Raw genomic sequence first — 144,179 nt, forward strand, 5'->3', positions numbered from 1 at the left:
AATACTACACTAGTAGTGATGACGATGATGGTAATAATAGTGGTAGATATAAGAAGAATCTATAGCTGTACAAAACAGATGTTTTCTGATGTACTGAGTTCTGTGGAAACGAAACTTAAGGGGACTGCATCAGTTAAGAATACTGGGGAATGAGGAGGATCAGACTGAAAAAAAAGGATGTACAAGGTAATGAATGTGTACAGGGAGAATGGTAGCCCTTATTCAGCCAACCAACCGGTTGCTCACAATTATCTTTAAAAACACCTTAACCAGGTTTCGATAATTCTAACACTATCTTCATCAAAATGGTAAAAGTTACATGAAATCACAGGACAACCTTTAAATTTTCAGCAACAGTGCTATCGTCAAATGGCATGGTTTTGTTCCATGAGTCAAGAATATAGGTCATAATATGAAAGACAGGGAGATTTCAGAGTGATACAATCATAGTTGCAAGTGGCGGCACAAGTTAAATACTACAGTCGACTAAGGCCGGCAGATACACGGCACAAGAGGCATCATGCTACTGAGAAGGACTTTCAGAAAGTGGCTGAGAGATGGAGTGCGAAGGAAAGGATTTTGCTCTGATGGGAACTGGTGTTTCTGCCGTGTTGTTCAGCCAGGAGCATTACGGTCAAGGAAAGATATGAGTGACATTGTTCGTTGATAAGACAGTAGAGAAGACAGAGTGTATTGCAATCTGTGCGCTTGTCTGTACGCATCCAGGTTAGCTGTGAAATATGGTCAAAGAGTCGAACATCACAGATACAGCAAACACAGCCATTCCCAGCCAGTTTCAGACAACTTGAGCTTTCCTGAGAAAGACCCTGGTAGATAACATCACTGTAATCAATAATTGGAAGTATAAGTGTTTGTACAAGTTACTTTTTCCAAGTCAAGACGGGAGAGCTTTTTCTATTTCTGCATGGCATGGAGAGATACTGTCTTCTTGCACACTACAGTTTAGTGCTCAGTCCAATTTAAATTTTCATCTATTAATACTCCTAGAATGTCTGCTGAAGGTGAGGAGTTGGTATTTGTCCCATTTAGTGTTAAAGATGGTAGGGATTAGCGTTATTGCGCCATAATCAGCATATAAAGACCAACCAACACCGCTTGGGTTTTGGATGGGCTGAATTCTAACCCTAACCAGGAGACCCGTGTAAAACTTACGCACTTCTATAGTTCGAAATAATGATAGTACTTGGAATAAGTGTAGTCGTTGGGATAAAGATAGTTGTGGGAATGAACAGAAAAAGATCTTAAAAAGAACGGCACGACGTAAAACAACGATGAATTTATAACACTTAAATGTATAATAATTTCCATATGTCCAAAAATGCGTTTTGCATTCAGAATGTTTCTCGAGGCTTGTTAGACGGGCACAGATCAGCGACTGTCAGTAGCACCACAAAACCTATAACTTTACCTAAGTAAGCATGTTAGACCATAGTAGCAACAAATAAATCACAATTCAAGGCGACAAAGTCAAATATGTTTGTCGTTTCGTAAAGTACATTCGTTTAGAAAAGTCAGCTTCTATGACGAATAGAAATAATGGAATACCGCAGTGGTTACGGTTATTATCTCTGACAAAGCTGTACACAGATTATCCAGTTAATAAGTACTTTAAAACAAATAAAATGGCACTATGGGACTTAACTTCAGAGTCATCAGTCCCCTACTTAAACCTAACTAACCTAAGGACATCACACACATCCATGCCCGAGGCAGGATTCGAACCTGCGACCGTAGCGGTCTCGCGGTTCCAGACTGTAGCGCCTAGACCCGCTTGGCCACTCCGGCCGGCTGACTTCATATCTCCTGACGCACTTGTCTTAACAATGATATAACTATGTAGCTTCATTCAGTGGTATATTTTGACACTGTCTGCAAACTGCGTTGCGAATAGAATCGGTAGTAAAGAAGTAATACGTTTTACGAGTAATGTAGAAGTTTTACTGCATGAACAGCGAAAACTTAGTAAGCGATAAACCTTTTTCCTGTCATCATTTTCCCAAAGGAAGTTCCGTACAAGTTTGAAATTACGTGATAAGCTTGTCGGAAGTCGCTAAATGCTCTCATTCTCTGATACTTGATGAATAAATTCCGGGTCCCTGGGCGCCTGCAGTTACGCTGCCTCAATACAAACACACATTTCCTAACCCTAACACTTCCTTTATTGTGTTAAAATTTTAATGTAAGATTATACCTCTCAATGAGCAGTATCTGACAAAATTCAAAAATTTTACATTCGGACGAAAGTTAAGCGACATATTGAAAACCAAATATTTATTGCCCCTGGAAGCCGTAGACATGCACCGTGCAACTGGTATTGGCTTCCAGATTCCTGGATAATCCAGTAAAGTTCATAGCGTTTACAACGTAAGAATACTACACGTATGTACACAGGGTGGCGGAGCTGTGAATGCGTATTGTGAATGTGTAATAACATTAATAAACGTTAATATATTTCTTTCAAATCAATTAATCGTTCACTCCGATGCTAAGTGTAGGGGTAAACACTTCTGCGTCGAACCGTGGGGGTGGTGATTTTAACTCGCTGTAAGGAATAGGGACACAGTAACTTGTGGTGAAGACTGCACTACTGGCCATTAAAATTGCTACACCAAGAAGAAATGCAGATGATAAATGGGTATTCATTGGACAAATACACTCCTGGGAATAGAAAAAAGAACACATTGACACTGGTGTGTCAGACCCACCATACTTGCTCCGGACACTGCGAGAGGGCTGTACAAGCAATGATCACACGCACGGCACAGCGGACACACCAGGAACCGCGGTGTTGGCCGTCGAATGGCGCTAGCTGCGCAGCATTTGTGCACCGCCGCCGTCAGTGTCAGCCAGTTTGCCGTGGCATACGGAGCTCCATCGCAGTCTTTAACACTGGTAGCATGCCGCGACAGCGTGGACGTGAACCGTACGTGCAGTTGACGGACTTTGAGCGAGGGCGTATAGTGGGCATACGGGAGGCCGGGTGGACGTACCGCCGAATTGCTCAACACGTGGGGCGTGAGGTCTCCACAGTACATCGATGTTGTCGCCAGTGGTCGGCGGAAGGTGCACGTGCCCGTCGACCTGGGACCGGACCGCAGCGACGCACGGATGCACACCAAGACCGTAGGATCCTACGCAGTGCCGTAGGGGACCGCACCGCCACTTCCCAGCAAATTAGGGACACTGTTGCTCCTGGGGTATCGGCGAGGACCATTCGCAACCGTCTCCATGAAGCTGGGCTACGGTCCCGCACACCGTTAGGCCGTCTTCCGCTCACGCCCCAACATCGTGCAGCCCGCCTCCAGTGGTGTCGCGACAGGCGTGAATGGAGGGACGAATGGAGACGTGTCGTCGTCAGCGATGAGAGTCGCTTCTGCCTTGGTGCCAATGATGGTCGTATGCGTGTTTGGCGCCGTGCAGGTGAGCGCCACAATCAGGACTGCATACGACCGAGGCACACAGGGCCAACACCCGGCATCATGGTGTGGGGAGCGATCTCCTACACTGGCCGTACACCACTGGTGATCGTCGAGGGGACACTGAATAGTGCACGGTACATCCAAACCGTCATCGAACCCATCGTTCTACCATTCCTAGACCGGCAAGGGAACTTGCTGTTCCAACAGGACAATGCACGTCCGCATGTATCCCGTGCCACCCAACGTGCTCTAGAAGGTGTAAGTCAACTACCATGGCCAGCAAGATCTCCGGATCTGTCCCCCATTGAGCATGTTTGGGACTGGATGAAGCGGCGTCTCACGCGGTCTGCACGTCCAGCACGAACGCTGGTCCAACTGAGGCGCCAGGTGGAAATGGCATGGCAAGCCGTTCCACAGGACTACATCCAGCATCTCTACGATCGTCTCCATGGGAGAATAGCAGCCTGCATTGCTGCGAAAGGTGGATATACACTGTACTAGTGCCGACATTGTGCATGCTCTGTTGCCTGTGTCTATGTGCCTGTGGTTCTGTCAGTGTGATCATGTGATGTATCTGACCCCAGGAATGTGTCAATAAAGTTTCCCCTTCCTGGGACAATGAATTCACGGTGTTCTTATTTCAATTTCCAGGAGTGTATGTTATACTACAACTGACGTGTGATTACATTTTCACGCAATTTGGGTGCATAGATCCTGCGAAACCAGTACCCAGAACAACCACCTCTGGCCCTAATAACGGCATTGATACGCATGGGCATTGAGTCAAACAGAGCTTGAATGGCGTGTACAGGTACAGGTTCCCATGAAGCTTCAACACGACAGCACAGTTCATCAAGAGTAGTGACTGGCGTATTGTGACGAGCCAGTTGCACGGCCACCATTGAACAGACGTTTTCAGTTGGTGAGAGATAGATCTGGAGAATGTGCTGGCCAGGGCAGCAGTCGAACATTTCCTGTATCCAGAAAGGCCCGTCCAGGACCTGCAACATGCGGTCGTGCATTATCCAGCTGAAATGTAGGGTTTCACAGGGATCGAATGAAGGGTAGAGCCACGGGTCGTAACACATCTGAAATGTAACGTCCACTGTTTAAAGTGCCGTCAGTGCGAACAAGAGGTGACCGAGATGTGAAACCAAGGGCACCCCATACCATCACGGCGGGTGACAGGCCAGTATGCCGATGGCGAATACACGCTTCCAATGTGTGTTCACCGCGATGTCTGTTCGTGCAGATGGTTGTTGTCTTGCAAACGTCCCTATCTGTGGACTCAGGTATCGAGACGTGGCTGCACGATCTGTTACAGCCATGCGGATAAGATGCCTGTCATCTCGACTGCTAGTGATACGACGCCGTTGGGATCCAGCACGGGCGTTCCGTATTACCCTCCTGAACCCACCGATTCCACATTCTGCAAACAGTCATTGGACCTCGACCAACGCGAGCAGCAATGCCGCGATATGATAAACCGCAATCGCGATAGGCTACAATCCGACCTTTATCAAAGTCGGAAACGTGATCGTACGGATTTCTCACACGAGGCATCACAACAACGTTTCACCAGGCAACGCCGCTCAACTGCTGTTTGTGTATGAGAAATCGGTTGGAAACTTCCCTCGTGTCAGCACGTTGAAGGTGTCGCCACCGGCGCCAACCTCGTGTGAATGCTGTGAATAGCTAATAATTTGCAAATCACAGCATCTTCTTGCTGTCGGTTAAATTTCGTGTCCGTAGCACGTCATCTTCGTGGTGTAGCAAATTTAATGGCCAGTAGTGTAGAAACCTGCGCGCCAGGCGGTGGACCGCGCCCCGCCAGTGAAGAGTTTGGTTCCCCTGGTGCCGGTGTCAGAGGTGGCGTTGCGACACATGGAGAGCGTCCAGAGGTCTCCGCTATATGTCACGGCTGTGGGCCAGGCGGAGCGCCAAAGCGCGACAACGGGCTCGCAAATAACGCGCCGTCCGCACCTGCACACCTGCAGCTGCGCGCCCGTGCGGCACACGTGGCCCACACCCCGCCCCCATCTACACAGCTGTCGTGCAACACAGGGGCGTCGTTGCTGCTACTGTCCTAAACCCTCCTACACATTCCGCGAACTCAGAATCCTGATTCAGACCAACTGACGTTTCCCCTCCGAATCGTACATTTTTGCGAACCCAAACGTGAACAGTAGGGTTATTTATTTATTTAGCTTTTGGCATACATGGTTCTAAGGAATTTTTAAAGATAGAAACACGTACAACATATACACCACTGACCATTAAAATTTCTACACCACGAAGATGACGTGATACAGACGCGAAATTTAACCGACAGGAAGAAGATGCTGTGATATACAAATGATTAGCTTTTCAGAGCATCCACACAAGGTTAGCGGCGGTGGCGACACCTACAACGTGCTGACATGAGGAAAGTATCCAACCGTTTTCTTATATACAAACAGCAGTTGACCGACGTTGCCTGGTGAAACGTTGTTGTGATGCCTCGTGTAAGGAGGAGAAATCCGTACCATCACGTTTCCGACTTTGATAAAGGTCGTATTGTAGCTTATCGCGATTGCGGTTTATCTTATCGCGACATTGCTACTCGCGTTGGTCGAGATACAAAGACTGTTAGCCGAATATGGAATCGGTGGGTTCAGCAAGGTAATACTGATCGCCGTGCTGGATCCCGACGGCCTCGTATCATTAGCAGTCAAGATGACAAGCAACTTATCCGCATGGCTGTAACGGATCGTGCAGCCACGTCTCGATCCCTGAATCCACAAATGGGGACGTTTGAAAGACAACAACCATCTGCACGAACAGTTCGACGACGTCTGAAGCAGCGTGGACCATCACCTCGGAGACCGTGGCTGCGGTTACCCTTGACGCTGCATCACAGACAGGAGCGCCTGCGATGGTGTACTCAACGACAAACCTGGGAGCACGAATGGCTAAACGTCATTTTTTTCGGATCAATCCAGGTTCTGTTTACAGCATCATGATGGTCGCATCCGTGTTTGGCGACATCGCGGTGAACGCACATTGGAAGCGTGTATTCGTCATTGCCATACTGGCGTATCACCCGGCGTGATGGTATGGGGTGGCATTGGTTACACGTCTCGGTCACCTCTTGTTCGCATTGACGGCACTTTGAACAGTGGACGTTACATTTCAGATGTGTTACGACCCGTGGCTCTACCCTTCATTCGATCCCTGCGAAACCCTACATTTCAGCAGGATAACGCACGACTGCATGTTGCAGGTGCGGTACGGGCCTTTCTGGAGAGAGAAAATGTTCGACTGCTGCCCTGGCCAGCACATTCTCCAGGTCTCTCACTAATTGAAAACATCTGGTCAATGGTGACGGAGCAACTGGCTCGTCACAATCCGCCGGTCACAACTCAGTGTGAACTGTGGTATCGCGTTGAAGCTGAATGGGCAGCTGTACCTGTACACTCCATCCAAGCTCTGTTTGACTCAATACCCAGGTGTATCAACGCCGTTATTACGGCCAGAGGTGGATGTTCTGGGTACTGATTTCTCAGGATCTATGCACCCAAATTGCGTGAAAATGTAATCACATGTCAGTTCTAGTATAATATATTTGTCCAATGAATACCCGTTTATCATCTGCATTTATTCTTGGTGTAGCAATTTTAATGGCCAGTAGTGTACTTTATATTATTAGATTAGATAGAGGTGTCCATTCAAGGCACATGAGTATAGGAACGAAGAAGTCCGCTGGATTACTATGGTACGCTTTCAGCTCAGGTGCTTTGACAAGGTGACCAATGAATTGTCTTGGAGTCGCACTTTGGTGTTAAATGTAGGGTAAATTAGCCAAGACAGGAAAAGAGAGTGTTAGTTTGTTTCTTTTTCCTCGCTGTTTCTCCCTTGGAGAATACTGCTACCTGATGAGAAAAGGCGAACGAGTTCTAATATACGCGTACACCATTATTGTTGTCAGTGAATTTGATAGAGGAAACTTGTTTCGTTATTCTGCAGTAAAAACGTCTCTGCTTTCCAGGCGTGTGGAGTTAGCAAATCAGTTTCATGTTCCATGGATCATTTGCACCCTAAATCGTAATGATATGGAACCAGTCTTCTCTACATTCATATAGCAATTTAATGTGTAAATATGGCCACATGCTGACGTAATGTGAGTTAGTAATTCCCACTCTCCACCTTTACACCTAACAGTAACAGAAATTCTTCTGTGGAATAGAAGGAGCTGTCTGGGAAAAGTTTATTTAACTTGTACTCAAATTTTACTTTGCTGCCTGTTAGACATTTTATATCACAGTGTAAATTGTCAAAATTTTGGTTGCAGTATTAGTATTGCGTACCACTTTTTATTGTGTACCACTGTGTACCTGAATGTGGAGTAATAACTGTCATCGTTTCTTCTGATATTGTAATTATGTTCGTCATTGTTCATTTTGAACCGCTGAGGGTTACGAAAACGTTCAATAAGTAATGCCATCCATTTATTTTCTTGGCCAATTTCAGTTGAAAAAACGACGAGTCTGTTTCGGGACATAGCGGAATACTCCCGCTTCAGCCACTCAGTTTCAGGAAGCTCCGATAGGTGGTAGCGCTATACGTAGAATTCAAAATGGCATCTGCATCGGAGTTGCTTTCCATGCACACTGTTGTTAATGAGTTACTTTTGTTGGAAAACCTTAGCGTCACAGATACTCATAGGCGCTTGCAGAATGTCTACGGAGGCCTGGCAGTGAACAAAAGGACGGTGAGTCGTTGGACGAGGCATCTGTCATCATTGCGACAAGGTCTATGAAACCTGTCTAATCTCCCGCGTGTCGGTGGCTGCACACAGCTGTGACTCCTTCAATGTTGTGCCGACTTCCCTCTGTTTAGCCCAATGAAGGATGCTCTCCGCAAGGAGCAGTACGTCGATGATGGGAAGGTTATTGATACAGCAAGACATTGGCTCTGACGTCGACCAGTAGAGTGGTATACCATGCGGGCATACAGGCCTTCCTAGTAAGGTGCGCCAGATCGTCGCATTGAACGGAGATTATGTTGAAAAATAGGATTTTGTAACCAAAATGAGTGGGACGGCGTATTGGAATCCTGAATAAAACCAACCTGTATTACTTACTGAATGCCCCCCGTATTTACAACAGACTTCATGAGGCAATAAATATGCTGTTGAAACATCAGTAAAAATATGTAACTCCTTTAACAGATGGTGACAGGATGTAATTAACTCAATTATATTATTGTTGTTACTTCACTTTTACACAGAGGAACACTTTTTTGTCATATCAGCTTTTAAACAACGTATTTTGGCGTACAATTTAGTTCGTTGTTGCTCCTTTCAGTTTGGTAGTCTCATCTGTGAACCCATTAAGAGTTTCCATATATCACGGATAATACTACAGATCAGTTTGACATCTAAATCCTTTCGTATACAGAGTTACCATCCGTCATTCTATTTCTTTGTGACGATTATGAAGTAATTAAGTAATATTATTCAAACCGTCTCTTCTTTTATATTCAGCCTAATACAAAAATACTATCGTTACTGATTCAGATACTAAGGAGACAAGACGCATAAAATATATTTATCCGGAAATCAGAGCAACAAACAAGGTACACTATTGCGAGGGCACCGACAACTCTACCCATCTAGGAAGAGAAAAGAGGCCACTACGTAAGAATTTACAAAAATGCATACAGTTCCTATGTATTATATACTTTTTCACTCAAAAATATTTGATGTGGGACGGTAAAATACGTGGAATCAAAACGTGTAAGCGGCAAGCTTCTGTCACTACGTTTCGGCGAAAATCCTATTTGCCTTAGAGCGGCGACTTTACCCCATCTGCGGCTATAGGTTTTCTGCACAAATATGGTATCCCGCGCGAATACTGTTTAAACTTTTCCATATGTAGGATTTTCGGGGGGGGGGGGGGTTGTCAGTATTCAGGGATATGACAGGAACGATCATTCGAAGCAAAAAAAGTGTGGTACACATGGGCTATGGAATGCATATCTAAAGAATGATGAGCTACTTCATCATCTTTGATACCATGAATCACACCTCTTCTGCTAAACAAGTGGTCATAAATCTTAAAGTATGCATTTTAGAGCCCGTGTTTACCAAACCATATTTTCTTGTGTAGGTCTATACTAACGCCTTCCAAAATATGGAAAACAAATAGCTCGCAACGGAACAAATTTGTTTCGCAGCTATTTCTAAGCTCTATGGCAAGTGACACCAATTTTTTGTGCTACTGCAGTGTGAACTACGGCGAACTATACCACTTAAGCGATTTTGAATCAAAACATCACTACGTTTCCTTGTCGAAATAAGTTAACAGTTCCTATGAGTTTTTCGCTACGCGAACTTAACTTGGATGTGTTGTGTTTTCATTTAAAGTAAGCGAAGTTACTTTAGCATTGTGTGCTTAGACACGACTGATATTACACTCTATATTGTAGGCTGTGATGGTGTATAATCCAGGTAATAACAGTCGGAATGTTAAACCAGTTCCAGGAGGTATCGGACAAAACAAATAAAAATTTAAATCTATACTTCTTTTATTAACGGAAAAAGATGGAGAAGGCACGGCATAGGCAGTATGAAAATAATATGAAAGAAGCCCTAGAAGAAAGTCAGTATTCATGAAATTTTAACGAGACAGTTATTAGCACCTTCATAACATACCAAATTTATTTTTCGTTTCTACCACGCACAACCAGTGAGCTGCTTCGTCACAAGACAGATGCTATGTGCGGTGCCAAAAAGGTGTATGCGCGCACTATCTAGGGACAGACACGTCAACTAACTGTGCTAGGAACATGCTGAACGTGAGCCTGAGCCCTTGTGAGGAGTCAGTGCCATCTATAGGCGATTGCTGTAACTGACTAACTGACGATTTTGAGGCTGTGTGTAAATGATTACATGAATGCTACTTCATACAGACCATTATGCTCACAATTATGTTTGTTAACTGTGAAATAATTTAGTACTTAGATAGGAGTACGTGTAGTGGGAACAAACAAATATTACTCTCTCTCTCTGTCTGTCTGTCTGTCTGTCTCTCTCTCTCTCTCTCTCTCTCTCTCTCTCTCTCTGTGTGTGTGTGTGTGTGTGTGTGTGTGTGTGTATCCGAGCGGTTCTAGGTGCTTCAGTCTGGAACCGCGCGACCGCTACGGTCGCAGGTTCGAATCCTGCCTCGGGCATGGGTGTGTGTGATGTCCTTAGATTAGTTAGGTTTAAGTAGTTCTAAGTTCTATAGGACTGATGACCTCAGATATTAAGTCCCATAGTGCTCAGAGCCATTTGAACCAAGTGTGTGTGTGTGAGAGAGAGAGAGTGACAGAGAGAGAGAGAGAGAGAGAGAGAGAGAGCAGCGCTGGTAAGTGGATACGGGCAATATGTACACCAAGGATGTATAACAATTAAAAGAATCCCCAAAGGCAAGTAGCATCTCGCTGGCCCACTTTCTCTAGAAGGACCTCTTTGTGAATGTTTGTGTTCCGTGGAGGAATCCTATGACGTAAACTCGTGCTAAAATAGTAATAATTTTACGTAAACTGCGCCATTGACATTAAGCGTTCTATTTCTTCAATAAGTAAGTGAATCCCCTATAATGGCTGTTCTGTGGCTACATTTCACAGTTTTACATGCTAGTGCCGATGCAAAGTAAACTACAATATTCAAAATCACGTAACTGCCTTTGGTCATACATATCTAAATCCAACTTCCAGTCAATTTTTGTATGCTGTGCAATTGAATACCACAAAAGCTTCGACAATCGCATCGAAACTGCCCCCTTTAATAAACGCACAGAGTATTCACTGTGGTGAAGTTAATTACAGTGAAGATAGTCTAATAATTTAATGCCCAAAACTTACGTTGCAATGAATTATTTTATTTATCTTCTGGTCTCTACCATAGGTATATGGAAAGTGCTAAAGTCAGTTATGTAATTGATCATTATAAATGTTGTTTCTCTGTTACATCAGCCATCATAGTGTACCCTGTAATTTCTGTGTAGTGTCGCTTATTAACGTCATACTTTGACTTACTGTGTATTGTTTTCCCATGATTTCTATTTTTTGGTACATGATTTACATGAAAGGGGTGAAAAAAGTTATTAAATTTAACGAACGTCTTTTTATGACATCGAGTTTTGTAACTATTAAGTAACATATTATAGTATAGTTTAACATGAAGCGTGTTCCAATACAGCCTTCGGAAAACACAATTTAGAAAAAGCTTATGTGTCCAAGACTCCCCTAAGCTCCTCTACACAAAGAATCTACATCTGCATCCGCATTCTACAAACCACGGTGAAGTGCATGGCAGATGTTTCTCCCCATTTTGCCAGTTATTGGGTCTTCCTTCCGTTCCATTGACGTATAGAGTGCAGTAATAAAGACTATTTAAAATGCTCTGTGTGCGCTGCAATACTTTAATCCTGTCCTCACGATCGCTACGGAAACGATTTAAGCCGTTGCATATTCACTCCTCACTTAAACTAATTCTTGAAACTTGGTAAATAGGCTCACTCGTCCTTTGAGTCTACCTTGAGGTGCCTGCTACCACAGTTTCTTCAGCTTGAGCAGTATTCTAGGATGGGTTGGTACGAGTGGTTTCTAAGCATTTTCCTTTATAGACTGATTTCGTTTGACTTGTATTCGACAAACGAACCGAAGTCTGCCACCTGCGTTACCCACGACAGTGACAATCCGATAGTTCCATTTCCTATTGTAAGTAGGCTGTTTATGTTTTCTTATTGGCAACGTTACGTAGCGCTCTGTATGAAAATCACTGGCTGTGCTGTGTGCAGTCTGTGACCAGTTTGCATTGTTGTCAGCCATTGTAGTGTTGGGCGGCTGGATGTTAACAGCGCATAGCGTTGCGCAGTTGGAGGTGAGCCGCCAGCAGTTGTGGATGTGGGGAGAGAAATGGCGGAGTTTTGAAATTTGTAAGACTGGATGTCATGAACTGCTATGTATATTATGACTTTTGATGACTATTAAGGTAAATACATTGTTTGTTCTCTATTAAAATCTTTCATTTATGTATGTACTCATGTCATAATCCTGTAACACTGATGTATATGTTATTTCGATTCTTTTGTAAAGCCTGTACTACAAATGTTATCTGTATTGTTATGTTCTTTAATGATGTATTTTGTACCTTTGTAATTGTATTCTTATGTTATAAAATTGCAATTGACACCAGATCATCATATTATTAACTTGTAAGTTCCATTTCACTGCACACATTTCTGTTGGTCATAGTATATGGACAATATGTGAGAAGTAGGGACTGTTAGTGTTTGCACGTGTGTCAATAATTCAGCAAGGGACTGGATAACAGCATTGCTGGTTCTAAGGACAATTTCAAAAACTTTGTGAGTGCACAAGTGGTGGTTATGGACTTGCTATATTGTCCGCAAGACTCTTCGATGGTGATTGTGCACCTGCACAGTCGCAGCAGATGGCTGCTGGCCATCTCTACAAGGACTACAGTGGGTCTGCATCTTTGATGACCCATCAATACCATTATTTCTACAAGGACTGCAGTGGGTCTGCACCTCAGGTGGCCCACCAATACCATACTCTCTACCAGGACTACAGTGGTCTATTCTGTGATGACCTACCTACCAATATTCTTCAAAACTTCGACTGACTCTGCTGTGGGTTTTCTCTGTTGTGGCCCATTACCTGTCTGCATGTCGAGAGTCAGCATTGTCTTTCTGTTGGTAGGACAACACTACTTCTTCAAGACTGCATGGAAATCCACTACTTCCATGTGCATTTTCTTTTACTGCTCAGACTTTGAGAAAAACACTGCAATTTTACTGTGATGAACAATCTGGACTGTCTTTATGGACTGTGAGAAAATTTTAGGTTTTGACCAATATTTGATTTCTTTGTTATTGTAATTATGAAAAATTTTATCAAATCATTATTTGCCACTGCCCAAAACAATTTGTAAATTTTTTTGTGGGGAGCATGGGGGCTATGTAAGTAGGCTGTTTATGTTTTCTTATTGGCAACGTTACGTAGCGCTCTGTATGAAAATCACGGGCTGTGCTGTGTGCAGTCTGTGGCCAGTTTGCATTGCTGTCAGCCATTGTAGTGTTGGGCAGCTGGATGTTGACAGCGCATAGCGTTGCGCAGTTGGAGGTGAGCCGCCAGCAGTGGTGGATGTGGGGAGAGAAATGGCGGAGTTTTGAAATTTGTAAGACTGGATGTCTCCTATATATATTATGACTTTTGAATACTATTAAGTACTTTGAATCTTTTATTTAGCTGGCAGTAGTGGCGCTCGCTGTATTGCAGTAGTTCGAGTAACGAAGATTTTTGTGAGGTAAGTGATTTGTGAAACGTATAGGTTAATGTTAGTCAGGGCCATTCTTTTGTAGAATTTTTGAAAGTCAGAATGCGTTGCGCCAAAAATATTGTGTGTCAGTTTAAGCACAGTCATGTATAATTTTTCTAAGGGGACGTTTCACTATCAGTACAAAGTGTCATCCTACGGTATTGGTACGAGTGTTTGTTGTTGTTTCCGTAATTTAGTAAAGTAACAGAAGCTGAAAACTGATTTAAAAAAAAAAGAAGGTCTGTAAAAAGTACGTGTAAACATGGCACTGTTCCATTTCTGTATGGTGGAGGAAACGTTTCCGCGTGTTTGTGTAGCAGCACATAGCAGCACACAGCGCGTTCCTCACATAAGCTGTGGTCTTAATATTCTTGGCACTATGCAGTCGAGTTACTGCCATTTACCGCTCAGTAATATCAAGCGACATCTGCGGTTCTCTGTGGTACTGCAAATGCACTTCATTCGTTATTACGGAATTAACAGCTCCGCAGAGAGTTCATTACAGTTACATTTTCCGCCACTGTGTTAACGTAGTTGGGACGTTTATGAAACGAATTATTCGTAGGTTTAGCATTAAATGAAGATTAGCCGCCACAGCTGCATCAGTGAAGGAATCCTTCGGCATAATGTGGGTTGGGTAACGTGATTTTCAGGTAATACCGTTACGAAAGATTACGTGCAAAGCACTGTTGTAGGGTCTCCGTACGAAAAGTGACGTATTGCATTTACAGGCCGCTTGTTTCGGCATGGTGCAGCAAATACCGTTTTAATAATAACCATCATGTGCAAATGGTAACGCTTTTATGATGCAGCCATCTTTCTCTGTCTAATGCCATCAGTATAATGTTGTTGAAACTGATGTAGTTCGTTACTCTGACTGCTCATTTCAGTGTGACGTATTTGATCTACCATTAAATTTTCTTCTCATTATTTTTCATTTGTAGAAGTTCTTGCAAGCTTTTCATGCAGAATTAGGGATCTGTGGAGTGTGTGTAACACTATTTTTGTACCTACGAGCTAACTTGCTTGCAAATATGTACAGGGTGTCGCACAATTCATGTTACACAAATCTAGAGCTTGTAGAAGGGAGTCAGTAGACCAAGTTTTACACAGGAATACATGTACGGAAAGTTGTCTAACGACGCTACAGAGCGTCATAGTCAAAGGGGCCGGCACCCGTAAAAGTATGTATACAAAGGATGCTTCCGTGATGCTGCTACCAACTTTCAAGAATGATGGAGATTGATGAGGTAAGGATCCCTGGTTCGGATAAGAACGAGTCGAAAGCTATAAGCGAAAATCATGATAATGGAATACATGTACCGATACTGTTGTTGCTAAGAGTGTGGGATATTCATCTTTCAGAGGTGGTAGTATGGCCCAAGACAAGAAAAAACTCCAGGTAAATATGGGCTCTAAAATGCATACCGAAAGAGCTATGAGCGTCCGCAGCTCGTGGTCGTGCGGTAGCGTTCTCGCTTCCCACACCCGGGTTCCCAGGTTCGATTCCCGGCGGTGTTAGGGATTTTTTCTCTGCCTTGTGGTGACTGGGTCTTGTGTGCTGTCCTTAGGTTAGTTAGGTTTAAGTAGTTCTACGTTCTAGGGGACTGATGACCATAGATGTTAAGTCCCATAGTGCTCAGAGCCATTTGAACCATTTTTTGAGCTATGAGCACTTGTTTATCTTCGCTAGTGTGAAACACATTTACCGATGAATATCCTACATTCTTAGCAACAACAGTATCGATGTATGTGTTCCACAGTCAGAGATATCAGAACGGTTTTCGCTTATATCTCTCGACTCGTTCGTTTCCAATAACGGGACCCTTTCCTCAAATTGGTGTACTTATCCTTCTCCAAATCCTTGAAGGTTTTTAACATCATCACATAATCGCCCAGCATGTACATACATTTACAGGCTGTAGCGTCGGTGGATGTTTCCGGACATGGTGCCCTATGTAAAACTTGATCTACTAAGTCCCCTCTACAATCTCTGGATGTGTGTAATGAATTTTGAAACACCCTGTGTAGTTTACACCTAACTGTAGGCAACGAATAAACGCAGAAATCAGCACAAATAGTTCTCCACTTGGGCTATAAGTACTTTTAAGACCCTTAAATCAATCACGACGTTACATCTTTATGTTCTGTGGTCAGTTTGATCAGTTATCAGCAGTTTAGAGTACAACAACAACAACAACAACAATAACAATTGATAACCTCGTATGCTGCCGGTCAAAATCATCAATGGTTTCCACTAACAACAATCATGCAGAAGACTCCTTCCACTGGATAAAGATGGTTAAGTATCGAACGTCATAGTTCATGAACTAAAACTTCGTAACTGGCGCAGAATTTTTTGTTTTCATTCTACTTATGCCAGGCGCAGCCCTCAGAACATAATCTATAATGGATCTAATTCATATAAGTTTTTTCATGCTTGTATATAACTAATTCACTGCACGTAAGTAAACTAATTATTTTTACTTCTCTGATAGCCTAACGTGGCACACGCTGTTTTAAAATGATCTGTGGACGAATAAACAATTTTTTTTCGTTATTGGGTTAAATATTATCTTTTTCGTCCTTTTGTTTCAGTACTGTTCAGTGGATTCCCTGTTCATGAAGGATGTTTCCGCGACTTTTCGTTGTTCCTGTATTGGTTCTAATCATTTCCCATTTCCGTTACCGGCGTGCCAGCTCCTCAGACCCAAGTCTTAAAACTGTAGTATAAATTCTTCCCTATTTCAGTATCATGGCTGTTAACAAACTACATTCATTTCTGAAAGTTTGCACTGCTTTCATCATCAGCTGCTATATTGCCGAAGTGGCATAATCGTTTCCTTGCTTCAGCGAAGTACAATAATTTACGTCCTCCCCCAGAAAGATTCAAGCACTCATTTCTTTTACTTTAGAAATAACCACGACGAGAAAACTGGTTGTCATACGGAGCTTTGCCGACAGCCGATTTTCCCAAGCGCCATTTGTGATTAGAACAGGAAAAGGGGCAAAAGGTGGTGGTCCAGAAGTACTCTCCACCACACAGCAGAGATCGCCTCGTACAGTGCTACGTGCCAGCCCGTGCCTAGCGTCCGGCCCGGCTGAAAGCAGAACGCAAGCACACGTGTTCACGCGGTGCTGGGACCCGCTAACCGAGTTAGGGGTCAGGTTAGCACCTGCCGCCAGCCCCAGGCGAGAGCACACACCTTCTCGGCGCCAGCGAAAGGTAGCTGAACTGCCCAGCCGGTTCTCGAGAAACGTACCACGGCGTGGGAAGAAAAAGATTTACAGCCATCTCTGGTGGCACCTAGCTGTCAGATTATCACAGAGAAATGTCGACATCGAACACGTGAGCCGGCCGGTGTGGCCGTGCGGTTCTAGTTCTAATTCTTAGTTCTAGGGGACTAATGACCTCAGATGTTAAGTCCCATAGTGCTCAGAGCCATTTTTGAACACGTGAGGGGCACTTTTTGGTGTAATAGTACAGACAACGCTTTTAGTTTTAGAATGGAGCCTCTTCTGCAAACAAAGAACCTACACTGATGAAGTCTTCTCGGGTTGTCACCTGAGCAATGGCGTCGTCCCGCGGCAACATTTCAACAAGTTCCCTACTTGTCACCTTCAGGCGAAAGCGAATTGGCGAATAAGCTACCTATCAGTGACGGCATATACTCTCTTAACTTTGAATGACGTGCCTGATCGTTTGTTGAGGAAGGGCCCAAAACTGGAGAAGATAACGATGTTGGACGCTGTAGTCTGAAGTGAAGTCGACTTCGTATCTCGCCCCAGAGGTGTTCCGTTGGGTTCATGTTGCGGCTCTAGATATGTTATCGCCCACAAAACACTGCCTGACAGAAACTGTTTTAAGACAGGGTGGAATGTGATGCTGATATAGAGTGGGGCAGAAAAAAGTGGCCCGAACGAGTGGATAGGATTGGACGTGAATGTATGCATATAACCACACCCCATGACGGGTATACGAGGTGCATTCAAGTTCTAAGTCTCCGATTTTTTTTCTAATTAACTTCTCACCCGAAATCGATGAAACTGGCGTTACTTCTCGACGTAATCGCCCTGCAGACGTACACATTTTTCACAACGCTGACGCCATGATTCCATGGCAGCGGCGAAGGCTTCTTTAGGAGTCTGTTTTGACCACTGGAATATCGCTGAGGCAATAGCAGCACGGCTGGTGAATGTGCGGCCACGGAGAGTGTCTTTCATTGTTGGAAAAAGCCAAAAGTCACTAGGAGCCAGGTCAGGTGAGTAGGGAGAATGAGGAATCACTTCAAAGTTGTTATCACGAAGAAACTGTTGCGTAACGTTAGCTCGATGTACGGGTGCGTTGTCTTGGTGAAACAGCACACGCGCAGCCCTTCCCGGACGTTTTTGTTGCAGTGCAGGAAGGAATTTGTTCTTCAAAACATTTTCGTAGGATGCACCTGTCACCGTAGTGCCCTTTGGAACGCAATGGGTAAGGATAACGCCATCGTTGTCCCAGAACATGGACATCATCATTTTTTCAGCACTGGCGGTTACCCGAAATTTTTTTGGTGGCGGTGAATCTGTGTGCTTCCATTGAGCTAACTGGCGGTTTGTTTCTGGATTGAAAAATGGCATCCACGTCTTATCCATTGTCACAACCGACGAAAAGAAAGTCCCATTCATGCTGTCGTTGTGCGTCAACATTGCTCAGCAACATGCCACACGGGCAGCCGTGTGGTCGTCCGTCAGCATTCGTGGCACCCACCTGGATGACACTTTTCGCATTTTCAGGTCGTCATGCAGGATTGTGTGCACAGAACCCACAGAAATGCCAACTCTGGAGGCGATCTGTTCAACAGTCATTCGGCGATCCCCCAAAACAATTCTCTCCACTTTCTCGATCATGTCGTCAGACCGGCCTTTGCGAGCCCGAGGTTGTTTCGGTTTGTTGTCACACGATGTTCTGCCTTCATTAAACTGTCGCACCCACGAACGCACTTTCGACACATCCATAACTCCGTCACCACATGTCTTCTTCAACTGTCGATGAATTTCAATTGGTTTCACACCATGCAAATTCAGCAAACGAATGATTGCACGCTGTTCAAGTAAGGAAAACGTCGCCATTTTAAGTATTTAAAACAGTTCTCATTCTCGCCGCTGGCGGTAAAATTCCATCTGCCGTACGGTGCTGCCATCTCTGGGACGTATTGACAATGAACGCGGCCTCATTTGAAAACAATGCGCATGTTTCTATCTCTTTCCAGTCCGGAGAAAAAAAAATCTGAGGCCTTAGAACCTGAATGCACCTCGTACTGTGTGTACGCCCGCCACGTGATCTACACCTGTTCAGAGCAGAATGCGGGCTGTGTCAGTGAGAGTGGAGCAGTACAAAGGGGACGATGATACTCACTTTGGAGCAGTGGGTGTTCTTTGTGGGAAGTTACTTTATAACAAATTGGTGGAAACGGAGAGGTCAGTGATTTGCTGAGAAGTTTAATAGTGTCAGTATCAGCAAAAAGTATCATGCAATTCTTAGTCCGAAGATGACCTGACATCTATTTAGAACAAGTCAGAACACATTCCGAAACATGCCAGCACACTAGAAAATGCGGCTGCAGGTCACAAGAAAATGCTTTAGTCCTACCACATCAATCCGACGCCTATCTCAAGAGACCGGTCTATGCCGTCGATGATGCTAACGAATAGTCCACCTGGACTTGCACACGCATGCCTACCGACCGTTTGTTGTTCACGAATTGAAGCCAGCAGATGCTCCTCAGTGTCTCCAGTTTTGTGAGTGGCTGTTTGCTGAGATGACGATGAATGGCTTGGACAAGGACCTGTTCTTTACGTCCGATGAAGCCTGGTTTGACCTGAGATGTTATGTCAACTCACAGAACTTGCATAGCAGGGCCCAAAAGTGCCAAGTGATGAATGGTGGTCACTTTGAACATCTGCTACAGTCAGATTATTACTGTATTTCCTTCCCTCTGCTGGAAGTCTGTTTTCCGCACTACTTTTATTTTCCCCGCCCTGTACAAGTAATCTTGTCTCCGAACTGTTCTCCTACTGTACGCAGTACGTAGTGGTACAAAACGTGTTCAGCTATGGACACTTGTCAAGTAGAAGAGATGTGTTACGCAGTATGGAACATGAAGTGCTCATAACTCCTAAGTGTGCATTTTAGAGCCCGTGATTACTATATTCCCTTGCTTCGAATATTCATTCCTGTCATATTCCTGATACTGACCGCCAGGAACACCCTGTAACAATAATGGTTCAAAATTCAAATGGCTCTGAGCACTATGGGACTTAACATCAGAGGTCAGCAGTCGACTACAACTTAGAACTACCTAAACCTAGCTAACCTAAGGACATTACACACATCCATGCCCGAGGCAGGATTCGAACCTGCGACCTTAGCAGTCGCGCGGTTCCGGACTGAAGCACCTAGAACCGCTCGGTTACCGCGGCCGGGAGAATAATGGTTACAAATTAGTAAAGCTAGTTCATTATTCCTAAGACTGCAATTTTTCCAAGTAGTATATGATTCAGCTTGAGGTGTTTTCAGAAGAAACGTTGCTATATGGTGTAGTAGTGGGTGGTGAGCCCTGCGTAGCGGTACACAATGTGTTTGGAGATGTGGAAAAAGCCATTGCTGGTAGGGAAGATCCAGACTAATGTACATGTCCTGTGAATATGAACGTCCTGTCTCTATTCGTTTAAGGTATTCTGTTTTCTCTGAATATGAGTGTGGTTACGTTACACACCGCAATATTACGCGCTACAATTTGGAGCCCTCTAGCGGCAGAGGGTTGTAACTAGCACCAGTGAAGCGGGAAATTCGACTGGGTAATGTGCAGGATATGTAGTACCTCAAGGATATAGGATATAGATATATTACCGCAAGCGATATTGAGAACAGAATAAAAGATTCTGAGGCATTACTTTTCAGCACGCCCTCGTACCATTCAATGCGCTCCACCAGTACTGATTGCTGCTGCGTCGTATCGAGAGTCGCGTATCGTGTCGCGTCAATGAGAACCGCCCCTTAAGCGTATCTCGCCGAAGCAGAAACACGTAGGAGATAGGCACAACATTGTGACTCGCCACTGTTCGCTACAGCCTCGGCCGATGTGTGACATTTAGCGGTGAGGAAGAAGAGGTTTTTGTCAGGGGGAGTCCCCGACATTTAGGGAACAAGTGCGGCTCCTGCGGGCTCAATAATAGTCGCGCCGACGGGGCCTGATTTAGGACGGGTCCGGCTCCCCGTGCCATAATTCTGGTCTCGCCGTGATTTACAACTCCTGCCGCGGCGCGGCGCTGCGAACGGCGTTTTACCGGCCCGCCGCTTCCCATTTCAACGTTGCGAATCTGCAGAAATGGGGATCACCTCATGCCCGAGTATCGACCAGTGCGCTAGTCACTGCCTGTCTCCTGATATACGAGCTGGAGTCAAACACCTTAAAAGCTTGATAAAATTCACGTCATGAGGAGATTTTAGGACGTGTCTCAGTGTACTAGTGGCAATCGAAAAATCGAACTTCTAAAGATGTGTCGTGCTACGGAGAGCCGAGCCGAGAGACTTCTGCGTGAAATCAGGATAACTTTGAAGCGTCAACGACGCTAGTAAAACATTATTAAAATTCAGTTATTTATTCGCACTGTTTATAAGTAATCGTTCTTTCGCACCAGCCTGAACTGTTGCTCATTCAGCTGCGTGTTGGATTGTAGCTGGCGTCTGTCGAGTAATCTCAGCGGCTACACGCCCAGGAGGAGGTGTCAGGGACCTTGGCGCCGCGGCGGGCTTTCGGCGAGCAGGTACGGCCGTTGTTCAGCACGAAGTGGTTCTCGCACTGGCTGTAGGAATGTACTCAGTCCTATTCCGAATTCTACGATGTCCCTTGATGATCCATCCCTTTTGGGGCACCGTCAGATTGTGTAACAGTGGCTGGATACGTGACCTGCGGAGACGGCTGGTGTGCTCGAGGTCCGCTTCATGGTTTAGATGTTTCATGACAGACGGATTATATATCCGGTCACCTTGGTGTCTATTTTACATTACATCTGGTTTTATGACTGTTGTGTCACGTATCCAGCTTCTTTTACACAATCTGATGATGCCTCAAAAGTGATGAAACGCATCACTGACATTAAATAATTTTGCAATAGAGACTGTTTGTGTTCTGAAAGAAAAACATGGTTCAAATGGCTCTGAGCACTATGGGACTTAATATCTGAGGTCATCAGTCCCCTAGAACTTAGAACTACTTAAATCGTAGCGGTCGCGCGGTTCCAGACTGAAGCGCCTAGAACCGCTCGGCCACACCGGCGGCTGTTGTGAAAGAAATAAATTAATTTACAGGACAGATGGAAAAATGGAAATGATGGTATGGCGTCAGTGACCGGGAGTTCCCAGGCGGGAAGTTCGGCCGCCAAGTGCAAGTGTTATTGAGCGCGGCGCCACATTGGGCGACTTGCTCGTCGAGAATGGGGATGAAATGATGTTGAGGACAACATCCAGTCCTTGAGGGGAGAAAATCTCCCAGCCCAGCCGGGAATCGAGCCCGGGCCCCCGTGCGTGGCATTCCAACTCGCTGACCGTTCAGCTATTCGGGCGGGCACAGGACAGATAAAATATTGATAGCAAACAATCGAAGTGACTTGTTACCAAGTAAGAGGGGCTTTTAGTATCTAACGTGAGCCGACCGCGGTGGCCGAACGGTTCTAGGCGCTTCAGTCCGGAACCGCGCGACTGCTACGGTCGCAGATTCGAATCCTGCCTCGGGCATGGATGTGTGCGATGTCCTTAGGTTAGTTAGGTTTAAGTAGTTCTAAGTTCTATGGGACTGATGACCACAGATCTTAAGTCCCTTAGTCCTCAGAGCCGTTTGAACCATCTAACATGATCACGAATGGTAGTACTAGTAGTTATGGATTACTCTGGTACACGTGCACATGCGACACAAACCCATCCAAAAAGCACTGAAGTGCTTTTTCAGTTGGATTACCTAGTGCTGCCTAGAGAATTACTGTTCCTGACTGTTGTTGTTGTTGTTGTGGTCTTCAGTCCTGAGACTGGTTTGATCCAGATCTCCATGCCACTCTATAATTTTCTTTCTCCTGATAACGACGTCCTCTTGAGTAGTCCCCGCCCGGAGGTCCGAATGGGGGACTATTTTACCTCCGGAATATTTTACCCAAGAAGACGCCATCATCATTTATCCATACAGTAAAGTTGCATGGCCTCGGGAAAAATTACGGCCGTAGTTTCCCCTTGCTTTCAGCCGTTCGCAGTACAAGCACAGCAAGGCCGTTTTGGTTAGTGTTACAAGGCCAGATCAGTCAATTATCCAGACTGGTGCCCCTGCAACTAATGAAAAGGCTGCTGCCCCTCTTCTTGCCTGGCCTCTCAAAAGATACCCTTCCGTTGTGGTTGCACCTACGGTACGGCTATCTGTATCGATGAGGCACGCAAGCCTCCCCACCAACGGCAAGGTCTATGGTTCATGGGCGGGGGGGGGGGTGGGGGGGGGTTTCTGACTATGACACCAGAAAAACAAGCAAGTTTGACCTACGTTAACGGAGCCGATTACATTCCCAATGCATTGCTTGAGCTAAAATGTAGCGATCTCACAAACAGATTCGCAGCAGCGCACTGTGAAACAGCAAAATGCTACTGTCTGACCATGCAGATCCAAGACCACAACGAGAACAAACTCTCGAACAACCGCGCACTGACCACACCTAGTTCAGAATGAGATCTGGCGGCAGGTCGTCTGAATGACCACAGTCGTCTTCGAGTCACTGAGACTCATATGGCAAGGTCAAAGAGCCACGCAAGGCGTTACATCGTTGATACCAACGTGTCCACATGACAGTCTTTGGATAAGGCAGGATAACGTCAATAACTCAATGTAACCGAGGCAAGGATAAAAGCAGCCGTGGTTCAACTTCAAGGGCGTGATCAGCAGGAGTGAGAAGTGTTACCACGTTCCAGCCGCAATGGCACAATTCCCATGCCTGCACGGTCGTTTCGGAACACAGCAGTGAGGGAAGGTGAAGCTCGTAAGGTACAGCGCAGTGGCGCCGAGGTGGCGGCTGGCTTATTGCATCCGCGGGGACTGCGGCTGGCTCGTCCGCGCCTCGCTTTGCTGGAGGCCCCGCGGGCTGGAGCTGGAAGTCGCGGACCGCCGCATGCTAATACAGGTCGCTGCTGCGGGGGTTAATAACGGCGCTGCCGCAGGCGCGCGGCCACGCAGCGGGCCACGTTCCAAAATCCCGCCACGGCGGCTCACGCAGCGACACGGACCGTGTCTTCCAGCTGCCGACGCAGCTGCGGCCCTGGGAGACACACGTCTACATTTACCTGACTACTCTCTCGTTCACACTTAAATGCGTGGTACAGGGTTCATCGAACCATTTTCACATTATTTCTTACAGTTCCACTCCCGGTCAGAGCGCGGGAAGAACGAACTCGTATATTTTTCCTTGTCATCTCTAATCTCTCTTATTTTATTACTATGATCATTTCTCCTTCTGCAGGTCGGTGTCAACAAAATACTTTCGTATTCGTAGGAGGAAACTGGAGGTTCAGATATCGTGAATAGATCACGCCACAAGGATAAACGTCTTTGTTTAAATGCTACCCCAACTAGCCTAACCTCTCCGGTTACACACTCTCCCCAATCATGCGATAGTATACAAAACGAGCTAACCTTGTCTGAACTTTTTCGATGTCCTTTATCAACTCTATCTGATACGGACCCTATACAACACAGTAACACTCTAGCAGAGACAAAACAAACGATGGGTATCTTTTAAGTGTTCTGACAATAAAACGCAGTCTTTGTTTCGCCTTCTCCACAACATTATTTATGTGATCGTTCCCATGTACATTGTTGGTAACTGTAATCCCTAGGTACTTAATTGAACTGACAGCCTGCACGTTTCTCTGATTTATCGGGTAACCGAAATTTAGCAGATTCGTTTTAGTACTCAGTGGATGACCTCACACTTGTAGCTATAGATTACGAACAGCAGAGGGCCTGTAATACTTCCTTGGGGATGTATCACTTGTGTTTTACTCGATGACTTTCCGTCATTTACTACGAACTGTGACCTTTCTGACAGGATACCACGAACCAGTCGCGCAACTCAGACAATACTTCATGGAGAAGCAGTTTGTGAGGAACGTTGTCAAAAGCCTTCTGGAGTTCTCGAAATATGGAATCAATTTAGATCCCCTGTCGGTAGCACTCAATACTTCGTGTGAATAAAGAGCCAGTTGTGTTTAGCAAGAAACACATTTTCTGAACCTGTGCTGTGTGTCAGTAGGTCATTTTCTTCCGGGTAACTCACGATGTTCAAGCGCAGCATATGTTCCATAAGCCTAATGCAAACCAACGTCAGCGATATGGGTCTATAATTCAACGGATTCCTCCTGTGTAACTTGCCAGTCTTTAGGTACGGATCTTACGTCGAGCGAGCGGTTGAATATTTCTGCTTAGTAGCCGGCCGATGTGGCCGCGCGACTGCTACGGTCGCAGGTTCGAATACTGCCACGGGCATGGATGTGTGTGATGTCCTTAGGTTAGTTAGGTTTAAGTAGTTCTAAGTTCTAGGGGACTGATGACCTCAGATGTTAAGTTCCATAGTGCTCAGAGCCATTTGAACCATTTTGACTGCTTAGTATGGAGCTATTACATCAGCATACTCTGAAAGGAATCTAATTGGTATACAGTCTGAAGCGAAAGACTTTAGTAAGTGATGTGAGGTGCTTCGCTGTGGCGTAGAAATCTACTTCTAACTTACTCATGTTGGCAGGAGTTCTTGATTCTAATTCTGCAATATTTCCTTCGTGTTCTTTGGTGAAGGAATTTCGAAAAGCCGTATTTAGTAATTCCGCTTTAGAGACACTGTCATCAGTAACGTTACTGTGGGTACCGCTCAGTGAAGGTATTGGTTGCGTCTTGTTGCTGGTGTGCCTTACACACAACCACAGACTCTGCGGACTTTCTGCCAGGTTTCGAAACAGAGTTTTGTTGTGGTTGCTATTAGAACGTACAGCAACGAAACCAATTTTTCTATATTAATATAGTGAAATAAAAGATAATTTTTTTAAAATGCCTGTGTCAGTCACTTTTATTTTCTTTGATGACGCGCTCGAGGGCTTACACTCACGGTCTTCCGGTGTATAAGTGGTTTACAAGAATATTTATTTTGCTGGACGCAACACGTTATGCTTCACTTTGCCATGAATTAGTTAGGAAGTGCCACTTGCTATCATTATGTCCATATATTCTAGGAGTAATAGCGTTTCTATCTCATTTCGAACTTCCACCTGATAATTACCTGAACAGGTTAGATTTATTTCATATTTATTTTTCCAGGATTGACTGCCAAGAAGACATAAGTTCGAGGTTGTACTACCCGAGAAAAATCGAGGTGGACGAGCTCGCTAGCTGCAGGAAAGGGGCGAAGAGCAGAGGCAGTTCATTAAGAAGGATGTTCTTTATATAAATACCAGCGTTCCAATTAGACATTAAATTTCTCTGAGTATGATACGATATCATAAATTACTAGGGTTGCCCAGAAAGTAATGCACCGCATTCTTTATTTAACATAATAAGAATTACGCACACGAAAGAAAGGTGTTTTATCTGCGCATCGTATTTTTCCGCGTAATCTCCACCCTGTTCTTGGCCTTCCTCCAGCGCGAAACAATTGCGTGTGTGCCCTATCGGTACCAATCCTTGTCCTGGTGGCGGAGCCAGTGATTCATTGTGTGAATCACCCATCATCGTCGCCAAAACTTCTTCCACGAATGGCATCCCTTAATGTGGAAGTGCGAGGGTCTAGGTCAAGGCTGCAGGGTGGATGGAGTAACTCTGTCCAACCCTGTTTTGCTATGTGTTCAGCAGTCCGTAGACTTGGGTGGGACCGAGCGTTGTGGTGTTGCAGCAAAACATCTTCTGGATTGCTGTGTCGTCGAAGTCGCCGGAAGAGTGCCTTGAGTTTTGTTAATGGGTTGACATATGCTTACGAATTAATGGAACTGCCCTTCGCGTCACATCAGTGGGAATCATACCTTCACAGTTCCAGAACACGATGATCATGACCTTAACGGCCGAAACAGTTGCTTTGAATTTTTTCTTCTGTGAGGAGTGGGAATGTCGCCATTCCATCGACTGTCGTTTTGTTTCGGGCTCAAAATGGTGAACCTGTCACAATCCGGGACAAGAAGGCCTTCCTCTCAGCTTCAAAATGTTGCAACAAATCAAGACTTTTTTTTCTGTGCGATTTGTGATTCACCGTTAGGCTCCTCTGGAGCCATCTTGTACACACTTTTGAATATGCAAGATTGCAGATAATTGCATCCACATTTCCTTTACTGGTTGACAGATGCAGCGGCAACTGCCGAGTCGTAATGCGTCTGTCCTCACAAATGACAACATCAGCTCGCTGCAACATGTCAGGTGTGACAGGCGTGGAAGGTCTCCCCGACCGCTGCAAATCGTGGAGCTCCGCCGAAGTGCTTTCTGGTGACCTCACCCATCGTGCCCGGTGACTAACTGTACTTCTGTCGACAAAAGATGCTCCATAGAGTTTTTACAAGCGTTTGTGAATATTCCCCACAGTTTCTTTCTGTGTAGTGAGAAATTTAATGATGGCATGTTGCTTGTAACGTACATCACCTACAGACGCCATTTTGAAACTGTCCTGCAGCTACGCTATGTGTCAGGAGTAACGGAAACTTGGCGCGCTCACTCAGGAAACTTCATATAATGCATACGTAACGTTTCGCATTCGTAGCATTGTTTTCGGCTGACAAAAAAAAAAAAAAAAATGCGGTGCATACTTTCTGGGCAACCCTCGAAAAAAAAAAACTACACTAGAGACACAAACGTTTTGAGTACGGTTACAAAGGACTTCTTCTGGGTCTACTGGTAGCCCATTAAATTTAAATGCTTAGAATGTGTATTTACGAAAACTAGCTTAATAAAGTAAAGGAGAAACATGCATGAAAAATTGGATATGTTGAGTTTTATAAAAATTTGAAATTTGTAACATTTTTTTCTCAATAAAGACTGTTGATGATGAATTTTTCCTTCATCAATACAGCCTCGCGGATGTCCGGTATTATTTTTATGAAATGTTTTTAATCAATGATATTGAGTACAGCTAAAAAATGTACCTCCTGTAAAATTGTGTAAATGGCGTTTGTTGAGTTTTGTTAAAACAGTCCTAATATTCTCTTTAAAAACACAAGCCACAGGTTCTTGCCAAGAACCTTCTGGAACTTAGTAGGGATGACGCATGTTGGCCGGTTTGTTAAGAACCGTGGTGTAAATGCCTAGCAAGCAGCTGAAAACAGTATACATTGTGTTAATATGGGACGGAGGCCACGTGAATGGGCTAGCCTCTCATCCTACACTTTCTTCACGTACACACTAATTTTGAAAAACATCGTTTTTCACCGGTGCGTATCAGACACACAGCAATAAGAAAGGAGCCGTGAAGAACATCCTGCAACCGAATTCTCTGTGTGCTTGATGCACGTCTGTCTTAACTTTTGCATTTTTACTCTTGACTAAGCTTTACGGCTATGCCATAGCAGTTATACGGATTATTTTATTGTTGACTAAGCCTTATGACTTAGTTTCCCTTTTTACACACTATGTAACACGTGTTATAAGTTCTTCTGATGAAGACATGTCTATACCTGTCGAAATAAAAGTTTGAATAAACTTTTGACATTCAACCGATTGGCTGTACGATTCCCATTGTATCTAGAATTCTACAGCTATTGACTGCTGCCATGTTCAGTTTTTTAAAACATACAATGCCTATAACTTGTACATGGGTGAAAGCTTTTTACGAGTATATTACCTCTGAAATACCTCAAGTGAAACTTTTTCTCTCTATTGTCCTCCTACTTTCCCTTTTGTAGAATTAATTTGTCTGAAAAGTTCTTGACGATGAAAACTGTAGCATTCTAGAATATTCTTTCTGAAATTGAATAATATTTCAGTGACCAATCCTAAGATCTTATAATCCTAATTCCCAGGTTTCTAAAAGTTTATACGCCTTTCATAATTAATCTGATAATTATAAAATCCCTTTAACTGAAAGTACCGGTTTCGTGAAAATTCTTGCGAATATGTGAAATGATATGTTGCGCACCAATTCTGAGAGTCTGTGTTTAGCTTTTAACCTGTAGAAATATTATGTCAATTAGACTGTGATGAATTTATTTCTTGAAAGATACTAAGCCACGATTTTGAAGCTCTTTGTCATTTAACTCATTTGCCTGTAGAAGCTGTGTTTGAACAGCTGATATAATGTCAATAAATGAAGGAGAAGGCAAAGAAATGTGTTTCAATGGTCACATAACAAAGCCCCGACCTTACGCAGCGAGCAGATTGGAAGAGAGCAAATATATAAAAAACATTTTATTTCTAATTATTTCTTACCAATGAGAATTAAGTTGTGCAAGAATGGTGAATGTACCTAATATACACTTACTTTGTTTCACGTCTAGCTTTGGTGAGTACTGACACTACAAAGTATACTGAAGAATATATTCTCTTCTGAGAATCGTCAGGCGCATTTCCTCTAGTGTTTCGGCAGATATTTGCAGTTATGTCTTTGCAGTGTGTAGCCGGGAACAGCTTAAAGAAGTACTGCTCATCACATGTTTCATTCGATGCTCATTGTCAGCGAAAGCGTCGGTTCGTTCGCCATCACACAGAAACTTCTTGTTAAGCCCAAATTTTACAATCGCATTCGCTCCCAAATTAGTATAGCGCAAAACTAGTTTTATCGATATTTATTAACAGGAGCAGCAAAACAGGAAGAATAACCAGTACTCCGGCAGCGATTGAGCACCACTGCTGCTTGACGGACGCAGATAACGCGGGCCATGGTGGCTCGTGGGTCGTTGCTGGATTGCTTTTTATCCTTCGCGTTTTACTGTCCCTGTACCACTTAATCAGCATTATGAAAAGAAAAACAGTATAAATTTTCAAGGCAGTTTGGAGCAGTTTTAGCAATGGATGGACAGCAAAATAAAAGAATGGGAAAGTAAGTAAGGACTGACAAGCTTCAAGTAAACTAACTAATGCTCTCAAACAAAGTTTCCGGTATGTCTAAAAAGAGGAAGTTACACCCAGAATGTATTACCAGATTTACAGCAGTGAGAAATACATCTTCAATGGGGGAAAAAAACATCAAAAAACAGTTTTGACCAGGGAACAGTGGAGACGGTACATGATGGAAATTGCTGGGTGGGACAGGTAAACAAACTAACAAATGAGGAAACAGACTGGAATGGTAGACGGAATTAGACAGAGTTAGAACCGTAACAAAAATTAAATGGACGTAGACGAGACATATAACAGGACGAACGTATAGTAGGTGGCAAAGGAAGTTCTATGCTGGCCTGAAGAAAGACGAAGTCGACGACCTGATAAATGGTGGGTGGGTGACGTTAGACGACATGCAGGAGCAACATGGATGCATGTAGCTTGTAATCATGAGGCATGAGAAAGCTTAGATGAGGCTTTTATCCAGCAATGGATCGAAAACGACAGATGATGATGACAGTGACGACGATGACAGTGGTAGTGGTGGTGATGATGATGATGATGATGATGATGATGATGATAACGAGAATGACAATGATGTTTTGTAGGATGAATAAACTGCACAATTGCTTAATCAACAATAATTTATTGTATACACGACCGGTTCCGAAACAATTGAAGTTCCATCATCTGCTGTAAAAAATAAAGTCACTTAACCATTGTTTTCGCGTTTGTGTTCCTGGTCCCGCAGCACGGAGGAAAGATTTAATGGAATTTCCGTCCCCTCTCCCTCGGACTAGGAACTTTTGCTTCTATGACAATATTGGGGTGAGGATGATATCAGATGGTTAAATGACTTTATTTTTTACACCAGATGATGGAGCTTCAATTGTTCCGAAACCAGTCGTACAATAAAAGACTGTTGATTATGCAACTGTTGTGGGGTTTCTTCATTCTACAAAATGGACTTACACAGTTGCGGCTTCCCCATAAGAAGAATTATTTATGACAATAATGACAATGCCGTGTTGACAACGTGAGTATGAGCATGATGACAATCGAATGAAAATATGACGACATGATGATGATGAGGATGACAATGATCACGACATAGCGATGATGAGGCTCTGAGCACTATGGGACTCAACTGCTGAGGTTATTAGTCCCCTAGAAATTAGAACAAGTTAAACCTAACTAACCTAAGGACATCACAAACATCCATGCCCGAGGCAGGATTCGAACCTGCGACCGTAGCGGTCTTGCGGTTCCAGACTGCAGCGCCTTTAACCGCACGGCCACTTCGGCCGGCGCGATGATGAGGATGATGATGATAATACCATAGATGACCATATGTGTGATAGCTTTAAACGAATATACTCCGGAGTTACGCTTACATGTCACCTCATTCTGTCCCTTATATCCACATCCGTCCCTGGCGGATGGCGTTGTATCAATCCTACATAATCCTAAATTTCACAGTCAACCAAACCACGGCGGAAGCTATAGACAGCACACTATTTTTCAAACAATCAGAGGTTACATATGAGCGCATAGTAACAGTCATGTTCTTGGGCAAACAAATGTCAAGCTCGAGATCTCTGGAGGCGCAGATCCTGATTTCATTTTGGAAAATATGACCGAGCGCGCGCCCGCGCCCTCACTTTCATACCATGCAGTGAAGTGAGTTACAGTGAACCACGTTGTATTGAAGATGCCTTAAGATGACCCAAGTGTTAGCGACTGAAGAATAGGGTTTACTCTTCAGTTGCTGACTAGGATGTTAAGGACAGAGCACAAACTGCAATAGGAGAAGAACGACGAGCCATGAGCTTTGAAAGTAGTCACTCAAAATCTGCCTTAATCAGTTCAGGAAACCACGAAAAACGTACGTTGAGGTTACAAAAGTCATGGGATTACGATATGCACGAATACATATGGCGGTAGCACCTCATACACAAGGTATAAAAGAGCAGTACATTGGCGGAGTTGTATTTTGTGCTCAGGTGACTCATGTGGAAAGGTTCGCGATGTGATTATAGCTGCAGGACGGAACTAACAGACTCTGAACGCGGAATGGTAGCTGGGGACAGGCGCATTGGAGATTTCATTTCGATGTGCCGAGAAAACAAAATTTCAGGCATTAATTCTCACGACAGACAACGCAGTAGCCGAGGCCTTCATTTAACGAAAAAGAGCAGAGGCGTGTGCGTAGAGTTGTCAGTTTTGACAGACAAGAAACACTGGTTGAAATAATCGCAGAAATCTATGTGGCTGTAGGAGAAACGTACACTATGTGATCAAAAGTATCCGGACACCTGGCTGAAAATGACTTACAACTTCGTAGCGCCCTCCATCGGTAATGATGGAATTCAATATGGTGTTGGCCCACCCTTAGCACTGATGACTGCTTCCACTCTCGCAGGCATACGTTCAGTCAGGTGCTGGAAGATTTCTTGGGGAATGGCAGCCCATTCTTCACGGAGTGCTGCAGTGAGGAGAGGCATCGATGTCGGTCGGTGAGGCCTGGCACGAAGTCAGAGTTCCAAAACATCCCAAAGATGTTCTATAAGATTCAGGTCACGACTCTGTGCAGGCTAGTCCATTATAGGGATGTTACTGTCGTGCAACCACTCCGCCACATGCCGTGTGTTACGAACAAGTGCTCGATCGTGTTGAAAGATGCAATCGCCATCCCCGAATAGGTATTCGACAGTGGGAAGGAAGAAGGTGCTTAAAACATCAATGTAGGCCCGTGCTGTGTTAGTGCCACGCAAAACAACAAGGTGGGTAAGCCCCCTCCATGAAAAACACGACCACACCATAACACCCGCGCCTCCGAATTTTACTGCTGGCACTACACACGCTGGCAGATGACGTTCACCGGCCATTTGCCATACCCACTCGCTGCCATAGGATCGCCACATTGCGCACCACGATTCGTCACTCCACACAACTTTTTTCCATTGTTCAATCGTCCAATGTTTACGCTCCTTACGCCAGCCGTCGTTTGGCATTGACCGGCGTGATGTGTGGCTTATGAGCAGCCCCCCGACCACTAAATCCAAGTTTTCTCACCTCCCGCCCAACTCTCACAGTACTTGCAGCGGATCTTGATGCACTTTGGAATTCCTGTGTGATTGAGTGAATACATGTCTGCCTATTACACATTACGACCCTGTTCAACCGTCGGCGGTCTCTGTCTGTCAGTAGACGAGATCGGCCTGTACGCTTTTGTGCTGTACGTGTCCATTCACGTTTCCACTTCACTGTCACATCGCAAACAGTGGACTTGGGGATATTTAAGAGTATGAAAATCTTGCGTACGGACGTATGACACAAGTGACACCCAATCACCTGACCACGGTCGAAGTCCATGAGTTCCACGGGGCGCCCCGTTCTGCTCTTTCAAGATGTCTAATGAACACTGTGGTCGCTGATATGGAGTACCTGGCAGTAGGTGGCAGCACAATGCATCTAATATAAAAAAAACTATGTTTTGGGGGGTATCCGGATACTTTTGATCACATAGTGTATCTGTTAGGACAGTGCGGCTAAACCTGGCGTTAATGGGCTATGGCGACAGACGACCAACGCAAGTGCCTTTTCTAAGCATACCACCTGCAAAACCTCTCTTAGGACCACAGGCAACTGGGAAATCCTGGCGTGGTCAGATAAGCGCCGATTTCAGTTGGTAAGAGTTGATGGTAGGGTTAGAGTGTGACGCAGACCCCACGCAGCCAGTGATCCAGTTCGTCAACAAGGCATTGTGCAGCTTGTGACGGCTTCATAATGGCTTCATGTTGCTCCCTCCTATTTGTACGCCGGCCAGAGTGGCCGAGCGGTTCTAGGCGCTACAGTCTGGAACCGCGCGATCGCTACGGTCGCAGGTTCGAATCCTGCCTCGGGCATGGATGTGTGTGATGTCCTTAGGCTAGTTAGGTTTAAGTAGTTTTAGGTTCTAGGGGACTGATGACCTCAGAAGTTAAGTCCCATAGTGCTCAGAGCCATTTGAACCATTTGAACCTATTTGTACATCGCGAAAACACAGTGAAGTAAAATCAGAGCGGTCTGAGCCCACATGGAGGCTTACCGGTTATTTTTCTTCTCAGCAACCACTCGCGACATAAACGGGAAAGTGGGGAAGTGATACTGGGGCACAATTTACCCTCCGATATGCACTCCGTGAAGTGGCTTGTGGAGTGTAGATGTAGATGTAGCTCCAGATCCCACGAGAGGCACTTTCGACCGGCTGAGGAATCGCGTAATAAAAGAGGGCTCTTCCCTTCACTTGCCACCTGCACACACACACACATACACAGGGCACTCACATTCGCGAGCACTCACGCACCATAGTCGCGCCGTCCATTAATAATGGCAGACCGGAGGTGGAGCAAGTTGGCTCCCGCGGCGGCCCGGCCAGCCGGCAGCATTTCGCGCTAACTGCGCCGTAATAACGCCATAACGCGCGCGTCTGCGCCCCCCGGCCCGCGGGCGCTTAACAATACTTTTAATATTTAACGCCCGCGGCTACTGAAATGTTAAGCAGGGGCCGGCCGGGGTTGGCCCCGCACCGCAGCCTCCGGCCGCCGAATGAAATCTGCCCGCGCCGGCGGCTGCTTCTAGGGGCTCCTCCGCCTTCGGAGCCGAAGCCGCCACCGCCACCGCTGCAGCCGCGGATGCCCTCAGCACCGCGCCTCCGCCGTCGCCGCCGCCGCCGTCATTAATATAAATGGCCTCATAAATAATAATGAGAATTTGCAGATCTGCCAGGTAAGAAATGTTGGTAGGCGACGGCGGAGCACTCTCTGCTGAGGCCGGGAAGCGCTTCCCCGGCCGGCTTAGGAGAAAGTCCTCTCGCAGAGAGACACCTGCCCCCGCCGCCAACAGGTTCCGGCTAAGTGCCGCGCCAGCCACTTCCCTCTGACACTCCCATTACGAGTCGGCAGCAGTGCATCACGCAACTTTGCAGGTGGTAATCACACGCCACCCTTGTGCAGGTGCGAATCCACGTTTCGATTCTAGAGGGGCAGGTGGATCGGGGGAGGAAAGGAGGGAGGCTACATACTGTTACTGCCTCCCTTTCACAAACAGCAATGTCATTGAAACTTCCTGGCAGATTAAAACTGTGTGCCCGACCGAGACTCGAACTCGGGACCTTTGCCTTTCGCGGGCAAGTGCTCTACCATCTGAGCTACCGAAGCACGACTCACGCCCGGTACTCACAGCTTTACTTCTGCCAGTACCTCGTCTCCTACCTTCCAAACTTTACAGAAGCTCTCCTGCGAACCAGGAGTTTCATATCAGCGCACACTCCGCTCCAGAGTGAAAATCTCATTCTGGAAACATCCCCCAGGCTGTGGCTAAGCCATGTCTCCGCAATATCCTTTCTTTCAGGAGTGCTAGTTCTCCAGGTTCGCAGGAGAGCTTCTGTAAAGTTTGGAAGGTAGGAGACGAGGTACTGGCAGAAGTAAAGCTGTGAGTACCGGGCGTGAGTCGTGCTTCGGTAGCTCAGATGGTAGAGCACTTGCCCGCGAAAGGCAAAGGTCCTGATTTCGAGTCTCGGTCGGGCACACAGTTTTAATCTGCCATGAAGTTTCATATGAGCGCACACTCCGCTGCAGAGTGAAAATCTCTTTCTGGAGAAATGTCATTATCCGCCGGCCGCGGTGGGCGTGCGGTTCTAGGCACTTCAGTCCGGAACCGCGTGACTGCTACGGTCGCAGGTTCGAATCCTGCCTCGGGCATGGATGTGTGCGATGTCCTTAGGTTCGTTAGGTTTAAGTATTTCTAAGTTCTAGGGGACTGATGACCTCAGATGTTGAGTCTCATAGTGCTCAGAGCTATTTTTTGTCATTATCCACGTTCTTAACGTGCCACACATGAATACAATTTTAACGGTAATGAGAAACGATAGATGAAACGGGAGAGCATTTGCTATTAAAGTAAAATCAGCAAATACGAGGGTCACTCCAAAAAAATGTACACTATTTTTGTAAAAATACAGTTTTCATTCTGCATGTGTGCAAGTTTTACAGTGTGCAGATACATCCTTCCCCCTTGTTTTCATACTTAGTTCAACCTGTACCCGTGAGTGCCGCCGTCACAGCATGTCTTCAAGATGGTTGCTACACTAGACGTTCGTCAGAAGTAACTTGCCGTCGTAGAATCCCTGTGCTGTGAAAACGAGACAGTGGGAAACATCCAAAAGAGGTTGAAAAAGGTGTATGGAGATGCTGCTTCCGATCGCAGTACAGTTAGTCGGTGGGCAAGCAGGTTACGTGATGAAAGCGGGCACGGCAATATTGAGGATTGTACTCGCAGCGGCAGGCCTCGTACTGCACACACTCCAGACAATGTGCAGAGAGTGATTGCTGACAGACGCATCACAGTGAACGAATTGTCACGCTACGTTGGGATAGGGGAAGGAAGTGTTTGCAGAGTACTGAAAGTGTTGGCGTTAAAAAAGGTTTGTGCCAGGTAGGTTCCCAGGATGTTGACAGTGGCTGAGAAAGAAACAAGAAAAACGATATGCAGCGAACTTTTGGAACAGTACGAGAATGGTGGAGATGAATTTCTTGGAAGAATTGTGACAGCTGATGAAACATGGCTCCATCATTTTTCACCAGAGACGAAGAGGCAATCAATGGAGTGGCATCATGCAAATTCACCCAAGAAAAAAAAATTCAAAACCACACCTTCTGCTGGAAAGGTTATGGCTACAGTGTTTTTCGACTCCGAAGGACTCTTGCTTGTGGACATCACGCCAAGTGGAACCACCATAAATGCTGATGCATACGTGACGACACTGAAGAAACTTCAAGCTCGACTGAGTCGTGTTCGACCACATCGGCAAAAGCAGAATGTTTTGCTGTTGCACGACAATGCACGGCCACATTTCAGTCAAAAAACCATGGAAGCGATCACAAAAGTCGGATGGACAACACTGAAACACCCACCTTACAGTCCTGACTACCATGTGACTACCATCTCTTTGGGAAACTGAAAGGCTCTCTTCGTGGAACAAGGTTTGAAGATGATGACTCCCTTGTGCACCCTGCCAAACAGTGGCTCCAACAGGTTGGTCCAGAATTTTACCGAGCGGGTATACCGGCGCTAGTTCCAAGATGGCGTAAGGCAGTTGAGAGGGATGGAAATTATGCGGAGAAATGAAAATATTGTTCCTATCTACACACTGTAAAACTTTCAGACATGTAGAATAAAAGATGGATTCAAAAAAAATAGTGTGCATTTCTTTTGGAGTGACCCTCGTATGATTCGTGAAACTACGAGAAAAACGATGAACGCCAGCTAGCCCTAAATGTGGAAAAATCTATTTTAATGCGGATGAGTAGGAAGATCAAACCCGTAATGTTCGGATACAGTATTACTAGTGTCCTGCTTGACACAGTCATGTCGTTTAAATATCTGGGCGTAACGTTGAAAGGCGGTATGAGGTGGAAAGAGCACGTGAGAACTGCGGTGGGAAAGGCGAATGGTCGACTTCGATTTATTGGGAGAATTTTGGGAAATAGTGATTCACCTGTAAAGGAGACCGCATGTAGGACCATCGTGCGACCTATTCTTGAGTACTACTTGAGTGTCTGGGATCCGTACCAGTTCGGAATGAAGGAGTATATCGAAGCAGTTAAGAGGAGGGCTGCTCTATTTGTTACCAGTAGGTTCGAACAACACTTAAGTGCTTCGGGAACTCAAATGGGAATACTTGGAGGGAAGGCGACGTTATTTTCGAGAAACACTGTTGATAAAATTTGGAGGACCGGCATTTGAAGCTGACTGACGAACGATTCTGCTGCAGCCAACATATAAGGACCACGAAGATAAGAGACGAGAAATTAGGGCTCATACAGAGGCATACAAACAGTCGTTTTTCCCTCGCTCTATTTACGACTGGATAGGTAAGTAAATGACAAGTAGTGGTACAGTGTTCCCTTCGCCACGCGCCGTACGGTGGCTTGCGGAGTATCGATATAGATGTAGATCTATACTAGAAATAATGGGAAACCAGGTGAGAAACCCGGCTTTACCGAGGTATTTATTTTATACCTGTGCGAGTGGAATTTCTTTTTAACTTACAAAACTTCTTTTTATACAACGTACGAAGTATTGTTACTGGAGACACGAACGAAGAGCTTGTGTCCTTTACTAACACTCGAGAGACTCTTACAGCTGCCCGTGCGAAGAGCAACTGGCACTAAGGAGTACGCCCACACACGCAGCCTCTGGCCTTGTACTGTTGTAATTGCCATGACAGACCACAAGCTCACCGGAAATTGTCCACGTTCAAAGTGAAATGGTAAACTGTCGGGAATAAGCGGGATTCGGGGTACAAAGACTCGCTCACCTGCACCACTTCTTGTCAAAATTTCCGTTTCCATAATGTGACGTTCTAGAGAAGTAACTTTAAGCCTCAGTGAGGTGATGCATGACACTCTCGATCAGAGTTATATCGCGCCTCGCTTTCGGAAGGAGTTTACAAAGAGCGAATTAAAGCCTGATGTTTTCGAGCTGCAGAAAGTCTCACCTCACGATATTGTCTCGCCTTGCGACCTTCATATGAGTCTTGAGACCGCATAATTCTCTGTCCTTTAACCATTCTGGTGTATTCAGAAAAACTCGATCTTTTTCTAGTCATTGTTATTATTAAGCAACCCGAAATTAAAATGTAATGAATAGACACCCAAATCACAAAGCGAAATTAATAAGTTTGTTTTTTCTCACAAAGAATAAATAACATTTACCGAAAGAAACAAAGCGATGTTGTTAATGTTTTATGTTATGTTGGGCCAGCAGCCGGCCACGGTGGCCGAGCGGTTCTAGGCGCTTCAGTCAGGAACCGCACGACTGCTACGGTCGCAGGTTCCAATCCTGCCTCGGGCATGGATATGTGTGATGTCTTTAGGGTAGTTAGGTTTAAGTAGTTCTAAGTTCTAGGGGACTGATGTCCTCAGATGTTAAGTCCCATAGTGCTCAGAGCCATTTGAACCATTTGGGCCAGCACAACAGCATAGCCTATATCATTGTAAGACTTTAAGGAAATGAATGCTCCAAACAAGCAGTAAGGTAGTGTGTTTTTTTTTTAATAATTTACACAACAGGTCCGTTTCGTATGATTGCCATTATCAAGTCGCGTCTAGTTGGATGTGACGACCATATTGCATCTACAGTAAAGACTTTCTGTTATGTGGTCACGAAACTACAAGAACTACTATACTCACCGAGACATGACAGAAAGACTTTACTGTAGATGCAATATGGTCGTCACTTCCAACCAGGCGTCACTTGATAATGGCAATAAGTCGAAATAGGCCTGTCGCGTAAAATAATTAAAAAAAATTTACCTTATTGCATCTGGTTTGGAGCTACATTTCCACAATGTTCTTAAGTTTTTAATACACAAAGCGAAATGAGTAAATCCGTATATCCTAACAAAGTAAATTCAATGTAAGTTTCTATTCGTAAAGTTACGATTCTGGCGCTTAATTCTGTCACAGGCTTAAACTTTCGAAAATACTTCTGTATGCGAGTCCAGTGTGGTAAGCACTGCGTCATTTCGCTCGTTGTAAGATAAGCAGATGTTTGAAGCTTTTTTATACGTTTTAGTTCTATTCTTCTAAGAATAGGTGTTGGAGGGGGCTATTGGTGAAGTACTGATATGAGTAAAAGTATGACTGAAATGTATCGAGTAAAACAGTCTCTCGTTCGAGACGAAAGTACTCTATACCACGCCGTATGGACACATTTTTCCGTGACCCTAGTCACAGTGCGCCAACAGCAGTGCCGCAATGGTAACACCGGTTCTCGTCAGATCACCGAAGTAAGAAGCTGCCGGGCTGGGCTGGTACTTGGATGGGTGACCAATCGGTCTGCCGACAGCTGCAGAGTGAAAATCTCATTCTGGAAACATCCCCCAGGCTGTGGCTAAGCCATGTCTCCGCAATCCTTTCTTTCAGGAGTGCTAGTTCGGCAAGGTTCGCAGAAGATCTTCTGTAAAGTTTGGAAGGTAGGAGACGAGGTACTGGCAGATGTAAAGCTGTGAGGACGGGCCGTGAGTCGTGCTTGAGTAGCTCAGTTGGCAGAGCATTTGCCCGCGAAAGGCAAAAGTCCCGAGCTCGAGTCTCGGTCCGGCACACAGTTTTAATCTGCCAGGAAGTTTCATATCAGCGCACACTCCGCTGCAGAGTGAAAATCTCAATCTGGAAATATCTATTTTTCATCACCTGTCAGTATTCGATAGAGAAACGACTTTTTTTTAATATGGTGAGCAGCATTATACAAGTGGTCTTTTGACTTGCTTGCTGTCTTTTATTCAGTTCATTTGGAACCAAGTTCCCCACTTTCTGCACCTTTTCCGTACCCTCCAATCGAAGAGAAATGGCTTTCTGAATCACATTCAATTGTCCTGCGATTTACTGTTGAGTTTGTGATGTCACCGCCAGACAACACACTTGCTAGGTGGTAGGTTTTAAATCGGCCGCGGTCCGCTAGTATACGACGGACCCGCGTGTCGCCACTGTCAGTAATTGCAGACCGAGCGCCACTACACGGCAGGTCTAGAGAGACGTACTAGCGCTAGCCCCAGTTGTACAGCCGACGTTGCTAGCCATGGTTCACTGAGAATTACGCTCTCATTTGCCGAGACGATATTTAGCATAGCCTTCAGCTACATTTGTTACGACCTAGCAAGGCGCCATAGCATTTGATAATTATTATTGTGAAGCCAGTTGTACAGTAACGAGAGATGTTCTACAAATGTGGATTAAAGTTAAGTATTCCAGAAGCTACGTACTTTTCTTTATAGTATTCATTACGTATCCTGTTTCAGACGTCACGCCAGTCAGCGTGTAATTAAACGCGTGCAAATCGGCCTTCTCTAGCTATACAACAGAGTTTAAGGATCATCTTCATCCAATAAGGCCTCCAACTCGTTGTCTTGGAACTTTTTCTTGGGTTTCCCGCGTTCGTAGTTTCTCACGTCAAAATCACCACTTTTGTTTTTTGTTTTAATCACTCGAGACACTGTGTTTTCCCAAGAGCGTTTCCGCCGAAAGCTTCGACAAGCATTCGATGCGATATTGCAGCAGTTATCTTCAAACGATAACAGAAAACCAATGATGTCCGAAAATCGTAGTTCGATATTTTTACGGGTTTGAAACAGATATCGATGTATGCAACTGTGTGTTGACATTCGTCATCAGCCGTTACAGGAAGCAGATGACACTGCAGACGCGGTCTCACGGGCCCTTCACTGACGGCTAGCACCATCTATAGGTTTCATACTTCTGCACCTGTGCTCCGTAGTTCTGGTGTTGCTTTTAATTAATGTTTACACTTTTTCTGATGGAAGACAGCACACAGTACGAACTAAATCGGAGTTGTGGTTGATACTCTAACTACATACAATGACTGGTACCGATCTGAATGTCTGACATCTGGAGGTTTGGATGTCAGCCACGGGCAGTACCTTATTCTTTTTTTCTCCGTCCCTGCTTGTTAGGTGGCGAATAAAGGATGGCGGAATAAGCTCGCCAGTTCCCAGTACGGGGGAGAGGCGTCTGCGGCGGAGAACTGAAGAGCAGCAAACATACGGCCTACAGACGCGGCGGGACCGCAGACGTAAAGTCGCAACACTGGTGGTGGCTTCTTAATTAAAGCCGCGGAGGCGGAGGCGGAGGCCGCGTATTTGCATCGGGGGCGGCGGCGACACCTCTCGCCGGCGGCGGCGAGTGTTTCATTCAGGCGCCTAAACCCGACGAGGCACCAGCCAGTCCATCGGATGCTCGCCCGCCTGTTTTCCTTGCGACGCAATTTCATCTGTAATTAGCTTAGGTTAATTAAAATGTAAATGCGGTGGGACCAATGGGGGGTGGGGATGAGGGGTGACAGGGGTGATGGGAGGCGGGGACACTCGGAGGCGGCTGTCTGCGAGGGGGGCGGTGAGAAATTGAAATGCGGCTTGTCGCGGGGAGCGAGCGGCCCGCCTCCTCGCGCTGGTGAATATGAAGCTCACGTCTGCGGCAGCGCTAACAGGCGCCATTATTCCCCGGGTACCGGCTTAAGACCCGCCGGCCCCCCCTCCTGGTAATAAAACGACCATTACCCGGGTCAGCCCTTAAACTGGCACCAGCTGGGTCCGAGAGCCAGAGATGACGAACTGCGCAGGAGAGGCGTGGAGGGGCCACCGCGGGGGCGGTGCCGGAGATATCCCTGCGGGAAACGCTACACTGCCGGGGCATATTGCCTATAAACATCTTGCTGTTGTTCAGGTTAATTCCCCGTGACAAAATGCGGGCTGCTTCTAGAGCGACTACTGGGGGGTTCAGGCACTGTCCTCCACGGTTAATCTTTATTCGTCTGTTCGCCCTCATGACGTTTCTTTATGACTGTGTTCCTGTACTGGGGCATACGGAACGCCAGTAAGCCACTGAAACGTTCGCTCTTCTCGTTCTCTGAGATTTACCGAGCGATGCGCGCACTAGTTATATCTTCGAATACTGCTGCTCAAACACCCGCCCAGAGAGATAGAAGTATAAAGTTTCAGAAAACATTCTGTAATTGGAGCAAAGCAGCAAGCGATATAAAATGCTAAAAATCAAATAAAAACAGTTTCCGACGCGTTTTCTGATTTTTATTCGTTATCAACAGGTTTCGGCCCTTTCCTCAGACCATCCTCAGGCTTTTCCCCACTGCAATACAGTAATAACACATTCAGTATAGACGGATGAAAATATGGCTAAACAGCGTCTAAAATATGAGTTACAATAAATAAGAAGTACGATGGTATACCCGTTATGGATGCTGGTGGCCCGGCCGGTAGCAGGCGCTTCAGTCTGGAACCGCGTGACCGCTACGGTCGCATGTTCGAATCCTACCTCGGGCATGGATGTGTGTGATGTCCTTAGGTTTAAGTAGTTCTAAGTTCTAGGGGACTGATGACCACAGATGTTAAGTCCCATAGTGCTCGGAGCCATTTGAACCATTTTTTTTATGCTGGTGGAGGAAGACGGAGCGATATCCGTAGAAGTAAGGATGTCACTGCTGAATGAGACAGCTTTAGTCGAGATTATATACTGTAAACACCACCCATCCCCTACAGCGTTACATCGTTGAAAATATCCCCGGTTCGTTTGAAGAACAGATTTTCGGCGTTATCTGTGGTTGACAAGTGTCTGAGCCGGATGCAGTCGTCCACTCTGTTCCAGAGGAAGCTTCTCGGCCCGTAAGGTCTGGGCATTCACAGTGGTTGGGTTTGCTGGTATTTGGGAGCTCCATAGTTAGGCGCGCAATGGGGCCCCGTAGGAACATGGCTGCCAAGGAGGGGAAGGAAGCTAGTGCGCACTCCGTGTGCACACTGTGTGGGGGAGTCATTCCGGATGTGCAAAGGGTGCCTGCGGATGCCATGCAGAGTACAGGGTGCAGCCAACTGCAGGTGGTGGCCCATGTCGGTACCAGTGACGTATGTCGCTTTGGATCGGAGGAGATTTTCTCTGCTTTAGATTTTCTCTGCTTTCGGGCGGTTAGCGGAAGTGGTAAAGACTGCCAGTCTTGTTGCAAGATTAAGGCGGGCCTCCCAATCTGCAGGATCGTCGACAGAGGCTCAGGCGATTCTGTGACCGTGTAGGCTGCAGACTCCTTGGCTTGCACCATCGGGTGGTGGGTTTCGGGGTTCCGCGTAATAGGTCAAGAGTCCACTACACACACGAGGCGCCTACACGGGTATCGGGGGCTGTGTGGAAGGAACGGGGTGGTTTTTTAGGTTAGAGGGTCTCAGGAAACCACAGAAAGGGAGTCCGTCTAAATGGGGGCAAGTAAAACACAGTAAGGTAGTTGTAGAAACAATCGGTATTGTAGTTGTAAATTGTCGTAGCTGTTTTGGGAAAGAAGCAGAGCTCCAAGCGCTAATAGAAAGCACTGAAGCTCAAACAGTTATAGGCACGGAAAGCTGCCTAAAGCCGGAAATAAGTTCAACCGAAATTTTTTCAAGCGACCTAACAGAGTTCAGAAAAGATGGATTAAATACAGTTGGTGGCGGAGTATTTCTTGCTGTCAGAAGTAGTTTACCTTGTAGTGAAACTGAAGTACATAGTTCCTCCCAAAAAGTATGGGTAGAGGTTATACTTGACAATCGGACTAAACTATTAACTGGATCGCTTTATTGACCCCCCGCCCCGACTCAGAAAATCTAGTTGCTGAACAGTTCAAAGGAAACTTGAGTCTCATTTCAAACAGGTACCCCACTCATACAATTACAGTTGGTGGTGACTTCAATCTACCCTCGATATGCTGGAAAAATTATACGTTTAAAGCCGGCGGCAGGCATAAAACGTCATACGAAATTTTACTGAATGCTTTCTTAGAAAATAATTTGGAACAATAACTTCATGAGCCCACTCGAAGGGTAAATGGTTGCGTAAGCCGACTTGACCTCTTAGCAATAAATAATCTTGAACAAATAGGGGTATCATGTCAAATACAGGGATTAGCGACCACAAGGCAGTTGCTGCTAGGCTGAATACCGTAACATTCAAAAGAGCTTCCAGTCGTCTCACAATGAATAGAAACTGGTCCTGTATGATTTTCAAGGGAATCCACCGCCATTGTTCCTCCAAAATAGTGGCAAATGCGGCTATCGATGATGAGTCTTCGCACCCATAGCCTTGTTTCTTTAGATAATTGAAATTCCATATGTAAAACAGCTTCACACATCTGATTACTTTACAAAGGAATTGATGTAGTCTATATTTTACGCTACACATGTAACATTTTTGTGGCTGAAGACGCCAGATCCTAATTATGTTAGTTTTATTAGTTCAAGATTATTCACACACAGACTAATGCTGAGGTTTAAAAAAGGTTTGAAATTATGATTAGCGTTTGTTGGAAGTTGCGATGTGCTCTCACTGTCAAACACTAGATGAATATAGCCTGGGTACATACACTGTGTATTAAGGAAAGCTGATTTTTCATGCATCTTAATGTTTACTACGTCATATCTCCAGAACTATGTACTTTACAACCATATAATTTACAAGCACGTTCTGTGGTAAGTGTGGATACTGTTTGCAAAATGTGTTGTGAATCGAGTCGGTAGTAACGAAGTAATAAATTAAATTGTCTCACCTCTTGCTAAGGTCTTACTGCGTCAACAGCGTAAATGTAGTAAACAACGCAATTTTGTTTCTTTTCATTATTTTGTGAGGGGCGTCAGCGAAAAAAGTTTTGAAGAGTCTCCAGTTTGTGAGTAGAGTATTTTGGAAGTCGGTAAGTGATTTCATTCACAAATACTGGATGAATAAAGAGTGGTAATTTGCTCGCAATGAATTACAGTGCATCAAGGCATATACTCGGTTTCTAAGTTTTATTCCTGACTAATCGTGTTAAACCTTGAACGTAGGATTACATCTGTTAAAGAGTAAATTATATATTGGATAACTAAAGCTACCGCTGCTGGATACAACTTGTCTCACATCTCTGTGTTCCGGGTTGCCGGCCACGCAGGCAGCTTAATGAACAGATCCCATCTTATGGCTGCTCAACGGAGGTCGCCTTGGTCGTGTAACTACTTTGCCACACGTCCATCCTACGATGACCTCATCCGCCCGGTAAGTCAATCGACAGGTAGCTATCTCCCATAGCAGTACCCAGTCAAACGACTCCACTAGAGCCATCCACACTGTATTGTAACTCACGACAGAGGGCTGCAGAGACAGTGGTATCACGGAGTCGCATCAAGGAATCACGACCAGCCGACATTCAGTCACTGTGGATTAATTGGGACACCATCCTGGAATACGCCACAGTAGTGACGGAGTGGTTATTGTAACCAGTACAATCATATACTATCTATGTCACATCTACGTCTATAGCTATAGTCCGCAAGCCACCTTATGGATTGAGGTAGAAGATACTTCCCTTTTTTCCTGTTCAGTCGTGTATGTTTCGCAGGAAGAACGATTGTTGATACGCCTCCGTGTGGGCTGGAATCTTTCTAATTTTATCTTGATGATCTTTTAGCGGCATATACGTTCGAGAAAGCAGTATGTTGGTCGACTGTTCTAGGAACGTATGCTGTCGGAACTTCAACAGTAGATCATATAGCTGAACGAATAGACCCGCCAGGTTAGCCGAGAGCGCTAATGCGCTGCTTCCTGGACTCGGGTAGGCGCGCCGGCTAACTGGTAGCAGTTACTTCTGTAAAATATCTGGGAGTATGCGTGCGGAACGATTTGAAGTGGAATGATCATATAAAATTAATTGTTGGTAAGGCGGGTACCAGGTTGAGATTCATTGGGAGAGTCCTTAGAAAATGTAGTCCATCAACAAAGGAGGTGGCTTACAAAACACTCGTTCGACCTATACTTGAGTATAGCGCATCAGTGTGGGATCTATACCAGATCGGGTTGACGGAGGAGATAGAGAAGATCCAAAGAAGAGCGGCGCGTTTCGTCACAGGGTTATTTGGTAACCGTGATAGCGTTACGGAGATGTTTAACAAACTCAAGTGGCAGACTCTGCAAGAGAGGCGCTCTGCACCGCGGTGTAGCTTGCTCGCCAGGTTTCGAGAGGGTGCGTTTCTGGATGAGGTATCGAATATATTGCTTCCCCCTACTTATACCTCCCGAGGAGATCACGAATGTAAAATTAGAGAGATTAGAGCGCGCACGGAGGCTTTCAGACAGTCGTTCTTCCCGCGAAGCATACGCGACTGGAACAGGAAAGGGAGGTAATGACAGTGGCACGTAAAATGCCCTCCGCCACACACCGTTGGGTGGCTTGCGGAGTATAAATGTAGATGTAGATGTAGAATCCGCCGCCGGATTAACGACGAGGGCCGGTATGCCGGCCAGCCTGATGTAGTTTTTAGGTGGTTTTCCACATGCCTCTAGGTGAATACCGGGCTGGTCCCCACATCCCGCCTCAGTTACACGACTCACAGACATTTGAAACACTTCTGCACTTTTGGATGATTTACACTAGACGCAGACAGATGGGGTACTCTGCTTCCGTCCCGGGGGGTACAGGGTGGCGGCAGGAAGGACATCCGGCCACCCCTTCACACTAAGATGCCAAATCCGATTTAACCACGCCAACCCCTCGCAAAATGCGGGACAAAGGCGCAAGCGATAGAGATATAGCTGAACGAGTATTTCATCCATAAGGGACGGCATAATGAGGGCTGCGACTATTGATCAATACAACTGCGTCCGCCAGTTGTTTATTTTGTCCCTACGCGTTTCAGTAGTTCACGCCATCATCTTCAGGTGAAGAATTGCTTATTTACATGGCTGTTGTTGGTGAAGAGTACAGATGTCTTTTCACAGTCGCAGGCCAAGGGCAGTATAAGTTATTTTGCAACTTTTGAGGGACAGTTGACTTTTTACAACCCTACTTGAGTGCCTGCAAGCAACCTGTCTGATGCTAGGGGCACTGGAACTACACCGAAAGTTATAGTCTGGGGTGCGATTTAGTATGGCAGCAGGAGCACTCTCGTGTTTCCCAACTGCAAATCAGAACGTTAATTTGCGCTGCCATTCATGAACAGCATGGAATGGGTATTTTCCAACAGGATAACGCTCGCCCACTTAACGCCGTTGTACCACAACACGCTCTACAGAGTGTCGACACCTTGGCTTGGCCTGCTCCATAGCCAGATCTATATTCCATCGAGCACATATGGGACAGCACTGAACGATAGCTACAGCGCCATCCACAACCAACGTTAACCGTATTACATAACCAAGTGCAACAGGCATCGAGCTCTGTTCCATCAACTGACATCCGGCACCTGTATAACACAATGTGTGAACCTTTGCATGCTTGCATTCAACATTCTGGTTGTTACACTGGTTATTAATGCATCAGCGTTTCACATTTCCAGTGGCTTATTTCGCGCTTACATTAACCTGTGATTTTTCCAGTGTTAATCATCTAGACAAACGTATTTTCAAAATTTCATTACTCTGCAGTAATTACTCTTTTGGTGCTGTAATTTTTTCCGACAGTGTAGATACGTAAGCGAAAGGTCGGAATTCGGCACGTTCACCACAACTTCTTGGCAGCACAACCTTGTCCTTAGCAGCAAATCTGAGAAGACGCGACGGATTATGGAGAAGCAGGTCACCGCTTCCACATCCCGCGTGCAGTGCGTGCTGTCGGATTACGACGTGAGTGGCGGGGGGAGGGGGGGGGTACGACAAAACGCGCTCTCAGCAGTGACAGAGAGACCGCGCCGCCGCACGAGAACAATAGCGGACGCGAAGGCTGCGGTGTTGACTGTTGCGCATGTACTCCGGGGCCCCCGTAATAAAAGTCTTCCGAGGCGCGCTGGCGGGGGTGGCGAGGGCGACGCAAAGGAAAACCTCTGCGCCGGCTGAGCCGGCACATTAAACCTGAGCAAACAACGGGGAGGAGGCAAGAAAAGGGAAGGAAAGGGGACGGGAAAAGGGAGCGGCCCGCCGCGGAATCCCGACAAACACCGAGAAATGAAAAATAAAGAAGTCGCGCATAATGGAAAATAAAGAAACTGGAAAAACACGCGGCGGCGGTGCACATACAGCGACTGTCGCCGTGCACACAGGCGCCGCTGGGGGAGCACAAAGGCGCGGTGGGGGGCCCTGGCACGCCGCGCCCGGCCCTGGCCTCTGGAACGACGAGGGAAGTCGCCGGGCGCGATGCGGGGTCGCGGTCACCCTTCCTCCGTCACTCCGGAATATGACGACTACCTTTGGTCTGCAAACGGAAAAGTAGCGAAGCCCCTACACTAACATGCCTTATCATCCTGAGAAGAACTCACTGAGACCGCCATGAAACCTACGAACTCTGAGCGTTGTAAGAGTCCTATTTGCTGACCAAGGCAAGTGGTTAGTGGTTTCCTATCCCTGCTATTGCGACAGAAAGCCGTTCTAGGCTAGACGTTCAAATGGTCTGAGCACTATGGGACTTAACTTCTAAGGTCATCAGTCCCCTAGAACTTAGAACTACTTAAACCTAACTAACCTAAGGACATCACACACATCCATGCCCGAGGCAGGATTCGAACCTGCGACCGTAGCGGCCACGCGGTTCCAGACTGTAGCGCCTTTAGCCGCTTGGCCACACTGGCCGGCTCTAGGCTGGAGGGTCACGTACAACGGCACTAGGAAAGTTTTTTTTTTCGAAATAATTTACACCACATTGAATACACCTCTCCGTCCCCAGAAACCAATCTCTAAACCATTTCTCCCAAGTTCCTGTAGGGAGTAAGACATACTTGCTGTCCCAAGCCCTCAGCAGGTCCTCATCACTTGAAAACTGCCCTCCTTTCAGATTCAATTTCACATGCGAGAACAGAGCAAAGTCACAAGGAGAAAGGTCTGTTCTGTAAGGTGAGTGCTCACGAAATTTCAGTCCTGTGCCCTGCAAATATTCGGTGCATGCTTTGGCGCGGTGGGGTGGAGCGTTGTCGTGACAGGGGAAACAAGTGTCTATTCTTGACCTCGGTCGCAGATTCTTCAAAGACTGCATGATTTTGGGCAGGCACTGCTCAGTGTACCACGTAACTGTGGCTGTCTTCTGTGAGTCCAAAACAACACGCTCCACAATTCCACTCGATTTGAAGAAAAGACAAAAAATAAGCTATCATTTTCTTCTACATTGCTTTGGCTTTTCTGACAGCTACGGGCTTGTTCATCATCTTAAAAGACCAAAATTTTGTTTCGCCTCTTAGTCGGCACGTCATAATAGTACAGCCAATTCTCGTCACCTGTCAAGATATTATTCAAATACTGAGATTGTCCTTTAGAAAACTTCTTTAACGTCTCCTGCCACCAAGTCACACGTCGTGTAATCTGCTCTTCCGTCAGTCTATGCGCCACCCACATACAACAAAGTTTCTTTACTTACAAATCATCATGCAGAACTGAACGAATTGCTGGTGCATTGAGCCCTAAGGTATCTATCTGCCTGTAGGTCACTCGCCTGTCTTCGTTTAGCGTTTTCCACACGGCATCAGTGCTTTCCTCCGTAACTGATGATCGTGGCCTTCCCGTCCTCTCAGCGTGCTCTAGAGTGATATTTTCTCTTTGGAATTCTGTGATGATGATGATGAGGATGATGATGATGATGATGATGATGATGTTTGGTTTGTGGGGCACTCAGCTGCGCGGTTGTCAGCACCTGTACAAATTCCCAACCTTTGTTCAGTCCAAACTCGCCACTCTCATGAATGATGATGAAATGACAACAGAAACACCCAGTCATCTCGAGGCAGGTGAAAATCCCTGACCCCGATGGGAATCGAACCCGGAACCCCGTGCTCGGGAAGGGAGAACGCGACCGCGAGTCCACGAGCTGTGGACCGGAATTCTGTGTTCCACCTGAATATCGTTGTACGATGTGGGCACACATCACCGAGTGCAAGAGTCATTTCTTCAGATCACTAGTAAATGTTAAAAACCACGCGCGAATTAGTACCGCAAAACTCCTCGAATCTCACTTCGTCACCACCATACCATAGCAATCACTTCAAACTAACCCTGCTGGTAAACGACTTCGCCCACAGACTTGGCACAGTGACTACAATGCGAGTATGAAGCATTCTCAGAAAACAGCAACAATCAGCCTTCTGCGACTTATTGTTGCGCCGTATTGCAAAACTTTCCTAGTACTCTTTGTAACAAAACTGCATGCGCGGCGTATGTACAGGACTACTATATTCGTTTCAGAGCTCTATATTTTCCGAAGTATGACTTGTAAAAATATGACTGATAAGTTAATACCACCGTAACCCATCACGTTTTCAATTTGGACTCTACAGATGTTCTATCAACTCCCCTCTACTCACACGACACACGTCCAAGCAATAGTTACGTTCGCTACATACCTTATGTAACAACATACAGTCAACGGTCATCGGAACCGCACTGATGTATTATCTGAGCTCTTCCAGTGATCTTGGAGGAAAGGGTTTCGAAAACAATGTCCTAAATGTACCCCCAAACGAAAAAGTCACAAGGCCTTAGGTCAGGAAATGAGAGAGGATAAATGTCTTAAAATGAAGCGGTCTAGACTTTCACAAATGTATGTATATATTTCCAACAATGTGTGTAAGTTATAAGAACCACTACTGCAACATGTCAAAGTAAGAGGCATCCATCACAATCGTCTCACTGAAGAATAGCGACCCATATAGCTACGTCTGTGACATTGCACAGGAAACATTAACCTTCGGTGAATCTCGTTCGTGTGCCACAATTTCATGTCGATTTAAAGTGCCCCACACTCTCACACTGTCACGATTAACTTTTCCACATAAATGAAAGATTGTTTCGTCGCTGAATATCAGCTTGGAGTCGAAATGTTCACGATCAAGGTACTAGTATGGTTTTAAATGTAACCGGCGTCGCAAAATCTTCCACTCGATTTGCTGTGGTATTCCGTCTTATGCGGGCCGTTGATATTTTTTGCTGTGTACGACACTTTCCCTGTCTACGGCTGCATCCGGCACATTCGATCGACATCTATTTTTCAGTTTACAGGGACATCCAGTGCCCGTAAATTGTCGATACCAACGCACAGTGATTTCTTTACATGTCAGTCCTCCTCCGTTATTCTTTCTGAATGCACACTGCATTGGTATAACAGGATAACATCTCACATATTCCAACACATAAAAACTCTTTTCTTCCTTTGTCTTTATTCTGCCAAGGTATTGAACTCGTAACGCAGCCGGTGGTCACAGTGAAAACTTAGTGAGTTTACGGTTTTATTCATGCATCGGCGTATTTGTACATGTAATACTTTGGAGAATACCTGAACTCTGAAAACGACTGAATCATTTATAGTATTAGTAAACCGCTGGAACGGCCACTCCAACGCGCACTTACAATTCTAATTGCACCTTGTCTGTCTATCACCTTCCAGGGCCAGCAAAAATTTGTCAGTATCTCATATATTTGTTCATCGAGTTTAACTTTTGAAAAGTTGTCATAATCCATTCATTAAGAGATATAAACGTATGTTAAAGGTTTAATACAATAAGTCAAGTATTGGAATTAGAAACTCTGTATATGTCTCGACGCATCGTAACTCACTGCGGGAAAGTTACTCAGATAATATTTACCCGGTCTTGGACAATGAGAGCGCTTATTGACTACCTATAAACTTTATACATAATTTCGAAACACAAAATAGAGACAATGAAAAAATTATCGCTTGCTTCGTTTTCATTTTTTATACAGTAAAACTTAAGCGTCATGAATGATGTTTTAATCTAATACTTCTTTATACTAACTCTCTTTGCCGGCGGTTTCCACATGGCCCAGTGTAACTGCCAGCAATACCATATCTCTTGACTTACGACATGTAGTTCAGGAGATATGTCATAAATCTTGAGGTGCATGAAAACCTAGATTTTCTTAAAACGTAACTCAAATTACATTGGCAGTGGCAGTACCTAGCGAATTCCAACAAACATTAATTACAATTTCTAAACCTTTTCTCGCTTAGAGTTTACGAGTGAATAAACTGAAAGTAACAAATCAAACATGCGAATAATTAGGTTTCACATTTACAGGCATAAAGGTTTTACATGATTAACGTCAAATATTTAACACATTAACTCGTTTTTAAAGTGATCAGACATATCAAGCTGTTTTATGTACGGAACCTCGACTCCTCAGAGACTCAAGATTGGGAGTAGTATGGGGGCTACTGTTTGTAGCCGTAAGATACTACGTTACTTCGTTATGTGAAACATACAGTGCAACATTTCTGAGCATACAAAGCTAATTGCGAATCCTTGCGTCACTTTGAAATCTTATCAAGATCTGTTCGGGTATTTGTGTAACTTTTGTTTCAGATGCTACTTCATTATTCAGAAGATCAAGAGCTACAAAGAGTCTGAAAGTACGATTAATATTGACCATCACGTGTTTAATATATGATATGAGGAGCAAGGACCACAACACACTTCCCTGTTGCATTTCTCGATGACCCTCCACCCAATATGTTGTGCTCTCCCTACCAAGATATCCTCAATCTACTCACAAATTACGTTTGATATCCTATATGAACGTACTTCAGCTAATTAGTTATGGTGGGTTATTGAATCGAGAAATTCTTCATCCAACTGACAGTCCTAATCTGTGACTTTCGGCATCTTCAGTGACAAAAGCGCATTCCTGTTTCGCATGGTAGATGTTGAAAGGTCTCTGTTGGATTTCTTTCATGTTAATTTCTTAAATCTGTTGTCATTTACGGCATAAATTCCTATTCTAAATTTACTGTGGTGTTTCTGACTATCTGGGAGGAGACTGAGCAGTGGAACGTGTTACTTTTACACATAAACAAGAACGATCTGTCACACTACTATTCTTTAAAACACAGTTTATATGTATTTATATGTAATTCATGTCACACAGTCTCATACGGAACCTACATCTGCTTTCTTTTATATATTGTATATGATAAGATACTGTCATCCCCCTTCCCTTCTGTGTGAGAGGATTAATGAGCAAATGTATTTCTATTTGCATGCTTGAGGGTAGCAGACAAGCCTGTCTTCTAGAGAACAGTAGGACCAACGTCGGAACAGATAGCTATGCTTTCTAAAAGCAGAGAGGTTTCTATTCTTAATATAGTCCTGTCCGTCCCTTGTTATGTTGGTATAGGAAGCTGCCTCTCTGGTCACTTCCGTTTGTATTTGTGAAGCACGCTCGGTAGGAGCCCAGCAGGTCAGTCTGTCCGCGGCGAGCGTCTGAAGTGGTAAGATCTCCGGCTAAGGGCGTGTCTGCTAAGTCCGAAGGACAATGGATTTCTTAAGTTCAGCCTAACTGAAAATTTAATCACGTTTATTTCAGGTTTAGCTCTAAAATATCTAATGTTACCTTAAATTGCAACGCAGTGTGATTCGAGTGTACAGTTCAGAATATCTTCCAGTGGTTGCTTTGTCACTACTTTGTGAGTAAAGTGGAACCACGTGTTGATCAGTAACTCTAACTAAGATCATCAATCTTAAATGCGAATGTGCGTGAGATTATAACGTCTCGTCTTGACAATATTTTTTAATATAGCAACTTTTCTTTATGTTCAACCCACGTGGGGTGTAAATTTGTGAGACCAGTACCACGTGCTTATACAATTGTTTGACCCATCAGATTAATAGTAAGACGTTAGTAACCAGTTCGAGGTTTTTCTTTTGCAAATTGCTTTTCGATCTAATTTATTTTAATTATCAAAACTATTGTGGAGTTACAATCTTTGTGTAAACCAAATTGACCACGTGAAGCATGTGGTGTTATCATCAAAGCAGTCCTCAGATATTCTTTTCGGGAAGATTTCACGGAGAGTTAGTATGAATTTAGTATACCAGTGTGTGGTAATTGCATGACGGACAGGATTGTGCTACGACGTAACTTCTTTGGGTGAAAATTGAATCGGTTGTTTGCGGTTAATTTCCTCTTGCATATGTTTCAACGTTCTTCGTGTGTTATTTTATGAATGCAGTGTTGTATGCAGTCTCCCAATCTTGGCTCCATATTTGATGTGTTCCGTAAGATTACAATCTCACATTTTCACAATCCTAAATAAGGCACCAGTTTAGTTATGAATCAAGTTTAATATGCTGAAATTTCAATGATCAATGTTAAAATAAATTTCCAAATATAAACTGATTTATTTCTTTTTATTTAAATTCTCTTTTATATATATATATATATATATATATATATATATATATATATATATCACCGGTTGTCGTATGACTATCAAAAGATTATAATTAATGTTAGTCTGGTTGGGAATTTGGTAAGCTAGACTGGATACCTGGTGAAACAGTTGCACAGTAATGCAAGGTTAACTTCCCCAGACACCTCACAGCTTTTAACCCGCTGTTATTGTCTATCAGCACCGCTTTCAGATCAAATTAATGCAACAACATGACAATGTTGTCGTAAACTCCATACTGCTTGGCATAAGAGGAGGGGGGGGGGGGGCAATGTGTCCGAGATACCTCATTACGTACGAGCTCAGAATATATTTTTGTAGACTATTTGCTCAAGGGCTCTTCAAAAATGATCAAATGTGTGTGAAATCTTATGCGACTTTACTGCTAAGGTCATCAGTCCCTAAGCTTACACATTACTTAACCTAAATTATCCTAAGGAAAAACACACACACCCATGCCCAAGGGAGGACTCGAACCTGTGCCGGGATCATCAAAGGCTCAACGGCATTTTATTGGTAGGACAGGAGCTACCTCGGTCACAAATTCTGTATTGAATCGGAGAGATTCCATCGTGCGTAACGTGTAAGTGTATCTGATCTTAGATTCAAGATTCACGACGGAGCGATGCATAGAGCAACGATGCGCCATAAAAATTTGTATCAGAGTCAACCACTCTGCCATGGAGACTTTTTATACGTTCCGTGAGGCTGAACGAGTATCGTTTCTGGACATCTGAGCAGACCCAGGCGGCTTCGATGGCTGCCTGGCTGACCTTGCATCTGCAGACATCCAGAGAACGTATGAAGACTGGAATAAAAAGGCTGGCAGCGATGTACTGATCCAGGATGGTCATATTCACCGACTGTTAACTCACACCACATGTATGTTCAGTAAATTTGTGTTTATTATATGTTCAGATTCTTACTGGCTAAGATCTGTATGTGTAAAACACACTTGTGAAGGTGACGCTGTAGCTTCCTAAGCAACAATAGGTGCGGCCCTCAGAGAACAAACATGGATGCCAATGGACACGATGTCAAGCATTAGACTGCCCTTGGTCCTGATACAAAAAGATTCTGCTTTCATATTTAAAGTACTCGTCTCGATACAATCAGTCATGGGTTACGGTTACATCCATGCAGCGAACTGTGATAAACGTAAAGAGAAAATGCTGCCGTCCTACCTTTACACCTGAAGATGTTCTCGAATGAAGCCGATATATTTCCGCACATAGCTTACCTGAAAAATAAAGAAAACATCCGTAAATGACAAAATAATTAACAACTCTTGTAAAACTATTGTGAGTAGCCTGTTTATGTATTTGTATGTTGTTACATCAGTAAATGACAAAATAATTAACAACTCTTGTAAAACTATGGTGAGTGGCCTGTTTATGTGTTTGTATGTTGGCAGCGCTGTAGACTGTACTAACATCACTGGCAGCGCTCTGCGCCCACGGTAAGAGATTCTGTGGCTGGACGGACTCACGGTTGGACGTTAATAGTGAGCAGTGATGGAAGTTAGCAGTGAAAGCGCGAGCGGACGATTTGGACGTGTGTCGTTCATGGAGATTTAGTACTGGTTGGACATGGATTGTAAAATGATGATGGATGTATTTGCTAATGGAATGGAATTATTGATTATAATAATAATTATTATTATTAATTATTGATATAATTATCTTCAATTGTGCTCTTGAAAAAGTTGTTAGAGAATGGAAAAAAGCAGGTGCACCACCACACAGACTGAGACCAAGACATAAGGGCATAGAATTACACTGTTTAGCATTTGATGATGACATGGCACTGATCGCACAAGACATTACCGATGCACAGAAACAGCTAGAATTATTACAAGAACAGGCAGCTAAAATAGGATTACAAATTTCATTTGAAAAAACAAAATTTATGACTGACGTCAAAGATGCACCTTCTGATCTCAAAATTGGTAATAACTACATCTCTCGAGTAAAAGAATTTAAATATTTAGGTGAATGGATTGCAGAAAATTGTAATGAAAAGAAATCTGTCAGATCAAGAGTCCAGAAAATGGAGGCGGCGTTTCAGTTAACAAAAAAACATTTACAACAAAAAGAGTCTCTCGTGGAACTGCAAAATACGACACTATACAACAGTAATTAGACCCGAAGCTCTCTACGCATTTGAGACACTAAACCTTCAACAAAGAACACTAAAAGAGGAGTTAGAAGAGAAAGAACGTAAGATAATGAGGAAAATCCTAGGACCAAGAACTAAAGATGGGGTACATTATCCAAAACCCAATGCAGAAATATATAAAAATATCTCCAAAATAACAGACACAATGCGCATGAGAATAATCCAATTCATGGGGCACTTAGAAAGAATGGACTCAAACAGGTTAACGCACAAAATCCATACATTTTTAAAGAACAAAACTACAAGACCGAACTGGTACAAACAGACGGAAAAAGACCTGAGAGAATTAGGGTCTCCAAATCTACATGATAGAGATGAAATCAGAAAAATCACAAACACACGGGGTTTTGAGGAAGAAGAGAGAAAAACTAACCGACGTGCATGGTCTACGCAACGAAAGCTAGCCCATTCGTTGTTTATGAAGGAATACTGGACGAAAAGAACGGCCAACAAATGTTGATTACGCGTGGTCCTAAGTGATCCATCCGCGAAAAAGAAGAAGATATAATTATTATAATTAATTAATAATTACTATTGTAATTACAATTATTATAATTGATTATTGATTGCCGGCCGGAGTAGCCAAGCGGTTCTAGGCGCTACAGTCTGGAACCACGCGACCGCTACGGTCGCAGGTTCGAATCCTGCCTCGGGCATGGATGTGTGTGAAGTCCTTAGGTTAGTTAGGTTTAAATAGTTCTAAGTTCTAGGGGACTGATGACCTCAGAAGTTAAGTCCCATAGTGCTCAGAGCCATTTCTTTTGAATTATTGATTATTACAATTTTTGGAACTGGATGTCACATGAATAATGTAAAATCTGCTAAATACATTGTTTGCTCTGCAACAAAATCTTTCCTGTGCTAACCACATGCCTATTAATAGTTAGAGCCTATAGTAGTTAGAATCTTTTCATTTAGCTGGTTGTAGTTGTTGCTTGCTGTATTTATTCTAATCCGTGTAATGCAGATTTCCTGTGAGTTAAGTGACTTATGAAATGTATGGGTTATTGTTAGGATTTCTTCTAATTCAGGGCCATTCTTTTGTGTTAATTATTTGCAGTGAGATTCCGTTGCGTTTGTATACTGTGGGTCATAAATGAGTAGGATAAGTCTGAGTTGTATTTGCCAGGGAAAATTCTGTAGGTCAGTGTTGAAATGATAAAAACTAGTAAAGTGACAGTAGGTTCAGATTCACTCAGCAGTTTAATAACATTCAGTTGCATTCATCAGTTTCAGAGCTAAACATAGAAGTTTCACGAATGACAAGGCGTAACTTATTTAGCAAAATTTTTATTTCAGTTTTGATTTTAGAAAATATGTAATATAGTTCCTGTATTCTCTGTTACGATCGTGAGAGATCAGCAAGTAGAGCACCTGTTTACAATTATGAACCAAAACATTATGACCACTTCCCACCGTGAGGTGGCGCTGAGGACACGTGATGCGGTAACAGATGTGTATGACAGAGCAGAGGCGAATGGGAAATCATTCTAGTGACAATGAGTGTCGCAAATGCGGACATCCACCGATTTAAGCGACTTTGACAAAAGCCAGATTGTTGTGGCCCAGAACCTGGGAGGAAGCATCACGGAAACGGCGAAGCTGGTGGGCTGTTCGCGTGCGACTGGCGTGAGCATCTGTGGAAAGTGGTTGAGGAACGCTGAAACAACAAGTAGGCGACAAGAAGTTGGACGTCCACAACTCATCACATCGTTACAATATATCGGGATCGGAGGCCTGCCTACTCTCTAATGCAGGACAGGCGGCCATCTGTGGCAGATCTCAGTTCAGTGTTGGCGCAGGCACAATTGTTTCAGAGTACACCGTTCAGCGGACAGTGCTGAACATGGGGTTCCGCAGCAGAGGACCCCTAAGGGTTCCCACATTGACACAACAACATCTTCAATTATGATTATAGTGGGCACGGGATCATCGAACATGGACCGCGGATCTGAGAACTCGTGTCGCCTAATCGGATATATCGCGTTTGTCACTTAATAAAAGCGAGACTTCTGGTCCAGACTGTATACCAATTAGGTTCCTTTCGGAGTATGCTGATGCATTAGCTCCATACTTACATATACAACCGTTCGCTCGACGAAAGATCCGTACCCAAAGACTGGAAAGTTGCACAGGTCACACAGATATTCAAAACGGTAGTAGGAATAATCCACTAAATTACAGGCCTATATCGTTAACGTCGATATGTAGCAGGATTTTAGAACAGATATTGTGTTCGAACATTATGAATTACCTCGAAGGAAACTGTCTATTGACACACAGTCAACATGGGTTTAGAAAACATCGTTCCTGTGAAACACAACTAGCTCTTTATTCACATGAAGTGTTGAGTGATTGACAAGCGATTTCAGATCGATTCAGTATTTCTGGATTTCCGGAAGGCTTTTGACATTGTACCACACAAGCGGCTCATAGTGAAATTGCGTGCTTATGGAGTATCGTCTCAGTTACGTGACTGAATATGTGATTTTCTATCAGAGAGGTCACAGTTCGTAGTATTTGACGGAAACTCATCGAGTAAAACAGAAGTGATTTCTGGCGTTCCCCAAGATAGCGTTACAGGCCTTTTGCTGTTCTTTTTATATATAAACAATTTTGGAGACAATGTGAGCAGCCGTCTTCGGTTGTCTGCAGATGACGCTGTCGTTTATCGACTAATAAAGTCATCAGAAGACCAAAACAAACTGCAAAACGATTTACAAAAAAATATCTGAATGGTGCGAAAAATGAAAGTTGACCCCAAATAACGAAAAGTGTGAGGTCATCCACGTGAATGCTAAAAGGAACCCGTTAAACTTCGGTTACACGATAAATCAGTCTAATCTAAAAGTCGTAAATTCAACTAAATACCTAGGTATTACAATAACAAACAACTTAAATTGGAAGGAATACATAGAAAATGTTGTAGGGAAGGCTAACCAAAGACTGGCAAGACACTTAGAAAATGTAACAGATCTACTAAGGAGACTGCCTACACTACGCTTGTCCGTCCTCTTTTAGAATACTGCTACGCGGTGTGCGTTCATTACCAGATAGGACTGACGGAGTACATCAAAAAAGTTCAAAGAAAGGCAGCACGTTTTGTATTATCGCGAAATATGAGAGAGAGTGTCACAGAAATGGTACAGGATTTGGGCTGGACATCATTAAAAGAAAGGCGTTTTTCGTTGCTACGGAATCTTCTCACGAAATTCCAGTCACCAACTTTCTCCTCTGAATGCGAAAATATTTTGTTGACACCGACCTACATAGGGAGGAACGATCACCACGATAAAATAAGGGAAATCAGAGCTCGTACGGAAAGATACAGGTGTTCGTTCTTTCCGCGCGCTATGCGAGATTGGAATAATAGAGAATTGAGAAGATGGTTAGATGAACCCTCTGCAGGCACTGAAATGTGATTTGCCGAGTATCCAGGTTGATGTAGATGTAGATTACTAAACCTGGTCGATAGTCGTGTCCAGATGGGCCGTCAACCTGGCTAACGGTTGCTCGAAATATGGAGCGCGCCACAGATGCAGACCGGTGGGAACGGTATCATGTTACGGGGGACATTAACCTGCTCTTACATGGGAGAAAGATGAAAGTAATGAGAAGTAGTAGAAATGAGAACAGCGAGAAACTTAACATCAGGATTGATGGTCACGAAGTCAATGAAGTTAAGGAGTTCTGCTGCCTAGGCAGTAAAATAACCAATGACGGACGGAGCAAGGAGGACATCAAAAGCAGACTCGCTAGAGCAAAAAAGGCATTTCTGGCCAAGAGAAGTCTACTAATATCAAATACCGGCCTTAATTTGAGGAAGAAATTTCTGAGGATGTACGTCTGGAGTACAGCATTGTATGGTAGTGAAACATGGACTGTGGGAAAACCGGAACAGAAGAGAATCGAAGCATTTGAGATGTGGTGCTATAGACGAATGTTGAAAATTAGGTGGACTGATAAGGTAAGTAATGAGGAGGTTCTACGCAGAATCGGAGAGGAAAGGAATATATGGAAAACACTGATAAGGAGAAGGGACAGGATGATAGGACATCTGCTAAGACATGAGGGAATGACTTCCATGGTACTAGAGGGAGCTGTAGAGGGCAAAAACTGTAGAGGAAGACAGAGATTGGAATATGTCAAGCAAATAATCGAGGACGTACGTTGCAAGTGCTACTCTGAGATGAAGAGGTTAGCACAGGAAAGGAATTCGTGGCGGGCCGCATCAAACCAGTCAGTAGCCTGATGACAAAAAAAAAAAAAAAAAAAAAACATGGGACCTGCGGTAGTAATCGAAGGCACCATGATAGCTGTGGACCACTTCAACATTATTAGGGACCTTCTGTAAACCCTTATGCTTGATGTCTTCCCCTACGGCGGTGGCATATTCCAGCAGGTTAACTGTCCGTGTAACGAGGCCAGAATCGTGCTGCAATGGTTTGAGGAGCACGATAGTGAAGTCACATTGATGTCTTGGCCATCAAATTCAGCTTATCTGAAGCCGATGAAACCTAACTGGGACGCTATAGGAAGCCATCTCCACGGTCTTCAACCAACCGCCCCTAAATTACGGGAAGTATGTGACCTGTGCGTCGGCATCTGGTACCACAAACCTCTGGAAACCTACCAAGTTCTTGTCGAATCCATGACACGCTTAATAAATGCTGAACTGCGTTCCGCTTTTAAGTAGGTGGTCATAAAGTTTTAGCTCATCAGTGTATCAGTCGCTGTAAGAGCTCGAATTCCTCTGACGTCTCCTATACCCTACAAATATACGGGAGCTGCATGACGGAGGAAGTAAAATATTACTTGATTCTTGCTGGTGTGTGCTTTCTCGGAACGCTGTAAATCACTAAAAAAAACACCTGTCTTGTAGCATCTGCCACTGGAGTCAGATACGCTTCTTCGTTAAGCTCTGGCGCATATTAAATAAACCCCAGACAAATTGCGCTGCTTGCGCTTGCGATCTCCTCTATCTCCTACGCTCCCACGGTCACCGTTTGTTTCGCATCGCGTACTCTTTCGCGAGCCACTTGTTCCTCACAGAGTCTCAGTAGGTAGCGTCTTAGTGTGAGGTATGTCTTCATCGCTTTATGGAGATTAAACCTGCGTAGCATAATCGTGGCACGAGCCATCGAAGTTCGTTCCTGCAGAACTTTGTGAATTCGAAGAAAGCTTTACTTTTGTCCCTGCCTCTTACTCAAGTAGATGCAGTTTGGACGGTTGTCATCTGTGTTTCGAGATTGTCGCACTCAACTTACTACTACAAAGGATTTGGTGAGATCAAAAAATGCCTCTGAGCACTATGGGACTCAACTTCTGAGCTCATCAGTCCCCTAGAACTTAGAACTACTTAAACCTAACTAACCTAAGGACATGGCACACATCCATGCCCGAGGCAGGATTCGAACCTGCGACCGTAGCGGTATCGCGGTTCCAGACTGTAGCGCCTAGAACCGCTCGGCCACTCCGGCCGGCTTTGGTGAGATCGGAGCATGGTTAGTGCATTCGAGTTTCATCCACGTTGCTACAGTGTACCCGCGCTTCAAAACTAAGCAAAATCGAGCTTATTTGGTTGCGTTTCATTTATATCCGGGTTGCTGTGAGTGAATGTAATCTCTTTGCAATCATTCGGTTTCAGCAGAGTACGTGGTTGCAGGATCCTATTCGACTTCGAAAATCGGTGAATGCAAGTATCTTTTAATCACTCTCTCTCACTCGTGAAATTATGATAAGCCACTTTGAGATATTATTTTGAATTTTGTTTGCACGACGACGTAAGGTTGGGGTGCATCAGAAGGCTTGGTTAATATTCAGGGAAATGACAGCAATGATCATTCGAAACAAAATATCAAGTGAACATGGGCTCCAAATGCATGCCTTAGGACCTATGAGCAATTCTTGATCTTCGATACTGTGAAACATATCTCTTCTACTGCAAGCTTTTTTTCTTTACATCTTTTGGGAAGTGGCAATAAGGACCAAAACAAGAAAAATCCATTATATATGTGGTCTAAATTGCATGGGTTAAGACCCATGAGCATTCGTTCATCTTCGCTACTTTGAGACACAACTCCTCTAATGAACGAGTGCTCATAACTTTGAAGGCACGCAATTTGCAGCACTTGTTTACTGGACATCTTTTTATTGTTTTGGTCCACACTACCATTTCCCAAAATATGGAAAGCAAAGGATTTCCAGTAGAAGAGATTTGTTTCACAGTATCGAAGATCAAAAATTGTTCGTAGCTCTTAACGTATGCGTTTTACAGCTCAAATTTACTCGGCTTTCTTGTTTCGAATGTCATTCCTGTCATATCCCTGAATATTGACCACAACTTCTGGAACGCCCTCTATATAACCGCGCGGCAAGGCGAAAACATTTTCCCTCTAACGAATTAAGGGCCTCGGAGAATTCAAAGTCGATTTCGCCGAGAATTTTTGAGTTGCATCGAACTGCCCCAGGAGACTGATACTTGAGTCCTGAACCTCACACACCATAAATATAAAAATTTAGAAAAATCAGATTTAAGTGTTTAAGTGTCTCCCCCCCCCCCCCATTGTTCTCTATTGTGACTCCGCACTTACGGACCACCCTGTACACCGGTAGCGCAGTAGTGCACACAGCGGTCGGCAGGTGCGGAGTGAAACTACGGGCTCCAGAGCGGGAGGTGATCGGCGCAGCTTCCCGTGCCGCCTCGCGGCTCGCTGATTGGCGCAGCCGCCGGCGTCGCGCGGGCATGCATTATTCAGGCGTCGCGCCGCCGCTGTCAGCTGCGGAAAAGGCTGACCCGGCCCACCGCTACCGGCTGCGTTTAACAGCCTCGCTCCCGCCTCTTTGTCTTCCGCGACCCCGCTGACCGGCCTCGCGTAAAAATGTTGTCCCCTCGTTTTCCGCTTGCGACGTCATGACTCTGCTGAACCAAGATTGCGAAAGAAAATGACCGCTTTACCGGCATAGTATAAAGGGTGTAACAAATATACACTGATAAATATAGAGGACTTGTAGGTAGTCTTCTGATGAGAAAATTGGGGACAGGAACCTCTGCCTGAAACTGTCGTCCAACGACGCGGAAATTGCAGGAGGAAACTCCTGCCCCTAGGCCGATCTTACTGAAGCAAATGTGAGTTCTAACAGCTGACACCTCTGCTGTCACTGCTCTTGGTGCTTTCTGCTGTGTTCTGACAGCTTTGAACGCTGAACACTGACCGATCAGTTGTGAGAAGTTCGGCTTGCGGACTGTCGTTGTCGTAGTTTCTTCCCCTTTCGAGCTAAGAAGGGACTTCAAAACGTTGTAACAGTAGTAGTAGTTTTATTCATCTTTGGATGCAAGGATATTGGACATGTTTTAGAACAAAAATTTAAGAACAATATTAATAAAGAAATTCACATATACAGACGTTTATAGACTTCAAGATCTAGTATGACGAGTATGGGATAGGTAGTCTGCCGTGGCCTTATGGAAGGAACCATCCCAGCATTTGCCTGAAGTACATTTGGGAAACCACGGTAAACCTGACACGGAATGGCTGGATGAACATTGGGGCATCCACCCTCCCGAATACGAGTCCACTCTGTGTAACACAGCATTACCTCATTCGGTTTACCCTCGATGTACAATACGGTTTGATACGAGGGTTGGAACTTTAACAGTGGCAACTATTTATTTACAACTCGTACAAAGTTGTTACGTGTTTCAAAGTTTTACTGGCCTTCACAGTAGTCACCAGCATTGAGTATAAATCGTTGCCAGCGATGTGGAAGTCGCAGGATACTCCTAGCAGCGCCAGTTGTGTTGACAGTTCGAGCGGCGCGGTCTATTGCCCGACGAATTTGTAGCAGTTCTGAAGTGAATGCCGTGAAGTGTTTCCTTCAGTTTAGAAATCGAGTTGAACTCACGAGGGCTTGCGTCGGGGTAGTGCAGTAAGTGGTATATCACTTAGCAGCCCCATCAGTCAAACAAATCGTAAAAGATTGCACTGTATGTGCTTGAGCATTATCCTGCAAAATGATGGTCAGGTCCTGCTGAAAGTGTCATCACTTCTGTCTCTATGCTGTTAATTTTTGTAACACAACCTATGACCAGCTTAGAGACAAAAGTGATGACATTTTCTGCAGGACCTGACCATCATTTTGCAGGAGAATGCTCAAGCACGTACAGTGCAAGCTGTTACTGATTTGTTTGACTGATGGAGCTGCTAAGTGCTATACCACTTACTGCACTACCCTGACTTAATCCCTTCAAAGTTCAACTCTATTTCTAAACTGAAGGAAACACTTCACGGCATTCGCATCAGAACTGCTACAAATTCGTCGGGCAATAGACCGCGCTGCTCGAACTTTCAACACAACTGGCGCTGCTAAGAGTATCCTACGACTCCAGCATCGCTGGTAACGGGTTATTCACCATGCTGGTGACTACTTTGAAGGTCAGTAAAACTTTGAAATCCGTATCTATTTTGTACGAGCTGTAAATAAATAGTTGCCACTATTAAAGTTCCAGCCCTCGTAAATAAGTTATTTAATGATATAAAAGCTTAAGGCTGCACTGTTCATTATATTCTCTCTCAGTCACGGCACACACTACGTACAATAGACACCCATTCTGCGAGGTTTCGGGATTGCAGCGGATCATTTTTGCAACAATATTTCGGCTGGCAACCACTCAGCCACCTTCAGGTATCCATCACCGGAGACTGCTAGTTTATAGTGTCGGCTTTATAGCAAAAATTGGTGGGAAGTCACGCGTTTGTGGCGCTAAAAACAATCGTCAGATTTCGCCAGACGTGTCATTTTGAATAAAATGGTTCCTCTCGGATGTTTGTTTTTAGCGCCGCAAACGCGCGTTCCGACAGAGGGCGGAGATGTAGTTTCACGTGTACGCATGCGCCTGCGCGCCACAGATGGAACAGTATTTGCAGAGGACGTGGACTTCGATAGAGGACGCTCCTGTGACGGCCGCCAATGCGCATGCATCTTCACGTCAGTTTTTGCTATAAAGCCGACACCATGAACTAGCAGTCTCCTTTTTAACTGTCCACAGTACATTACCCCTATTAGTGTAAATTTTAACTCCCATGATCTCCATTTACTGTGTTTTTATGTCCCTCATTTATCCCCCTTTTTTTTACGAGTCCCCATCAAGTATTTTGTAAATCGTTTTGGCTGAAGAGCGGTGGACTGTGCCTTTGCCAGCCCTCCCCTGCCCATATGGGGAGGGGGAATGAAATTACAATAAAGAAAAAGAACAGAGGAGTCTCCAGCTTCGAACACCTGGAGATGGCTCAACGGTTGCCAACCAAATATTGTGGCAAGAAGTCAACATGACCTGACTGCAATCCCGAAACCTCATAAAACATTCACTACACCGGGAAAACTTCGACAATTATACACACATTGTTTCACAGCACTACACATACGGTCAGCCGATGTCAAGACCATTTTGTGCAACGCAACTTCCGTTTACCAGCCTGAAAAACTGAGTCAGCATCCGTCTATAATGCTGAGATCAGAAAGAGAATAAGGCATTTGTACTTTACATTGCATAAATTTTGGGCTATGGTTATCTAAAAAATGAAAAAAGAAGGAAAAAATATAATGTGAAAGTGTTGCGTGCAATTTTTTGTGTTTTATTGTCGTTATAAGTTATCAGTTATTATTATGTTACTGAATGCTGTACTCCACTTCAAGGTGAGACAGATACCTGGTAGTATATTACGGCGAAGTCACCAAATCTGTAATCAACGGTCGCAATCTTCTGCCAATCTTTGATCTTCTTGGCGATAGAAATCCGTTCCTTGGCCACAGAGATCAGCTGTGTGAATGTTCTCATTGTTGAAAGATATTTTTTCCCGCACATTTTCCTTCCGTTTTCTGAAAGCATGGAACAGACCGAGATGGTGCAGTCGTTAGCATTCTGGTCCCTCACTGGGGAGAACCGCGGTTCAAATCCGCTTCCAGACATCCACGTTTAGGTTTTCCGCGATTTTCCTAAATCGCTCCAGCTGATTTCCAGGATAGTTCCATTAAAACGGCATAGCCGATTTGCTTCCCCATCCTTAAAAGAATTCTAGCTTGTGCTCTGCCTCTAATGGCCCCTTTATCGACGAGACATAAACTTCATACTTACATTCTTCCTTCCGAAAAGAAGGAAACCGCACGGTCTCGACTGAACGGCGGATGCTCCTAACCTTCCATCGCCAGCCGGGGTGCCCGGGCTGTTCTAAGCGCTACAGTCTGGAACCGCGCGACCGCTACAGTCGCAGGTTCGAATCCTGCCTCGGGCATGGATGTGTGTGATGTCCTTAGGTTAGTTAGGTTTAAGTAGTTCTAAGTTCTAGGGGACCGATGACCTCAGAAGTTAAATCCCATAGTGCTCAGGGCCATTTGAACAATTTTTTTAACTTTCCATCGAAAACGATGACGGAAAAGTTGCGATACACGCCCTTCGTGGAGTGTTGCATTGCCGTGCAGGACAAAATGGTTTTGCTTAATTTTCCACGCCTCTTCTTTTTTATGGCGTTGCACAGAAACTTCACTGTTGCACAGTGCGAATCGGCAGTAAAGGTTGTGCCCTTAACTCAGTGTACACAACTCCTTCACGGTTGATGAAAGTGGAGGTCATGACTTTCACTGCTGATGGCGCAACTTTGCATTTCTTCCACGGAGGCAGGGAGGGTTTTCTTTATGCCATATTACCTCTCTTTCTTGCAGGTGTGAAGTGATGGCCTCATATCTGATCGCCCGCAATAGCTCGGCTTACGAAACTATTGCCTTTCACAGACTAGCGATGAAGGAGGACCTGACTCGACATAAATCTGCTGCCTCTGGATGCAGATGACACTTACCAGTGTGTGCACAACTTCCAATACCGCAGACGACCTCGGACGATGGAATGAGCAATACCCACTGAGACGCGCACCTGTTAAGCAATGCCCTAGATAGTCACTCTGCAACTGCATCTGAGCAGTTTCTTCATTGTCTGGACATTTTTGTATGTGGTCGATGTCAAACGCCTTCCATATAATTCTGCATCGCGCATGTCTGTGTGGCGCTGAATTGTTGGTACCATTTCACTACGACTGGATGCGATATTGCATTTGGTCCATATACCACCATAACCTCAAGCCGAATTTTTGTGCAATTTAGACGTTGTGCTCCAATAAAAGTACCGTTGCGCGTTCTTCAACTTTGGAGTACATTTCCAACTGCAGAACCATTTCATTCACACTCTGTGGCGCGCCTGTAACCACCGCAGAAGAACTGAGCCTGCAGGAAGCCCGGAAAATACACTCTCTTCTAAAACCGCGTCACTGACGTGCGCAATGGTCTTATCCTACGATGACGTCTGTGACGTACTATCGGGAGAGGTTATTTGCAGTCAACGTAGGAAAATTGATGATCACTATCACGAGAATAGATGTTAGGGTGCCAGGGGGCTCGATACTACATCCTGTGTTCTACTCCGTGTACACTTTAGACCTCCGCCGAGAGAAAGCAAGGCAAAGTAGACGAACGACGCGACCCTCTTCGCAGGGAGGAGTAGGCCACAAAGGTTCCATTAGCACCTGCGAGAAGCAAGTGCTAATCTCCAAGTATGGGCTGCTAAATGGTGCATAGGCCTCAACGAAGCAAAAATCTAGGCTATAATACTGACGTAATGCCGCAAACCATGTGCTAGCATAAATTCAGCTCTTCAGGAAGCCACTAACATGGATCGCAACAGTGAGGTATCTACAAAATAAAGTGCTGCGCCAAATACATTATGTTTTAGCAAACTTTCTACCTAAGTTCCTGCATGAAGCAGCTGACGAAATGTAAGTATTGGAACGGTGCAAGAAATCCGCGGAATGACTTGCTCCGAGGACACTAGCGTCAGGCAAGAGATTGATTCAACAATAAGGACGCTGAAACTACGAGCAAGACGTCTATAGGCACTCACTAGCCTTACAGAACAGGCAGTACGTCAACGTCAAAGACACAAAATAGACAAAACCAAAACGCAACCGAGATGTCATGTCACCACGAAATGAATCAAGCAATACAAATAAAGATAATGACAGTCAACGTCTCAGGGTGAATACTGCGGCTTATCACACACCCAAGAAGATAACGACGAACAGCTCACCTCTTCTACCTCAGGAGCAGCCCAACTGCAATCGTTTCCCCATGTATCTTCGACGTCTTGCAACGATGTTGAATGTGGCTTCCTATACTCAACTGATCTACGAGACACCCTCCATTACCCCTCTAAGTTTGTCGATATTTTTTTGTCACATCCATATGAAGCAGAATGCTTGGCCCACATCATTATCGCGTAACTTTCCATTTACGGTCAGTTTCCAAGCATAATAATCTTAATCCTTTGGGTCTATGCAATGTGAAAAACATTATATAGTTTTAAAATTTTCCACAAAAGGAACCTTTATTATCATAGTAAGCAACGAATCCAACAAGAAATTGACAAAAAGTTAAACCCTCAATTGTTTTAAGGTGGTGGCTTCACTTTGGAATATAATTTTAAAATATTTCACAAAATTAATCTTTATAATCACAGTAAGCAATGAATACAAGAAGAAATTCTCAAAACGTAAATAATAAAATGTTTTAAGGAGATTGTTTCACTTTGGAAGCACTAGGGCACACAGTTTTTAGCCAACAATCATGTCAAAATGGTGCAAATGGCTCTGAGCACTATGGGACCTAACATCTGAGGTCATCAGTCCCCTAGAACTTAGATCTACTTAAATCTAACTAACCTAAGGACACACACACATCCATGCCCGAGGCAGGATTCGAACCTTAGATGTCGCATTGAAGGGCCGAAACGGGTAGTTACAAAATAAATAAGATCATAAGGACGGCTGTAGGCGTTTCCTTCCTTGCTTACCAAACTGATATCGGAATATTTTCAGAAAATTATGGTTTTTGACTCTAATTTAACAACTTCACTTTTATGAATTACTTTTGCTATGATTAAGCCTAAAGACGGTTTGATGCTATGCTCCATTAGAGAAAAACGTCTTACATGAACATATAAAAGAGTTATCGCTATTTTGGTTAACCAGTTGGGGGTTTTGACGTTTTTACCAGTCTTTGGCGGATAACTCGACAGTAATGAAACCAAATTAGCCGGGATTTCACGTCCTCAACTACAAATGTTTTACATAGTTAATGTGAAATATTTGACAAATTAACTCATTTGTAGAGTAGTCAGACATTTGAAGCGGGCCGGCTCTTTACAAAATAAAGCCGGGAGGGAGGGGGGGGACGGGTGAGGGGAGGTTAGTCGTAGTATGCCATTCTAGGCGCTACAGTCTCGAACCACGCGACCGCTACGGTCACAGGTTCGAATCCTGCCTCGGGCATGGATGTGTGTGTTGTCCTTAGGTTAGTTACGTTTAAGTAGTTCTAAATTCTAGGGGACTGATGACCTCAGAAGTTAAGTCCCATTGTGCTCAGAGCCATTTGAACCATTTTCTTATGCAGTGACCGAACTTCATTGTTCACGATGCGTTTTGGAGGCTTCACTTTATCTTCAGTTTATGTATATCCATCCTTTTGACAGGAGGTCTCGGGGACCACGGCCGTTCACTGCTGTAAGAAAACGAAACGCCTACAGCCGTCCTTATGATCTTATTTATTTTGTAACTACCCGTTTCGGCCCTTCAATGCGACATCTTCAGGTCTTAGATGATGCGATCCATACATACGCTGCATCAGTGGCCAACATAACTGGTTTACGCAGACTGCCTACAACAGTGATGTCAGCCAGCTGGCAGTTGATGGTTGGAGTGCTGACATCACAGTTACAGGCAGTCTGCGTAAATCAGTTATGTTGGCCACTGATGCAGCGTATGTATGGATCATGATAACCTCTTCAGCATCAACTAAGGCCTGAAGATAGCGCACTGAAACTGGAAGCTACACAAAAATTAAGATCATAAGGATGGCTGTAAGCGTTTCATTTTCGTACTGTCTTTAGTCCATCAGCTTAGTAATGTCAACAGTATAGCCTGGTTACAAATTACGCAGGTTCAAAATTGGTTGAAATGGCTTTGAGCACTATGGGACATAACTTCTGAGGTCATCAGTCCCCTAGAACTTAGAACTACTTACACCAACACACATGCATTCCTGAGGCAGGATTCGAACCTGCGACCCTAGTGGTCGCGCGGTTCCAGACTGAAGCGCATAGAACCGCTCGGCCACATCGGACGGCTCTAAATTATGCAGGTTTTGCCGTTTGATCTGTACGCTTATCCTAGACAGTTGTCCCTTTGAACTTCACACTGTTATGGGGGGAAAATGTTTATAAACTTTATGAAACGTCCCCTTAGAAAAATTAATGAATTACTGTGCTGATAAAGCTCTTACATTATTTGATTTTCAAACAGCTGAGCAGAACTGAACGTACCAGACATTTCGCTCTTTACCTATTCTGATCAACACTAAACTGACACACAATATTTTAAGCGCAACGAAATCTGACATTCAATAAACCCTAGAAGAGAATGGCCCTGACTAACATTAACCTATACGTTTCACAAATCACTTACCTCACAAAAATCTTCGTTACTCGAACTACTGCAATAAAACAGCGAGCGCCACTACTGCCAGCTAAATAAAAGATTCAAACTACTGAAGGCACTGACTACTGATAGGCATAGTTAGCAAATGAAAGATTTTGATAGAGCACAAACAATGTATTTACCTTAATAGTGTTCAAAAGTCATAATATATATAGCAGTTCATGACATCCAGTCTTACAAATTTACTGTCTCTGACGGACACACGTCCAGATCATCCGCTCTGAAAACTCCGCCATTTCTCTCCCCACATCCACCACTGATGACGGCTCATCTCCAACTGCGCAACGCTACGCGCTGTTAACATCCAACTACCCAACAGTACAATAGCAAATTCCAACAATGCAAACCAGCCACAGCCTTCACACAGCACAGTCAGTGATTTTCACACAGAGCGCTACATGGCGTTACCAACATAAAAACCTAAACAGCCTACTTACAACTTGTTTAATTCTTCACAGCACATTATGATCAATGAATATAAAAATTAGCAGCTGGCAAAGTAAGAAGAAGAAGTACTGTGGTCAGGCTCTGCTGATCGGCTGCCGCGTCATCTTAGACCAGTGCCGATAAGCTTTGCACCATGTGCAACACACATCCGGGTCCAAAAACATTTCGCTGCCTCCATATCGCAGACCGACAGATTATTGAACTTTTGATCGAGTATCACTCCTTCCTTTGTGCCGGGATGCGTGACAGCCACTCTTTCGCAAGTGTGGGACTACTCGACATCTGGTTGCCGACACGCGATTGGTTTTCTCCGCTCGCTCGCCTCACTCGTCAGCCACCCGAGCTGAGGAGGTGCCCTTGGCAGGATCGGGCCGACCCCGGTAATTCTCCGGCGCTCCACGTCTATCAATAGCGTGGGCCGCTGCGGTACCGAGAGCCGGCGGACCTTCGCCTATTACGAGAGGGTCTGAACAAGAGCGCAATTACGCTCCCACCTCCTGCAGTAAATGTGCACGTTTCGCAAATGGGTCTCGCCATCATTAAGCAATTAAACAGCCATTAACCGGTATGTTCCTTAACCAGTCTCAGGAGATCGTCTGAAGGTGTTTATTCATCCGTATCTCCTACAAACAACTGGAGCACTAAGGTAGATCGTACATCAGTAAACAGAAAGTAGTGATGGGATTAAATTTCAGATCAATTATTTGGGATGAATACAGTAATTTTCACACAACAAGGCAGTCTCTGTCGCAGGTATTTATTTTAAAATTGATTCGTTTCGCACTAGTGGCGTCTCCTCCGAATTATCTGTAAATTAAGAATGGTCTATTAACACACGATATATTGATTTAGAAAACATCATTCTTGTGGACACACAACTAGCTCTTGACACACGCGAAGTTTTGAATGTTATCGACAAGGATTTTCTAATTGATTCCGTATTTATAGACGCTTTTGACAATTTGAAACGTCCCCTTTGAAAAATTAAGAATGACAGTGCTGGATTTGATTTTCAAACAGCTGAGCAAAACTCAACGCACACAAACAGTTTTCTCTTCACTTATTCTGATCATCACTAAACTGACACACAATATTTTTTAGCGCAACGCAGTCTCACTTCCAATAATATCTACAAAAGAATGGCCCTGACTAACGATAACCTATACCTTTCATGAATCACTTACCTCACAAAAATATTCGTTACTCGGATTACTGCAATACAGCGAGAGCCAATATTGCCAGCTAAATAAAAGATTCTGACTACTGAAGGAACTAACTACTGACAGGCATAGTTAGCAAATGAAACATTTTGTAGAGAACAAACAATGTATTTACCTTAATAGCGTTCAATACAAATGAAACATTTTGTAGAGAACAAACAATGTATTTACTTTAATAGCGTTCAATATATATGACTTTTGAAAGGTATTGTTTGTTCTCTACAAAATCTTTCATTTGCTAACTATGCCTGTCAGTACTTAGTTCCTTCAGTAGTTAGAATCTTTGACTTAGCTGGCAATATTGGCTCATTCTCAAGTATGGGATGAGTATAGTTTGGGTAATCTGCGTGCCGTGAGGTACGTTGCTTCATTATGTATTCGAAATATCTAACTTTAATACTTGTCTTATCATGTTAAATTTTTATCTTAAAAATTTAACAATGGGGCACTTTAAATTTTTCAATTCGGTTAATAATTAATGAAATACTGAAAACCAAGTTTCTGTTGCCCCTGGAATCAGTTAGACAGGCCATTTACCACTGAGTCCAGGTGGCCACGTTAACCCTTTATTAACATTAACTCTCCACGTACCAGTGATTTCAGACCGAAACCACCATATTATTAATTTTTTTAAAGTGCAAGTGTCTTTAGTATGAATCCACAGTACTGTTGTAAGACAGAGACGTATAGTGCTACACTGACGTACTACCAAGAATGTAGTGCATTGTAGCACGCACAGCGTTCAAAGCAACAGTTTGCGCGGAGATTGCGCTACCTGTTTGTAAGACATTGTGGCATGCGGTTTTTGTTTTAGAGGCCACACCCAGTTTGCCAAATTTCATTTTTCTGACTGACACACGTCCAGATTGTCCGCTCATATTAATATCTCAAAACTCCGCCACCTCTCTCCCCACATCTACCACTGCTGGGTGCTCACCTCCAACAGTCCAACGCTACGCGCTGTTTACATCCAACTGCACAACACTACACAATTAAATATTCCAACAATGACTCAGCGATTTTCATACAGAGCACTACGTGACATTACCAACATAAAAACCTCAACAGCCTACAGTACCTAAAAATTTACCACACAAGCGGCTTGTAGTGAAATTGCTTGCTTATAGACTATTGTCTCATATACGTGACTGGATTCGTGATTTCCTGTCAGAGAGGTCACAGTTCGTAGTAATTGACGGGAAGTCATCGAGTAAAACAGAAGTGATATCTAGTATAGTGTTATAGGCCCTCTGCTGTTCCATATCTGTATAAACGATTTAGGAGACAATATGAACAGCCGTCATAGTTTGTTTCCAGATGATGCTGTCGTTTATCGTCAAGTAAAGTAATCAGAAGACCAAAATAAATTTCAAAATGATTTAGAAAAAATATCTGAGTGGTGCGAAAAGTGGCAGTTGACCCTAAATAACGAAAAGTGTGAAGTCATCCACACGAGTGCTTAAAGGAATCTGTTAAACTTCGGTTACACGATAACTCATTCAAAGCTAAAGACCTTAAATTCAACTAAGTGCCTAGGAATTACAATTATGAACAACTTAAGTTGAGAAGAACACACAGAAAATATTGCGGGGAAGGCGAACCTAAGGCAGAGTTTTATTGGGAGAACTATTAGAAGATGCAAAAGATCTACAAAAGAGGCTTCCTACACTACGCTCGTCCGCCCTCTTTTGGAATAGTGCTGCAAAGACCGGGATCCTTACCAGATAGGATTAAAGGAGTACATCGAGAAAGTTCAAAGAAGAGCAGCACGTTTCATGTTATCGCGAAACAGGGGAGAGTGCGACACGGACATGATACAGGATTTGTTACGGACATCATTAAAACAAAGGCGTTTTCCGTTGCGGCAGAATCTTCTCACGAAGTTTCAATCTGAAACTTTGTCCTTTGAATACGAAAATATTTTGTTCACACCGACGCACACAGGAAGAAACGATCGTCATAATAAAATAAGGGAAATCAGAGCTCGTACGGATAGACACAGGTGTTCGTTTATTCCGCGTGCTGTTCGATAGTGGAGTAATAGACAAGTATTGTGAAGGTGGTTCGATGAATCCTCTGCCAGACACTAAAAAGTGATTTGCAGAATGTCCATGTAGCTGTAGAACCAGGAGACTATCTAAGCTCTTAGAAGTAACTATTGACTTAAGTAACGTCTAAAAAGAACTTCCCCTACACAGCGTAAACCGCGCTAGAGAAAAAGTAAACGTCGAACGGATCGTAGCCGCAATCGTCAAATGGTTCAAATGGCTCTGAGCACTATGGGACTTAACTGCTAAGGTCATCAGTCCCCTAGAACTTAGAACTACTTAAACCTAACTAACCTAAGAACATCACAAACATCCATGCCCGAGGCAGGATTCGAACCTGCGACCGTAGCGGTCGCGCGGTTTCAGACTGTAGCGCCTAGAACCGCTCGGCCACTCCGGCCGGCGCAATCGTCAAATATAAAACCGGAAGCTTGATAAGGTAAATAAAATGTTTACAAAAATTCCTTCTGAAACAGATAACACCCAGAACGGACTTTCCGTTTCTATGGGCTCGAAGAACCTAACTGGGAGATATTATACCGTCACACCCACCAAATCACGATGAAAGCCGGTGTGTGGTTTTTTTTTTTGCGGTGGGAAGGCGTATCGCACAATAGTAAACAATAACTGCACTATGCAGTCTCTTAGCTACCACAGTGATCCACGTACTGCTCTAACGTGAATCAACAGCTGATTGTAAGCGATGCAGAATGGCATCCAGCCACCAAATACCACTAACACTGCCGTTTTATTACAATACCGACCCCATAGGGAAACGGGAAAAGGTAAAAGAAAAAGATGAAATGCTGATTGACTAGAAGGTGAATTGGAAATCACACATTACATGTTTTTTGAATGAAATGAGTTCAGCGACATTTACTCAGGATGGACTGCCAATTTTGATGATTAAACCACCAGAAAATTGACTTACTTTGCATATTTTCGTTCATTAGTGTCATACATGAGAACTTATTGCGACAGTTCCACACTTAGACTCAAAGTCTTCATTGCTAGCAAATGTGATGTAAGTATAATATCTGGTGTCTGTTATCGAACCTCACACAGGCTGCTATTCGAAATAGTTAAGGAATACTAACAACAGCCTCACAACACCCCACTGGTTTTGCTGACTCTCTGATGCTGACGCGTGTCGTGTTGGGCAGCGTTGAGAGGCGATGGCCTGGTGTACAAGCCAGGAAAACGCCGACATGGTCGTTACATTTTGTTTTTTTTTTTTTTGGTCATCAGTCTACTGACTGGTTTGATGCGGCCCGCCACGAATTCCTTTCCTGTGCTAAACTCTTCATCTCACTTGCAACCTACGTCCTCAATTATTTGCTTGACGTATTCCAATCTCTATCTTCCTCTACAGTTTTTGCCCCCTACAGCTCTCTCTAGTACCATGGAAGTCATTCCCTCAAGTCTTAGCAGATGTCCTATCATCATGTCCCTTCTCCTTATCAGTGTTTTCCACATATTCCTTTCCTCTCCGATTCTGCGTAGAAACTCCTCATTCCTTACCTTATCAGGCCACATAATTTTCAACATTCGTCTATAGCACCACATCTCAAATGCTTCGATTCTCTTCTGTTCCGGTTTTCCCACAGTCCACGTTTCACTACCATACAATGCTGTACTCCAGACGTACATCCTCAGAAATTTCTTCCTCAAATTAAGGCCGGTATTTGATATTAGTAGACTTCTCTTGGCCAGGAATGCCTTTTTTGCCATAGCGAGTCTGCTTTTGATGTCCTCCTTGCTCCGTCCGTCATTGGTTATTTTACTGCCTAGGTAGCAGAATTCCTTAACTTCATTGACTTCGTGACCATCAATCCCGATATTAAGTTTCTCGCTGTTCTCATTTCTATTACTTCTCAGTACCTTCGTCTTTCTCCGATTTACTCTCAAACCATACTGTGTACTCATTAGACTGTTCATTCCGTTCAGCAGATCATTTAATTCTTCTTCACTTTCACTCAGGATAGCAATGTCATCAGCGAATCGTATCATTGATATCCTTTCACCTTGTATTTTAATTCCACTCCTGAACCTTTCTTTTATTTCCATCATTGCTTCCTCGATGTACAGATTGAAGAGTAGGGGCGAAAGGCTACAGCCTTGTCTTACACCCTTCTTAATACGAGCACTTCGTCTTTGATCGTCCACTCTTATTATTCCCTCTTGGTTGTTGTACATATTGTATATGACCCGCAGTCCCTATAGCTTACCCCTACTTTTTTCACAATCTCGAACAGCTTGCACCATTTTATATTGTCGAACGCTTTTTCCAGGTCGACAAATCCTATGAAAGTGTCTTGATTTTTCTTTAGGCTTGCTTCCATTATTAGCCGTAACGTCAGAATTGCCTCTCTCGTCCCTTTACTTTTCCTAAAGCCAAACTGATCGTTACCTAGTGCATTCTCAATTTTCTTTTCCATTCTTCTGTATATTATTCTTGTAAGCAGCTTCGATGCATGAGCTGTTAAGCTGATTGTGCGATAATTCTCGCTCTTGTCACATACCGACAGGCAAATGGCAACGAGCGGGCGGCAGCACGACGGTACCGTGAAAAATGCCCCGTCGACAGTAACTACACCACAAAGTGTTCGCAAAAGTGATCATTGTTTGTGGGGACAGGCTCGTTTACGGGAGTGGGTAACCATGAAAAGCGGATGTGTCAGGTACGTGCACAGGCCTTGGAGGAACAAGTGTTGATTACTGTAGAATATGATCCCAGTGTATGCACCAGGCTGGTGGACCACACGACACCTGCCACTATTCGTATTACTGACAAAGCTCGCAGGATTTATTTCTTACGGACCTGCCTCTGCGGCGACGGTGTTGCCTGTGGCTCACCGTACAGGGCACCACAGTACCTTTACGAGGGGCGGAATTGTCAGTCGACACAACACCCACCTGTGGGCTGTGGAGAATCCCCATTGTATGGTGGCAGGGAACCATCAGAGCCAGTTCAGCCTCAGTGTGTGGGCAGGGTTATTGGCGACAACCTCATGGGCCGAGTAATCATTTTACAACGCCTCGCATGTAAGTCATATATGCACTTTCTGCTGGAAGACGTGTTTTTGGTGGTACGAAGGGAACCTGGCTGTACTAGATGGCGCTCTACCTACCTTCCACCGTGTCGCCATAGCAGCTGTGAGAAAGCCACGTGGGGCTGTTTACTGACGAGGTAGAGTCCGTAAATATCGTCGCCCTGCACTTGCCTGGCACTTCTCGGTATTCTCCGAAGGTATCGATAAGCGCCGTTGATAGTACAGTGACCGACCTAGCTCGTTTTTACGTTTTTCGGTTCGGATCACTCCCCGGACTGTTTGCGCTCGCTTAGGATGGTTTTCGCTCTGCTCTGGACTTTGCTCCTGGATAGCTGTTCACTTTGTGCAGCTCACAGTCATCGACCACAAGGAATGCCTGTTCTGTCCACCATGCCCTATATCACCACCAATGACCAACGTGCGAGTGATCGTGAACTGTATTCTGCCTGCGCCGAATAGGACACAAAACAATTTGTCATACGTGTTCTGAAGATCCCTTTTGGACCTCACAGAGGATTAGAGAGAGCCCTGTATCACAAGAAGTTGCACAACCCATGTTGATATTGAGAATTACGGGTGTCCTCGGAGTCTTTCACGACGGCATTCATGAATAAAACGTTCTCGGTTTTCCAGCTGCGTCAATTCGAATAAAATCCTCGAGCTGGACATCGAAAGAAAGCAAAGACAGATGCGCAACACGGGAACGGCAGTTTCGAACGTGGCGCCTGCCCCTGGCGCCACCTGACGTCACGGGTGCTGCCGCGGGCAACAGCTCCGCTAGCTGCCCGGGTCGACTTACGTGAGCGCTCCACATTGGGTCTATCTGATTGGCTGCTGATGATGTCATCAAGCCTACATAAGCGAGAAACCGTAGCAGCCCCGGCAGTTGGCGGTACTCCTCGACGTCTCCAAGGCGTTCGACTGCGTGTGGCACGAGGGCGTCGTGTACAAGCTCCGTGTACATGGGGTCCCAACGTCACACGCCCTTCTGCTGCGGTCCTACCTCGCGGGCCGCACCTTCCACGTCCGGGCCACCGGCGGCACCTCCACCGACCGGCCGATTCGTGCCGGGGTACCGCAGGGGTCGGTTCTCGGCCCCCTGCTGTCCACCTTGTACACCGCTGACGCACCGCGGGTGGCGCGCGTGGAGTTGGCTCTTTATGCCGACGACACTGCGCTGTTCACCCGCAGCATGAACGTGTTCGCGATGTGCCGCCGACTCCAACTAGCGTGCGACATCCTGGGGGCGTGGTCCACCAAGTGGCGGCTCAAATTTAACGCCGCCAAGAGCCAGGCGGTCGTCTTCACTCGGAGACGGCTGCCTCCTTCCCTACCGCCTGTCACGATCTCGGGAGCCCCATCCCGTGGTCACCAACCGGCAAATACCTCGGTGTGACGCTGGACAGGCATCTCACCTGGCTGCCGCACATCCGAGACATCAGGGGGCGGGCGATTGGGCGTCTCCGGGCGCTCTACCCGCTGCTGAACACCGCATCCACCCTCCCCCCACGGCACGGCCTGACCGTGTACTGACCCTTGTCCGGCCGGTACTCGAGTACGCCGTCGTAGTGTGGGGGGAATGCCGCTCCGTCGCACGTTGCGATGCTCCAGCGTGTCCAGAATTGGGCGCTGCGACTCGCTCTCCACAAGCCGCCTTGTTACTCCACGAGGCTCCTTCACGAGGAAGCTGGGGTCCCGTTGCTGCGGGATCGCTTCAGGCAGTCCGCCAGGGTGTTCTATGCCTCTGCCGAACACTCTGGCAGTCGTGTTATACGCGGACTGGGACACCAAGTCCACCGCAGGCCGACCACGCGTTGGCCTGACCTGCTGCGGGAGTAGTTGCTTCCGCAGCCCCTATGACGCTTTTGACGCAGCGTCCGCCCCCACGCGGCCGCTCACATAGGCCAATCCTAACTGTGAGGCCAAACAGTAGTTCTTGAGGTCCACACAGGAACAGCAGCTTCGCTGCTTAGCCTGTCTCACTCCTGGTAGATGTAACCAGAGATTTGCAGTGCAGTGCAGTACAGTGCAGTGCAGCCCCGGCAGTCAGTGAACTCCTGATGACGATGGCGGAGATGGCCATCGAAATCTCGAGGATTTTATTCGAATTGACGCGGCAGCAAAACCGAGAACGTTTCATTCGAGTGTTACGGGTGTTTTGTAACAGCTCTGAAGGCTAAGTTGCCTAAGTGACTTACAGAGAAGCACTGTTCCTTGAACTCGGACATTATTTCGCCTGTCTCATATATCATCACTATGTAAAAGTACAGTATCACATTAGATCCAGATGTCCAGCCATTTTACTTAGTTTTTTGTTCCATTCATCCACCCACCTCTTGAGCGCTTTGAAACGAGCGGTCTGAAACTCTCAGTGATTTCGATTACCAAGCCGCCGCTGTCCACTCTTAACGTGTAGCCCGCCCTGACGGGAAGATGCCTTCACTAACCCAGCGCGATCGCACTCTGTTCTGATTGGCCGGAGCCAGCAGCGAGTTACCAACATTGTCGCGGGGCGGCACAGAACAACGCAATTTCCCCGCCGGCGAGCGCGGCGAGTGTGCGAATTAAAATGATTTGGCGGCCAACCATTTGGGATCGTAACGAGTAAAGCGGCCGTGACGGGCGCAAATCAGTCCATTTCCTGCGCCCGGCGCGCGCGCGCGCGCGAGCGTCGGCGTAATTACGCGGAGAGCGCGGGAGAGGAGCGCAATGCAGCGCGCTGTATTGTGTTACCGCGCCCCGACCCTTTATTAGGGCGCAGCGCGGCGCTTCGCAAAACGCTCGCGACGCGCGCCCAGTAATGGCTAATCGCGAAACCGCGCTCTGAATAACTCAAATCACGGCGTCCCAGTCGTAAATCTGCCGGTCCCGTAGCGGCTTCATCATTGTCCTCCTAACGAACGCGAGGATTACGACCAACGCTGGCTCCTCGAATCGAAGTCCGCAAACCTGTTAGGCTTCAAAACCGAGCAACCAGTAATTACGAAACGCGAGTGTAGCGAAAGACGGTTGTGAGAAAATTTATAAATTACAACCATTTTTTTGTTATGAATCGTTTTGTGTTTCAAGAGTATTATAATGAGCTTACACTGTCTTGTTATTGTGGATTTCAGTCCGATTGCGACGTAATGCGCATCGACGGTGGTTCTGCAACATAACTTGTCCACCTACCTCGATACTGCTGCAGATCTGCACACGTAACTCCTGACTGCAGCTACTTAAGAGATCTCAGAAAAGCAGTGTTGAAGAAACTGAGATTTCATAACTACACATCGGTGGCCGCTATAAGTACAGAAAGCTGAAAATAGTCTTGTGAACTCTAAAGAATAAATCGGAAATGGGTTGCTGTTCAAATTTCTAAGTTCAAAGGTCCTTTTAAACTTGCAGTAGGTTTTTTTTTATTGCTATTAAGCAAGATCATCAGCCCACATGCGTTCAAATCATTGAAGTTCCTGTTCACAGTCCTCGTCACACTCAAACAGCCAGAACTTATCCTATCCAATTCCGAAATCATTTACGAGAGTAACACAGTCAATAAACTGCTATTTACTTCTGCACTCGGCATTTAGTGGTTGTCTTTGAATAAAGTTTTTGCTCGCCATAAATATTCAGTAAAAAAAATTTACTTAGTACCGCCACGCTTTTAGTTCAAAGTTTACACACGTGATTTTCTCCAGAACAAAATATCTCTCGACTCTTAAAATGTTACAAATAGTTAATGGTAAACCCCGAAACGCGGAAGTCACAATATCACTTCATTTCACGCATAATGCGTTCAGACACTTTCAGCATGACCGGCTCCTTCGAAAGCTAGTCCACCACTTCCTTCTTCTCTCTCTGCCTCTACAAGCACCTCCATCTCATGCGTTAGGTGGCAAACCGTCTCACTTCTTATTGGCTGTACAGAATTACGGCCAATCAGAACTGACTTTCAGGGCGCGGCTCGCGCCAAAATCTAGCAAGAACCAACCACTGCTCTCAGCTCATTGACGTCATTAAAATAAGCAACTCAAAACTCCCTTGTTAAACAAATAAAACGAAATAAACTTTAAGCTGTACTTTACTTCTGGAATTGAACTATATAGTCGCGAACGTCCTGGCTGTCAGTTACATATGCAAACATGTTTGGACATCCGTCATCCACTAGTAGGGAACCACTGGTGGATTCGTTCCCACGATACAAAGCTTGAATACTTCCAAGTTCCTATAGAGAATTACAAACTGAAAATTTAATATTGGCGAATGTCCCACATACAATCACACAAGTACTCTCTTTCACACTCACCCTAACAAAAAAAAATGTTCAAATGTGTGTGAAATCTTATGGGACTTAACTGCTAAAATCATCAGTCCCTAAGCTTACACGCTACTTAGCCTAAATTATCCTAAGGACAAACACCCACACCCATGCCCGAGGGAGGACTCGAACCTCCGCCGGGACCAGCCGCACAGTCCATGACTGCAGCGCCTGAGACAGCTCGGCTAATCCCGCGCGGCTAACAAAAAACATAAATACCTACTTGAAATTCTTAAAGTTATTACAACAGCAAAATTACGAAAGGTTTTCTAAAATGAGAACTTTCCAAATTTGAATCTAAACATTGAAGGTGTTATCATATCTTTTCAAATAGTCACAGTTGATGAATATTTAGTTCTTTAAGTGTCGGATAATTACGTTTTTTACTGACTTTTTTTTGTAACTCCCAAATTATGACAGTTATTGACTTCAGATTCTGACAGATTGTTCCTTTACATAACAAAAGATTATGCACCTAAGGCTATCCTCAGGCTATTTCTAGATCAGCTATGAATTTTTATAGTTCCAGAGAAGGTAACTACTCTGTAAGCGCCTCTCCGCTACTTTCACACTATGGTCATGACGCACATCTGCAGAACACAGCTCGCCCGTTGCAGATCGTATAAAATTCTGACTGCTTACACTGGGGTCCACATACATTCAAACGAGAAAGCTTTAAGGGGCTCCGGAAAGGCTCAAAATCATGAAAAGTTCAATTTTTACTTTTTTGCGTTTTCTGACTCTGCAGACTATTACCTTTTAATAGATATATAATTTATTCAATTCCGAAGACTACAACTATTTTTAATTTTTTTTTGAAATGTGTTCTACATGGGCGTGACCCACTGTGGCGCTGTTAAACTGCTGTCAAATGGTGTTATTATTAACGTCCGTGTTCATCAGGTACATTTTAGTGATGTGAGATAAAGTATGTGTTGTGGCTAACCTGTGATGGTTCAATATATATCGCTGGTGTGATTGTCGATTGTTTCATGTTTATTTACTCTGTCGTTATCTCGAAAATATTCGTAATTAATTCTGTTTCTTGAGTCTCTGTTTTGTTGAAGTATAATAATGAGTAAAAGTAAAGTGATTAGAAATCCTCTGAAGGCTTTTAAGAAAAGGAGAAATGTTGGAAAGCCAAAGGTATGTGGTATTACTGTAAATAATAACATTCTAACATGGTACGAGCGATGCTTGCTTTAGACAAGGAACGCCTTCGGGCTGCAGACAGGGCTGTAAAGAGTCTAGAAATACAAGCAAGAGTAAACAGGAGGAGGAACAAGAGGAAGCTGGAGGAGGAGTTTGCAGAGGATGAAGATAATCCATCCTATGGACCTGGAATGCACTAAAAAGTTAATCCAATCTTTGTCGCTCGATTCCAAAAACTTTTATTTTCTCATACTACTTACATGTTTTCTAAGGATCTTCCAAACATATTTGTTTCAAACTTTCAGTAAATGTTACACAGTACCTTCTGCATAATTTAACACAGCCTTTTTCCAAAAAATTGTATGTTTTTGAATATATAAATAAAAAATTGCAAAAAAAGTTGTGAATTTTCATTACAATTGAAAAAAAATCATCTTTAATAGCTGAACTACAATTTTGTAAAATCCCTGTGTTAAGTTGTAGCCCATATTCCAATAAATAATCTGTAAAAAGTTCAACTTCCTACCTCAAATACTTTGTGAGGAAAGATGTAATTTATAAGCGTTATTTTAACACTGCAAGTATAGGGCGCTCCGGAGCCCCTTAATAGACGAACTGGCGAGCGCGCCCTAACCGCAACGCCTCACGATGACTAGTTTAATCGAGCTGTATGAGCTAGTCTATACTGAACTAGTCTCTTCGTCTTTGAATTAACTACTACAGTCGCTGCATCAGCCATTAAAAGCCAGTTGCAGTTCTGACGTGGAGCAAAGCTATCTGAATTGGACCGCAGCGATTTTGTCGGGCCTCATACCGAGGCCACACTTTACCCGTTAAGTTCGACCGGAACCGATACTCCACTCGCCCCAGTCCGTGGAACGGTTCGGAGTGCTGAAGCGCCACCTCAGCATTCGTTCTCGCGCAGTCCCAGACACAGCTCTTCTGTCATACGAGAGGCGTGCCATGTCGTGGACGAAATCTTTAATTCTCTTCTAATGTCTTCACTGGAGATGTTCCATATTTGAATACGAAAATGGCGTCACCTCTAGATGGCCGACATGAATTGCGTGCTTGGTGGTACTAACGAATGAACTGTTCAATAGAGCAAGCTCGAGGCAAACTAAGACAGCCAGGAAAAAATATATTGTAGTCTTTATAGACTATAGCAAAGCCTTCGGCACCGTTAACAGAAAACGCTCATCTAGAAACTCGTCCTGTTACTTGGTGACACGCGTCAAAAAAGAAAAGTACTTTCGGACATCCTAAGATGCAACAGCAAGAATTTAACACAAGCAAATGGAGGACTACAATGTCCAACACTGTTCAGCGTCTTGATAGACATTAGAAAGTTCAATATGGGCAGCTGAACAACCTTAGACTTTACGCCGTCGACACTAATAGACCGAGAAGACGAAGAACAGCCACAAAAGTCCTAAACAGACTCACGCCGTAGGCCTTGGAAACTGACCTAGGAATAACCCACAGCCAAACCAAATGATTTACAGAATAGGTGGCAAACTCACTCCAGAAAGCACACTTCAAAATAAACCACTAGAAAGGATACCAAAATACGAACAACACTGAGTCACTTCAGTCAGAAATGACGTCATTTAACGCCCACGTGTAACAAAGAGTAACACTAGCAATAAAATTTATAACATTCAGTGACATTGAAAACTCTCAATACGAACGGTAATGACACTGAAAAGGCAAAGGTCCCGAGTTCGAGTCTCGGTCGGGCACACAGTTTTAATCTACCAGGAAGTTTCATATCAGCGCACACTCAGCTGCAGAGTGAAAATCTCATTCTGGAAACATCCCCCAGGCTGTGGCTAAGCCATGTCTCCGCAATATCCTTTCTTTCAGGAGTGCTAGTTCTGCAAGTTTCACAGGAGAGCTTCTGTAAAGTTTGGAAGGTAGGAGACGAGGTACTGGCAGAAGTAAAGCTGTGAGTACCGGGCGTGAGTCGTGCTTCGATAGCTCAGTTAGTAGAGCACTTGCCCGCGAAAGGCAAAGGTCCCGAGTTCGAGTCTCGGTTGGGCACACAGTTTTAATTTGCCAGGAAGTTTCATATCAGCGCACACTCCGCTGCAGAGTGAAAATCTCATTCTGGTAATGACACTATTTAAAACGGAAGCAACCAATGACAACTTATAAGCTACACATAATCTGGGTCAAACTAAAAGTCAGCGACCTTGCAAGATTATAGGAAGTCAAAGCACGCTATACGAAACGAATCCTAAGCATCTGGAAGACAGCGCCTTCAAAACTGGCTTAAGTCTTAATGAAAGAAATCTTCTTTATAGAAGATGCATCAGAATGCCAATTCTTCTGCCAAACACCAAGGCTTACGCAACAACACACCAAATACTTACAGGAAAACACAACTCTATCTGGAATTTTTTGTACTCAACAGTCACCGAAATGCTGTAAGAATGGAAGCAGGCAAATCACGAACTCTGACATGCAGTAACACGATACGCACCATATGATTTTTTACCACAAGTTCTGCCAAAACAAGATATTCCATCAACCGAATGAAGGTTCTGTGTGTCAACGGTGTAATGAACACCGCGAAAGATACTCAGAAGTGTGCAGAATGAGGCGAATGTCAATAATAAAACTACGACTAAAGCACTGGCCGACCGGAGTGGCCGAGAGGTTCTAGGCGCTACAGTCTGGAACCGCAAGACCGCTACGGTCGCAGGTTCGAATCTTGCCTCGGGCATGGATGTGAGTGGTGTCCTTAGGTTAGTTAGGTTTAAGTAGTTCTTAGTTCTAGGGGACTGATGACCTCAGAATGTAAATTCCCATAGTGCTCAGAGCCATTTGAACCATTGGAACTAAAGCACTGTAATCAAGTTCCGAAAAATGTTCAAATGTGTGTGAATACCTAAAGGACCAAACTGCTGATGTCATCGGTCCCTAGACTTACACACTACTGAAACTAACTTATGCTAAGAACAACACACAATACCTATGCCCGAGGGAGGACTCGAACCTCAGGCGGGAAGGGCGCAATACATGACATGGCGCCTTAAACCACGCGGCCACTCCGCGCGGCCACAGATTCGTTTTTGCACATTGTGCACATTTTCAATAATAACATTTCGTCTTATTACACGACTCACACACGAAGCCTCGCACCAGATCGAACACCGCGAAGTAAAACGAAAACGTAGAGAGCGCTTGGGCCTGTGTGCTACATACGCAGATCCGGGCAGAAACGCGTGACGACGTGTGGTTTAAAGCACGCCTCTCATGTCGGAGTATTTCTTTTTCGGAACTCGCTGCAAATCCGTATCGCATTGAGTGCTGGTGGGGGCGCGTCAGCCACGCAGCTCAATGTGGCTGAATGCTGCGCCATTACTTCCAGTGCTACAGAGATGACGCGTCCGTGGTGACAGGTTTCACCTCCCGCGTCGCCGCGTGAGTCGTTGAACAGCCTCCTGTGCCGATACGTTGAGTGTGACACCAACTCTTTATGTCATTTATAATTTTCAGTTATCTCTAAATAATGTTTTGAATACATTTTGTGTATATTTTGTTGCTATTTTAAGTTTATTTCTGATGTTAGTACCTAGTATGAACTATTTTCGTACATGTAACATAATCTGTAAATATACTGCATGATTACTGGTCCATCTAGAGGACCAACGGAGCTGTAACGTGTGGTTAGGAAAAGTTTGACGAAAGTATTTCCGTTTTAAGGAGGCAAAAGCGCGCCAATGAAAATGGTGGACAGCGCAAGACGAGCGCATCAACTGAGCTCAGATGCCTAACTTGTAGTCAGCCATGATAGTAAGCACATCCTAGTTTGGATACGACACTAAGATTTATAGAGTTGCAAGGATTTATTTATTTATTTGGGGACTGAAGATCAATTATTAGGAAACGGAGTACCTTACTAGCGATCCAGATGACTTGCACACAGAGGGAAAGAAAATTAAGGTCAATACTATGCGCTTGTTTACTCTCCTTGGTTGCTCTTCGCGGCGTAGTCCGTTCGTTACCTTCTCCTTACGGAAGAGACCCCTGTCACTGGCGTCCCTTCTTTGAGATGGTCTTCTTCGTTATGTCCAAAACAGTGCATCGTAGTTTTGAGAATGAATAAAAAAATAAAGGATCTTCTTGGTCAACTTGTTCGCGTCCATTCGTATGAGATAACCGTAAAATCATACTCGTTTTTTCTCTATTTTGCGACAGACTTCCTTGGTGGTTCTTTCTTGTTGGACGTCGTTCTTGTAATCGGATCCCATGACTGCCCTAATTGTAAAGTTCCTCCAGTTCTTCGAGAGGGCCTTTACTTGCATTTAGGGATAGGGTTTTGGTTGCATATAAACTAGCTACTGGCTACTGCACTGTTATTTTTATTTATTTATTTAATCAATAAAATAAGATCAAGCGCAAACCAAATTTCGTTATTATTATTGTGCAGTAGCAATGATGTAGAAGTGATGATTAGTGTTTATTCCGTAAATCGAAATACATCTTGTTTAGTAAAAAATGTAAACAATTTTCTTAGGAAAAGGTAAAAAAAATTAAAATGTCCATGGAAACACAAATACTGAAAATCACATTGTGTAACATGTGCAATGATACAAGAATGCTTTTGCATAACTTAGCTGTATCCACAGTAAATACATAATCTAAACTGTTAAGGAATCTTTGCCATGCTCTAACCACTCCACAGTAAACAACTATATAATTAAGTGGGAACTAATGGTTTTTCGTCTAGTCTTATGCTCCGTGTAGGTGATAAGTATATAACCGCACTAAATGTAATTAAAGATAGGATTATTTAGATATAAAACACACCGAAGGTAGCGCACAAGCATAAATTAATATTTCTGGACATGGGCGACGTTATTTCGGGTCATAAGCTCAAGTGCACACCAAGCAAAACGTTCTTTCACACTTCACATGAATGTGCAGTGTAACAACTGATACATTACTAGAAGTTAGGCACTTGATGAGGGGAGGATGCACGTGTCAGTAAATGGTGGAATTTGGCAAGCGGCTAAAGCTGAAAAAGTGCTGTTTAAAATTTTCTAAATAGAATTGTAGACCTCAACTAATTCCCGGCAATACTGAAAAATTCAAGATAAATCTGAGCCTAAAATTGAGGAAACATATCCGAAAGAATTTTGTCTTTCCCCATTGCAGTTAGGGAGAGGGCAGTCATTACATCATAATGACGTATTATAATTTTTTCACGAAAATCATTAGTGTCCTGATGTAGATACGGCGTATGAGCTGAGTCAGAGAAATACGAACGCCGGTCTTCCACAGTGAGTGGCACACTGGTGCTCCAGTTAACACCTCCTTGTGCTGCGCATTTCGACGTCAAACATCCTTTTAATGAAGACAAACCACTGAGGTAAAATATCTCAGGTAATCCCTTGCGGTGGCGCTGGCGGGTATATACTCAGCGGCTCTTTAAAACGCCAAGCTAAGCATTTTTACCTTCAGGGAATTGCACGTTTTATAATGAGTCCGGCAGCGAGACTGGATCTTTCTTGTCAGGGGACGAAAAACTTTCCTTTGATTTCTTAATTCCTCCGTCTTCTCTCTCCATCTCGCTCCTCCCTTCCTCCTCTTCCTTCTCCTTTCCCTCTCGCTGCTCTCCCTTCGCGGACTGGCCTTAAATTTTTTTTCTTTTTTTTTTGCGTTCCAATATTTATTATCCCTCGGCTTCTGTTTCACGTTGGAAGCCTCGGCCGCAGTAGGAAAAAGTTGGCCTTCTTTTTTCCCCACTTTTTTCCACGTTCTATTTGCTTCCGTCTGGTGGCGGATTGGAAGTCAGAAATTAAATTACAGTTAACTTTGTGAAACACGAGGGTACTGCTAAATCCAAGTTAAAAGTTCCTCAGTTTCATATGGAAATAAAATGGAGGCAGTGAAATGAGGAAGCGTTGAGGGCCGAATTTATTCTTGACAAAGCGACGTGGCGCCCCGCGGCAGTTCTGTGTTCATACGCGCGAGACGGGATGGAGCTCCACAACTTTGGCAACACTGACGCAGACGCGCAGGAGCGCAATAACTGAACGACAGTTGACGCGTACCACTGTACGACTCTCCACAGCCATGCTGGGCAACAATTTAAACGGCCGTCAAAGTCAATGTCATTACAGATTTGACACTGTCAGCGCGTAGAGGATGGGACAAAAAAGTTGGCCGCGACCGTCTGGAAGGAATCATACCGATATATGTGGGACATTTAAATCGCAGTAGTACAAGGAATCAAACCCCAGCATCCAGAAGAAGTCTCAGTGTCTAAGTGTATGGATTATCCATTTTTGATTTTGGTAAGTAATCAGACATCTACAAATGCGCAGCTTAATCAGTAACTATCTTACACTTCCTGGCAGATTAAAACTGTGTGCCGGAAAGGGACCTTTACCAGATAAATGTTCTAACGACTTAGCCGTCACAGCTTTACTTCCGCTACACCTTTTCCGTACGTTCCAAACTCCACAAAAATTTTTGTACTGTAACGCCCCAACGACCACCTTAAAGTCAATTAAGAAAGAACATGAAGTAGGGAAAGTTATCTTGGCAGTTACGACATCTTTGCCGATGAGCTAACGCGAAAAGAGTTTTGTCAACGACTACATTGTACACCACTGAGCATGTTAGCGAAAGAGAAAGAAGAAACATCGTAATTCAGCAATGGACAAATATCCATGTGACAAATGTGAAATTAATATCTCAAAAGTTAAGTCCAAAGTAATGTCATCAGAGATAACTTTCATGTGGAAGAGAGATGCAAGCGCAACGAAGAAATCAATGCGCCTACAATGCTCTTCCACAGAAGAAGTCGCTTGTAGGACTCATCCAGTGCAGACGTACGAGAGCAGTTCTGATCTGAATTATTGAGATTGCGAATCGTGACGAGATTGTTTTCGAGTTTAGAAGTGTTTGTTGCGTGACGGGATTCACGGCTTAAGAAACTGATTTTATGAATTGAGACAGGAACAGATAGACTCATTTAACCGTGCACTACGGGTTAATTGAAATCCAATAACGGAGTTAGTGAACATTGGACTTGAATTTAAATTAGTTGGACCTTAAGGAGAAGTGAACATTCTATGAAAGAATACACGCAATTAGTCTTGAGTAAGACCAAAGTACACGACATCATGAAGATAAAACAATTACGCTAAAGTGTTGAGTTGTGGTAATTGCCAAGAAATTATAACTCAGTCGGACTGACTTAACTGAACTATACCGTGTGCGTGTGGTGCGGGAGTTATAAGTATTTAGTGACAAAATAACAATAAACTGTTCGTTACCAGTTGAATACCCGGTATGGACTACATAATTAAATAGTTTGATAAATGACTAAATCAACGACTACTCATGAAAGACTATTTCATTGAAGTGCAAATATTCACGTCATTAGTCGAGAAGTGAACTTTAAAATATTTTCGTATTACGACGCAATCTTACAAAGACTGAATCAAAGAGTATCTCTGGATCTCGATGCATACCAGCCCAACAATTCCATAGCAACGAGACAACAGCGTAAGAAAAAACTGTTAACTAAAATATTCCCTCGCAATCAGTGGTGTGTGCTATGCGAACGAGAGAAGAATTAATAACTACAGCAAATCCGGGCAATTAACAATACAATATTAATAATAAAAAGCATCAATTATACGAATTCGCATAAGTGGAAACGCTGCGGACTTGTAATTGAGATACAACGACTACGCGAGGAACGCCTTTTCGGAAGTTTTTCAGGTTTTTTCTCCCGTTAATCTACGGGGACTGACGTTATATCGCATAGTATCTCTACTCTGGCGCGAGAGCTGTGGCAGTAGCAGCTCTACGGCGTCGACTACATCAGCACGCGGTTGGAGTCCGGGGGCACGCGCCACAGTACGTATATTGCAGAAGCAACAGTTCTTCAAGAAAGGATATTACGGAGAACTGCTTAAATGCAGTATAGGAGAAAGTAATACTGGCAGTAGCAAAGCTGTGAAGCGGGCCACGAGTCGTGTGTGAATGTATCAGTGTGTCTCTCAGTAAAGCATTTGCCCGAGAAAGGTTATGGTTCCGAGTTCGAGTCTTGAAATGACACGAAGTTTTTATCTCTCAGGAAGTTTCAGATCAAGGCGCACTCTGATATAGAGTAAACATGTATTCCAGTGAATACCTGGCCATGTGCCATTCATCATCATTTCCGTTCAAGGATTAGCCTGTTTGGCCTTTTTGCGTGCCTATTATTTCTGTAGTCGTTAGCATTTTCTTGTTAGCAGGTCGATGTCTCCACGTTTTCAGACTGAGACATCTTTGCGACACATGTGTAAAATGATTACTCCAGCGTACCTCTGTACTCTCTTGCTTAGTACGCTGTACAATTTTAATTCCTCGCATATTTTTTTGTATTTCACAATGTGTTCCTTTACAGCTCGAAGGAAACGTATTTCAGTGTACTGCACTGTCAATGTCTCCCTTTTTTTACTTGTCCATTTACAGCATCCGTACAGAAGGATCGGTTCGTTCACTGTTTTATATAGTTTCTCAATTGTTTCCTTCACTGTCTTATTTATCAAGTCTATTTGTAATGTACGGCGCGCATTTTAAAGGATGTATCATTTCAAAACGAAATAAAAACTTCACACAATATTAAAATAACTTTATTTTTACATGACATTCTGGACCTTGCCCGCATCTCGTGGTCGTGCGGTAGCGTTCTCGCTTCCCACGCCCGGGTTCCCGGGTTCGATTCCCGGCGGGGTCAGGGATTTTCTCTGCCTCGTGATGGCTGGGTGTTGTGTGCTGTCCTTAGGTTAGTTAGGTTTAAGTAGTTCTAAGTTCTAGGGGACTTATGACCACAGCAGTTGAGTCCCATAGTGCTCAGAGCCATTTGAACCATTCTGTACCTTAACCTACTTTTCATCGTAATTTCCACCGACATTAAGGCACTTACCGTACTGTATAGCCAGCATCTGAGGTCCATCAAAGAGGTCTGCAACTCGATTTTTTAACATTTTATATAACACCAGCTTTGTTCACTCAAAACCGAAGCGTCCTCAACCAGCCAGGTGTCGCGTTCGATTCACCGGCTTAGACACTGAAAGAGCGTCTTACGAACATCCTGCTGACTGCAGTCCAAGATAGTTATGCCTTCAGAGATCTATAGCTTTGTACAGAATATATCATTGCAAAGTGTCCCAGATTTAGAAACGCGAGAAAGAAGGTGAATATTGAGAGTCATGAAACTAACAGAAAACTTCCTCTGGTTTGACGCAGCCTACAACGAATTCCTGTCCTTCACCAGTCTCATCACCTATAAACAGCACTCGACCAGATGTCCACCATTATATGTTTTATATATTCCAATATCTATCTTCTGCTATTGTTTTTACTATCTACAGCTCCCTGTAGTACGACGGAAATAATTTCCTGATGTCTCAACACGCATCCTGTGATCCTGTCCCTTCTTTTGAACAATGTTCCCCATATCAAACTTTCTGCGCATATTCTACAGAGAACCACCATATACCATGCTTCTCCTTGTTAGAGCTACGAACGTATTAAATGGCAGAAACACACCTATAGTCTATTCACCGAGAGCTGGGACGAAACATAAACAGTGTCACGTGAGCGACGACCCTCGTTTCCACAGAAAGCATTCGGTGTTCACGTGATACGTAGGGGTGTGGAAAATCCTTGGCGCACGCTTTGCAGCTGGCGGCGTTCGGCTGGCCGCCGAGCTGTCACAGCGGACCGTGAGAAACCTGGGCAACAATGTACGAAATAAATTTAACAATAATGTTAAAATAATGCTAAACTGAGTCATTCTGTCGAAGCAGATTTATTTTCATTCAGCTTTCTAACAAAACGCTCCATTCAAACACAATTAATTGTAAATTGTAATAACAATAGCAGTAATAATAATAATAATGATGATGATGATGATGATGATGATGATGATGAAGGATGAAACAAGGTTCACTCTGCAAACTTGAACTGTTTTCATTGAGGTTTATAACAAACCGCTCCTCTCTCTCCTCTATAATGCAGTCTAATTTCCACCTTTTTAGTTTCCACTTTTTCTACGACATGGAGGACACACTTGTTCCAATCCTCTGCAGTCACTGTTCTTACTGCTTCTTCTAGCAATACTTTAACTTCCGGCATTTTGTAGGAATTCTGAGAAAAGTTTTCCCTGCATTCTTCGCCATTTCATCTATTGCGTATTCGCTGTGCGCTGTTCTGTGATTTTTAACTATATCTAAAAGTTCTTTCTTCAACATACCGTCTTCGAAATCGATGTTTTTAGATTTTTGCCACTCTGATATTTCGTGCTTATTGGAATTCGCATTGGGAACTTTTTGTTTTCTCCGAGAATGGTACGGCGCGTTATCAAGAACAATAACTGCATTTTCCTGAAGCCGAGGAAGAACATCTTGAAACCACTTCTCGAAGGTTTCGGCGCACATCTCCTCATGATAATCTTCAATTTTCTTGGATTCTAAAGTCCACAAAGATCCTTCAACGAACCCTGCTTTGCTGCCAATGTGTGCGATAATCAGACGTTTCCCTTTACCTGATGGGCCCTTGCTTCCGGTGGATAATTAGGACAGAAACGCTTGTTTTGAGGAATTTATAGTGTCGTCTACCCAGACGTAACTTCGGGTATGTCCTGCGTTCACCCACGTCTCGCCCAACTAGTAAATAGGTCTGCCTTCATCTCTCAACCGTTTAATGGTTAGAAGATAACGCCGCCTCCATAAAATGATGTCATCCTTGTCTATTAGCATGCTATCGCGCCCACGCCGAACATATTAGAAATTCATTTCACTAAATAACTTATAAAATATAGTTCTCCGAAATTTCCCATATCTGCATCTTGGTTCACGACTTTCCTTCGTACCGCATTTCTATCGAAGTCATCAACACTTTCAGAAAGTTTCTGTCGTAATTTTCCTTTCTTGGGAGACTTAAGAGTGTATGGCCTTGTACTCACTTATCACACGATACACCGAAGAACGTGCAACACCTGTAGCTGCAGCTGTTTTCGAAACAATGTCACTCATCGACTACTCTGGATGTAACAGTTCCGTTTTATACACATTAAGCACCATGTACTTCTCAGAAGAACTTAATGATTTCTTCTTTGCTCGCTTCTTTGGTGGACTCAGAACTGACACGTCGACCTCGCTCGCTGAATCCGTGGTTGACACAATGAGGACAGCCGTATGTGATGCTAATGACATAAGTGAATATATAAAATAAGAAACCATGCGATGCTATTAGATGCGCACATAAACAGTGAATCCTCAGCGTGACTACAAACGCATATACTTACTCTAATAATAAACAACCAGTCTTTCAAGCGTCTTTACAGATGAACTTACGATAACCTCAAATCGCCGCTGTACAACACCCACTAACGAGGTCACATCTGCAACTGAGACAGCCACAGTGACTGAGCGCCGCGCTTGCGAACCGCACAATGCATCGCTCATAAAGGACAAATGGTTGCACTCATTGCATTCGAACAAACTACAAAATTAAATTCAAACCTTTCTGAAAATTTTCTCGCTTACACCCTCACAAAAAAATTTAAAGGGGAAAAGTTTGTCGCTTACTATATTTCGGATGATGATTTGGTAAAAGTTCTGCATCAGACGTGAGATTTTAATTTATTACTTCACTATTACTGACTCTATTGGGCAGAAAATTTGCAGACGTCATCAACATATAGTACTGAAGGCAATTATAAAATTATTTTGCTGTGCGACACACAGTTTAGGAGATATGGCGTGGTAAATATAGAGTAACGCGAAAAAACAACTTTTCCTGAAAGCTTAAATATTTCTCTTTTTCAGTGACAATTAATTTTAATGCAATGTAAAAAAGGTGTCGGAAGGTAGTTCTCGGATCACTTTATCATGTTCAGGTGCCAAATTATAAAAAACACGACTTTCATTTTTAATTTCTGTCGCCCCTGCCTTGTACACCCCTCGACGGCATCGCTGTGATCACGCGCCTTGCCGTGTTTACAGTACGTCTCTTGTTTCGGTGAATGGAGTATAGATTGATAGACTGTGGAATGATGTGGGCGTGGGCCCCTATCCAACATGAATACGAACTGCTGTCCAAAGTGAGATCCATTGTAGATGCTTGGAACTACAGCGCGTAAAATTGTTGTTTGGTTACATACAAAAAGCGCTAGTGAAGGCATTGTTTTTACGGCTATTTCTAGGAAATTGATCGCTTAACATCTGGTCGTATTGTGCTATAGACTCTAGGAATGAGCTTTCCACTGCTATAAATGAATAAATGTGCATATTGTTGGGACAGCGCATGAAACAATTGGAACTATTGTTCCCGTGCACAGTGGCTTTAGCTCGGCGCCAGTGTACATTTACGCTTTTAGGTGTAACAACAAATAATAAGCGGCATCTAACAACGGCCTGTCAATTTCTCTAAGATATTTTACCGTTTGTCTACCTTATCTTATGAAACCTGCAGCTAGACAGGTCATTTATTACTACCTAGTTTCTAGATGAGCACTTAAAATGAAATACTCGCTCAGAGCCCACGTTTGTCGTCACGAGCAATTTTTCACAACAAGCATACGGCTAGTGAGATAGCAGACGCGCAATAGATCTCCAAGGAGCACGCTACAAGACTGGAGTCGCTGCCCGCATTTTGGAGGGGAACCAACACTGAAGAGATACAGCACGCGGGGAAGTTCTACAAAATACGGGTTTGAATGTAAGCCAGCAGTGAAATTGTCCAGCATCGAATAGCGGCTACCTTTCTCCGCATACTTCATCCCACATTTTAAAGAAAGCAGCCTCAGAGGGAGATGGGATTCGAAGCGTCTTTTCACTCTGTCGTCTCCATGCGCTGATCCCGTTATTATTTAGTTTAATTGTACTAGCAAAAAATTTTATGTGCTTTCCGAAAAAGGTATCACGATTAGAAAACTATTTAATATTCGATATTTATATACTTAGAACGGCTTAGACCAAACACAAATCTATTGAATCTTCTAGAATCATCAAAAGCTTGTTGTCAAAGAACGATCGAAACACTGACTATCCGATCAAAAGTTTGTGGGCCCTGCCTATGTAATTTGGTATTGACCACAAGACGTCGCGAGAACCCTGTATAAGGAGAGGAGGGACACGCGTAATTAAAAGCTCTGAGGCGCCCTAAAATATATATTAAAAGGAACTTCTCAATAACGTATTACGGAATTTAAATTATCAGAACGCATTTCGCATAATTCTCACACGGATTTAAATAATGTAGGTCAACGTTTTTGGAAATGTTGATATGTGGTACCAAGCTATGTTTTTAGAACAGGTAGTAGCGCCTTGAAATGCCGCTTGGTTCTCTATGTAGCAGCGGTTTGGTGGCGTGACTTCCTCGGAATACAGCTCTAATGGGCGTCCCGAAGGCTCTGGTGTTTCGGCCTAACAGTGTTCTACCAATGTGCACACAATTTTCCACTGCTTATATCAAAGGGATAACAACAACAACATATCAAAGGGAATGAACAGAATTGTGGAAACTGCGCTATCGAATTCCTGTTTCTGCATATCTCTACAATGCTTTGATGCGTCTTTAATGTACGTATTATTGTTTTGATGGTGTTTTTCACAGTTCTTTACGTTCTGCTATCGGCTATTCTATCTACCGTTGCAATAAGTTTGCTAACATCCCGCTAGATTAACTACAATGATAATAGGAAAACGCTCGCGACTTTTTTTTTTTTTTTTTTTTTTTTGTGGCAGTGTACTATCATACAGCGTCACCGGTTCAGATGCGGTCCAGCTATCTCGGTGAGCAAATGAGAGAAGACTCAACGCAATTGCTAAAGAACAGCCGAGCATAGCATCACGATATATTGCCCTTGCGAGAAATACATCCCGTTCCTTTGGTTTTCTGACTGCGTGTAATGTGCGTCATTAGCAACTTTCTCTTTCTGAATGTGTTATGCGTGAGTTTAGTGAGGTTTGCTTTCTTGCGAAGAATAGTACCATACCGAGAGTTCGAAAAGAACACAATATGAATTCAGTGCACAATTTATCAGCTAAAATTTTGGAACATTCCCTTAGGATGAGACTGAAGAAAGTTTGTGCGCCCAAACCCAATGTAAACAAGAATCAAAACCAGTCAAGGGTATACACGCTATTTTAACAGAGCTATGTAAAAAAAAATGCAGCTGAGTGGTTTTGTGGTTATATCACTTAAAGTTCATATTTTCATAATACAGGGTTGCACGAGTTGCTCATGTCAGCCAATGACCGCACAAGATCCTTGACGTCATGGCAACATCGCTGTCTCGTCAAACGAACTCATAAACGCCGCGGTTTGACAGCACAAAACAATATGTGTCTGAAGTTTAGAAAGGGAAATACGAAGAACATTATGCATGGAGCGAAGCTAGCATACACTGCATTAAAGGTATCGCCAAAACGCGTCTTTTACTAGTATTTCGAGGTGCGTTTGGAAAGTCCTTGCAAAAATAAAAACTACTTACGCGTTTGGCTTAAACCTTCTTTATTTTTCGACAATGTCTCCTTTTAGACTTATATACTTCGTCCAACGCTGTTCTAATTTGGTGATCCCTTCCGAATAATAGGAATTGTCCAAGTCCGCAAAATAGCTATTAGTTGCTGCAATCACATCCTCGTTTGAATAAGATCTTTGTCTCGCCAGCCATTTCTTCAAATTGGGAAACAAGTAGTAGTCTAGAGAATAGGGGGGATGTGAAACGAGTTGGAATCCTATTTTCATTAATTTTGCGACCACAAATGCTAAGGTGTGTGCTGGTGCATTGTCGTGATGGAAAGGACTTATCTGCGGTCCAATCGTCGGCGTTTTTCTTGCAGCTCAGTTTCCAAATGGTCTAATAACGATGAATAATATGCAGCTGTAATGGTTTTAGCCTTTCCCAGATGGTCGATGCGGATTATCCCTTGCCAATTCCAAAAGACAATCGGCATAACCTTTCCGGCCGAAAGAACAGTCTTCGCCTTTTTTGGTGCAGATTCTCCCTTGGTGACCCATTGTTTGGACTTAAGATTGTTGTTTGGTCTCAGGAGTATAATAATGTATCCATGTTTCATCCATAGTGACGAAACGACGCTTAAAGCTTTCTTGAACAGCTGCAAACAATCCTTGCAACACTTCACACGATTCTGTTTTTGGTCAAGCGTGAGCAATCGTGGAACCCATCTTGCGGATAGCTTTCTCATGTCCAAATGTTTATGCAAAATATTATGTACTCGTTCATTCCAGATTCCCACAGCACTAGCAATCTCACGCAACTTAACGCTTCTGTTATGTACCGTATCATGGATTTTATCAATGATTTCTGCAGTCGTAACCTCCACAGGGCGTCCAAAACGTTCAGCATTACGAGCTGACCTCTCGATTATGCCCCATAAATGTTCGATGTGACTCATATTGGGCGATCTGGGTGGCCAAATCATTCTCTCCAAATGTCCAAAATGTTGTTCCAAACCAATTGCCAACAACTGTGGCCTCGTGACATCGCGCATTGTCATCCATGACAACTCCATTGTTATTGGGAACATGAGGTCCATGAATTCCTGAAAACAGTCTGCATGTACCCGAACATAAGCATTTTAAGTCAGTTTTCGAATCATTAAAAAAATTTCTGTGGCACTGAGCCACAGTCGTACAATACGAGGTGCATTCAAGTTCTAAGGCCTCCGACTTCTTTCTCCGGACTGGAAAGAGATAGAAACACGCGCATTGTTTTAAAATAAGACGTCCCAGAGATGGCTGCACCGTACGGCAGATGGAATTTTACCGCCAGCGGCGAGAATGAGAACTATTTTAAATACTTAAAATGGCGACGTTTTCTTTACTTGAACAGCGTGCAATCATTCGTTTTCTGAATTTGCGTGGTGTGAAACCTATTGAAATTCATCGACAGTTGAAGGAGACATGTGGTGATGGAGTTATGGATGCGTCGAAAGTGCGTTCGTGGGTGCGACAGTTTACCGAAGGCAGAACATCGTGTGACAACAAACCGAAAAAACCTCGGGCTCGCACAAGCCGGTCTGACGACATGATCGAGAAAGTGGAGAGAATTGTTTTGGGGGATCGCCGAATGACTGTTGAACAGATCGCCTCCAGAGTTGGCATTTCTGTGGGTTCTGTGCACACAATCCTGCATGACGACCTGAAAATGCGAAAAGTGTCATCCAAGTGGGTGCCACGAATGCTGACGGACGACCACACGGCTGCCCGTGTGGCATGTTGCCAAGCAATGTTGACGCGCAACGACAGCATGAATGGGACTTTCTTTTCGTCGGTTGTGACAATGGATGAGACGTGGATGCCATTTTTAAATCCAGAAACAAAGCGCCAGTCAGCTGAATGGAAGCACACAGGTTCACCGCCACCTAAAAAATTTATGGTAACCGCCAGTGCTGATAAAATGATGGTGTCCATGTTCTGGGACAGCGAGGGCGTAATCCTTACCCATTGCGTTCCAAAGGGCACTACGGTAACAGGTGCATCCTACGAAAATGTTTTGAAGAACAAATTCCTTCTTGCACTGCAAACAAAACGTCCGGGAAGGGCTGTGCGTGTGCTGTTTCACCAAGACAACGCACCCGCACATCGAGCTAACGTTACGCAACAGTTTCTTCGTGATAACAACTTTGAAGTGATTCCTCATGCTCCCTACTCACCTGACCTGGCTCCTAGTGACTTTTGGCTTTTTTCCAACACTGAAAGACACTCTCCGTGGGCGCACATTCACCAGCCGTGCTCCTATTGCCTCAGCGATTTTCCAGTGGTCAAAACAGACTCCTAAAGAAGCCTTCGCCGCTGCCATGGAATCATGGCATCAGCGTTGTGAAAAATGTGTACGTCTGCAGGGCGATTACGTCGAGAAGTAACGCCAGTTTCATCGATTTCGGGTGAGTAGTTAATTAGAAAAAAAATCGGAGGCCTTAGAACTTGAATGCACCTCGTAATTTTTAAAAGAGTAAATAGCCATTTGATTGTGTATTGTTACATTTAAGTTTTGTACTATCCTGATTTCGAATTTTATGCCAGTATCAAGTACAATGCTAGAAACTGTTATACCTTTATTAAATCAGGATGGTCTAACAACTTCCAGCATTGTACTTGCTAATGGCATAAAAACCGAAATATAGATAGTACAAAAGATAAATGTAATACAGAGTCAAATGGCGATTCATTCTTAAAAAAATTATCGGTGCAGTTGCGTAAGAGGATCCAGTCCATTCCATGTAAACGCAGCTCAAACCATTATGGAGCCTCCACCAACTTGCACAGTACCTTGTTGACAAGTTGGGTTGATGGCTTCGCGAGGTCTATGTCACAATCGAAACCTACCACCAGCTGTTACCAGCTTAAATCTGGACTCATATGACCAGACCATGATTTTCAAGCCGTCTAGGAGCCAACTGATATGGTCACGAGCCCAGGAGAGGCACTGTCGATCTGTTAGCAAAGACACTCTCGTCGGTCGTCTGCTGCCGTGGCCCATTAATGCCAAATGTCGCCGCACGTCCTAATGGACACATTCGCTGTACGCCACAAATTACTTTCTGAGGTTATTTCACACAGTGCTGCTTGTCTGTTAGCACTGACAACTATATGCAGAAGTGGGGAGAGGTAACGTCTGAAATTTGGTATTCTTGATACACTCTTGACACTACGGATCTCGGCATACTGAATTCTCTAACGACTTATGATATTGGATGTCCCATGCGTCCAGCTTCAACTGTAATTCCGCGTTCACAGTCTGTTAATTCCCATAGTGTGGTCATATTCACTTCGGAAATCTTTTCACATGAACCACGAGAGTACAAGCTCTGTGACAGCTCTGCCAATGAACTGCCCTTTTATACCTTGTGTATGCAATACTACCGCCACCTGTATACGATCACATCGCAATCCCATTACTTATCACGTCAACATAAGTTTTTCGTCGTTTCCTGAACTCGTTAAGGCAGAGGTTGGGTGGCTACTTTCAGGGCTCATGGTCGACTTTTCTCGTTATACTTCTCCTATTGCAGTTTGTGCTCTGTCCATAATATCCTTGTCAGCGACTGAAGAATGAACGTTATTTTTCCTTCATGACAGCATATTGCTGTCGCGTTACTTTTGTCACCTCACTGTATGTCTACATAATGAACAGATGAATAAAACCAATGGCCGGCCGCTGTGGCCGAGTGATTCTAGGAACTTCAGTCCGGTACCGCGCTGCTGCTACGGTTGCGCCGGCCGGTGTGGCCGTGCCGTTCTAGGCGCTTCAGTCTGGAACCGAGTGACCGCTACGGTCGCAGGTTCGAAACCTGCCTCGGGCATGAATGTGTGTGATGTCCTTGGGTTAGTTAGGTTTAGTTAGATCTAAGTTCTATGCGACTAATGACCTCAGAAGTTAAGTCGCATAGTGCTCAGAGCCATCTGAACCATTTTTTTGCTACGGTCGCAGGTTCGAATCCTGCCTTTGGCATGGATGTGTGTGATGTCCTTATGTTAGTTACGTTTAAGTAGTTCTAAGTCTAGGAGACTGATGACCTCATATATTAAGTCCCATAGTGCTTAGAGCAATTTGAACCATCAATAAAACAATGTTTCGGAATGTTAATGAAATAAATTCCCCCCTTAAATTTATAATAAAACAACGCTGCCGGAGCAATGTGTCCATCTAACAATGTTCTGCCTGTAAGCAAAATTAATGCTACCAACATGTCTATGACGACTTCCTGGCAGATTAAAACTGTGTGCCCGACCGAGACTCGAACTGCAAGGTTCGCAGGAAAGCTTCTGTAAAGTTTGGAAGGTAGCAGACGAGATACTGGCAGAAGTAAAGCTGTGAGACCGGGCGTGAGTCGTGCTTCGGTAGCTCAGATGGATGCCGGCACGGTAGCTCAGCGTGTTCGGTCAGAGAGCTGGTTGGCCTCTGTAATAAAAAAACTGAGTCGAAAGATCAACAAACGAAATTTAACGGATGTCATGTGACGTCCGCAACGATCAACAACGAACAAAATGCGCAAAAAAAGATGGTAGAGCACTTGCCCGCGAAAGGCAAAGGTCCCGAGTTCGAGTCTCGGTCGGGCACACAGTTTTAATCTGCCAGGAAGTTTCATATCAGCGCACACTCCGCTGCAGAGTGAAAATCTCATTCTGGATGTCTATGACGACTATCACAATATAAAATTGTAAATAGTTTCGTCATAAATAAATTTGCATCCGCCTACAGCACATTAAATATGAAATCTAATGTATTTAATCTTTTTGTTACCTATTTTTAATCAACATAATGAAGGTGTTTATCAGCTGTTATCAAAAACAAACATACAACAAGAATAAAAAGAGAGAAGAAAAACGAAACCCTCTTTAGCGCACGATCTACCCTGCAGCCTGAAGAATATTAGCCTGGGAACTTACTCAGATGTTGCAATTTTCAAAAACAGAATGTAATGAGGCTAAGCTTGAAAATCAAGACTGCTTACAAATCACTCGTGTGACCCATTCTAGAATATTAATCAAGTGTGTGGGACCCGTACCAGATAGGACAACAGGGAATATTGAACATATTGAGAGAAAGATTGTACGAATGGTCACAGGTTTGTTTGATCTGTGGGAGAGTGTTGCAGAGATTGTGAAGAAACGTGAACTGGGAGACTCTTGAAGACAGAAGTAAACTAAAATTGAAAGAAAAACAGCCCTCGGTCACTATTTTTAACAAATTAACAGCGTTTCAACACTGCTAGGAGTGTCTTCCTCAAAATTTAAATCAAAGGATGGTCACAGAATTATGACTAAAAACGTATGATAGGGTATAAGTACGGAATCATCGTAAAATACTGGCAGTACTTACTTATATGTCATTTATAAAATAATAAATATGCCAAAAGGGCATTAGTCACAAAGATATTTAAGATAAAGAAAACCCTTGGCGAGCCACTAAGGGCTGCTCGTTACTTGCATGGTGCAGGTTGCAAAACGGACTGTGAGTCCGATGATTTCGTACTTATACCCCATCATACGTTTGTAGTCATAATTCTGCGACCATGTTATAGAATATAGACCATTGTTTGATTTAAATTCTCAGGAAGACACTCCTAGCAGTGTTGAAACCAGGTTACTTCGTTAAAAATAGTGAATGAGGGCTGTCTTTCTTTGAATTGTGACTATTCACGGTCTCTGAACGTGCAGCCATGTACAAAATTTTGAGTAGTAAACTATCCCGAGAAAGCCTACTTACAAAGTTTAAACAACCGGCTTCAGTTGGTGACTCTAGGAATATTCTACAGCTAACTGCGTATCGCTCCAGAAGGGATTAGAAGTAAGTGATTACATTAATTACAGCACGCACGGAGGCACTTCAACAATCATTCTGCCCCGGCCCCACAAGTGAATGGAACGGGAAAAACGGCAGTAACTGGTTCAGTGGGACGTATCCTCTGCCATGCAGAGTGGAGATGCAGATGTAGGTGTAGATGTAATTCATCTTGTCCACTTCCTGTACCCAGAAGGTATGGTCCTAAAAGACGGCCCAACAGCGTGAATGGCTTCCGGGTGAGATTGCTGGCATCATAAACTACACCTTAAATCCTTTTTCCGGTCACCAACCCCGACTCCACGTCTTCCCCATATGAGTTTGGCATTCCACTGTTGACATATGAAAGGTGTGCTGTGTATATTCTGATTTTATCTGTTGTGTTATTTGAGTGACTCTGTATAAACAAGAGTTGCAGATTGAATATTGTGTGAAGTAAAGCGCTGTTGTCCATTCAGGCCGCGAGACTGGCCGGTAATGGCGCGTGGCAGCCACGGCGGGTTGCTGTTTAGTCTCGAACAATTAGTCGCGGCAGCTGGGTGGGGGCCAGGAGGACGGAACAATAGGCGGCCGGCCAAGGAATCGCACTTCTTGCAGCGGCGCGCCTCGCCTGAGCGTTTGTTTTGGACGCGACATCGCTGTCACCGACTCGAGCCGCGTGCTAAAAGGAACCCGGCGTAGCGAATGGTAATGGTCCACCTGCTGGCATAACTTACGTAGGAAAAACAAGCCATTCCCAGGACGAAACTGATCCCTTTTAAATTCAGTCCATTGCCAACGCCAATTCCCTTTTTTTTATCCCTTTCTTTCTTAATTTTCACAAGCTGCGAATTGAACAGTGACCCAAAAGTAGGTTAAATTTCCTCTACTTCACGTCTGTGGTCACAAATTTCTTGTAATCAGACTACCGGTTACGGTCTATGACGACCATTTTCAGATCTGTTTTATAAAAAGATGTCCTAATATACTGGAGCCATGCTGTGTTTAGCATTGCCGGATGCCACTCTGGTTCCTGGATATTAGGAAATGTTTTTATAAAACAGATCTGAAGATGGTCATTACAGACCGAAACCGGAAGTGACCATAGACGTTAAGCAAAGGAAGTATTATGTTCGAGTATAATGACTTCTCTGGAGACTAGAAATCTACTGTGTAGGAATCAGCATGGGTTTCGAAATAACGTTCGTGTGAAACCCAGCTCGCGCTATTCGTCCACGAGACTCAGAGGGCCATAGACACGGGTTCTCAGGTAGATGCCGTGTTTCTTGACTTCCGCAAGGCGTTCGATACAGTTCCCCACAGTAGTTTAACGAACAAAGTAAGAGCATATGGACTATCAAACCAATTGTGTGATTGGATTGAAGAGTTCCTAGATAACAGAACGTAGCAAGTCATTCTCAATGGAGAGAAGTCTTCCGAAGTAAGAGTGATTTCCGGTGTGCCGCAGGGGAGTGTCGTAGGACCTTTGCTATTCACAATATACATAAATGACCTTGTGGATGACATCGGAAGTTCACGGAGGATTTTTGCGGATGATGCTGTGGTATATCGAGAGGTTGTAACAATGGAAAATTGTACTGAAATGCAGGAGCATCTGCAGCGAATTGACGCATGGTGCAGCGAATGGCAATTGAATCTCAATGTAGACAAGTGTAATGTGCTGCGAATACATAGAAAGAAAGATCCCTTATCATTTAGCTACAATATACCAGGTCAGCAACTGGAAGCAGTTAATTCCATAAATTATCTGGGAGTACGCATTAGGAGTGATTCAAATGGAATGATCATATCAAGCTGATCGTCGGTAAAGCAGATGCCACCAGACTGAGGTTCATTGGAAGAATCCTAAGGAAATGCAATCCGAAAAGAAAGGAAGTAGGTTACAGTACGCTTGTTCGCCCACTGCTTGAATACTGCTCAGCAGTGTGAGATCCGTAGCAGATAGGGTTTATAGAAGAGAGAGAGAAGATCCAACGGAGAGCAGCGCGCTTCGTTACAGGATCATTTAGTAATCGCGTAAGCGTTTCGGAGATGATAGATAAACTCCAGTGGAAGATTCTGCAGGACAGACGCTCAGTAGCTCGGTATGGGCTTTTGTTGAAGTTTCGAGAACATACCTTCACCGAGGAGTCAAGCAGTATATTGCTCCCTCCTACGTATATCTCGCCAAGAGACCACGAGGATAAAATCAGATAGATTAGAGCCCACACAGAGGCATATCGACAATCTTTCTTTCCACGAACAATACGAGACTGGAATAGAAGGGAGAACCGATAGAGGTACTCAAGGTATCCTCCGCCACACACCGTCAGGTGGCTTGCGGAGTATGGATGTAGATGTAGATTTAGAAGTTTATTTCTTAATTTTATTCTATACCAATTTATCAGCCCAGTTGGGACTAGAGGGAATGCCCAACAAGGTTGGCATTCGAAACAGTTTCCAATGGTTTCTGAATGGATAAATACCGATTCTGCGTGATTTTCAATGGAATCGCATACGATTCTTCAGGCAAAATAGTGCCTGGTTTAAGTAACAATGATGGAGGTGAATAGTGATCAAGCATCCTTCTCTCCAACGTAGACCAGAAAGGATCAATTATATTGAGATTTGCTCTATCATCCTGGAACGTAGCATCACCATTAGGGAACACACATTGTACCATGGCATGGACCTAATCAGAAAAAAAATAGTCACATAATTCTTCGCAGTAACGCGAACTTGCAGAATAACCATGGATCTCGTGGAACACCACGGTATGGCTGCCCAAATCATCACCGCATCCCCGCCTCGTATCGGCCTTGGAACGCAAGGGCGGTCGTAAGTTCGAAAACGTGTGAAAAAAAGTCTCATCCGATCAAATAACATTCTTCCACTGGTCCACAGTCCAGGTTTTATGGCTTCGGTTCCGAGTTTTCTTGTTACAGGAATTTGCATCACAGATAGGTGGTATTGAAATTCCGGCTCGCCTTGTAATTCCCTGCTACTGCGGCTCCCTTGATGCCGACAGCATTCACAAGTGTGAGGCAGAGTTCTTCCCCTTATATTTTTCGTCAAAGTTCTCTGCAATGACAGTCATTGACGACCATTCAACACACACTGTGTACTGCGTTGTGACTTTGCGGATGATGTTCTTCCGTTTTCCCCTTATGCAGTATAAATCTTCGCTACGATTGTACTTGAAAAACCAAACACTTCGACTACTTTAGTTACGGAAGTTCCGATTACACCAAAAACAACAATTTGTCCAACTTCGAATTCACTTAGCACTCATAACTACAGAGAACCACAAAACCTGCAACGTATTGAGGATATTCCACAGTTGCCGCTCGTCGCCAAATTCAACGGCACAATCTGCAGGATTGACTAGCGTCTGCATTTATATTACAGCATGCGTTTCTCGCGGTTGTTCCATATTTTTGTCCAACCCCTGTGACTTCCCATTTCCGTAAGGAACAAAGCAAAGTGAGTCTGCTTTGGATACGTCGCATTGTGGTACCACATACAATGAAATTTATTTATTTAGGTATTTATTCAACTAGAGAGTGTTAGGCCCATAACGCTCCCTCTTACAGGTAACAAGACATTTTGCATATTTTTACATCACATACATCACGACAAGCACGTTATAATTTATGTCTAATATATAATCCTTCATTTAGTAATTGCTGTAACGTAAACGGTCCAGAAAAAGCGCAGTTTAGATTGACAGATGACAAATACAAAATAAACAGAAATTACAGGTTGATAGATCTAAACTATGAGCGCTACCAACAATGGGAATGACAGCAGCGGAAGAGGGATAGAAAGAGGAATGTGATAAAACTCGTGCAGTGAAGATAGGGGAAAAGAAAGTCGAGTGACAGACTGAGAAATTAAAAGAAAAAGAATGTTAACCAGGAGAAAATGTGAGCGTTTGCTTTTCTGTTTGATAGAGAAAAGTGGGCGCGTATGTATTGTTTTTTCAGAAAAATGTTATGAGGTTGACAGAAAGAAGTGCTTAAGTTTTTCTTACATGGAAACGAACATGGAATTTTACGGAGAATTCCGAATAGTATGTTCCAAATGGAACAGAGGAGGAGTTTGGGACAGTTTTCGTTTTACTGATGACACATGAACTGGCAGATATGTAGGCAAAAGATGCAGCTCTTTACGGAACGAGAGTATGCGGAGGAATCCCTGCTATGGATTGCCTTGGAATTCTGAGTTCGCGGAGAGAGAGACGTGGTGTGAGGAATGGCAAGTTTCTTCCCAGACCGAAAGACTAAGAGTATGCTGCAAAATATCCATCGCTATCGCAGCATCGTTGTTTCGGCGACAAGACATGCTTAGGGCTGTCCCGACTGACTATCGTAGAGAATAGCTTGAACCACGGGCGCCTCGATAAAACATTTTCATTGCATTGCCATATACACTACCTTGCTTCCTCCAACTGTGCCTGAAGGGCAAAGATTTTCCTTTGCTGTTCCCCAATCAAAATGTCCCTACTGCATACTCTGCAGTTCCAGGAGAGAGCCTGTTCTGTTCTCCCAACATTCTCCCCACTGCATCCCTGACCGTGAAAATATTTCCTACAAGACTGGCAACAAATCCCTCTACTCACCACCTTATAACAGCTCCCAAATTTCTCACTCATGGTCAGTTTGGAAAGAATAATTAAATTTAAAGAATGTTTTAAATTTGTCAAAGACGCGAGGTTCGCTATATGTAGAGAAAAAACGACAGAAGGGTCTTATCTGAAGTTGTTGTTGTTTTTTATTGATTTAGAGATACAATGAGAGAAGAATGAATTAGTAATTACTTTGCTTTTAGAGAATTTACGTTATAAAGCGTGTTTGGTCAGGTTTCTGAACGTTTATAAGTCGGAAAATTTAAGCTAGATCGCGTCTATCTAACTAGTAAACAATACGAAATGCGTTAGTTAAATACGATTTAGAAACGTTTAGTTACACTTTTATTACGACAATAGACACTGATTAAACTAGCAGTTGTCTTCTTTTTAACGAATTTTGCGCTATCAAGAAAAATTGAATAGAATTTTAGTGTTTATGTTACTCAAAATTTCGGGTTATGTCGCTATCGATTAGCGGGACTTCAGATAACACGAAGTTTTTTCAACAACAATCTCTGCTGGGACGCTAATTTTCAGTCGTATGACAAGAACGGAGACTAAAACAAGTATACGAAACAAAGAAAATTTAAATTTTACACTATTTCCTCTTAAATAAGTTCTTTTAGCGGACGATGAAAATACCTGTGATCTCACTCAGCGGCCATCTTGCAATTTCAGCGAACGTTATCCTGCTGGAAAACATCCCCTGGAATTTCGTTCATGAATGGCAGCAAAACACGTGAATTACTAGACTGACGTACAATTTTACGGTCATGGTAACCACGTGAGTGCCCCTGTTGTCACACGAAATCGAAGGTTTGGGTCAAGGTTGGTTACAGACACTCAAATAGTCGCCTTCTCACCAACACACGACGCTCACTGGCACCGAGGCAGAACCAGTTTTGATAGGAAAACACAGCAGACCTCCACCCTGCCCTCCAATGATCTGTCGCTTGATACCACTGAAGTTGCAAATGGTGGTGGTTTGGGGTAAGTGGAGTGCACGCTAGAAAGCGACTAGCTTGGTGCTGTCCTTGAAGTAACCGATTTGCAGCAGTTCTTTGTGTCACTGAGGTGCCAACTGCTGTTCAAATTGCAGATCCGCTAGAGCCATACGCCGAACACGGCGATCTTCCCTTTCGGTAGTGCCACGTGGCTGTCCAGGACTCGCTCTTCGTAAGTGCGTACATTCTCGTGACCACCGCTGCCAACAATAATTTACAGTGGCTACATTCCTGCCAAGTCTTTCTGCAACCTCGCAAAAGGATTCCAGTAGCACACGACCACTCTCAACTCAGTGAGCTGGAGATACGGGCGTCTCCGTCGTCTCAAAGGCGTTCCTTGACTAACATCAACTTATCGCGTTCAGTCTGAAAGGTAACCAACGCAGACGAACGTTAGAGCGACCACTTAGAGCAAACCTGAACTGCATCTTCATAGTGGCGCTACTAGTGCCCCTCTCATACGACTGTCGCGAAATTTAAATAGACATCATCTTTCAGTTGTAGAATCACGCCTACTGACTTTCGTTTGCGTCGGAGAACTCCTTCTTGTTGTTGCCTTTTATACTGTCAGTGCATGTATATCGCATTTGCAGAAAGTTTTGGTGTACTTCTGTAAGTTGTACTCAAGATTGTATCGTCTTATGCTTCTGTTTTACTTGTAAGCGATGGTTTTTGAATTGTAAATTTATATCACTTCCACATTAATAATACACAGACAGCTAATTGTACGTGTACATAGATAGGCACAGTACGTATGTTTTTCGATGGGGTCTGCCTTTAGCAAAACACAATTTTGTTTTTTAACCCAAACATGTTTCACTGCAGTTGCAGCATCTTCAGTGGGCTTTTATTTTTCATCTGTTTAAGATAAAGAATTTTCTTTAATGTTAGTGTTCTCTGTGTTGAGTTGTCTGTCCTGTGGGCTATTTTTACCCCTTGTTTTTCGAGTATGTTGCTTATTCTGTGGACTGCTATGTTGTTGTAGGTGAGAGTGAACCACAGGTGGTTCACTCTTGTTTTTTGTATATGTTGCCTATTCTGTGGACTGCTTTGTTGTTGTAGGTGACAGTGAACCACAGAACAGGCAACATACTCATAAAACAAGCGGTAAAAATAGACTACAGGACAGACAACTCAACACAGAGAAAACTAACAGTAAAGAGCATTCTTTATCTTTAACAAATGAATAAATAAAAGCCCACTGAAGATGCTGCAACTGCAGTGAAACATGTTTGGGTTAAAAAACAAAATTGTGTTTTGCTAAAGGCGGACCCTATCCAAAAACATACGTATTGTTGAAGCAAACACGGAAAGAAAAAGCTTCAACCCCAAGATGATTACATACGCGCAGTAGTTGTACGTCAAAATGCAGCTTCAGGTAACTACGTAACATCTATGACTGGTGGTGGTAGTTATCGATTCCCATATCGTTTCCTTGGCTCCTGGCTGACGTCTTTCCTTCTAACTGAGTTTCACAGCATCTTTGACTGACGGCGGAACATATCGAATCGTTTCATTTCCTTGGTTACCGGCTGACGTGCTAATAACGATCTTTGTTACGCATACGTATACCCTAAGTGCCTGTAGAGGGCAGCTTACGTTTATTGAGCCAACGTCAGCGGATAATAACTTATTCTCTACTTCTGAACTTCTGTTATGCACTTCTTTTACATAACATCTAAAAAATCTTTGGCTGTTCAAAAATGGTTCAAATGCCTCCAAGCACTATGGTACTTAACATCTGAGGTCATCAGTCCCCTAGAGCTTAGAACTACTTAAACCTAACTAACCTAAGGACATCACACACATCCATGCCCGAGGCAGGATTCGAACCTGCGACCATAGCAGGAGCGCGGTTCCGGATTGAGGCGCCTAGAACCACTCAGCCACAGCGGACGACTATGGCTGTTTATTCTATGACCCAAATTCTAATAATTTTATATTTTTATACATGGATTCCGCGGGATTTAGTCCTGTCTCAAATCCATTGGTTATTAGCGACGTTTGACGGAGATGGTGGACGGAGCTTTCGCTATTACACTTCTAGCGACTGATCTTAAGAAGCAGCGTTCTTCACGACCCTCCACAGCGGCATACTTTCCGCCACCGCCTCCTGCTGTCACCATGGGTATTTTATTATCATGTTCGTATCCAGGTCGTTTGTCCTCTAATGAAGTGTCTTACTCTTTTTCTAAGAGTAAAATCTTCTGATGAAGATCTTATAAAAGTTCGAAACCGGGCACCGTATAAAGTACGAGTAAATAACTTATAAGCGAGCAAGGCTCCTCTTATTGAAATATTTTTTTAATTTCCTTCCAGAATATTTATTAATGTATCGTTTTATGAGGACCAGACATGCAAGTAGCTGCTATTTAAATGCCCAGACACGTTCGCACCGTAATTTCACTGGCAGCTGGTCCCGAAGTGAGAAGTCCATATTGAAACTTACAAAGAGAATATTTCCGGTCCTACCGGATTATGTCGCACTCTGGGAAAGATTTAAGAAACGCATCTTCATGCAAGTCTCCGAACGGTAGACACGACAGTCTTTCTGAACGGCCAATTTGAGACTGTGGAGCGCTATTGCACTGTAACCGGGCGTCCAGTGGAAACCCGAGAGCACGGAGCCAGAGGGGCAAGAAGGGAAAGAGGGGGGAGGGGGGGTGGGAGGTTTGAAGACACTTGGCCACTGCCAGCCAATCGGAGCGGGGAGTAATTCCGGGAGCCGTGCTGGCTGTCTCGATGGTACGATGCAATCGACCTCCTTCCCTACACCTCCGAAGCGGCTTCGACCGAAAACAAATGGCTACTGGGAAACTTACGCCCGTCCCGGAAACCACTCGGGGCGTAGCGCGCAGGTCGTCTCATGACCTCCCACTGCTCTCGCAGTAGCAGTAAGGCTGGCAGCTTCCACTGAAACCCAGTCTGGAAACACAGCGCTACGCAGTCTCGCTAACGTGTCATAGGCCACAGCTACAAGATGTACTCTGCTGAACGAGAAATTAATTCAGGGATTTGTTTACAGCAAACGTCAGGAAATACATACGAATTTCCGGTAAAAAATATTAGAGCAGCCTTTTAGTGGCTTCCAGTTCAGTTCGTGTCTTTCAACAAACTTTAAGCATAGTTTCAAGTCTCGTCTAAACTTTTTCTCGCTTACATGCTTAACGTCAAATATTTAAGTCATTGGTAAAGTAACCATTTGTTTCTCGTTGCTTTATACGTGGGAGTTCGATTCTTTAGACAATCTGGGATTTACTGGTTGTAATCTAACGTTGGCCATGCTAAAAGTTTCATCCTTTGAGTTCCAATATTTTATTTAGCATACGGCTGATACAGACATATCAAAAAAATGTTCAAATGTGTGTGAATTCCTAAGGGACCAAACTGCTTAGGTCATAGATCCCTAGACTTACACACTACTTAAACTAGCTTATGCTAAGAACAACACACGCACCCATGTACGAGGGAGGACTCGAACCTCCGGACAGACATATAACATAAAATTAAATTATATATATATATATATATATATATATATATATATATATATATATATATATATATATACTCCTGGAAATGGAAAAAAGAACACATTGACACCGGTGTGTCAGACCCACCATACTTGCTCCGGACACTGCGAGAGGGCTGTACAAGCAATGATCACACGCACGGCACAGCGGACACACCAGGAACCGCGGTGTTGGCCGTCGAATGGCGCTAGCTGCGCAGCATTTGTGCACCGCCGCCGTCAGTGTCAGCCAGTTTGCCGTGGCATACGGAGCTCCATCGCAGTCTTTAACACTGGTAGCATGCCGCGACAGCGTGGACGTGAACCGTATGTGCAGTTGACGGACATTGAGCGAGGGCGTATAGTGGGCATGCGGGAGGTCGGGTGGACGTACCGCCGAATTGCTCAACACGTGGGGCGTGAGGTCTCCACAGTACATGGATGTTGTCGCCAGTGGTCGGCGGAAGGCGCACGTGCCCGTCGACCTGGGACCGGACCGCAGCGACGCACTGATGCAAGCCAAGACCGTAGGATCCTACGCACTGCCGTAGGGGACTGCACCGCCACTTCCCAGCAAATTAGGGACACTGTTGCTCCTGGGGTATCGGCGAGGACCATTCGCAACCGTCTCCATGAAGCTGGGCTACGGTCCCGCACACCGTTAGGCCGTCTTCCGCTCACGCCCCAACATCGTGCAGCCCGCCTCCAGTGGTGTCGCGACAGGCGTGAATGGAGGGACGAATGGAGACGTGTCGTCTTCAGCGATGAGAGTCGCTTCTGCCTTGGTGCCAATGATGGTCGTATGCGTGTTTGGCGCCGTGCAGGTGAGCGCCACAATCAGGACTGCATACGACCGAGGCACACAGGGCCAACACCCGGCATCATGGTGTGGGGAGCGATCTCCTACACTGGCCGTACACCACTGGTGATCGTCGAGGGGACACTGAATAGTGCACGGTACATCCAAACCGTCATCGAACCCATCGTTCTACCATTCCTAGACCGGCAAGGGAACTTGCTGTTCCAACAGGACAATGCACGTCCGCATGTATCCCGTGCCACCCAACGTGCTCTAGAAGGTGTAAGTCAACTACCCTGGCCAGCAAGATCTCCGGATCTGCCCCCCATTGAGCATGTTTGGGACTGGATGAAGCGTCGTCTCACGCGGTCTGCACGTCCAGCACGAACGCTGGTCCAACTGAGGCGCCAGGTGGAAATGGCATGGCAAGCCGTTCCACAGGACTACATCCAGCATCTTTACGATCGTCTCCATGGGAGAATAGCAGCCTGCATTGCTGCGAAAGGTGGATATACACTGTACTAGTGCCGACATTGTGCATGCTCTGTTGCCTGTGTCTATGTGCCTGTGGTTCTGTCAGTGTGATCATGTGATGTATCTGACCCCAGGAATGTGTCAATAAAGTTTCCCCTTCCTGGGACAATGAATTCACGGTGTTCTTATTTCAATTTCCAGGAGTATATATATATATATATATATATATATATATATATATATATATATATATATATATATATATATATATATATATATATACAAGAAACTTAAGTTTGACTTTACAACCGAATATCCAGTCCTTCAATCCAGCGCACTGTTGCTAGCAGGTTGTCCTCTTCAGCACCATAATAGGCTCGAAACCAACATTCAGTGACAATGTGGTGAACAGTCTGGTATGGAGCCCCGCAGTCACAGGTTGGATTAGCAGCTTCTTCCACTTAAAGAGAGCATCCCTGCATCGGCCATGGCCGGTACGGATTTTATTGAGAGTAGTCCAGGTCTTGCGTGGTAGGTCGAATCCAATTGGAAGTTTAGCAACTGAGAAGATGTTATGCAGGCGCACATCCGTTACTGCTTCCCACTGACCTTTCCATTCTTTCAGGGCTTTGAAATCCTTAGCAGCCAAGTCAGCAGCATCGCACACGGTTGGATGGCGTGATTTCAGTCTCTTAAAAGTGGCAGGTCGCTATGCACTGGCAGGTTAGAATTCCGGGAGATCTTGTGGAATTCCCTCATAAGGGCAGTACATTGGCGTAGATCAGGAGGCATTATACCAGTTTACAGTGGTTCAAACAGTTCGAAAAGCAATATAATTTTCAAAATTAATCTTTTTGCTACAAGAAGCAATGAATACTGTAAGTAGGCTGCTTAGGTTTCTATGTTGGTAACGCCACGTAGCGCTTCTGTATAAAAATCACTGACTGTGCTGTGTGCGGTCTGTGGCTGGTTTGCATTGTTGAAATATTTGCTGTTGTAGTGTTGGGCAGTCGGATGTGAACAGCGCGTAGCGTTGCGCAGTTGGAGGCGAGCCGCCAGCAGTGGTGGATGTGGGGAGAGAGATGACAAGAGTTTTGAGAGCGGACGATCTGGACGTGTGTCCGTCAGAAAAATGAAATTTGTAAAACTGGATGTCATCAACTGATGTATATATTACGACTTTTGAACACTATTAAGGTAAATACATTGTTTGTTCTCCATCAAAATCTTTCATTTGCTACCTATGCCTATCAGTAGTTAGTGCCTTCAGTAGTTAGAATCTTTTATTTAACTGGCAGTACTGGCGTTCACTGTATTGCAGTAGTTCGAGTAACGAAGATTTTAGTGAGGTAAGTGATTCATGAAAGGTATAGGTTATTGTTAGTCAGGGCCATTCTTTTGTAGGGATTTAAGAAAGTCAGACTGCGTTGCGCTAAAAATATTGTGTGTCAGTTTAGTGTTGATCAGAATAAGTAAAGAGAGAAATGTCTGAGTACGTTCAGTTTTGCTCAGCTGTTTGAAAATCAAATAACGTAGAGGTTTTCCAGCACTGTCATTTATAAATTTTTTTTCTAAGGGGATGTTTCAATACTAGAATACTTTGGCAAAAAGGAAACAATCAATTGTTTTAAGGAGATGGCCTCCGGTTGAAATCAGTAGGACATACAGTTTACAGACACTTTTCATTTTATGTAATGTATTTGGAAACAACTGCACATGTTTTTTCCTAGACACAATCTCACGTCTCGATACTTCTATGAGGACACACTGCCTAAAACAAATTACGGACAAAAATAAGAAGCAAAAATGGAGCTCCACATTTGTTCTTCTTTAGGGCCCGCAGGATAATAACGACAACGACATGGTTACTAGAACAGCGGGACCGATGGCCCTAGCAGTCTGGTTCCTTCAATCCCACAAACCAACCAACTAGAACAGATGCACCAAGTAGCTGCTTATAGTAAGTAAACATTATTTACGATAGACTGTTTCGGGTTCATCGCCGTGTAGTGTCGTAAGAGTTGAACTCTCAGACTACTGTCATACAGTGTAGCGTCGTAAGAGTTGAACTGTCAGACTACTGTCATATAGTAAGTAACATTTTATTTTAAACATTTCGACATCGTTTCACATCTTATTCAACAATGGCTGGTATAAGACTGTCCACTAAGGACGTAAAATGGACGTCACATCAACCCAGAATACTTTAAAATGGCGATAAAGCCGAAATAGTCTGGCGTAGATAAAGATAAATTAGTGAAAGCAGCTGTTTGGTGCATCTACTCCAAAAAAAAAAAAATGGGGCTAAAATACACTCCTGGAAACTGAAATAAGAACACCGTGAATTCATTGTCCCAGGAAGGGGAAACTTTATTGACACATTCCTGGGGTCAGATACATCACATGATCACACTGACAGAACCACAGGCACATAGACACAGGCAACAGAGCATGCACAATGTCGGCACTAGTACAGTGTATATCCACCTTTCGCAGCAATGCAGGCTGCTATTCTCCCATGGAGATGATCGTAGAGATGCTGGATGTAGTCCTGTGGAACGGCTTGCCATGCCATTTCCACCTGGCGCCTCAGTTGGACCAGCGTTCGTGCTGGACGTGCAGACCGCGTGAGACGACGCTTCATCCAGTCCCAAACATGCTCAATGGGGGACAGATCCGGAGATCTTGCTGGCCAGGGTAGTTGACTTACACCTTCTAGAGCACGTTGGGTGGCACGGGATACATGCGGACGTGCATTGTCCTGTTGGAACAGCAAGTTCCCTTGCCGGTCTAGGAATGGTAGAACGATGGGTTCGATGACGGTTTGGATGTACCGTGCACTATTCAGTGTCCCCTCGACGATCACCAGTGGTGTACGGCCAGTGTAGGAGATCGCTCCCCACACCATGATGCCGGGTGTTGGCCCTGTGTGCCTCGGTCGTATGCAGTCCTGATTGTGGCGCTCACCTGCACGGCGCCAAACACGCATACGACCATCATTGGCACCAAGGCAGAAGCGACTCTCATCGCTGAAGACGGCACGTCTCCATTCGTCCCTCCATTCACGCCTGTCGCGACACCACTGGAGGCGGGCTGCACGATGTTGGGGCGTGAGCGGAAGACGGCCTAACGGTGTGCGGGACCGTAGCCCAGCTTCATGGAGACGGTTGCGAATGGTCCTCGCCGATACCCCAGGAGCAACAGTGTCCCTAATTTGCTGGGAAGTGGCGATGCGGTCCCCTACGGCACTGCGTAGGATCCTACGGTCTTGGCGTGCATCCGTGCGTCGCTGCGGTCCGGTCCCAGGTCGACGGGCACGTGCACCTTCCGCCGACCACTGGCGACAACATCGATGTACTGTGGAGACCTCACGCCCCACGTGTTGAGCAATTCGGCGGTACGTCCACCCGGCCTCCCGCATGCCCACTATACGCCCTCGCTCAAAGTCCGTCAACTGCACATACGGTTCACGTCCACGCTGTCGCGGCATGCTACCAGTGTTAAAGACTGCTATGGAGCTCCGTATGCCACGGCAAACTGGCTGACACTGACGGCGGCGGTGCACAAATGCTGCGCAGCTAGCGCCATTCGACGGCCAACACCGCGGTTCCTGGTGTGTCCGCTGTGCCGTGCGTGTGATCATTGCTTGTACAGCCCTCTCGCAGTGTCCGGAGCAAGTATGGTGGGTCTGACACACCGGTGTCAATGTGTTCTTTTTTCCATTTCCAGGAGTGTATAATAAATTTTGTGTCGGAAGTACCTACTGCTCAGTCGTCTCATTTCGAAGCCACTAATATAGGCAGTAATGCCGACTCAAATTCACGTAACAACAGCTGAGGATGTACTTTCATTTTCCGTCAGAGATCTCCACTACAAAACGTACCGCATGTCAGTGGATGGAAAGAAAACTGAGTTTGGTCACTGAAAACTAAACTGGTATTCTACATAAACTTGAACATTGGTGTGACGTTTACTTAGCGTGCCTGGTGTGAAAGTCATAATGCGCTCTCAGCCGGAAGTTGAACCTGCCGTCTATTTCCCGCTAAGCAGACGCCTCAGGGATATAAGGCGCTCAACTGGCGCCTGCGCAGTGCGCTTATGACGTGGGCGTCGCCCCCTGCGTCGCTTCCTTGCGTTCCGCGCCGCCGCCAGACAAAAGCCTCATCAGTTCCAGCCACGCGCTCCGCCGCCATTAAGCTCTCCGTCATAAGCGCCAAGACGCACGGCTTCCCGTCGTCACACACCGAGCAACCGAAGCAAGACTCTTAAGAGGGATTTCACGGACGAAACACTGGTGCGTTTACACACATTCTGAACACGTCAATTGTCATGGCTGTCACATTTAATTTATATAATATATCATGGATGCAATGAAAAGAAGGGAATCTCATCATGCAGCAATGTTAAAGATAACGCACAGGCAGTGGCGAAGTGGGCACCACGAAGCGGGCTGTTCGAATAGAACTATGTATGAAGTAAGATAATGACTGCCAGCCGAGAAAATGGCCGTGCTGTAACTGGAAAGAACGACAACCCCGTAGCCTTGTTACGAAGGGGAGTTGAACAACTAATGCTACACCTTTTTCTGAAAGCAGGTTGGTTTCATTTAAGATTCCAGTACACCACTATACATATTATTCCCCATTCTTCTACCTACAAGACGCTATTTCTCAACATAGTTCCTTTCAATGCGACGACCTTATGCCATCTTACTGGCAGGGTGTGTGTGCCCGCACGGTACCACTCTATTGGTCGACGCCTTCCTGCATCAATATCCTCACCGTCATACACGAAATGATTCTCACGGAATGCATCCTTCATTGGGCCAAACAGGTAGAAGTCGAGAGATGCGAGATCCGGCCCTAGTGTGAATGAGGAAGAACAATTCAATGAAGTTTTGTGAGCTCCGCTCGGTTGCGCAGACTTGTGTAAGGCCTTGCATTGTCATGGAGAAGGAGAAATTCGTTTATACGAGGGCTATCCAGAAAGTAAGATCTGATTGGCCGCGAAATGGAAACCACTGTAAAAATCCTATGAAGATTTGCACAGATGTGTTGGGCAGTGTCTGTAGAACGCCTGTACATCGCATCACGTCGCTCTTTTCAGTTCTGAGCGCACAGTGAGAATAATGGCCATTAAAATTGCTACACCAAGAAGAAATGCAGATGATAAACGGGTATTCAAAGGACAAATATATTATACTACAATTGACATGTGATTACATTATCACGCAATTTGGGTTCATAGATCCTGAGAAATCAGCACCCAGAACAACTACCACTGGCCGTAATAACGGCTATGAAACGCCTGCGCATTGAGTCAGACAGAGGTTGGATGTCGTGTACAGGTACAGCTGCCCGTGCAGCCTCAACACGATACTACACATCATCAAGAGTAGTAACTGGCGTGTAGTGACGAGCCTGTTGCTCGGCCACCACTGTCCAGACGTTTTCAGTTGGTCAGAGACCTGGAGAATGTGCTGGCCAGGGCAGAAGTCGAACATTTTCTGTATCCAGAAAGGCCCGTACAGGAGCTGCAACATGCGGTCGTGCATTATCCTGCTGAAATGCAGGGTTTCGCCGGAATCGAAAGAAGGGTAGAGCCACGGGTCGTAACACATCTGAAATGTAGCGTGCACTGTTCAAAGTGCCGTCAAAGCGAAGAAGAGGTGAGCGAGTAGTGTAACCAATGGCACCCCATACCATCAAGCCGGGTGATACGCCACTATGGCGATGACGAATACACGCTTCCAATGTGCGTTCACTGCAATGTCGCCAAACACGGCTGCGACCATCACGATGCTGTAAACAGAACCTGGATTCATCCTAAAAAATGAAGTTTTGCCATTCGTGCACCCAGGTTCGTCGTGGAGTACACCGTCGCAGGCGCCCCTGTCTGTGATGCAGCGTCAAGGGTAACCGCAGCCATGGTCTCCGAGCTGATAGTCCATGCTGCTGCAAACGTCGTCGAACTTTTCGTGCAGATGGTTGTTGTCTTGCAAACGTCCCCATCTGTTGCCTCAGGGATCGAGACGCGGCTGCACGATCCGTTACAGCCATGCGGATATGATGCCCGTCATGTCGACTGCTACTGATACGAGGCCGTTGGGATCCAGCACGGCGTTCCGTATTACCTTCTTGAACCCACCGATTCTATATTCTCCTAATAGTCATTGGATCTCGACCAACGCGAGCAGCAATGTCGCGATACGATAAACCGCAATCGCGATAGGCTACAATCCGACTTTTATCAAAGTCGGAAACGTGATGGTACGCATTTCTCCTCCTGACACGTGGCATCACAACAACGTTTCACCAGGCAACGGCGTTCAACTGCTGTTGGTGTATGAGAAATCGGTTGGAAACTTTCCTCATATCAGCACGTTGTAGGTGTCGCCACGGGCGCCAACCTTGCGTGAATGCTCTGAAAAGCTATCATTTGCATATCACAGCATCTTCTTCCTGTTCCTTACATTTCGCGTCTGTAGCAAGTTGTAGAGATTTTGATACGGTTTTCACTAATAGACTGCTTGACAGGGAAGGTTTCAGTACATACACTACTGGCCATTAAAATTGCTACACCAAGAAGAAATGCAGATGATAAAAGGGTATTCATTGGACAAATATATTATACTAGAACTGACATGTGATTACATTTTCAAGCAATCTGGGTGCATTGATCCTGAGAAATCAGTACCCAGAACAACCACTTCTGGCCGTAATAACGGTCTTGATACGCCTGGGCATTGAGTCAAACAGAGCTTGGATGGCGTGTACAAGTACAGCTGCCCATGCAGCTTTCAACACGATACCACAGTTCATCAAGAATAGTGAGTGGTGTATTGTGACGAGCCAGTTGCTCAGCCACCATTGAGCAGACGTTTTCAATTGGTGAGAGACCTGTAGAATGTGCTGGCCGGTGAAGCAGTCGAACATTTTCTGTATCCAGAAAGGCCCGTACAGGACCTGCTGAAATGTAGCGTTCCGCAGGGATCGAATGAAGTGTAGAGCCACGGGTCGTAACACATCTGAAATGTAACGTCCACTGTTCAAAGTGCCGTCAATGTGAACAAGTGGTGACTGAGACGTGTAACCAATGGCACCCCATACCATCACGCCGGTATGTCGATGACGATTACACGCTTACAATGTGTGTTGACTGCGATGTCGCCAAACACGGATGCGACCATCATGATGCTGTAAACAGAACCTGGATTCATCCGAAAAAAATGACGTTTTGCCATTCGTGCACCCAGTTTCGTCGTTTTGTGCACCATCGCTAGCGCTCCTGTCTGTGATGCAGCGTCAATGGTAATCGCAGCCATGGTCTCCGAGCTGATAGTCCATGCTGCTGCAAACGTCGTCGAACTGTTCGTGCAGATGGTTGTTGTCTCGCCAAACGGCCCCATCTGTTGACTTAGGCATCGAGACGTGGCTGCACGATCCGTTACAGCCATGCGGATAAGATGCCTGTCATCTCGACTGCTAGTGATACGAGGCCGCTGGGATTTAGCACGGCGTTCCGTATTACCCTCCTGATCCCACCGATTCCATATTCTGCTAACAGTCATTGGATCTCGACCAACGCGAGCAGCAATGTCGCGATACGATAAACCGCAATCGCGATAGGCTACAATCCGACTTTTATCAAAGTCGGAAACGTGATGGTACGCATTTCTCCTCCTGACACGAGGCATCACAACAACGTTTCACCAGGCAACGGCGTTCAACCACTGTTTGTGTATGAGAAATCGGTTGGAAACTTTCCTTATATCAGCACGTTGTAGGTGTCGCCACGGGCGCCAAACTTGTGTGAATGCTCTGAAAAGCTATCATTTGCATATCACAGCATCTTCTTCCTGTACCTTACATTTCGCGTCTGTAGCAAGTCATCTTCGTGGTGTAACAATTTTAATGGCCAGTAGTGTAATTAGCTGGGAGTTGTGGCTAGCGGTTGCAAATAAAACATTTTAGATTTTTACGGTAGTGCCCGTTTCGCGGACGATCGGAAGTTACTTTCTGGATAGCCCTCGTATTTTTACGGCAACGATCATTTCCTGATAGTACCACAATGCATTTCAGGATTCATGGCTACAACATGAGGGAGGACATCAACTCCTTCAGAGTTGCAGAAGACCGTCGACGACGCTCTACTGGCTGTGGATGCGGCTTTGAACTTTTTCTTCGGAGGTGAGGTTTTGACACCATTCCATTGATTGACCTTTTATTTCCGCTTCGAAATAGTGAACCCATGTCTCATCGTCTGTGACAATGTTCGACAGCCGTCCGGTGTGGCCGTGTCCTTAGGTTAGTTAGGTTTAAGTATTTCTAAGTTCTAGGGGACTGATGACCACAGATGTTAGGTCCCATAGTGCTCAGAGCCATTTGAACCAATTGATGTTCGACAAAAAAACTGTCGCAATCAGCTTCGTAACGCGTAAGAAGTTCCTTCGTTGCTCTGTATGGACTTCAGAACACAGCGGGCACAGACCTTTGAGTACAACAGATGTTGGACAAGTTTGTCAGCGGTACCAATAGAGACGTCCAGTTTTGCAACGAGCTGTTTGGCTGTGATCCGTCGATCACTACAGGTGAGAGTGTCCGCACGTTCCAACATTGCAGGAATCACAGCTGTGCAACTGTGGGAGATCTGACAGTCATTGACAGACGCTTCGCCCAAATACCCACCGTGGTTTGTTCATTTGCAGGTCTCCGTAGACATTCTTCAAGCGTATATGGATATCTGCGATACACTGGTTTTCCGCCAAAAGAAACTTAGGGACAGCTCTCTGCTTGGAATGTACCTCCATTACAGTCGCCTTTTTGTAGGCTATCGTATGTATAGTGTCGCCACCTATCGGAACTTCGTAGAATTATAGGAGCTGTAACGGGAATATTCCACGATGTTCCTCAACAAATTTCGCATTTTTCAACCGAAATTGGCAGAGGAAAAAAATTGCATTACTCACTGGACGCACCTGGTAGAAGTGGCCAAGGTAAGTGAACCCTGGAAAGGTAGAATGTTGTGGAAAAGTCTCGGTCTTTATGAAGAACTTTGGAATAGTCAGTGGAAAGCCACTCTACAACAGAAACTCGCCCAAGATCCCTGAAAGTTTATAAGTGGCTAGTGCATAAAGCCAAGACAGTGATTACCAGGAAACCGCTATGAGGAATATCACAGATGAGTCATTGGGAGCACTACCACAGCCGAGGCCTTTGCCTAGAGCGATTTAGGGAAATCACGGAAAACCTAAATCAGGATGGCCGGACGCGGAATTGAGCCGTCGTCCTCCCGAATGCGAGTCCAGTGTGCCACTGCGCCACCTCGCTCGGTTTTTCGATGGAGGGCAACCGAAGTTCCGATGATTATCCTGTAACTGTTATTATCTTGAGTCCTCTGCCTGTTAAAGAATATTAATCACTGTAGAGATTGAAACTTCCTGGCAGATTAAAACTGTGTGCCCGACCGAGACTCGAACTCGGGACCTTTGCCTTTCGCGGGAACTGCTCTACTATCTTAGCTACCGAAACACGACTCACGCCCGGTCTCACAGCTTTACTTCTGCCAGCTTTACTTCTGCTGTGAGACAGGGCGTGAGTCGTGCTTCGGTAGCTCAGATGATAGAGCACTTGCCCGCGAAAGGCAAAGGTTCCGAGTTGGAGTCTCGGTCGGGCACACAGTTTTAATCTGCCAGGAAGTTTCATATCAGCGCACACTCCACTGCAGAGTGAAAATCTCATACTGTAGAGATTATCTCTAGCAGCAATGACTGGTATAAATTTGCTGTTTGTCAGAATATACAGAGGAACAAGCTCAGTCTGGCATCTGACTCATAGTCTGAATAAGGTATTGCACTGTTTGTTATCAAAACAAGCTGCCACAAAATCTCTCATATTTGATGTAGTATGGTAGAATTCAGAAACCTGGAGATGCTGGAAAGTCGTAACATACAGAATGGTTGTGTTTAATAGTTTGCAAACATATGCTCTGAATAAGGTTGAACGACTGGAAACATAAATTGTTATAAAAATTGAATCCTGACCTATATGCACTCTTATTCTCTTCCTATGGATGTAAAATTCTCTTCTCCGGTCCAGAATCACCAGTGCTAAGCACCCTAAGAGACTTTCTCCCACTCCATTGGTAGACCCCAGCTCAAATTATTGTCAACGTACTGACAGCACTACGCAGGCACGCCTCAGTGATCCGTATCCGGTTCACCCTTTCGTGCACCGGATCCAACGCTCTCTTCAGCAGCTGGTGGACGACGGTTCACTGGTTACCTTTATGTGGGTTCCTGGTCATGTCGGTATCCCCGGGAACGAAGATGCAGATGCCGCAGCCAAGGCTGCGGTCCTCCAGCCTCGGACAGCTTCTTGTTGTGTGCCTTCATCTGATTTTAGCAGGGTCATTTGTCAGCGCATTTTATCGCTGTGGCATGCCGATTGGGGTACACTAACTGAAAACAAGCTTCGTGCCTTGAAACCTCTCTCCACGGCTTGGACGACCTCTTCACGCCCTTCTCGGCGGGAGGAGGTCGTTTTGGCCCGGTTACGGATTGGACACTGCCGGTTCAGCCATCGCCATCTGCTGACGGCTGCGCCGGCGCCGTTCTGCCCATGTGGGCAATTGCTGACGGTACGCCGCATCTTAACGTCCTGTCCGAATTTTAATACACTGCGCATTGATCTTGGCCTGGCATGCACTCTGGATGAAATTTTAGCGGATGACCCAAGAGCAGCTGCTCGCGTTCTTCGTTTTATCCACTTGACAAACCTGTCTAAGGACATTTGATTATGCTGTTTTCTTTTAATCCCTCTCCTGTCAATGTGCCTTTTATAGTGTTGTCCTTTTTAGTTGCTGTTTTAACCTTGTGCCTCACAGTGCATTCATAAGTTAGTCTGGGCGCTAATGACCACTGTAGTTGTGCACCATAAAACCACAAAAAAAACCGTCTGTTGTATCCGCCTGCAACGCGTTTCCTCCGCCCACAGGCACGCCGTGCGGGCAGCCCCACAGCCTGGGGGACGTGCGTAAATGGCTCTCGCCGAAACATATAATTACTGTATGGTCTGGGCGGTTTAGCACGGAGTTACACGTCGCCTCCGCAGCGTTTGGGGGCGCCAACCTCACCAACATGCAGAGTGCCCGTCGTTGCAAAAATCACTATCGGCAGGGCACTACTTTGCTGCGCCACATCACGAACCCTCGCAGTGCCAAGCGGATACCCGTCCGTTCCCTACTATTTAGGTCACCGCCGGGCATTGTGAAGTCAGCTGTGCCCTTCGCCTCAAGTCGGCAGCACCAGCAGTTCCGTCCCGCTGCATCAGAATTTCATTTCCTGCACTACCAGTTGGCAGTATCAGCAATTTCGTCTCAGTGCTCCACGCTGGCAAAACCGATCCATTTCGTCCTGGTCTACACCAGCAATATGTCAGATTCAGCCGGCGTATGTCGGCAGTTCCATCCCAGTAATGGCCCAGTTCTTCACCACGCTGTCTATCACGATTCTAGGGATCGTCGCGTAGCTACATCACAGGCGACGTCATAGTAGAGATATTTCTGTTATATGTAGTTTTGTGGGTATTCATCCAAGGACATGGTACCTGACTCGTTTTTGGGCGCGACACAATGTACTACTCCAATCGTGTACTACCACTATGTGTTAAGAAGAAGAAGAAGAACATGATAACAGATTTAGGACTCAATATCTGGTCAGAGCCCCAACTGGATGTCAACATTCTCGGTTTACTGCTCGCTTCAAATCTTGGTACAGTTGGATCTCGGACGAAAATCCCGGACCGTTTTCTTTAAGAACGACTCACTGTCGTGGCTGCTACTGTGGTAATCATTTATAGCCCTTAAATGGCTTACGATTGATAGCCATACGTGATCATTACGTAATGCTGCGGAGACTGTGTCCCTATCTACAGTAGTGGCGCCAGTGCTCTAGTAGGAACGTAAGCGATTCACTGCTGGCATCACCAGTGCACGCAAGACTGTCTCTGGCAGCATGACGTGATGATGACGTAAGGCTATCAATCTCGAGCCACGTACGGTTTTTAAATACCCATCAAATAGCAGTCACGACAGTCAGTTGTTCCTGGGGCAGGTGATGGAAGATTTCGACGAATGCTCAGAACTGTAGCCACATCTGATGCGACAAGTAAACCGAGGTGTCCTCACACGAAACTTCGATTTCTTTCGCACTTCATTATTTTAAATATATCTGTTCTCACAATCGAAATCGCAGTGACTGTTCCCCAGAATCAATCAAGTTTCTTCAGAATATCTGGCTGTGTCGAGACAAATATGTGGTTCACCACTCTGAGGACAATTGCTTAGTCACTTTATCATTCACGCACGAGGGGGGAAGTTTACAACACCATCTTTCGACCGATAATGTAATAGTTTTCGTCATCCTTTGACCCATACCAGATAGCATTGGTGGAGCAAATGGAGAAGATCCAAAGGAGAGCAGCGCGTTTCGTCACAAGTCAGATTAGGAAGCACGAAAGCGTCACAGAGACGTTCGTCCAACTGCGTGGACCCTGCCACAGAGGCGTTGTGCATCACAGTCTGGTTTACTGTACAAATTCCGTGAGCTTACTTTCCTAGAAGAAAAGATTTTCCATTCCATGGCGTGGTGGTACAGAACCAGTATAGGGAGTAAAGAGAAGAAAACCGTCTGGGTCCGATCCTGAAATTTTTGTTTAGTTACTCATCAACGACGCTCCTGTCACGTAATTCAAGGCATCTTAGATTGCGTGATAGATGTTGATACGCAAGTTACAAATATTAGTGATGAAACAGCCGCAAAAATAAATTTCTGTCATGTGCCAGAAAAGTAGTTGAGGAAATGATATGCTCCCGTCATGCATAACGTCCAATAACCCTACTGGGAGGCTTCATGAGGTCTAGTGAACACAAGGAAAGATCAGGCCTGTACAACCTATCAAACGGTACTGTACTGTGTATGGGATCGCAGGATGTGGAACGAAGCTTCCAGCATGTTTACCATGCAGAATGTCTACAGTGTGTAAACTTTTAGATGGCAGACCTCTCCCTAGTCGGTAAACGTCGGGAGGCTTCGGTAGGCACGCAGTTTCGACTGCTGCCAACATTACGTAGCTGACTGTGTTGTACAAGGTAGCTATTGTCGTCTGCTTCGTTATTGTTTTGCGCTGTACTGTTCTGCGTGTTTTTACTGTGCAGTTGTGCTAAACATTATCAAAATGAGTGAAGAGGCAGTTGCTGGCCCATCTCGGGAGTCGCCAACAACCCCTACCGGTAGGCCTACGGTTAGAAGGAAACCAGTATTACGTAGCGATGCTCGCAAAATTATATTGCGTGTGATTGAATGCTGCGAAAGGGAAAGGGAGCAGAAAAAATTGCTTCACCCCATTTACAAATCTTCAGTGAGAGCTGCTACATACACAGGACAAAGCATGCGTAGCATTGGAAGATTCAAACAGTTTTCCAAGAATCATCCTGGCGTATCATCACAAACGCCTGGCAAGAAAAGGTGAGTTTCCATTTCAGATATTTTGCTCGCGATCACTTTGAAGGAGCCCTCTATTTCGTCCGAATTACCTTATATTTCATTTTTCCTTGGTACCGTATTGCTTTGTATGGAAACACCACTGGTTACTGTATTATTTCGAAACACATTCATATTACTGTACTTTGCAATCGGATGAATGGTTTGTGAGCGCATAGTAGACAAACATTATATATATATATTAATGTACATGACGATTTCAGTTTCGTTTACGAACAACATTTAAAGCGAGTTTTACTTCCAAGCCTTTCGTCTGCTTTCGTGTAAGCACGACGTGCAACTTGTAGTGCCAGTACTGCAACTGGTAGGCGTGCCTAGTGCCCCCCCCCCCCTGCCCCAACGGCTCCTCTCACCAAGACAGCCAATGCTTGCTTCCTCCTCTCCCCGCACTCCCCTCACAACTCTGCCGTCTTACGGTTAACACACTGTACGGAGACCTGCTGGTGAACAAAAGCACGGTGACTAGGGCATCTGTCAGCATCGAAACAAGGTGGCGCAAACCTGTTCGACCTACCGCTTGCCGGTGACTTCTGTAATGCCGGATCGCGAACTCTCTCATTCGAGGTGACAGACGGAACACACTCAATGAACTCGCTACACAACTGGTCTCCTCTGTTGGTAGTGCTGGCATACTCGTCCACCAGTTGGGGTACTCAAAAGTGTTTGCTCACTGGGCTCCTCGCACCTTCCGATGTCCATTTGTTTATCCCAATGAAGGATGCGCTCCGTGAGAAGCTCTACGTCGCTGATGGAGGATTAGTGAAGCAGTAAGACATTGGCTCTGACCAAAAATGGTTCAAATGGCTCTGAGCACTATGGGACTTAACAGCTGTGATCATCAGTCCCCTAGAACTTAGAACTACTTAAACCTAACTAACCTAAGGACATCACACACATCCATGCCCGAGGCAGGATTCGAACCTGCGACCGTAGCAGTCGCGCGGTTCCGGACTGTGCGCCTAGAACCGCGAGACCACCGCGGCCGGCAGGCTCTGACCAGTAGAGTGGTACCACGCGGGCATACAGACCCTCCCAGTAACGTGGTACGGGTCGCATTGAACGGAGATAGCCGGCCGAGGTGGCCGAGCGGTTCTAGGCGTTACAGTCTGGAAGCGCGCGACCGCTACGGTCGCAGGTTCGAGTCCTGCTTCGGGCATGGATGTGTGTGATGTCCTTAGGTTAGTTAGGTTTAAGTAGTTCTAAGTTCTAGAGGACTGATGACCTTAGAAGTTAAGTCCCATAGTGCTCAGAGCCATTTGAACGGAGATATGTTGAAAAATAAGGTTTTTTTATCCAAAAGAATGGGGAATAATATGGTGCACTGGAATCCCGATAAAACCAACCTGCTTTCAGAAGAAAAACGGCCCTCGTACTCTGTCAGCAGATCTGCCACAGATCATCACTTATGCTGCTTTTCAGAGCGCGCGATCTCCAGGTTCTGTGGTGACATAACACCTTGTCGCCTCCTCTTGGTTTCACCGTCCTTCAACCATTCTCCGAAGATGCTCATGACAGTAGTATGTGAACAGGCGATCAGCTTCGCCGATTCCGAGATATTCGTTCGCAGGCGGCGGACTATAACAACATGCCCTTTCTCAGAGTTACTTAACGTCAATCAACTGCCACATTCGTAGCACGTATCGTAATTCGAATGATTCCTCATTCGCCTCTGCTCGGAATGTGCGCTTTCTTTACAACTCCATAAGCTTGCAACACCGCCATGCGGTGGGCTGTTATCAAAATGTTTTGGCTCATCTTATTACAATGATGAGCGGAAACATCACGACTACCTGCTTAATAGCTTGTTTGTCCCCCTTTGGAATGAAATACATCACTGATTCCTCGTATTACAGTTATTAGAGGTATGTGGCATTAGATGTCTAAGCACAGGACATGTAATTTCCGTGAATAACGGGCCGCTGATTTGCGTTCGTGGTGATGGTGGCCGATAGCGACCCAGACAGGTTTCATAAAATTTGCATCAGGCGAATTTGGTCATCGAGGTATCAACTGGAGTTCACTATAATCTTCCTCAAACCACCGCAGCATGGTTCTTAGCCCGAGACACGGACAGTTACACTGGTGAAAGATGACAGCACAGTGCCGCGCGGGATTAGTCGAGCGGTCTCAGGCGCTGCAGTCTTGGACTGTGCGGCTGGTCCCGGTGGAGGTTCGTGTCCTCCCTCGGGCATGGGTGTGTGTGTTTGTCCTTAGGATAATCTAGGTTATGTAGTGTGTAAGCTTAGGGACTGATGACCTTAGCAGTTGAGTCCCATAAGGTTTCACACACTTTTTTTTTTTTTTTTTTTTTTTTTGACAGCACAGTTGGGGAAGGCTTTAAGCATGAAGAGATGCACGTGGTCCGCAGATGTCAGCATGTCTTAGATTACTACCACAGGTCCCATGTAAGTGCAGAAAAATGCCTGCTTCCACCAGCCTGCATCCGTAGCGCGCTGCGCGTTTCGGACGACCGTTCACCTCGATGACGGCGTTTGTGGAGACGTCCATCGACCTAGTTCAGCAAAATAACTATTCACCCGAAGAGCCGACACACTTTCAATGCTATACGGTCGAATCCCGATGGTCCCGTGCCCACTGAAATGGCAATTGACGATATCGTTGGGTCGACATGTGAACTCGTTGGGGTGGCCGGCTGTGGAGTTCCATGTTCAACCACGTACGTTGAACAGTGTGCTCAGCAACACTTGTGCATATACCAGCACTGCGCTCTTTCGGCAGAGCTGCCACAGGTCACCACCTATTCCGTTTTACAGTGCAGACAAGCCTACGAAAACCGCGTTCTGTGAAGAGTCGTGGAAATCCAACCATTTAGATTTTAGTGCTTAGTGGTAGTTTCACTGTCCTTCAACCTCTTTCCGTAAATGCTGACGAAGTAGCACGGGATATCCATTATAATTATCCGGGCTGTTATGCCGTGGTCGGTTGATGAATTCTGTGTCAATTCCCAACGTTTCTTCCCCGTCTGCGGAGGACATCTTCACGGGAGTCTGTAGCTCGATGGAAGGTCCAACACACCCACTGGCTCGCTACTGACTGCCGCTAAATTCCGTGTCCGCGCGCTCCCGCGCCGAGGCGTGACGTGACGTGTTTTGAAAAGGTCAGTGCAATTGGCCGCTGTCCGCTGCCGTCGATCGCCGTTGCCATCACCCAGTGGTGGACGGGTGGTACACATCTTCTTCAACACTGGCATCCATATACCGCTTAATTTCACGCCCTCCTCCTTTCGACTGAAATTATTACGGTGTTTGGCGATTTCGATTGCCTCCCTGTAGAGCCTTTCGTAATATCCGCATGTGGCCGTTAGCACTTGCGTCTCGTCGAAACCAATATGGTGGTTACCTGGCTGCAAAGCATGCTCCGCAACAGCTGATCGTTCCGTTTCTCCTCTTCTACAACTGTCCTTGTGCTCTTGCAAACGTTTTGAAACAGTTCTTTTATTGGTACGCACATAAACATCTCCACAGCTGCATGGGAGCTTTTTCCAATGGTTTGCGAGAGTCCTTGGCAGGCTTAAGGTATTCCTGTATGTTCCTGGTGGGCTCGTAAATTACCGTAATATTCCGCTTCTTCAAGACACTCCCTATTCTTTCCGTTACATTTTTAAAAAACGGCAGGAAAACCTTAGATTTTGCAGTAGCCTGTAAGTCACTATGGTTTCTGCGTGGCTGCCTCAACGCACGTTTTATTTCGGCGGAAGAGTATCCGTTCTTTATTAGTGCATTGTAGAGATGTTCCATCTCATCGTCGAGCAACTCAGGTTCACAAATATTTCTAGCTCTGTCCGCTAACGTCTTGATGATAACACCCCGCTTCTGTTGTGGGTGGTGGTTCGAATCCCTGTGCAAATAACGGTCCGTGTGCGTGGATTTGCGGTATACTGAGTGACCTAAACTACCATTTTTGTTTCTAAAAACAAGCACATCGAGGAAATGTAATTTTCCGTCTACCTCCTCCTCTATTGTAAACTGAATTTTCGAGTTTATACAATTCAGATGTAACACGTGACGTCACGCCTCGCACGGGAGCGCGCGGACACGGAATTTAGCGGCAGTCAGTAGCGAGCCAGTGGGTGTGTTGGACCTTCCATCGAGCTACAGACTCCCGTGAAGATGTCCTCCGCAGACGGGGACGAATCGCTCGGAATTGACACAGAATTCATCAACCGACCACGGCATAACAGCCCGGATAATTATAATGGACATGACATTTCCGGCCGTGAAAGTCTACATGTTAGTAGCACGTGAACATTCGACCAGCCTCGCCGTTTTCCGTGATTCTCGTTCAAAGGCTTTGCGTAATAATAACCTGCCCTTTGTCAAGGTCGCTTATCTCAGTGGGTTTCCCCATTTGCACCCGATACCTTCGCTAGGGTGACCCCCGTCCGTGTCTGCTCCGCTTGCATATTTTTGTTAATGCGTCACTCGTCCGCGATGCCACATCCAACATCGGTATTGTCAGTGGTCGTAATGTTTTGGCTGATCAGCGTATTTCACTTTGTACGACAAATATTCATTGCAAGTTACACAAGGTACCTTTGTCAGAAACAGCGTGCAAGTGTTTCTGAAGCGATATCAAATGTCAGATAACAAATTTGGTTGGTTATAACCTTCAAAAAATAATAACGCGGAATGCCTTTTGACTTCCGAACGGAATGCGGTTTTCCGCGAATGTCGGGAACGTCTCGGCGTGTAGCTGCCAGGGCCCCGTCAAGCCCATTTGTGAAAAATACAGCAAAGTGGCGGGGCTGCGCGACCTGCCGCGCGCTTCGAACGCCCCTCTCTCTATCGCCGGCTCCACTTTGTGGACCGGCGGCAGTCGCGTTTCCGCAATTCACCGGCCGCCAGCCTTTGCCGGCGCAGCTCCTGCCATTCGCTGACCGGCGCCAGATGTGCGCCCCTTTGTGCTTGCGGTTTGCCGTTTCCCCATTCGGCGTTTTCTTTTTTGCCGCTCGTCGAAATTCAGCGTCGGCCAACGCGATTTCGCTGGCCCGCTCTCTCTCTCTCTCCCTCTCTGCCGCACCGCCCGCGTTACCAACACTGGCAACCGAACGACCCAAGGGCGACGGGGCAGTGTGATCTAATTACCAGGTGCGTGTCGGGGACGGTGGCCTCTCTACGCTTCTGTTGGCTCCCCAGCCATTCACGCACACGCACAAGCACGCACGTACGCATACATGAACACGCACAGGCTCACGCTTACACACACACACACACACACACAGAGTCAGAGCCCAGTCCCCAGTCGGATGTGCTGGTTGGATGCCGCAACGCGGCAAAGTACTTGTCGGTCTAATTTCCGAACGCGTTCATTCGTGGACGATAAACTATATCGGTACGAATTTCGTGACGCAAAAATTAGGTGACACGGCGGTAGCGCGCGTAAATTGTAGTCATATGAACGCGGACCGTGAACTGTTACTAAGCATAAAACACTGCACAGCAGAAAATTGGCACTTTCTCTGTTTTTATCCAGCTCCACTGCCGTCGACAAGTGCTCTCCTCTTACGTTCGTTACTCGGCTCGGACATGAATTATGATTAACATTCTTCAGTTTTTATGTGGCTTAATCTCCGCCAACCATGTTGCTTTCACGAACATTTATGTTTATTATTTTATTTAATCTGGCAAAATTAGTCCATCAGGCATTCTACATGTTATGAACTACTTTCATTACGACACTCATGTATTACAATTCTCTACATTTAAAATGGTACTAGTTAGCCACGCTTCGCATGGGTAGTTCTAAATATCTACCGCGGGATGACTTGTGTGGCGCAACAGTAACAAACTATGTACACAAAATTTCCTCAGGAATCAACCAGGTTAGCGGAAACCGTATCAGAATACCTACAGTAGTTCCTGCTATTAGCGTTCGCATACACACAGAAAAATCGGGGCTGGCGAGTTTAGTTGTTCATAACTCAGCCAGTTTGCTATCAATATTTATAAATTACACTACTGGCCATTAAAATTGCTACACCACGAAGATGACGTGCTACAGGCGCGAAATTTAACCGACAGGAAGAAGATGCTGTGATATGTAAATAATTAACTTTTCAGAGCATTCACACAAGGTTGGCGCCGGTGGCGACACCTACAACGTGCTGACATGAGGAAAGTTTCAAACCGATTTCTCATACACAAACAGCAGTTGAACGACGTTGCCTGGTGAAACGTTATTGTGATGCCTCGTGTAAGGAGGAGAAATTCGTACCATCACGTTTCCGACTTTGATAAAGGTCGGATTGTAGCCTATCGCGATTGCGATTTATCGTATCGAGACATTGCTGTTCGCGTTGGTCAAGATACAATCACTATTAGCAGAATATGGAATCGGTGGCTTCAGGAGGGTAATACGGAACGCCGTGCTGAATCCCAGCGGCCTCGTATCACTAGCAGTAGAGATAACTGGCATCTTATCCGCATGGCTGTAACGGATCGTGCAGCCACGTCTCGATCCCTGAGTCAACAACCATCTGCACGAATAGTTCGACGATGTTTGCAGCAGCATGGACTATCAGCTCGGAGACCATGGCTGCGATTACTATTGACGCTGCATCACAGACAGGAGCGCCTGCGATGGTGTACTCAACGACGAAACTGGGTGCACGAATGGCAAAACGTCATTTTTTTCGGATGAATCCACGTTCTGTTTACAGCATCATGATGGTCGCATCCGTGTTTGGCGATATCGCTGTCAACACACATTGTAAGCGTGTACTCGTCATCGCCATACTGGCGTATGACCCGGCGTGATGGTATGGGGTGCCATTTGTTACACGTCTCGGTCACCTCTTGTTCGCATTGACGGAACTTTAAACAGTGGACGTTACATTTCAGATGTGTTACGACCCGTGGCTCTACCCTTCGTCCGATCCCTGCGAAACCCTACATTTCAGTAGGATAATGGATGACCGCATGTTGCAGGTCCTGTACGGGCCTTTCTGGATACAGAAAATGTTCGACTGCTTCCCCTGCCAGCACATTCTCCAGATCTCTCACCAATTGGAAACGTCTGCTCAGTGGTGGCCGAGCAACTGGCTCGTCACAATATACCACTCACTATTCTTGATCAACTGTGGTATCGTGTTGAAGCTTCATGGGCAGCTGTACCTGTACACGCCATCCAACCTCTGTTTGACTCAATGCCCAGGCGTATCAAGGCCGTTATTACGGCAAGAGGTGGTTGTTCTGGGTACTGATTTCTCAGGATCTATGCACCCAAACTGCTTGAAATTGTAATCACATGTCAGTTCTAGTATAATATATTTGTCCAATGAATGCCCTTTTATCATCTGCATTTCTTCTTGGTGTAGCAATTTTAATGGCCAGTAGTGTATGTACTGAAACCTTCCCTGTCAAGCAGTCTATTAGTGAAAACCGTATCAAAATCTCTACAACAGTACCTGGTAGTAGCCTTCAGATACAGACTGAAGATCGTGCGAAGGACTTCCATTTCTGGCACTTACCGATGTAAAAATACTTAGAAATTCCTGTAACACAAATAGTCGTACAGGTATAATGATAGCAGAAAAAAGACAGTCTGTATTGCAAACGTTATTTTATTCACGCAGATCTTAAACTCCGTGGCCGTTGTTGATTGTCGCTGAAGAACGCAACCAGCCACAAATATTTTTAAACAGCTTTATTTTAATGACGTAACCAGTTTCCCATCTGAAGATGAGCTTGATAGTTCTAAATTGCAAAAGGCATTAAAATAATTTTTTTTTTAAAGTATCTGTGTTGCGCTTCTTTCTTCACTACCAATAATTTGTGTTACTGGAGGTGTTTTGAATCCATGTTTCCAATTACAAGAATACGCATTTTTTTGGTCAACGTACGCGTTTCATTTTATTGGTATAAAACATCATCACTGGTCTGTAACGATATGTATTTACAGTTTGGCTCGCTTTTTGGGTCTACAGACAGTTCGATGCAAAAGATGTTGATTTTACTTGCGGTATTTTATATCAGATTCTCGCCCACATCAAGAAACGCCGTCTGCTCGCACGTTTATTGAGGTATCCCTGGTTCGGTATCGGGCCAATTTAACCGCTGCTTTGGGTTTATTGGCAACGCTAGTCACCCAAAAGCACTACGGCGCGTGTTTAATCAGAAAGATGCAAACAATTAGCAGTGGCACTACACTGGGCCACCTTTCGCGACACGAAATGTGCAGTTCTGCAAAGTGGGGTGGAATTATGCGGATAATAGTACTGTCAGGCGGAAATTATCACTGCCAAACGAGGGGATACCTCGAAAATGGCTGGTGACGGCGCTTACTGATGTGAGCGAAAATCGGACATAAACCATCACAAATAAAATCAATAGCTTTTATAACAAACTATTTTTCAGATCTGAAAAGTAAGCCGTATTCCAAATATGTTTCACTACAGACCACTGGTGATGTTTCATAGCAATAAAAGGAAACGCGTTTGGTTACAGAAATACGCAATTTCTTGTAGATGCAAAGACGGGTTTAAAATGTCTTTAGTAATTATGAAACAATTACGGCCAATGTGGCCACACAGACAAAGAGTACAGCTGATATTAGTTTGTGAAAAGAAGAGCAACAAAGACAAATCCCTTAGAGGTAAATTTACACTGAGGACATCGACAGCGATGGATATGAACCAATGAGAGAGAGAGGGGGGGAGGGAGGGAGAAATGTATGTGGTACAACAAAATATATGAAGAGAAGGGGGAACGGAGTTGCGTGACTGACTGAGAAACGGAAAGAGAGAGAAGTGTAACTTGAAAAAGATGGAAGTATAGTCTTTGCTGTTTGACTTCAGGAAATTGGCCATAAATTTTAATTCGGAGGGAAAAGTTATGTGACTGACAAAAGGAATTGCTTCCGTCTTTTTCTTAAATGCTGTGCGCCTAGTACAGGGTAGCTTATTCCAATGGCGGGCGGCTGCACCGGACAAGAATATTGCATCATCTTTCCAGCGTGCAACCGGGATATTATTAATTCTTGTTCCGGTATTTCGGCTGACAGGCTTTCAGCTATTCTCAAGGTGAGAAGTCTAAAGTTCTATGTGTGACTGGTGCTCTTATGACGAACAGAATTATCCATGGTGCTGTTATTCCACAGTATTATGTAACGTGTTTTAAAAATATTTCAAGCGATTCCGTTTGAGAACGCCTGAAAGATTGTCAGCTGAAATACCGGAACAGGAATTAAGAATATTCAAGCACAGAAGATGATGGAATATTCGATCCACCGGGATAACTTCAAGAAACACAACAAAGAAGAAGTTTGTTAATGGTTTTGTTTCACGGATCGGTACATCTAGAGTACTACTAGATACGTGAGACGGCAAGTACTTGACCTTTGTGAGGTACAGGGGTGCATTCACGATGAGGAGCTGATTCAGTAGACAAGGGTTTGATAAGCACGTAACATGTCTGGACAAATGCTGAGTCTTTTTCGTCAATCTGGTGCCCTTGCAGCGTTGGACTAAATAGACAGAAGAGATTCAGAGACCACATGGGATTTTATGAGTGCGAAAAAGTTTCAGAAACTATAAGCAATCCTCAGTAAAAGATGGAGAAGGAAAGACAAACTATCAACTTACCCTTACATTAGAGAGTACGAAAGCGTATGTTCCGAAGCTAATCAAGAAACACGTCTTTCACATAAATCTGATGTATACATATGACGGTAGATCTGGATTCTAATGTAGATCTGCTTGTGTATTATCTACTAATCGAATAGGAAGGATAAAAGTTACTAATATGGTATATTCCCATCGTTGTTTGTCGTAGCGCGACTAGCGGAGTGCATATGTTTCTCTCTGTACCATCACGTCTTCCATTCGTGTGCTATAATGTAGTGTAAATTGTGTAACAATAAACTAGTAACCATCTAGGGTGTATGTAGTCATTATGGTAAGAAAAGATAACCTAGACTGTATAACCACAATCTTGTTTCTGTTGTTGACTGTAGTGACACCAAAACTGTCCTAGATGCCTTCTGGAATTACGCCACGGGTTTTCGTCAGCAGTGCGAGTTACAGGCATCCTAAACAAGCACTAGACCAGGGAACTTGCAAATCGCAAGTCATACTCGTCTTTTAGTGAAACCTTACCTATTAATTCCAGCAGACAACGCTTTACCGTATAATTCTTACTTTCTTACTTAGCGACATAGTAAGAAATTGTTCTTCTTTGAGCGTTCGTTTGCCTGCTACATCCTCGAATGGTTACGTATGGTTTCTATGCAGTTGGCAATCTCTTTCATTAATGTAGCCAGTAGTACGAGGTAGGTATCACTGAACTAAGGAAATGGGTTGACGCTGCTCAGATGTTTATATTTGCTGAGGACATTACACAAACCTTCGGTTGATACAGAGAACTGTGCGAGATCTAATTTCAGCACATTCAACTTCTTTATCGGAGCAGTACCTATAGTTCTTTCTTAGTCTTTTGATAGATCTGACTGCGTCTTCCATCTTTTCGTACACCTGCGTAAACACTTCCATCTATGCATTTCCGCTACACTTAACGTCGTCGATATTCCCTCACCCTCCACTCCCCACCTCTTTGCGAAATTCCGAAATTCATTAATTGTAGAAACATAACTAACTGCCCGTTAACCAGTTTGCTATGCTATTATTTCCCATAGTCAGGTGGCGGGGGTTAAAATACAGGGAGCGAAAGGCTATTTACAATTTTTACAGAATCCAGATGGCAGTTATAAGAGTCGAGGGGCATGAAAGGAAAGCAGTGGTTGGGAAGGGAGTGAGACATGGTTGTACCCTATCCTCGACTTAATTCAATCTATACATTCAGCAAGCAGTAAAGGAAACAAAAGAAAAATTCGGAGTAGGTATTAAAATTCATGGAGAAGAAAGTGTGGTGTCACCGCCAGACACCACATTTGCTAGGTGGTAGCCTTTAAATCGGCCGCGGTCCGTTAGTATACGTCGGACCCGCGTGTCGCCACTATCAGTGATTGCAGACCGAGCGCCGCCACACGGCAGGTCTAGAGACACTTCCTAGCACTCGCCCCAGTTGTACAGCCGACTTTGCTAGCGATGGTTCACTGACTAATTACGCTCTCATTTGCCGAGACGATAGTTAGCATAGCCTTCAGCTACGTCATTTGCTACGACCTAGTAAGGCGCCATTATCATTTGCTATTTATCTTGTGATGCCTGTACCGTCAGACCGATGTTCACCAATTATGGATTAAAGTTAAGTATTCCAGCAGCAACGTACGTTATTGGCTATATTAATTACCTTGTCCTGTTCCAGACCTCACGCCAGCCTGCGTGAGCTTAAACGCGTGCCTTTCGGCTACCGGTCATAGTGGCTTGGTTGTCTCGCCAAGTCACAACAGAAAGAGTGTGCAGAGAATAAGACATGTGCGGCATTACCTCTCACCGCGGACAACGCAATGGCCGACGGCCTTCACTTAATGACCGAGAGCAGCTGCGTTTGCGTGGAGTTGTCAGTGCTGACAGACAAGCGACACTGCGTGAAATAACCGTAGGAATCAATCTGAGACGTGCGACGAACGTATCCGTTAGGACAGTGGGGCGAAATTTGACGTTAATGGGCTATGGCAGCAGATGACTGACATCGGTTGCAGTGATTTTCCTGGGCTCGTGACCATTATCGGTTAGACACTATGCGGCGGCGTGGTTATTTCCGTCCCTTTACGACGAACCTGCGCCTTCAAAATGGTTAAAATGGCTCTGAGCACTATGGGACTTAACATCTGGGGTCATCAGTCCCCTAGAACTTAGAACTACTTAAACCTAACTAACCTAAGGACATCACACACATCCATGCCCGAAGCAGGATTCGAACCTGCGACCGTAGCGCTCACGCGGTTCCAGACTGAAGCGCAACTTGCGCCTACCTGTGAACATTCTCTCGGCATATCATCAGTAGGGAAGCCGAGCGGAACCTACTGCACTTCGACGTGAACCAGGCTGCAATTAAAGTCACTAATCTACGTTTCGGGAGAAAGTGAAATGAAAGGTTGTAAATTTTGTCCTTAATTAATATATTCTGAAACTTAGGTGAACAAGTATCACTGCTAAGCCCGTGCTTGTCTTAACACAGTCACTCAGAATCCCTTTCACTCACGTTAGCAAGTTTACGGTGTTACATTTCCCTAAAACGTAATAGCTAGAAAAATACTGAATGTTTTTGATTGATAACGCTAGCCAAATATTAAGTCTGTCGGTACCAAATGCAGTCACAGTTTTTAGCCACCGACCTGCTCAATACGCCACGCGGAATTTATGTCTTTTCTCGTCACAAAATTCACTTAAAAATTCCGAAATTTCTACACATGCATCAGAATAATTATGCCGTCACTTTATAACACTTTTGATGTATGTAACACTGCTAGATCCGGCAACTTATCGTTTCCATCGGAACTACTACTACACACGTCCGAACTGTTTTATGGCTAGGCTGCCACACGTCTCTAGAATACTCTAAGTCTTCTCTACTAGCGGAGAAAGGCGCAGGTTGAATATTGCTTTACCATTGGTCAGTTTACTCAACAGCCAATAGCAAAACAACATTCTCCCGCGTCAATCCGCGCTTTTCATCAATAACCAATCGCAAAATAGTAAACCTAACGACTGCACTTTTTACCGACGTAATTATCTAATATGCTGAAGTTTTGTTTCTGCATAAAGTTATTTACATTTATACCTGAATTAACTTTCCCTTTACCATAAACTTACTTTACAAATCTATTCTACAAAAATGCCCTTTGTCCATATCCATACTTCTTCGAAATGTTGCCACACTAAATCCTATTACATAACTCGTTAAAAAATTATCGTGATATCAACCTTAAACCACACTCACGCATCATTCATACTACTAAAACACGTTTATAACATTTAACATACATAAAAAGACATGAAAATACTAGAATAGTTTATGAAAAACATTGTATTACTTTAGTGCACTCTAGTGGGAAAAATCGAAACTAAAATCACAGCCCCCTATCCAATATTGTCCTCTATCGGCTGATACATAAACTACGTGCGCGTCCAGTCTCGCGTCACCATCTGTCACTATCCAGCTTTGAGACACATCTCCCACCTAACCGCCTCCAAGGCAGGATCGTTATACGGCGCCACGCCTCACCTAGACGTGGCATAGAGATGGCTGGCCAGATGAGTTCGGATTACAGTTGGTAAGAGCTGATAGTAGGGTTCGAATGTGGCGCAGATCCCCGAGTGTGGTGCAGACGCCGTAATGTGTCGGCTGTGTTTACACGGAGTGGAGTGGATACTCTGGTCCAACTGATCATTGACTGGAAATGGTTTTATGCGTCTACTTGGAGATCGAACAACGATGGAAATTGTATGGGTGACAGTGCGCGATGTCACCAGTTCCCATTTGTTCGTCATTGGTGTGAAGAACATTACGGACAATTAGAGCGAATTGTGTGGCCGCGCAAAGCGTCCGACATGAATCCTATCTAACATTTATGGGACATAATCGAGAGGGCAGTTCACCAGCCAGGGTAGCCGAGAGCGCTGACGCGCTGCTTCCTGGACTCGGGTAGGCGCGCCGGCTCCGGATCGAAGCCGCCGTGCGGATTAACGACGAGGGCCGATGTGCCGGCCATCCTGAATGTGGTTTTTAGGTGGCTTTCCACATCCCGCTAGGTGTATACCGGACTGGTCCCCCAGTTCCGCCTCAGTTACACAGCTCGCAGACATCTCAACACTGTCGCTCTCTTCCATGGATTACACTCGACGCAGACAGTTGGGGTACACTCATTCCATCCCGGGGGGCACGGGGTGGCGGCAGGAAGGGCATCCGGCCACCCCTTAAAATATTAACATTCCTTTTAGGGACACTGTGAGGTTCCTGGGCCTCACTTTTGATTCCAAGTTGTCGTGGTTGCCGCACCTTAAAGACCTCAAAGAGCGGGCCCTGAAGGTGCTGAATATTTTAAAGTGTCTGAGCCATCGGTCCTGGGGAGCAGATGGGGCGCGTCTGCTGCAGTTTTATAGGGCTTTCGTCCGGTCGCGTCTTGACTATGGATGCACTGTGTATGGGTCAGCGAGGCCTTCGTATCTGAAGATTCTTGACGCAGTACACCATGAGGGTGTCAGGCTGGCTACTGGTACCTTCCGTACCAGTCCCATCCCCAGCCTGTGTGCTGAGGCAGGGGAACCGGCGCTCGCCATCCGGCGGAAACTCCTCATGGTGCGACGGGTGTGTCAATTCCTTGCCTGTCCTACCTCCCCTGCATACCCTACTGTTGCCCGACCGCCTATGGAACGTCTCTTTTCCAGTCGCCCAAGGGCAACGAGACCATTTGGGATTCGTGCCAAGCATTTGCTTGAGTCCCTTGGTGTGGAGCGTGTGGCCCCCCAACTCCAGGGTTTTACCCGTCTGCCATCCTGGTTGCTCCAGAGGCCCAGCGTCCTTTTAGACTTGTCAGAGTACCGGAGGAGCTGCACTCCTGCGTTTGTTTTTACCTCCTTATTTAATGATATTTTAAACCAGCATCCCGACCATGTACCAGTATTTACGGATGGCTCTAAACAGGGGGACTCTGTTGGTTGTGCTGTTGTTTTCCCTGATCGAGTCGTCAAGTTACGGCTTCCTGCAGCGTTTACCATCTTTGATGCCGAATTGTTTGCGATCTTGCGGGCATTGGAGCAGATGAGATGTGTTCCCAGTCTTAAGTTTCTCATCTGTTCTGACTCCCTGAGTGCCCTTCAGACAATGCAACACTTGTACCCAGCGGATACGGTCGTCCAGAACATCCATGATGCCCTACTCACCTGCAACGGCAGGGGAAGGAGGTTTCTTTCTGTTGGGTGCCGGGGCACGTGGGAATTAGGGGAAACGAACTAGCGGATGTGGCTGCCAAAGATGCATGTTCCCTCCCTCACGTTGTTGAATGTGCCGTCCCCCTCCATGCTGTTACCTCCCTTTTGCGTTTTCGTGTTATGCGTCAGTGGGAAGAGGAGTGGCTGGCAGTCGGTGAAAATAAGCTGCGTCTGGTCAAGGCCACCAAGCGGCCATGGCGTACGTCCTACCAGTCATGCAGCCGGGATGAGGTTCACCTCAGTCGCCTCCGCATCGGGCACAGTCCCTTAACGCACGGTTTTTTACTCCGGCGGGAGGACCCCCCAATCTGCAGTGCTTGTGGCGTCCAGATTACGGTCCGCCACATTTTACTTGACTGTCCTTTATTCTCTGACCAGAGGGCGGTGGTTTCCTTGCCACCGGATTTGCCCTCTATTTTGCAAGACGACGCAACGACTGTGGTTAAGGTCTTACGGTTTTGTGTCCTGTCCAATTTGTTGCCTCGGATTTTAGGGAGAGGATTTTAATGTGCTGCTGGGTGACTGGCTCACCCAGGCTTTAGGTAAGAGGTCCGCCAGTCACGATTACCTACTTGTTTCACTTCGATTTCTGTTCTCTTTTCCTTGTGTTTCCTTTCCTCTTTTAGTGCGTTTCTTCTCCTCTTGTTTTGCCCCTGTATGTGAGGATTTGGAACTGCGTCAGGTCTGTGCCTTTTAGCCGTTCTCCTTGTTCGGTGTCCGTCTTTGTCCCTTCAGTGCATGTGTTCCTGTTTCTATGCGTTTTGGCGCTGATGACCACGCTGTTTAGCGCCCGAAAACCTCAAACCACACACACACACACACACAACATGCCAAATCCGGCTAACGATGGCTGACCCTGCGTAACGCGGACCAAAGCTCAAGCGATGGAACCGAGAGGGCAGTTCGTGCACAAAATTCTGCACCGACAACACTTTCGCAATTGTGGACGGCTCTAGAGAGAGCACGGCTCAACACTTCTGCACTGGACTTCCAACTGCTTTTTAAGTCCATGCCACGCCGAGCCGCTGCACTACACCGGGAAAAAGTAGGTCCTATACTATATTACAAGCTGTCTCGTAACTTTCGTCACCTCAGTGCAGTGTAACTTTTTATGAGCGTGGAACATTATTCACGTAGAACAAAGTGCCGTCCGCGTGAGATGGCGGCACCGTCGTGTCGCGGCCGCCCTGCGTTCCTTTGAGGCGCCGTGACAACAGCCCCGCGGCGCGGACAAGCTGCAGTCCGTGTGATATACGAGCTGCGGCGCCAATGTATGTACACACATGTAGCGGCGCGTCGGCGATACAGGGCGGCGGGTCGATCAGCGCCGCCCGCGCCCACCACCGACGCCCGGCCCGGGCTGACATTTATTCTGCTCCCAAAGCGCCCTCAGCCGCTGATTAAATTGGATTTCGTGTCAAGCCGACGAAGCTGTCAG

This window comes from Schistocerca cancellata, chromosome 1 (assembly GCF_023864275.1).
Source record: "Schistocerca cancellata isolate TAMUIC-IGC-003103 chromosome 1, iqSchCanc2.1, whole genome shotgun sequence".
Classification (NCBI taxonomy): domain Eukaryota; kingdom Metazoa; phylum Arthropoda; class Insecta; order Orthoptera; family Acrididae; genus Schistocerca; species Schistocerca cancellata.